At 36.0% G+C, this 109,119-nt stretch overlaps 9 protein-coding genes, 3 non-coding genes and 2 pseudogenes across 15 annotated transcripts; 8 read left to right on the top strand and 6 right to left on the bottom strand.

The window, feature by feature from the left end:
* Nucleotides 1–13,881: 13,881 nt before the first annotated feature.
* On the bottom strand, nucleotides 13,882–24,390 carry LOC133865250 (uncharacterized). 2 transcript variants are annotated; one of them, XM_062301621.1, is made up of 9 exons: nucleotides 24,028–24,390; nucleotides 20,669–20,752; nucleotides 20,478–20,512; nucleotides 20,201–20,321; nucleotides 15,377–15,465; nucleotides 14,951–15,062; nucleotides 14,687–14,817; nucleotides 14,551–14,599; nucleotides 13,882–14,284 (listed from the first exon to the last, which is right to left on the bottom strand). In XM_062301621.1, the coding sequence occupies exons 1-9, from the start codon at nucleotides 24,211–24,213 to the stop codon at nucleotides 14,207–14,209; spliced, it is 885 nt and encodes a 294-aa protein (XP_062157605.1). In that variant the 5' UTR covers nucleotides 24,214–24,390; the 3' UTR covers nucleotides 13,882–14,206. The 2 variants fall into 2 exon arrangements, with proteins under 2 accessions (XP_062157605.1, XP_062157606.1); XM_062301622.1 differs by having other exon boundaries at nucleotides 20,201–20,312; nucleotides 24,028–24,388.
* A 1,275-nt stretch (nucleotides 24,391–25,665) lies between these two features.
* Nucleotides 25,666–27,811, bottom strand: LOC133866860 (ABC transporter I family member 1). The gene is made up of 2 exons (XM_062303514.1): nucleotides 27,667–27,811; nucleotides 25,666–26,851 (listed from the first exon to the last, which is right to left on the bottom strand). The coding sequence occupies exon 2, from the start codon at nucleotides 26,738–26,740 to the stop codon at nucleotides 26,051–26,053; it is 690 nt and encodes a 229-aa protein (XP_062159498.1). The 5' UTR covers nucleotides 26,741–26,851; nucleotides 27,667–27,811; the 3' UTR covers nucleotides 25,666–26,050.
* A 4,560-nt stretch (nucleotides 27,812–32,371) lies between these two features.
* On the bottom strand, nucleotides 32,372–45,234 carry LOC133867428 (FIP1[V]-like protein). The gene is made up of 9 exons (XM_062304192.1): nucleotides 44,221–45,234; nucleotides 40,898–41,154; nucleotides 38,899–39,025; nucleotides 38,755–38,823; nucleotides 38,498–38,638; nucleotides 38,170–38,271; nucleotides 37,708–38,060; nucleotides 34,592–36,263; nucleotides 32,372–33,257 (listed from the first exon to the last, which is right to left on the bottom strand). The coding sequence occupies exons 1-9, from the start codon at nucleotides 45,046–45,048 to the stop codon at nucleotides 32,694–32,696; spliced, it is 4,113 nt and encodes a 1,370-aa protein (XP_062160176.1). The 5' UTR covers nucleotides 45,049–45,234; the 3' UTR covers nucleotides 32,372–32,693.
* A 4,711-nt stretch (nucleotides 45,235–49,945) lies between these two features.
* Nucleotides 49,946–57,403, top strand: LOC133866417 (uncharacterized). The gene is made up of 8 exons (XM_062302935.1): nucleotides 49,946–50,158; nucleotides 50,413–50,501; nucleotides 50,956–51,019; nucleotides 51,270–51,347; nucleotides 52,441–52,517; nucleotides 52,625–52,691; nucleotides 52,775–52,882; nucleotides 56,989–57,403. The coding sequence occupies exons 1-8, from the start codon at nucleotides 50,087–50,089 to the stop codon at nucleotides 57,016–57,018; spliced, it is 585 nt and encodes a 194-aa protein (XP_062158919.1). The 5' UTR covers nucleotides 49,946–50,086; the 3' UTR covers nucleotides 57,019–57,403.
* Nucleotides 57,404–58,895: 1,492 nt separating this feature from the next.
* Nucleotides 58,896–60,361, bottom strand: LOC133866902 (probable CCR4-associated factor 1 homolog 6). Of its 2 annotated transcripts, none has more exons than XM_062303559.1 (2): nucleotides 60,003–60,361; nucleotides 58,896–59,868 (listed from the first exon to the last, which is right to left on the bottom strand). In XM_062303559.1, exon 2 carries the CDS (start codon nucleotides 59,788–59,790, stop codon nucleotides 58,969–58,971), a length of 822 nt encoding a protein of 273 aa, XP_062159543.1. In that variant the 5' UTR covers nucleotides 59,791–59,868; nucleotides 60,003–60,361; the 3' UTR covers nucleotides 58,896–58,968. The 2 variants fall into 2 exon arrangements, with proteins under 2 accessions (XP_062159543.1, XP_062159544.1); XM_062303560.1 differs by having other exon boundaries at nucleotides 58,896–59,860.
* Nucleotides 60,362–61,310: 949 nt separating this feature from the next.
* On the top strand, nucleotides 61,311–61,384 carry TRNAT-AGU (transfer RNA threonine (anticodon AGU)). Its single transcript has one exon. It is a non-coding gene; the product is annotated as a tRNA-Thr (tRNA).
* Nucleotides 61,385–63,946: 2,562 nt separating this feature from the next.
* LOC133867052 (uncharacterized) lies at nucleotides 63,947–65,349 on the bottom strand. The gene has a single exon (XM_062303726.1). The coding sequence runs from the start codon at nucleotides 65,165–65,167 to the stop codon at nucleotides 64,061–64,063; it is 1,107 nt and encodes a 368-aa protein (XP_062159710.1). The 5' UTR covers nucleotides 65,168–65,349; the 3' UTR covers nucleotides 63,947–64,060.
* Nucleotides 65,350–69,293: 3,944 nt separating this feature from the next.
* Nucleotides 69,294–73,504, top strand: LOC133866726 (uncharacterized protein At2g39795, mitochondrial-like). 2 transcript variants are annotated; one of them, XM_062303347.1, is made up of 4 exons: nucleotides 69,294–69,415; nucleotides 70,217–70,692; nucleotides 72,270–72,592; nucleotides 73,077–73,504. In XM_062303347.1, the coding sequence occupies exons 2-4, from the start codon at nucleotides 70,435–70,437 to the stop codon at nucleotides 73,243–73,245; spliced, it is 750 nt and encodes a 249-aa protein (XP_062159331.1). In that variant the 5' UTR covers nucleotides 69,294–69,415; nucleotides 70,217–70,434; the 3' UTR covers nucleotides 73,246–73,504. The 2 variants fall into 2 exon arrangements, with proteins under 2 accessions (XP_062159331.1, XP_062159332.1); XM_062303348.1 differs by having other exon boundaries at nucleotides 69,340–69,415; nucleotides 70,227–70,692.
* A 358-nt stretch (nucleotides 73,505–73,862) lies between these two features.
* LOC133866352 (LRR receptor-like serine/threonine-protein kinase GSO1) lies at nucleotides 73,863–75,688 on the bottom strand (annotated as a pseudogene).
* LOC133865224 (small ribosomal subunit protein eS12-like) lies at nucleotides 75,543–79,058 on the top strand. The gene is made up of 5 exons (XM_062301587.1): nucleotides 75,543–75,659; nucleotides 76,728–76,768; nucleotides 77,609–77,903; nucleotides 78,501–78,566; nucleotides 78,771–79,058. Exons 2-5 carry the CDS (start codon nucleotides 76,761–76,763, stop codon nucleotides 78,828–78,830), a joined length of 429 nt encoding a protein of 142 aa, XP_062157571.1. The 5' UTR covers nucleotides 75,543–75,659; nucleotides 76,728–76,760; the 3' UTR covers nucleotides 78,831–79,058.
* Nucleotides 79,059–81,443: 2,385 nt separating this feature from the next.
* Nucleotides 81,444–81,525, top strand: LOC133867535 (small nucleolar RNA R16). Its single transcript, XR_009900092.1, has one exon. It is a non-coding gene; the product is annotated as a small nucleolar RNA R16 (small nucleolar RNA).
* Nucleotides 81,526–82,916: 1,391 nt separating this feature from the next.
* LOC133867536 (small nucleolar RNA R16) lies at nucleotides 82,917–82,987 on the top strand. The gene has a single exon (XR_009900093.1). It is a non-coding gene; the product is annotated as a small nucleolar RNA R16 (small nucleolar RNA).
* Nucleotides 82,988–83,657: 670 nt separating this feature from the next.
* Nucleotides 83,658–85,810, top strand: LOC133866351 (ABSCISIC ACID-INSENSITIVE 5-like protein 5; annotated as a pseudogene).
* Nucleotides 85,811–91,965: 6,155 nt separating this feature from the next.
* Nucleotides 91,966–97,438, top strand: LOC133867155 (NADP-dependent glyceraldehyde-3-phosphate dehydrogenase-like). Its single transcript, XM_062303852.1, has 9 exons — nucleotides 91,966–92,277; nucleotides 92,559–92,752; nucleotides 92,840–92,968; nucleotides 94,175–94,294; nucleotides 94,709–94,845; nucleotides 94,947–95,102; nucleotides 96,083–96,461; nucleotides 96,873–96,989; nucleotides 97,127–97,438. The coding sequence occupies exons 1-9, from the start codon at nucleotides 92,133–92,135 to the stop codon at nucleotides 97,238–97,240; spliced, it is 1,491 nt and encodes a 496-aa protein (XP_062159836.1). The 5' UTR covers nucleotides 91,966–92,132; the 3' UTR covers nucleotides 97,241–97,438.
* Nucleotides 97,439–109,119: the final 11,681 nt, after the last annotated feature.

The raw sequence follows: 109,119 nt of genomic DNA, 5'->3' as shown, positions 1-109,119 counted from the left end.
GATTATTATAATTTCTGATGACCTACGTCGAAAAGTTATTCTGGCAATCGTGTGGAAAGTTTAGAAATTAGCTATTTACAATTTTAATTAAATTTTTAGAATAAGTACACAACTCCTTTAAATCATCAACGTCCCCCCTAAGAATGTTTTTCTAATCACAAAAATGTCATTCTTAAAATTATTAAAATAAAATAAAAACTTAAAAAAATAGTTTAAAAAAATTAATAACAAAAATTTATACCAAAAAACAATTATAATAAAAATTAAAAATTAGTATTTTTTTTTCGTTTTTTTTTTAAATTGTTTTTATTATTTTCAGTTATCTTTTCGTTTGGTTTTCTTTTTTAAAAAAAAAAAAAAAAAATTCAATTTTTCGTTTTTTTAATTTAATAAAAAACTAGTTTCTTTTTTTTTTTTTTTTTAAAAAAACGATCTTTATTGTTTTAATTTTTTTTTTAGAAAATAACTTTTTTATGTTTTTTTTTCAAATTTATAAAGAAATTTTTAGAATTATTCTTATCTTTTGGTTAGTGTTAAGGAAACATTAACATTTTTAATAGTTTAAAAAATATATTGACAATTGAGTATTAGTTTAAAGAGAATATGTTTTTTTTTTTTCTAATTTTTTTTTTTGCGGTACAAATTCAGTAGAGAACATGTGAGTCTCAAATAAATACTCTATTCCTCTCTTGAAATTACAATTTCTTTGCTTTTTACTCTTTGCCAATGCAAGGGGTAAAATGCAATAAAAATAAAAATAAAAATTGTGAAAAGGATTTAAAATTCAAAGCTAAAATGCAAAAGCCTAAAAAAATAAAATAAAGTCAATTTACGTTTTCTCAGTAGCCAAACAGAAAATAAAGAAAAAAGAAATTTGGGGATACAGATCTAGGGGTTTCGGAGGGTGGAGGCTCAGAAAGGGCTCAGATGAGGCAAAGGAAAGGGACACGCATCGCCATGGCTGCAACAAACGGTTGCCAATTTTGTGATCTACTCACAAAAAGGCCATCCGGGTCGCCACGCCAAGGAAACCGGACCCTTTCAACAATACCCCAGATTTCACACTCTACCAAAAGCATCATCACAGCCTCCAGAGAGAGAGAGAGAGAGAGAGAGAGAGAGAGATAGAAAGAAATGGAAAAGGATTAGGATTAGGATCCTCTCCATTTCAAAAGAAAAGAAGAAGAAAGAAGAAGCGCTGATTCAAAGCCCAGCACACAGAGAGACAGAGAGAGAGAGAGAGAGAGATTATTAGGAAGAGTAATGGTACATTTCCTTTCGTTTTTTCCCTGAGGAAGAAGCGGTTGGTTGAGGGGACGGTGAAATCACAGGCTCCAGAGAGGGGCAACCAGCCACTCCGACAGAAACCAAACACTCTCTGTGCCTCATTCTCGAGTGTGAATTTGAGCCCTCTTTGATTCCTTCCGCTCATGGCCAGCGGTATTTAACGAAGGATAAAGGGTAATTAGGTCATCTTGTAATAGGAAGAGAATATAAAGGGCAAAATTTATCAATAATAAATATACTTAAAAAAATAAATAATAATAATAAATATATTGATATAACAAAACTTCAATAATTTAATTTAAAAATAATAAAAGTTTTCCTGGATTATTTTTTATTTTTTACTTTTTTTTAACTTAGTCTATTAATTAAAAAAAAATCATGTAAAAATCGCATGACATTCTGGACACATGTTTAGTTTAATAGATCGGGTAAAAAAAAATTATTCCAACCAAAAATATCTAATGTTGGGTCGAATCATAACATGATGGGTAATTTAATCATTTCAACTTTTGATTTGAGGGCAATTAAAATTTGACGCATTAATCATTCTATTAATTTTCTTTTAAGAAAAGATCTAACAAACTCTATTATATGAAATAGAGGTAACTTTTCATTGCATCATGGGTTAGATCAAGTCTATCTCCTTTTGCATTACTCTATTATAGTAGGATTTCAACCCTTCTGCAAAGAACCAAAACTATCACTTCTAGCATTTTCAGAACGTCTGTTTATGTTTATGAGCATGAAGATTGGGTTAATTGGGTTAACCTCATTTTTTATGTTTATGCTTGTACTAATAAGCATATTAAGAGTACTAACAACAGTTTTTTTATCTTTTATTGGACTCTTTGTTGGACGCTTACGAGACAAGGCAGTTGTTGGACTCTTTGTCTTCTTGGAGGGTCTCCCATGTTAGAAGGGAATGGAATATGGCTGCCCATCTTCTAGCTAAATTTGCTTTGTCTAAACAGTCCCAACGTGTGTGGCTTAACTCTTGTCCCAGTGTGTTGTTGAGTGCTGTAAATGCTGACCTTTATTTATGGAAGCCTATGTTTCCCTTCAAAAAAAAAAAAAAAACGGTTTCTTTATATTTTATTATCTTCTCTACATGTAAGAAAAATTCTTAAAAAAATTATTGAATCAGATTTCCTTGTTGTTTACTTGAAGCTGCTCTTCTTTTGCTTTATTCTTTTGCTAAGATTTTAGCCTTATTAGAGCTGTGGAGCTTTTGTTCCCCATAATAAATCTGGTGGTTGCTTACTTTCCCTTAGCCTTGTTAGGCTAGGGTGGCTTGTGTTTGTGTGTTTTTTCTTTTTCTTTCTTTTGTTCAGGCAAGAAGGCTCAAATTTAGGTGTTTAGCTTGGGGGAGCGATGGATCATGTCGTTTAACGATGGTTTTTTGGCCAGTTTTTCATAAGTTTTTCTTCGACTTTTGGAGCTAGATCTACACACCTCCGTTGCTTTTTTCAAGACACGCACCCATTAGCCGCATTCCCCGTCGTCTTTCGCTCTAGCTGCCGGAAGCACAGGCTACATCGGTTGTCAGTGTCCGGCGCGTAGCCTGCACACGCCAGAGAGCCTTTTGCTCTTTGGCACGCGTGACGGTCACGCACTGCCTTTTTTGGCCGTGCACAGTGGGGTAGTCGATCTACGGTTGGGTGGTGTCGATGACGGCGCATGTCCTTTACACTCTGCCGTCTCCGGCGGATTCCACCCCTGTCTCTCAGCCTTTTTTTGTGATTTTTTTTTTCCTGCTTTTGTGTTGTGTATTCCTCTTTTTCCTGTACAGTATGCCTATGTATTGCTCGAATTTTATTGAAATTTTAGTTGCTTAGATGCTAGATCGGCCCTCTTTTATTTGAGAGTGTGCATTAATATAAGAGATGCTTAAATATAATTTTGGTAAGGTTTGTTGTCTCTGCGCAATCAACAATTTTTTAAGTCAGATCCTTATAGCTTAGAATGTATGGGAGTCATGTCAATCTATTTCTCAAATATATGCCTTATGGCTTTTAGATTTTACAATGGCACATGTTATTTGTTCAAAAAAAAAAAAAAAAAAAACTCTATTACAAAGAGCCAAAACTATCACTTTTTAGCATTTTCAGAACATCTGTTTATGTTTATGCTCATATTTACCAGCATGAAGAGTTGAAATTCATTAGGGAAACAGACTAAATGGGTTAGCCTCATTTTTTAGCACCAATTTCAATTGCACACCAATTAAAGAGGACCATTTACACTTTCCAAACATCTTGATATTAAGTACTATTTAGAAGACGAAACAAAAACTTTATTTAACCACCTTAAATTTTTATCACAATTACAATTATCTTTTTAAATTCAAGAAATTTTAAATTTAGTATATCAATCTTTTAACATTTTTTTTTTAATAATAAAAAAAAAAAACAAAATTTCACCAATTCATTAAAATTTAAAACGAAATGTCAAAATTTAAGTTTAGATCAATATTTAACCGAATTAACAAAAATACTGTAACTTAAATTTTACTGGAGAGGAGCCAAATTTGTTCAAAATACTCCAAAAAAAAATAATTACAAAAATTTGATTATTGGTCAAGATTTAAGAAAATTGGCAAAAATATTATGGCTTAAAATTTTTGAATTTTTCTTTTGTTTTTTTAATAAAAATATGAGTATTTTCAAAATTTTAACCCAATTTAAGGCCAGATCCATCTTGAAATGTGTAATATTTTTTTGCATAACTATAACTACTTCTTTTTTTTATGAATAATTATTTAATTTATTTTTTTATATGTGAACTTTAAATATTTAATAATTAATTTTAAAAAAATAATTAAAATTGTATTAAAAACATTACTCTCTTGAATTTAAACAATTTGCTTTTTACTCTACGAAATGTCAGTGGAACATAGCTCACCTAAAAAGAAATCAAATATCCTCGTAATGTGCGTTTCTTTCATCAATTCCGAAATGTTCATTATGTTATATTAAAAACTGTGCCCTTGATAGAAAAAAAATAAAGCCAAAAAAATAGTGAAAAGGATTTAAAATTCAAAAATCAAATACAAATACCAAAAAAAAAAAAAAAAAAAAAGCCAATATTAGTATGTCTTTCCCTCGTTTTCTCGGTAGCCAAACAGAAAAGAAGGAAAAAAGAAACTTGGGAACCCAGATCTAGGGGTTTGTGGAGGGTGGAGGCTCAGAAAGGGCTCAGATGAGGCAAAGGAAAGGGACACGCATCGCCATGGCTGCAACAAACGGTTGCCAATTTTGTGATCTACTCACAAAAAGGCCATCCGGGTCGCCCCGCCAAGGAAACCGGACCCTTTCGACAATACCCCATATTTCACACTCTACTAAAACGATCACAAGCATCATCACAGCCTCCAGAGAGAGAGAGAGAGAGAGAGAGATATGATATGTATATATATATATATTTATTTTTTTCTTTTTCTTTTTCTTTCTTCTGAGGAAGAAGCGGTTGGTTGAGGGGACGATGAAATCACAGGCTCCAGAGAGGGGCAACCAGCCACTCCGACAGAAACCAAACACTCTCTGTGCCTCATTCTCGAGTGTGAATCTGAGCCCTCTTTGATCCCTTTCGTTCATGACCAGCGCTATTTAACGAAGGATAAAGGGTAATTTGGTCATCATGTAATATGTAGAGAATATAAAGGGCAAAATTCAATAATAAATATTGATATAACAAAACTTTACTAATTTAATTTAAAAATAATAAAAGTTTTCCTTGAGAAATTTTTTGAACTTAGTCTACTAATTATTAAAAAGGAATGTAAAAATCTCGTAACATTTTGAACACATGTTTAGTTTAACGGATCGGGTTAAAAAAAATTCTTCCAACCAAAACTTATAAGAAAACTGTCCATCTTAAAAACCATAAATTGTGCAATATCTTATAATTGTATAAGTTTTGAATATAATGTCGGATTGAATCATAACATAACGAGTAATTCGATCATTTCAACTTTTGATTTGAGCGCAGTTAAAATTTGACATGTAATGGTCCGTTTGGGAACATAGTTGAATTTTGATTCATCTCTACTTTTTTTTACTTTTTTTTTAAAAAAAATAAATTATATTTTATTTAATTTTTTTCAAATTTTATCTCACTAAGTCAAACTTTGAAATTCGCGCAATGAATTAGAATTGAATTTTGATTTCAAAAAATCCAATACCAGACAGACCAAATAATCATTCTATTAATTTTCTTTTAAAAAAAGATCTAACAAACTGTATTATATGATATAAGGTAACTTTGCATTGCATCATGTGTTAGATCAAAAGTTCCCTCAAAAAAAGAAAAAAAGAGTGTTAGATCAAAAGTGAAACATGCTTCAAGCTCCTCACTTACCACATTGCCAAGTCTATCTCCTTTTGCATTACTCTTATAGAAGGATTTCAGCCCTTCTACAAAGAACCAAAACTATCACTTCTAGCATTTTCAGAACGTCTGTTGATGTTTATGAGCATGAAGATTGGGTTAACCTCATTTTTTATGTTTATGCTCGTACTAACAAGTAAACTGAGAGCACTAGCAACAGTTTCTTTAAATTTTATTATTTTATCTACATGTAAGAAAAATTCTTACAAAATCTATTGAATCAAATTTTCTTATTATTCACTTGAAGCAAGTTTAAGTGAAGCTGCTGTTAGTTCTCTAATTCCTCCATAGCTAGCTCCTTTTGCATTACTCTCATAGTAGGATTTCAGCCGTATTACAAAGAACCAAAACTTCTGGCATTTTCAGAACATCTGTTTATGTTTATGCTCGTACTTACCAGCATGAAGAGTTGAAATTTCATTGGGGAAACAGACTAATTGGGTTAACCTCATTTTTTTAGCACCAATTTCAATTGCACGCCAATTCAAGAGGATCATTTACACTTTCCAAACATCTTGATATTAAGTACTACTTTTTTTCTTTTTTCTTTTTTTTTTTTTTGGAAGAAGAAGAAACAAAAACTAAACTTAAGCGTCGTAAACTTTCATCACAACTTCCTAAACTTAAAAAAAAAAAAATCAGTTTATGCTCCGTTTATTTCGGTGTAAATTGATTTCTGGAAAATGATTTCGGTATTTTACGATGTTTGGTAGGGGGTGAAAATAATGGTCAACGAAAATTATTTTCGGTTTGATCGTAAAACCTTCTTTAATTTTTGGAAAACGATTTACGGTCGTTTTTCAAAATTAAACTATTCATCTTTGCACGCACGTTTGATATTCGATTACTAGAATTCGGCAATAGTCGACCGTCGGAATCCAGGGTGGACCAGATTCCAGCCGAAACATGCTCAGAAGCCGACCAGATCTGGCCAAAATGGCCGGGATCCGATCAGATCTGACCGGATCCGGAGGAGTCCGGCCGGATTCCGGCGACAGTTGCATTTTCACCTTTCGTAATTTTTTCGTGCGAACCAAACATCGGAAAAATATTTCGAAAAATTTTATATTTTTTGAAAATGAATTCGTCGAAAATATTTTTCTACGAAAACCATTTTACGTCGAACCAAACAGAGTATTAATATATCGATTTTTTATTTCTAATTTTACCCATCCGTTAAAATTTTCTCCGAACAAAGAGGTATAAAAATTTAGGATAAATGTATAATAAATTCTTGAGTTGGAGGGACATTTGAAATCAATCCCTCACTTTTTTTCTTTTTTTTTTTCTTTCTTTTTTTTTTTTTTTTTTTTTTTAAATATTCGCTGCTTAAGTTTTTCGCAAATTTAAAATCAGTCCTTCTTGATTTTTTCATCCATTTTCGCAACTTCTGTTAATGTCACATTATCTTAAAATATTATTTTTTGATTATATTATAACCGAGGATGCGAAAATAGACGAAAAATCACAAAATGACTGATTACAAATTCGTGAAAAACTTAAGTAGCGAATGTTGAAAAAAAAACTAGTGAATGATCGATTTCAAATAATGCTGCGACTCAGATTTATTATACATTTAACCAAAAATTTAATTGTTGGCTTAAATCTTAACAAAAAGATGTCAAAAAATTTCAATGTACTCCTAAAAATTAAATTAAATTTTGATCAAAATTTAACAAATTTTACAAAAATATTATAGCTTAAATTTTTGAATTTTTCTTTTTGATTTTATTTTTAATAAAAATATGAGTATGTTTGGCAAGCAAGTGTTAGTTGAATTTTTTTGGAATAGTAATAAGAAATAATATAAAGAAAAAAAAATGTATGAAAAAGTGAAAAAAAATAAAAATAAATTTGTATCGTAGTGAATTTTTTTATTTAAATAATAATAAAAATTATTGATATGATATAAAGTTAAAACATTTTGAAGATAATTATTTTTAAAAAATGTAAAAACAAAGTGAGAACATTTTTTTTTCACTTGCCAAATAAACCCTATGAATATTTAAAAAAAATTTAACCCAATTTAATAAAAAAATCCTAGAAGAATTTTATTTTAGAGAATGGTCCGTTTGGGTATTGAATTTTTAGAATTAGAATTGAATTCTTATTCTAATTGCAAATTTCGAGGCAAAAAGTTGTGTTTAGGTGTTGAATTTTTAGATTAAAAAATATTATTTTTAATGGTAACAAATGATTGGAAGTTTAAAAAGTTATCTATAATGATTGGTATTATAAAAAGTTGTGTGAAATAATGATTTAAATAATAATGATTTATTATATATTGATTGTTTAATTAAAAAATAAATAATTTTTCTTTTTAAAAGAAAAAACATAATTAAAATTTAAATTAAAAAAAAAATAGAAGCAAGGGGTGGCCAGTTGGTAGCCACCCCTTTAAGGGTGGCCGCGTCGGGGGGTGGCCACGCGGCCACCCCAAGTGGTCAGGGGAAGCCGCGCGGCCACCCCCAAGTGGTTGGGGGGTGGCGCGCTGCCACTCCCAGCAACCTCAGTGGCACGTTGCCACCCCAAGTGGTCGGGGAAGGCCGCGCGGCCACCCCCGGCCACCTCTGGTGGGTGGCGCGAGCCAACCCCAGGTTTTGATGGTGGCCGCGTGGTTGGGGAAGGTCGTACTGCCTTCCCCAAGTGGTCTAGGGTGGCGCACGACCACCTCCGGCCACCTATGGTGGTGGCAGTGCGCCACCTCGTTTGAGGGGTGGCTACCAACCCACAGCCATTGTGCACCTTTTTTCTTTTTTTTTTTTAAGTATAATAATTTATTATTATTTTATTAATTAAATGCGAGATCCACGCATTTTATTGAGATAGTGCGTGGGTCCCAACCATCATTGAAGGCAGAATTGAATATGGATTCTATTCTGATCCATCTTGAAATTACAATTTGCTTTTTACTGTACGACAAGTCAGTGGAACATAACTCTACCCAGAAAGAAATCAAATATCCTCGTAATATGCGTTTCTTTCATCAATTCGAAAACGTTCATTATATTATATTAAAAACTGTGCCCTTGATAGAAAAAAAGCCAAAAAAAAAAATAGTGAAAAGGCTTTAAAATTCGAAAATCAAATGCAAAATGCCAAAAAAACAAAAAAGAAAACGAAAAAAAAGAAGCCAATATTAGTATATCTTTCCCTCGTTTTCTCGGTAGCCAAACAGAAAAAGAATGAAAAAAGAAAGTTGAGGATCCAGATCTAGGGGTTTGGAGGGTGGAGGCTCAGAAAGGGCTCTGATGAGGCAAAGGAAAGGGACACGCATCGCCATGGCTGCAACAAACGGTTGCCAATTTTGTGATCTACTCACAAAAAGGCCATCCGGGTCGCCCCGCCAAGGAAACCGGACCCTTTCTACAATACCCCATATTTCACACTCTACCAAAAGCATCATCACAGCCTCCAGAGAGAGAGAGAGAGAGAGAGAGAGAGAGAGAGATACATGGTATATATATATATATATGCATGCATGACTCCTTAAGGAATAGGATCTCTCCATTCCAAAAGAAAAGAAACAACAAGCAGGCAGATTCACAGACCGACAGAGAGAGAGAGAGAGAGAGAGATTATTATTATTATTATTATTTTTTCTTTTTCTTTTTCTGGGGAAGAAGCGGTTGGTTGAGGGAACGATGAAATCACTGGCTCCAGAGAGGGGCAACCACTTCTAAAGAAACCAAACACCCTCTGTGCCTCATTCTCGGGTGTGAACTTGAGCCCTCTTTCGATCCATTGGCCCATGCCCAGCGGTATTTATAGAAGGAAATAGGGTAGTTAGGTCGTCCCGTAATATAAAGAGAAGATGAAGGGCAAAATTTATGAAAAATAAAAATTATTAAGATTGATATAACAAAACTTTAATAATTTTATTTAAAAATAATAATTAAAATTTAAGAATAATATCTTAAAAGTGTAAAAGTTAGCGTATTCTCTCTTGACTAAAGTCATGTACCATACTTTTATCTGATCATTATCTCATTTAGGACGTAACAGTGCCAATTAGCTTTAAATTTTATTTTTAACAAGAATTGATCTAAGTTTGATTAAGACTTCCACATTAATAGGGCGAAATAGTAGTAGGACAAAAATATGTTTTCTAACATTGCTCCTCATTTACCAAACTGCCAAGTCTATCCATAGCTAGCTCCTTTTGCATTACTCTGTAGTCAGATTTCAGCCCTTTTACAAGTAACCAAAACTATCACTTCTAGCATTTTTCAGAACATCTGTTTATGCTGGTACTAACCAACATGAAGAGTTGAAATTCATTAGGGAAACAAGCTAATTGGGTAAACCTCATTTTTTTAGCACCAAGCAGGATGTTGATGTTAAAACTTTCACAGCAACGTGTCAGCCTCCCACTGGGTTGCGCTGCAAACTACTCCGAATGGTGAGACTAGTGAACTCAGCTCCCTAGAAAGACCTGCAAAGTAAAGGTGCGTCGGGGTGTCCCGGCGGCGCCTCCTCCGACGGTCAAGTTAGAATATATTTCAAAGATACTTCAAAGAGAAAGAGTGAGAGAAAAGAGGGAGAGCTCTCAAGAATGTTCGTCTTTCCTTTTTTTTTTTTTACTTACTTTTGTATATTTCATTTTCCTATCTGTCCTTTCGTACTTTTGTCTGTAGCCTGCGAATGCCTTTATCTTTTAATTAATTCTTTTCCATCAAGTCGTGTTAGTGATGGATTTTTGACATCAAATCCTGACGAACTCCCCATGTCCGGGGAGGAGATTGGGGACGAAAATCCAATCACACATTGCTACGGTACTTGTTTTCCGAGATTTATGTCGGTAAGTCATTAACACTAGAGATTCACCTTTGGTGGAATGATCCCTTCATTTAATGTCTTTGTCTTTTTCTCGTCAAACCTTTTCCAATATTTAACTATCGGTCAACCTCTAATTCTTAATTCTTAATCCTTTCTTGAACAGTGTCTGTGGAAGTTTCCCCAACACAAGATAATCGCCAATTCAAGAGGATCTCATTACAATTTCCAAACATCTTGATATAAGTACTATTTAGAACAAGAAACAAATTGCCAATTGATTACAAGTTTATTAAAAATCAAGCTAAATCATCACATATAACCCTCAATGTCAAAAGGGTTGAAGGCTTGCTGAGATCGAATGGCATTATGCAGAACAAATTTCTTGCAGGTTGGGAGGACAATTCAAATGCAGAAAGAATGTTGGAATCAATCGCGTCGTGGCTTCAAAGAAAGGGTAGAATTTGTTCCTCCACATGAAAATTTTACATCACCTCCTTACCCCTCTGTTGGATTACAGTTCTGTGCACAATTTCCCCAGCTAAGGAAATAAAGTAGGTCACCTGCAACATAGAAATACATCAATTGGTGCTTCAGACAAGCTTAAGACAAGAATAATGGGTATCTAGGCATTTGATGGATACTGAATTACTCCAATGTGTACCACACATGGCTTAGGTGATTATGATTATATTTCCATCTTACACTATCAAATTGCAGGTCAAAATTCCATGTCAAACAGAGTAGACTAATTCAAACTCGTCGATCGTCCAAAGCTCCCCAATTTTATTCAAGACATTTCATAATGCAGAAAGATTTAATCCTTACAATCTCTAGTGAGCTGACTCTGTGAAGGAGAGACCCATTAACCAATTCTCTGAGGAACTCAAGACAGAAAAAGTCAGAAAAAGCTTGCATGTGTGGAGAAAAATGTAGAACAGCATTGAAGCCTATGTAAAAAAATTTGACCCAATTTAACAAAAAAATCCTCGAGGATTTTTATTTTAGTGGCATAATCCCCTCTTGAAATTACAATTTGCTTTTTACTGTACGACATGTCAGTGGAACATGACTCTGCCCAGAAAGAAATCAAATATCCTCGTATTAGGTGTTTCTTTCAACAATTGAAAACCTTCATTATGTTATATTAAAGTTCGAGGAAATGCTAAATGTACAACTCGAATAGAATATATTCAAAAAAGGTGGGCCCACACACACACACACACGTGGGTTTCATCTCATTGTGAGTGAGGGTTGTGTTCAAGTTGTGCGGGAGTTATTCTCCGTTCATGTTCCTAAAAATTGTGCCCTTGATAGAAAAAAAAAAAGGGTTAAATATATTTTTAATAGTTTTCATAACTTTATTTTTAAATTTTTAAATTTCAAATTGCATCACAAATGATACTTTAATTTTGAAAAAAGAATGAATTGATATCTCAGTTAAATTTTTCATCCAAAAACTAACAATCCGCTACGCTTTAACCTGGCACTATATAAAAAATTGAAAATCTTTAAAAATTAATTAAAAAAAAATTGAAAAAAAAAATAAAAAATTGGCCACCATGAGGTGGTCGGCCAACCCTGAACAGGAATAAAAATAAAAATAAAAATGGCAAGATTGATTTTAGAGCCACCCCTAAGAGTCACCCCCTAGATCGGCCGGTCACCCCCGATGGCAAAACGAAAAAAACAAAATTTGAAGGGTTTGACCCTCGGAGGTGGCTCACCCTCAAGGGCTGGCCACTACCATGGTGGCCAAGGAGTGGCTCAACCAACCATTTGTTTTTTTATTTTTTCAAAAAAAATTAATTTTTTAATATATATTTTTAATTTTATTATTTTTTAATTAATTTTTTAAAAATTTAAATATTTTTATATAGTGCTACGCATCAACCTCTTAAGAATGACACGTAACGTGCAGATAAAAAACTTCACTGAGATATTAATTTGGTCTTTTTTTAAATTGAAGTACCATTTATAAAGCAAATTAAAGCTCATGAATTAAAAAATAAAGTTTTTAAAACTCAAGAATCATAAAAATATTTGGGCAGTGCTACGCAATAGCAAAATTTCCAGATGAAAATCCGAAAATTTTGCTTAATGGCATTCTTGTAATTACCCAAGAATAGTGGAAAGGCTTTAAAATTCAAAAATATTACCCAAATATTTAACCCAAAAAAAAAGTAAAAAAAAATAGTGGAAAGGCTTTAAAATTCAAAAATATAATACAAATGCCAAAAAAAATAAAATAAAGAGCCAATATTAGTATGTCTTTCCCTCATTTTCTCGTTAGCCAAACAGAACAGGAGGAAAAAAGAAAGTTGGGGATCCGGATCTAGCGGTTAGGAGGGTGGAGGCTCAGAAAGGGCTCTGATGAGGCAAAGGAAAGGGACACGCATCGCCATGGCTGCAACAAACGGTTGCCAATTTTGTGATCTACTCACAAAAAGGCCATCCGGGTCGCCCCGCCAAGGAAACCGGACCCTTTCAACAATACCCCATATTTCACACTCTACTAAAACGATCACAAGCATCATCACAGCCTCCAGAGAGAGAGAGAGAGAGAGAGAGAGATACATGGTATATATACATATATACATGCATGACTCCTTAAGGAATAGGATCTCTCCATTCCAAAAGAAAAGAAGAAAGAACAAGCAGGCAGATTCACAGACCGACAGAGAGAGAGAGAGAGAGAGAGAGAGAGAGAGATAATAATTATTATTTTTTTTTCTTTTTCTGGGGAAGAAGCGGTTGGTTGAGGGGCCGATGAAATCACTGGCTCCAGAGAGGGGCAACCACTTCTAAAGAAACCAAACACCCTCTGTGCCTCATTCTGGAGTGTGAACTTGAGCCCTCTTTCGATCCGTTGGATCATGCCCAGCGGTATTTATAGAAGGAAATAGGGTAGTTAGGTCGTCTCGTAATATGAAGAGAAGATGATGGGCAAAATTTAAGAGTAATAAAAATGGATTGATATAACAAAACATTAATAATTTAATTTAAAAATAATAATTAAAATTTAAGAATATTATCTTAAAAGCATAAAAGTGTATTCTCTCTCCGAGTCTCCGGAGTAAAGCCGATACCATACTTTTATTCGATTACTATCTCATTTAGCTGACGTGACAGTGTCAATTAACTTTTACTTATTTATTTATTTTTTTAACAAGAACCGATCCAAGTTTGATTAGCACTTCCACACCAGTAAGGTGAAATAATAGCGGGACAAAAATGTATTTTCTAACATTGCTCCGCATTTACCAAACTGCCAAGTCTTTCCATAGCTAGCTCCTTTTGCATTACTCCAGTAGTCAGATTTCAGCCCTTTTACAAGGAACTAAAACTATCACTTAAGCATTTTTCAGAACATCTGTTTATGCTGGTACTAACCAACATGGAGAGTTGAAATTCATTAGGGAAACAGAGTAATTGGGTAAACCTCATTTTTTTAGCACCAAACAGGATAACCACCAATTCAAGAGGATCATTTACACTTTCCAAAATCTTGATATAAGTACTATTTAGAACAAGAAACAAATTGCTAATTGATTACAAGTTTATAAAAAATAAAGCTAAATCATCACATATAACCCTCAATGTCAAAAGGGTTGAAGGCTTGCTGAGATTGAATGGCAGACATGCAGAAAAAATTTCTTGCAGGTCGGGAGGACAATTCAAATGCAGAAAGAATGTTGGAATCAATCGCGTCGCGGCTTCAAAGAACGGGTAAAATTTGTTCCTCCACATGAAAATTTTACATCACCTCCTTACCCCTCTGTTGGATTACAGTTCTGTGCACAATTTCCCCAGCCAAGGAAATAAAGTAGGTTACCTGCAACATAGAAATACATCAATTGGTGCTTCGGACAAGCTTAAGACAAGAATAATGGGTATCTAGGCATTTGATGGATACTGAATTACTCCAATGTGTACCACACATGACTTAGGTGATTATGATTATATTCCCATGTTACACTATCAAATTGCAGTTCAAAATTCCATGTCAAACAGGGTAGACTAATTCAAACTCGTCGATCGTCCAAAGCTCCCCAGTTTTATTCAAGACATATTCATAATGCAGAAAGATTTAATGCTTACAATCTCTAGTGAGCTGACTTTGTGAAGGAGAAACCCATTAACCAATTCTCTGAGGAACTCAAGACAGAAAAAGTCAGAAAAAGCTTGCATGTGTGGAGAAAAATGTAGAACAACTTTGAAGCTGAGAGATAATTACCCATTGAAGACTGATTTTCCATTCACAGATGCCACATAAGATTCATTCTCTCCGGGGGCCGGATTCCCAATGTAAGCGATGTTACCAGGTTGGACATGGTTAGTGCAGCCCTGACCACTTAGATACACATTCTGGAGAGTAAGTACATAAATTTGTAGTCAATTTTGCCATCACCTTCAGAATTGATGCAGAACCAGAAATTCAAAACCTTGGGTCTGAGAAGACTACACCTATAAACATTAAATTTAATGACCTAATACTCACAACTCCAAATCTTAGAAAAATACGTTGTAGAGGCTCATAAAATTGCTTTGCCTCCAATTCCTCTTTCTTCTCTTCACAAACAACCAACGGATTGAATCCAACAACCATACGCCTAGAGTCACAAAGGAAAAAAGAACCATTCAATGACTGGAAGGGGTATGGATACAGGGAACACATTCTTAAGGTTTCAGAAGTTTATACCACAAAATTTTCAATTTTATATAAATACCATAATGCAAAACTACATAGCCAAAATACTGATAGTTAAAAGAGGATGCTGTGTGGGTTTTTTGAAAATGCTGATCTTGGAGTAGCTGAAATGAAACATCGTATGAAAATTCAAAGCTTCTGTTTTGATTCAAAACCTTGGTAGTACTTAAGACCACAAGGCCTATAAACAGCCAATACAACAAACATTTGTTTTACCAGTTGCTATTGGTTGCTTCTAGTGTCCTTGTCAGCCAATGTAACTGATTTTGTCCACTTTCACTTAATGATCCCGTAAGCACTAATTCCTTCAGGAAAAAAAAAATAAAATATTAAAACCAAGCAAGAGAAGAAAAAAATGAAAATTCTGTGCAGTTCTACAGTTTATCAATCATTGGATGACACTGCCAATCTGCTACTCGGACAACGAAGATTAAGTGCTGGCAGTATAGTTTACATACAACAAACTAGATGAAACAAGTCAGTTAACAATTTCACAGAGCTGAACCTCAAATTGGAGTTACCAGATAGATGGTAAGCAATAGAACAAAGAAAAGAATAAGAAACAGGAATTGACAAATGAATAGATCACAAAGATAACTACAAAAGTATTACTTTGTTATGATAGACTCATCAAAGATAACTACAAAGGTATTACTCCCTATAAAGCTTTGTATCTTACTACATCAAGTGATATATTTCACATACACAAGGCCACCTTGAGCTTGCAATTCATGTAAACCTTCATATTTACATTTTTTTTTTTTTCATTCAGTATTTCATATGGGTTTTAAGTTTTTCTTTTCTTAAAAAAAAAAAAAAAAAAAAATCCCAATTGCCTAAGTCTCTCTCACCTTAAATTTACTTTTTTCGATAAGTAATGATAGTTTTATTGAAAGCGTAAGGCGCCCCTACGTACACTAGAAGTATACAACAAGAAACACCTAACTAGAAAGCGAAAAAGAAGCAAGAAATTCAGCAAAGTTGATAGATAAAGGGTACAAATAAGCCATCGTCCAGACATACAAGGTATGGAGAAACAACTCTAGCACCTCCTCTAGGGAGCTTTCTAAATTCTCAAAACACCTAAGGTTTCTTTCTCTCCAAATACACAAAAAAAGGCAAATAGGCACCATCTTCCAAGAAGTAGCACTCCCAGATCTCCCAGACTTCCACCAACAAGCAACTAAGTCAAGCACACTCCTAGGCATGACCCACGAAATACCAAAGCGGGAGAAAATGTTGTTCTATAGAGCTGAGGCCAGATCGCAATGCAGAAGAATATGGTCTACTGATTCCCCATTCCGCTAGCAAAGACAACATCTATCCACAATAATTAAGTTCCTCTTCCTAAGATTGTCCAAGGTCAAAATTCTGCCTAGAGCTGCAGACCAAGTGAAGAAAGCTGCCCTTGGGGAAGCCTGAGACCGCCACACACACTTCCATGGGAACCGAGTACCTCCAGCACACATCATAGAACTAAAATATGACTTCACCCTGAACACACCTTTCTTGGACGGGACCCATTTAAGACAATCTGCCCTCTCCAAATACACCTTAAATTTACTATTATTGCAAGTTAAGAACTACATTCAACCAAACTTATACAGAGAAGAACAAAAACAGGAAACAAATAATAAAAACTGGAATCAGTTAATAATAACCCAAATTTTCCTGAATATCTTGATATCTTGCCTGTGATCAACTAAAACGATTGCCTTCACCCTTGTAGTAAAATTAATATGTTATTATAGATAAAAACTTCAGTATATTCCCCGAAATCTGCCAGATTTAATTGATCATCAGTTTGCATACTATTAAATACTAGCTTATAACCCGCCTTATGCGTGGGTTTTTTTTCATTATAATTTGCTTGAAATGTCCTTAAAAGATTACCAGTAACAAATTTCCTTCCCTCGCGCAATTTACCAAAAATGAAAAATGTTTGTAACATTAATTTGAACCATATTTCTTTATTCAACAACATAAACCATGTATCAAATAAAATTAGAAATTCATAAAGTTTTAAAAGTATAAGATTGTTGATCCATGATTCGAATTAGCACACAATTTGTAAATAAAATATGTTGGTGGTTCTATTAAAAAGAAAAAAGAAAAACTACTAAGTTACCCAAAAACAAAATCGATAATACCCCATAAAATTTATAAGGAAAAAAAAATCATAATCATAAATAATGTTGCCAAAAACAAAAGAATGTTGATACCTAATTATAGTTAACTTACTCATTTTGTGAACAAATTAAAGAATGTTGGTAGTTCTAGCTATTTAAAGAAAGTGAATATTGACAACCCAAAAACACAAACATGAATGAAAACATCCGGCCTGAACCGTTAAAAAATAACTAAAATGCTTATAATACTACTACTAACATCCTATTACTTTGAAACCATTTTTTTTTTTTTTGATATATAACCAATTAAGACAACCTTTTAACTATAATCCCTATAAAAATCCAATTTTAACAATCTTATAAGTACCCAAATGAGTCTTGCAAATATTCCTAATGATCAGAAGATCTAGAACATATTATCACATTGAGCCTATTTCTCATATTAACTAATAAGTTGCCCCAAAGCAAATTCGATAAAGCCCCATAAACGTTTATAACTAATAAAATCATAATCCATTATAAAACCTTGAAAGCCAATGGGATCCATCAATTAAGCACCTAAAAAACGTGCATTACACAAAAGAAAAAAAATACTCGTAAACTAAAAAATTGTCATACCTCGTACAAAAAATAGCAATAGAAAACTCTCTTCCTCACTATCATTTTCCTAAATTCAGTGTAACATTTACAAAAGAACAAAAAAAAAATCATTTTGGATTAAAAATGATTTATAAATTAGAACAGAAAATATGGATAACAAAAGGAAATGAAAAATACTAATATAATAGGAAAGAACTATTTTTTTTCTTTTCTGTTCCAATGTAACCTTGAAAGCCAATTTCGTCCTTCAATTAAGCACGTAAATCATGTGTGAAAACAAATACTCAATGAACAACAATAGCATAAACTAAAATATCGTTATACCTCACACCAAAAACAATGATAGGGAAATCTCTCTCTCTCTTTCACTACTATTTCTCTGAATTCAGTGTAAAATTTATAAAAGGAAAAATTAGCAATTTTTGAATATATAAATTAGAACAAAAAATAATGACAAAAAAACAGAAACGGAAGAACAAAACCACTGGAAATGGAAGAAAAAAAAAACAGAGAAGTAAAAATACTAATATAATAAAAAATAATTATCTTTTATGTATATTTTTCCCAGTTCCAATTAAATTTATAGGTATAAAACTGAGAGTATGTCTCATGATTTTTTATAATGATTTCTCACTTTTTACATAAGGAAAGAACTGCAAGTGAATGGATATTTATAGGGCTTATAAATATATAAGCATTGCATAATATAAGTTTGTATACCCAAGAATTTGTTAGAGAATCTCGAGACATCACTGATCGATGATAATGTTAATGCCATGATTTATCAAGATCTGCAACTGCAACAGAAACACAATAGTTTGAATATCTGCAACAGCGACGCAACCTCTTATCTGCAATACTTTCAAAATCAAACTTATCTGCACTACGCTCATTTTCACAAACGCAATTTTTACTTTAATAGACCTAAACACACTAAACAAATTGAAAGCTAGAAACATATATGATGTTTTGTTAAAAAAACAGGACACTTGTCGAGATCATATTGTAACAAATAAACGAAACAAACTAAACAATTTCAAAGCGAAAAGATACTGTTTAACGCACTATTCTTTAGAGTATGATGCGTTTGAAATTGTTCCAATGTTTTGGAAAAGAAGACTAAACGCACGTTTCACTCTCAACGTTTCACTAAATAAGAATATTTGGAATCTTATGTTTCCATGCCAATCCATACCTATTATAGATTTTCTGATTGTGGGATTTTTTTTTTCTTTTGTTATTTCTCCTGCCAATTTCAATGTTCTGCGGCTTTAACCACTTGAGGAAGATGTACACACACGGTGGGAGTCTATCTAGCCTGTCTTATTTGTAGTGTTTTATCGGTGGGGGAAAATAACTAAATACAACGGAACGTTTCACTCTCCTAAATGCATGTTTCAAACTTAAAATTACACATGTTAAAAGAATATAGAGCTACATGTCACGATTTTAGCCTCCTCTCTTATTGATTTCCCTATTTTATATATATATATATATATATATATATATATATATATATATATATTAGTCATGAGTCTGTTACACACAGGGCTACAACTTTGGCGGATTGGCCAAGAACTCAGAACAATGATGCAAGTGAGAAGGCAAGTGAAGATTGTGAAAGCAGACACCAAAAGGACTTTATCACCAACATTTGTTAAGCTTCCAAAATAGACATATACATACTTGTTGCAAGCATACGTTTCATGCTTTTTTGAGTAATAGCAATTAGATTCCCAATTATCATGCAGAGAAGCTGCTATTGAAGTTCACTATGAATCTTTGGGTACCTATCATAGCCCCGCGTTACATCTAAAATGCAGTTCAACATAGTTCCTCTCTCTATGCCATGTAAGGCGCCCCTTGCTCCTTCATGAAGAAGTTACACAGGCTATTCCAAAATGTCATATGCTTAAGAGCTCAAGAAATCAACTCAAAATGTTGTTCCATAGATCTAGATATCTAATCCGGAGGGAGCATATAATGAGCAAAAGAATACATAATGTCAAGTCCCAGAAGCCTTGCCAGCCTAGTGGCAATTATGAGAACCGAAAACCAATATAAGGCTGGAACACCTTTCTGAAACTGTATTTGGAAGAGTAGAAATGTGGGGGAAAACACAATTAGATATGCATTTCTTTTGCTAGGAAAGACCAAAGGCTAAGACCTTTCGCAACCCTACCCTAACCCTTTACCACTTGAGCTGAAGCCCATGGGAAATGTAATTGGATATACATTGAAATTGAATAAGAGAATAATAAGAAAATTAATCCAATATATAAAGGATTCTTTGAATTCAAGAAACATGTACCTGTAATGACCCAGTGTCCACACCAATGATGTCTAAGGTTTTCCCATAAGGTAGCTTTATCTGCTCTAGGAAGCAACTTGCTCCATGTCCTTCTTTCGTTCTAGTAGTGTACCTACAAGTGCTACTTACTATTTACCACTACCCGCTAGAGTGATGGAATCAAAAATATTGATTATCCATACATAACATAAGAATCCAAGATATTGCAACAAAAAATATCAGTATGTAATCCGAATGTACCCAATTCAGAGAACTGATTGCAAAGAGAATGGTATACCAGGGAACTTTCAGTGATGGGAAAAGCAAAGTACCCTGAAAAAATTAATGTAGGACTTTTGTTAATAATTAAAGCCACTAAAAACAATCAACTCAGGAAATGAACAACTTAGACCAATGCTGCACACGGGTGAAAAACAAATAATAACCATCACTATTAATTGGACATGAAAAAAAATAAAAATATCTTACATTCTGCATGAGTGGATCATCCTCCCCGAGCTCACTAGTGTTCACCACAAAACTTGCCTTGTAAGTCTTTGCCACTTTCTCCATCTTCATAAACAACAAGGACACAATCAGGAAAACCCAGCAGATACGGTGAAGGAAGAAGCAATCTAGTGAAAATCAGATTTGCAAACAAAGAACGCAATGAGGCTATGATGTAAATTAATCACCAAGTAGTAAATCAAACCAAGCCTATACTTTTAGATGATGAAGAAACCTCTAACCATAATATGCTCACATAAGATAACCTCTAGCCTCAATTCTTATACAACTTCTTTGGCCAACTGTAAGAATAGAAACCAATACCCACCCCTTCCAATATCTGCCTTTAATCCTTTATCGATATGCTAGGAACCCACAGGCATAACATAAAGCATTACAAGTAGAGCTGACTGAGACGACGGAAATTTCAATTTAATTATGAACAGAGAAAACAGTTTAGATGCAATCAAAGCCTGTTAGCAGAGAAAACTGGAATTCCTCTAGCATGCAACAGAAAGTGGTCCTTTGATCGCTCACCACAAACAATCAGAATTCATTCCCCATCAGCAAAATTGAAACCAAGATTATTTCCTCAAATGAAAAATCTTTCATAAAGTAAACAGGAAATCAATATATTGTCATGTTCTCTATGAAGAGAAACAAGGCTCCTGGCCCGGATGGCTTTTCAGCCAGTTTTTATCAGAAAGCTTGGCCAGTGGTAGGTTCATGTGTTGAAGAGGCGGTTCTGGAATTTTTTGGTTCTGGTAAGCTACTTAAAGAAGTGAATTCTACCATTATCACTCTTGTTCCTAAGAAGAGGAATCCTTCTTCCATGGGAGACTACAGGCCAATCTCATGTTGCAATGTGATATATAAGTGTATCACAAAGGTGTTGGCCAATAGATTGCTTCCTGGCCTAGATGAGGTGCTTAGTTCAAATCAAGGGGCTTTTATACCTGGCAGGAGCATTGGGGAAAATATTTTACTGGCTCAAGCTTTGGTCAGTGAATACCATAGAGATAAGGGGCCTCCCAGATGTACTCTAAAGGTTGATTTGATGAAGGCATATAATTCAGTGAGTTGGGAGTTCATCCTCCACTGCCTTGGCTGCTCTGGTGCTCCTTCCAATTTTATTGGTTGGATTAAAACCTGCATTTCTTCTCCTAGCTTCTCTATTGCTTTAAATGGAACACTTGCTGGTTTTTTTCAAGGGAAGAAGGGGTTAAGACAAGGAGATCAAATTTCTACTTATTTGTTTGACTTGGCTATGGAAGTTCTCTCTAGGTTACTTGAGGAGGCAGCTTGCAACAATTTGGATTTTCAGTTTCATCCAAAGTGTGCTGAACTCAAGTTAACTCATTTATGCTTTGCTGACGATTTGCTTATTTTTTCAGCTGCCAAGTTGAACTCTCTGCGAGTTATTCATGATGTTTTAGCTGAATTTGAAGGGTTGTCTGGGTTGAAGTCCAATCCTACCAAGAGTTCTGTGTTTGTTTCTGGTTTGCCCGTGTCTACCAAGCAGGAGCTTCTCGATTTTTTGCAGGTCCCTGAGGGGTCCTTCCCGGTTAGGTACCTGGGAGTCCCTTTAATTACCTCTAGACTGTCGGCTGCTGATTGTGAGAGCCTAGTGTCTAAGATTTCTGCTCGTATAGACTCTTGGCTTGTCAGGCATCTCTCCTTTGCTGGCCAGTTGCAGTTGATCACTTCAGTTCTTTTCAGTTTACAAGTTTTTTGGGCCAGGGTGTTTATTCTCCCTAAGAAGGTCATCTGTATGTTAGAACAAAAGCTGAATCGCTTCTTATGGTGTGGCCAGGACTCTAAAGCTAAAGTTGCTTGGGATAAAGTATGTGCTCCCAAGAAGGAAGGAGGGCTCGGACTTAGAAGATTAGAAGTGTGGAATAAAGCTGCTATGCTTAACCACATTTGGAATTTGTTTGTTCAAGCAGGTTCCTTGTGGGTGGCCTGGGTGGAATGTAATTGGCTTAAGGGAAGGAGCTTCTGGAAGGTTTCTCCCCCTCATCCTTGTCCTTGGAGCTGGAGGAAAATTCTTAAGCTCAGGGATTTAGCTAAGCAGTTTTTGCATTTTAGGATTGGTGATGGAAGCAAGGTGTTTTTCTGGCTTGACAATTGGCATCCGGATGGATGTTTATTGGATGTTCATGGTTTCCGGGTTGTATATGATGTTGGTAGTCATTTGGAAGCTAAAGTGTCATCAATTATTCGCAATGGTGGTTGGTTTTGGAATGGTGCAAGATCTGACATCATAGTTGCCATTCAATGTAGACTTCTTGAGGTGAGCATTGGAGGCAAGGATATGCCTGTTTGGAGGACTAAGAAGGGTACATATTCCTGTTATGAGACATGGGATGTGCTTAGAGAGAAACTGCCTACTGTTTCTTAGTGGAGAACAGTTTGGTTCTCTAAAGCTATTCCTAAACACTCATTCATCCTTTGGCTTGTTTTTCGGGATGCTCTTCCCACTAAGGACAGAATGAGTCTTTGGGGTTATGTGGGCAATTTGCTCTGCCCTTTTTGTTATGGATGCTTAGAGAGTAGAGATAATCTGTTTTTCTCTTGCAGTTTCAGTAGTAGAGTGTGGAAGAAGGTGATTGCTGCCTGTTTCATTAGTAATCCAAGACAAGAATGGGAGGACATAGCAGAGTGGAGCTCGGCTGAGCTTAAAGGGAAAAGTCTCTGGACTACCCTTTGCAGACTTTGTTTGGGTGCATCTGTCTAGCACTTATGAGGGCAACGTAATGATCTGCTCCATGGGAATGTTCCCAGAACTGAAGAACAGATTATAGATCATATTCGTTGGGAGGTGAAGACGAAGATTATGACTAGTTGCAGATTTAAGGATACGGCTACTAATAGGAAGCTTATTAAGGAATGGAATCTGTATAGATTGGGGTAGCTTGATTGTGTTCTGTTTTCTGTTCTTTGTTTGTAATTCTTGCCTAGTTTGGCAGAGTTTTTCCCCTTGAAGGGGTTGTATCCAGTTCTACTGGAGAGATTATTCTGGTTGAGTTTGGTATAAAATGATTTAGTTCATCAAAAAAGAAGAAGAGGAAATCAATATATCAGGTTGGTTGCTAAGAGTATGTTTACCAAAATAAGCACCAACGAAACTGTTAATCGTAGAAGCCGATCCCACAATTTGGCATCTAAAACACCATAAGACATAAAATTACAAGAAACATACCAAATAAGTCATACCCACTCAAAAAGAAAAGAAAAGAAGAAAAAAAACACATTCTCACTAAACCGGGAAGACTGCAATGAATAAGATCACAAATTTTCATGAAACAAAAGAATTCAACGAAGAAAAATGAGAGATTGACCAGTCTCAGAAGATGGGTCTGTTGCTTAAGAGGTCTGAAGCCTCCTCTAACGCTAATGAAGTGCAGATCGAGAACTCTATTCTGGTAAACGGCCTTTTGAGGCTGACCCAAGTTGAGAGCGAGGTAGAGAGCAAAGCAGAGTAACACCTGCGTGAAAATGGTGCAAAACCAAGATGGCTTCTCCATTTTTTCACGGCGCTAGCTCTAGATCTCTCTGCTGCTCTCTACGCTACAATAATGGATGCTTGATATATCTGAATTTCTATGTACATTGTGCAGAGACCATACGCAACAATTATAGACCCAGTTTTGTGGATAAAGACGGCGCAAGATGTCTTGTCAAACTGAGAACGTGGAGGAAAATGAGTTTCTGAGTATCATTTCTCATTGTCGTGGTATATTGGTATGGCTCCAAAAGGCACGGATGCCTAACGACTAACGTGACATTATCATATCAGTCTTTCATAAATTTATTAATATGATATTGTCACGTTGGTTAAAAAAATACTTTCATCCTTCTATTTCTATATACACGCGGGTGGTCAGGGTATGATATTGCGGTCGAAATCACTGCGTGTCGGTGGTCCGCGGTAAGAGCACTAACAGAAGATTTTCAATCATTTTTTTTTGTTATTTTTTATTTTTTTTTTTTATATATTTAAGAAATAAAATTACTTTTTACTTCCTATAAAAAAAATCACACAATAAATTTTCTTACATTTCTCTATATCAATTAAATATTTTATTTATTTTTTATTAATTTTATTCTTTTCTCTCTCTTTCTTATATCAATTAAATATATATTTTTATATTAGAATAATACATGGAGAATAAATAGTAGACATGTATATATATATATGGAATTACTATTCATTTCCAACTCCCTCATCTAAATATAGGGCATCTGTTGTGGGATGTTTTTTTTTTTTTTTTTTTTTTTTTATTTTTATATTTTTTATGAAATTTTTTTTAAATATAAAGAAGGGAACCAATATAGGATAATTGCGGCTAGTGCACTAACGCCGAACAAAAGAATATAAAATTTTTTTACTAACATGATAAAGCCACGTCAACGTTACCAAATCGGAGTTGAGTTTGGAGTTCTTCACAACCTTAGGAGAATTCACCTTTTATCATAAGCTAGCTATACGTATTACTCTTGTAGATTGGATGTGCATTACTTTTTATTTAATGTATGAGCAAGCTAGAGAAAAAAAAATATGCTTAAAATATTATAATTTATTTATAAATTTATGTGATAATTAATATTTTAATAGTTAACGTGATAAATATCTTTTCAATTATTAGGTCGATCCGTAAAAACCTTATAATAAAAAATTTAATATGCCTAACCACACTCTACCAAGAAGGGCCTCGTTGTAAGAAAAGGTCGTGTGATTGGATGCGTGCAAAAGGTGTAGCACTATAGCAGTGTTAGATTGGAAAGAGTAATATTTTCCTTTTTTGAAAACGCAAAATTTTAAAGGTTAATTTACGAATTTAAAGGCTAAACTGCAATTTTTAACTGCATTTTTAAAAATCATTTTTTTAAATCACACATTTTAAAATTATTATTTTAAATCACACTTTTTAAAATTGCAATCCCAAACAACTCTCAAGTTACAAAGATAATTTTCAGTCAAAATGCTTCTTCCATTTCATTTATACGTCACAAGCAAATGCCTCTTTCCTATTGTACTACCAAAAGCCCTTACACAGGTTTCTGGCTCAGGCGTCTCATGACATACTATCAGTACAACTCAATGCTGGGCCAGTCCCATAACACACAGTTTACCGAGCTCAAGATTTGCAAAGATACAAGTAAAAAGGTACAACAAGAAAAAGAACAAAAGATGATTTTTCTGATCTGCAATGGCAGGGTGTATTCTCTGGGTTTTAGGTAAAATTGTAATGCTATTCTTCACGTCTATTTAATACATTTATTTCATACCGACTCATATTGCGTGTTTTAAGTAACTTCCCATGTTACTCATTAAAAAAAAAAAAAATCACTTATAACACGTTATGTCAAGTCTGTACGATCAAGCATATCTACCAACGTCATCCTTCTCGGAAACCTTGGTGGCAGCTTCAGATACATGGCATCTTCAATCTTAATTGGCAGATGTGTTGCCACAATCACAATCCCGCCCTTCTTTCGATGCTCGGCAATGATATACTCAAGTAACTTCACCCCTTCCTCATCTAATGCAACCGAAGGCTCATCGAGCAACCAAATTGGCCGATCAATTGCCAGCAACCTTGCAAGCTGCAGCCTTTTCCGCTGGCCCATTGACAGCAATCTCGCCTTGTCCTTTACCAACCGCCCAAGCCCCATCAGCTCCAAAGCAGGCAGAGAATTCCCCTGCTTGCCTTCAAGAACTTCGAACCACTGAACATTGTCGAGGACAGTAAACTTGTCTTTGACAGCATCTTTCAGGGAGAGCCAGTTGAGCTGAAGCTTGTACTGGTGGAACACCCCTGATTGTGTAATGTCATGACCGTTCCACAGGATCTCACCTGCAGATGGTCGAGAAAACCCAGCTAACATGCGGAGGAAAGTAGTCTTTCCTGACCCATTGGTGCCTGTTAGCACCAGTGCTCCACCATCATGAATGGAGACGTTTACATGTCTCAAAATTTGTTGGGCATTTCTCATGCAAGAGACATTGTTGAGGAGAAGACGAGGGAGTGGGGGTTTTCTGAGAGACATTGAGGTCTTGGAAACAGACGAGGGAGTGGGGGTTTTCGAGTGTTTACAATCTTATAGTGATGCAGCAAACAAAACCCCAGGCTTACAAGATAATTGGCACCAACATTAATCCTGCAATGAAGTATAAAAATTTGGCATAAACCATTTAATCCAAATGCATGATCATTTTCAAGGATAACGGAAAAAAGAACTGAAAATCAGTACAATAAAAGCTAATAGAGATTAAACCAGACTTGTCAAAAACCACGCGTGTCTTTTGTCCATCAAATTTCTTCTTTTATGTTTCAATTGTATAGAGCTTCATTTTTGTCAAAATGGGATTCCCAAACTCTGGACAAAGCTTAGGATTCTAGAGCCTCAATCTAGGTTCCAAAGGATGGTACTTATGATTTGACAATACCCAGATGCATAAGACTCACTCACACATCCTTTCTCAGCATAGTCCTGTTGCATTTTTATTTTTTTTATGAAAATAGTCCTGTTGCATTTATCATGTTGCTGCTGTAATTTTTCCTGGATAAGTGTTTTTCAACAATATTATGCTCAATTAAATCAACAAGTACATGAAGAATATAATAATCAATGTTGGAACAATTACCCCATGAAAAATATAGCCATGTACAAAGAAAACATGACCAAGCCATTAATTACAAAGTGCGGTGCATTTTTACAAACATTTGGCATGCGTAACACTAAGTCTAGATAACTTGCTGCAAACACCACCAAAGCATGCGCTTTGCAACTTTGGAGCGACATGGGCGATCTAAAATGTGTAACGGGTATTCAAATCTTTGAACCAAAAACTAAACCAAACATAAAAATTCATTTTTCTTTATTAATTTGGAAAATGTTTTGGAGCAAAAAGGGCGTGGACTATGAGAGCCCCAGAAAGGGAGATTGGAAAGGGAGAAGTCCAACTGACTCACCGAAATCGAAGGTCCGGCCTCTTTGGCTACCGTCCGGTTCCAGACTCTTAACTGTGCTGTTAATTGCAACTGGGTCTGCTTTGCTTCTACTATTGCCAATCAAAAACATACATCTACTTTGTGAGTGTGGACCTAAAGGTCTTATTGCCAAATTGTTATTTATTTACTTAATTATTTTTAATGGATTAGTGTAATCGATATTTTATGTAATTTTTTTTTTTAAATCTTTTTTTTCTTTAGCAAATATATATATAATGATTATAAATGGTTCCTTTTTTTTTTGAGAAGAATTATAACTGATTTTTAGTATATCGGTTAATATCATGAATCTTGATTTTTTTTTTCTTTAATTCATTTTATTGTATTTTAATGTAAATTTTAATATGTAAAATCTAATTTGTACCATTAAATGGATCCACTCCATCCTAATAAAACATCATAGATCTAACCTTAAGAGTAATGTTAGAAACCATATATACTTTTATTCTATTATTATCCCACATTGCTAATGTGTCTGTGTCAATTAGAGCTTCTTTTCTTTTCTTTTCTTTTTAACGAGGATTGATAGAATGGCTGATTGGCTTTGCCAAGTAAACAAAGTGAAATAAAAGTGTAGTTTATAGCATGAGTAATGATATATACAACATTTTTATCATATAATATTGATATGATAGTATCAACCAACTCTTAGATTTTTTTTATTTTTTTATTTTTTTTAACAATAACTGATCCAATGGTCAGTTGGGGCTATAACGTCAAGATTGTGGGATAATTGTGAGATAAAAAATGCAATTTTTAGTATTATTCTTCTAGCATTCTCTTACCTTAAAAGTATAGAATGCCTTCAATAAGGATGGGTTGTAAAACCCTCATTTTACAGCATCCAATTATAAGTTAACAACTTATCGAAAACCAAAAAAATACAATAAAAATAATATAAACATGAAAACACCCAATCCCCTACTCATATTTGTTTTCTCTAATCTCCGTCGGACCCTTGCCTCTGCCGGACCCACCTCTCCAGCCTAAGCTTCCGTCAGAATCCATGGAGCCGACCACCATAAAAAACCGGCGAGAGCGGCGACAAAGAGTTCCATCTCTCGAATCTTTCGGACAGACCACCTCGTCGCCGACCCCGACCCCAACCTCGGGCTTTGTCGGTGAATCTGCCGAACGGGAAATCCTGCCGTTGAATCTGACCTCTGACTTCGTCAGAATGGGTTTGGTGGGTCGGGGTGCGTGGGTTTCCGACGGTGTCGGGAGCTTGCCGGTGGTCGGAGTCAGGATCGTGGTTGGCCAGGGTGCTAGGCAACAGTGCTAGATCTGGCCGTTTTTTTGGCCGCTCCACGTTCCGACGCAGATTAGGCGGTGGCCGTCGACAAAACCCGGCGGCAGGTGGGGCTGAGGAGGTGGTGGTTTTTTAAAATTGGTTGGGCTCTTGAAAGGGAAAATATTCGGTGCTTTCATGCTTAATGTATTTTAGTCTTTTAGATGATGTATCAACTATTTATTGGATGCTGTAAAACATCACTTTTACACCACATTCTTGTAGAAATGGCTCTTTAAAAGTAAGGCTAGAAACAACACTTTTATTACATCACTATCCCGCCCTGCTAACGTGGCAGTGTCAATCTGCCATTGTATTTTTTTATTTTATTTTATTTTATTTTTTTAACAATGATTGATCTAAGGGCTGATTAACCCCACACAACAGCATGGTGGAATAAAAGTATGATTTCTAGCATTAAGTTAACCAGATAAAAGGATATTATAGAATTTGTATTTAAATGATTTGTCTAACAATTTTGTGCTTAGATAAGAGATTGGGGTTGATGAGGTTTCTCATTACTAAAAAAAAAAAATGACGGAATGCTTATGTAATAAAATCAATATATTATATAAAAGAAATGCTACAATCACTCTATTCCCACACTTTCAAATGCATATCCTATAATGTGTTACTAAAAATCACCATTATATTTTAGACAAATCACAATTAAATTTTGAATCTAATAGTAATTTTTACTGCTACAAGTAAATGTAACCATTCTCAATGTACTAAGAGTGTGTTTGAGATTGCGATTTCGTAGATAAAAAGTGCGATTTTAAACCAAATCGCAGAAAATGAACCGTTTGAGAATTGTGTTTTTAAAAAATTGCGATTTGAAAACAACAGAAAACTGTTTTTTCAAATCACAAGCAATGGGGTGTTTTTTTTTTAAACGCATAATTTTAAAATGCTAACCTGCGATTTTAAAGGTTAAACTACGATTTTGCCAAACGCTAAATTACGGTTTTAAAAATCACTTTTTCAAATCGCACATTTTAAAATCATTATTTTTAAATCGCAATTTTTAAAATCGCAAACCCAAACAAACCTTAAACATAAATTCATACTTATTCTCGGAAGTTTAACCGACCTGTTTTTACTTTTTGTGTATAAAAGTATAGTGACAGTTTAGTTGTCCAACTCCAACCTACACTAGTTCAAGAAGCTTTCTATGCTGTTATTATTTAATTTTTATTTTTATTTATTTGTTGATCAAATGGTAAAAGCCTACATCAGTTTATATCACACCAAGGGGTTCAATCAATTCTTGGGATTTCTACTCTCCAATACTATACAAAAAAGGTCATTATTGTTTTTCTTTTGGAGAATTGTTAAAATGGTATGTAGTTTGACCTCATGAGAGCATTCACAGTGGGTTATGTATAACCCACTATATATCTATAATACATAACATAATTGAAAAAACCTCCTCCATCCGATTCGCTACTTCATATGTAAAATAGATTTGATGGACATTGGTGAACAGTGCGACGCCACATGTGGAGTCGCACTGTTCACACATGTATGAATATTCTATTATTAAAAGTCTGCACATTTCTCTCTCATTCTCTGCTTTCTCCTTCTTTTTGTTCCTTTTCATTTCCCTATCGACGCCAGACGCCAGCCTCTACCTTTCCATCATCTTCATTGAACGGTTGAAGCATCTGCTGCCGATCGGTCAAACGAAGGGTAGCGTGAAAATGGGGATTTTGAGAGATTGGAGCGGAGAGATCGACGCCCTGGATCGGTCACAGGGCGGTCGTGTAAGAGGCTGGCGGGGATAGAAGGAAGCGGTTTCGGGCTGGGGAGTCCAGGTCGGGTTAGGTAGAAGACCCAGTACGTTCCGAGACGAAGACGAGGGTTTCGTCGTCATCGTCGAGGAACTGGGCGTTGAAGTTGATGGAGATGCCATCAGTGAGATGGTGGTCAGAGCTTAGAGTGGTTGTGGGGTCGGTGGAAACCATGGGCCGCCGACGAAGATGATTCACCGTGGGTTGATTTTGATTTTGATTTTCCAGTGGGTTGATTTTGATTTTGATTCACCGGTTGGTTAATTTTGATTTTGATTCACTGGTTGGTTGATTTTGATTTTGATTCACCGGTTGGTTGCCATAGAAGAATTTCTCGAGAAAGGGAGCGAAAGAGAGGTCGGAGTTTGTGAGGAAGAGGAAGGCAATCTTGGGCTTGGGATCGGTGGCAGTGCCCAAGTGGGAGTGCGTGGATCGCGTGCACACGGAGGAAAGGCGGGTGGCTTGAGGAGGCCGGCTGGGTCTCCACCATTGTTCGGCTCCAGCTAGGGATTTGCGAATTCTGGGCAGTTGGTCCTGTCTTCAAAAATGATTATTTTAATAAAGTAGAGGAAATTTTAGAGAAGCCGATGGATGGGGTTCTGAAAATTGATTAGCTAAAGAGGTTTTGCTTATCTATTTTGGCTCAAAATTCCCATAAACCGCTGTAAATGCTCTGACAAATAAATCTTTGTAGTTCAAAAGTGAACTTGTAAGTCCATGTGGCATGCCTATGTAACAAAATTAGCCTTTAGTACAAATTCTTTATAAAATTATAATTTTGCCTTTAAAAATAAATAAATAAAAAATTGGTTCGATGGTGGCCAAACCACCTCCAAAAGGCCGGTTTTGAAAATTTATTTCTAAAACGTTACAAGAACTTATAAACTCATTTTGAAACCAAATAATTTTTTCATGTTTTTGTCTCTCTGATTGATCAAAGTTGAATTGAAGGAAAAGGAAGAGTGTGTACGGATAGGTGGTCTTCTGATCGACAAATTTGAAAGAGCTTATACTATGAAAGAGGGAGAGAGAAGGCTCTGCAAGTTAGCAAAAATGGGTGCAAAAAAGAAGACCGACTGAATTAGTTCGTGAGGGGAACAGTGTGGGAATTTTGTTAAAAATGCAAGGAGGGTACGTACATGACTTGCATTTTGTAAAGAAACAATAAAAGACCAAAAAAATAATAATAAATAAATAGAGATTAAGGGAGGGAATAAATAGTGTTCATCTCATTAGAGGAACCCAACACAGAAAAGGGGATAGATAACTAGGAAGATGACCAAAATCATTCCTGTTTACTTGCTTCTTTATCTTTAAAATTCGTACTTTTTAAAACTCACTTGTTCCTCGAATACAAAGGGAACTTCTACTTCAGGCTTCCGGCCGCCGAAAAAAAAAGGGTTAAAAAAAAAATGATAACTAATCATGATACAAAGTAAAGTTATAAGAAGTAGAACGTAAAACTGCTTCCCTTTTGCTCATCAGCTCTTCGCTTCAAACATCTGCTGCTGCCGGCAAACAAAAGCCGAGCCAAGCCTCCCACAGCACCGGTGGCTTCTCACAGGTCAGATACAGATTTGCCACGTCCAGTAACCCAGATAAATTCTGGGTCATAAGTTTACGAATTAACACTAAAATAATTCCTTGCCACCTCTGTGACCAGTTTAATGTTACATTCATCAGTATTTACACAATATTAGAAGTATGGGGTGGCAGCATGGTTACAAGATGATATAACTATGGCAGAGGTACATGGCCATCTCTAAAACCTGACAGAAACCATTTATAATCATCTAAAGGCATGACTGGACTGGCAGGGTTCTAGAATTAAAGAATCAGAGGCCAAGACTTCCCTCAAAACCAAAAGAGCAATTCCGCGAAATAATGTAGGTCCCTTGATTTCACATTTAGTTACTGACCCACCTTCTCTTCCGTGGCGGCCGTTCTGGTTTGATCTCCAAATCTGCAGGAGTCTCACTTTTGGCAGAAGGCAGTGCTTCAACCTCTATCTTCTTAATTGTCAAGGCCTCTTTCTCACTTGGCATCGGAAGCTTGAACCGTTCACTTCGCTTCTTCAACTTCTCCACAGTATCCAGGTGCTTATCCTCCAACGGTTTTGTGTCGACATCTTTGGTTTCCAGATCAGAAGCATCTTTCTCTTCAGCCAATGGATGCTGATTATCAACAGCCTCAACCATCTTAGCAGATTCATCTGGAAGTTTGCTGGCTTCGGAAGATGCACCATTGTTGTTCCTGTCAATCTCCTTGAATTTCAAGGAAGATGATGACCTATTGTTGATACTGTAATCTCTCTCGGTGTGGCTAGTCCAACGTTCCAACTTGGAGCGCCCTCTTTTTGAGTCTTGCAGTTCATCTTCTGATGAAGCATCTTCCCTATGTTTTCTGGAAGCACGTCGGTGCACCGGGATCTCATGCGCACCATTTCCTTGATCACCAGAACCTTTCAAGCCCTATACAATGGCACAAGAAGAAATATGAATTTGAACACTACCTAAAGGGTTAGACTTCCTACCAGGTTTAAGCACAAAAGTCAACAAACACGAATGAGAAATGAGCACAGCCCACCAGCGAGACCTCCTACATTAACCAATAAGGTTTTTTTTTTTTTTTTTGATAAGTAACATTAACCAATAAGGTTTAAGTAGTGAACCCAAAGAGGAACATAACTCACTGGTCTCAACAAAGAGTATCTCAAATTCTCAACCAAAGCCAGATTAATTGATGAAAATCAATAGGAAATGACAATACGAGATTATAATCTGACCGAGACAAACAAAGTAGTTTACAAATTAGTCTGTAAGCCTCAAGAATGAGCTCAAGTAACAAAAATTGAATTTTATGTCAGAAACAAACTTAAATAATATTTACAAACATCACAATTCATGAGTGTTAGCATTCCTCTCAATGGGTCACATCCAATAAAGAAAACTGTCTGCATTCATTCCTTCGTTTAAATACTTAAAACATACAATTTTCATATTACCATTACCTTATCTAAGACAAGTCAGATATTAAAGCTACTTATGTTTGAGGTTCTTGCCCTAATGGATCTCAGAAATTATAAGCAAAAGGCATATGCATAAAATACTACAGAGGTAAATAGCTTAAAACAAACTGCCCACTCTCAGGCCTTGAAAATGGCGTCTTGGCATACACAAAGATTGACAATGCTCACCTTGAATGAGGAAAAGAGTCAATATTCGATATTTTCAAAGCACTTGCCTAGGCAAGAATTCCATAACAGTGCCCTTTTTATTTATTTATTCACATATTTTAGGTTTTCTGACGGTAAAATTGCCTCAAAACCTACAAAAATAGGGTTGCTTTAGCCCATCTGAATTCTCACAACCTTTATTATTGCCAAGTAAAAGGTACACTGCAAATCCTAGAAATTAGCATCTTTTCCCAGAAAACATGAAATTAGGGAAGTGACTACCAGCAATAACATGCACTGAAATCATGGTTTCAGCATTACTCCAACATCTGAATAATTAAAAGTCAGTGACCAGTTATAAAATTAGCTTCAACAGTCGGACCTTTTTTGTTGTTAGTATTCCAGATTAAAGCATGAGCTTCAAGTTTCAACCAAACCTTGCTGGACCAAGGGATTGAGCTAGATTTGCCTTTTTCCAATTGCCAATGCTTTTAATTATAGCAAATTCAAGCTTATGACCTACTTTTCTTCATGTTAAGACATTGTCCAATAACTCAACTTCTAAAAGGGAGAACGTTTTTCCTTATCTTGAATGAATTCTACATTCTTGTGTCTAAGCATGCTACATACCATCTCATTAATTTGACCACTCTGGTCTTCTTGATTTCTCTTGGAAGGGCCCAAAGCATTGTGATCGCCACCCTCAGAGTCTTTAATCTTCCTTGTAGTCTCTCTATTTTTTTTGTCGTGTACTCTTTGGTTATCAGAAGCATTAACAGCACGATCATTACGGGAACTTGATCTCTCCTGCCTGGATCTTCTTTCATCATTACTAAATTGATTTCCACGTGGATAAACATCATCACGTCCCCTATGATGTGAACTTTCATCCTCAATTCGATCCTTTCTCTTGGACTGTTCAGTGTGTCGCACTATGTCTTTAAATTGGTATTCTTTATCATATCCTTTGTGATCCTCCTTTGCCCTAGCATGGCTAACCAATGCTCTGTCATCTGGACCACGCCCACCCCTTGCAGCAACCCGTCCTTCTTCTCTTTCCCGCTTGGGTAGGTATTCTTCATGAGACTGTTTTAGCCTATGCCACTCCTCCCTCTCTCTCTGCCTTTCACCCCTTTCTCTCTGTGGCCAGCTCTCATCTTTGTGCCTAACAGAGTGGTGATCATCAAGGTTATCTCTAACTCTTAGTTGGTCATCTCTTTTGCGTGGGTCCAGAACTTCATCCCTCTCCCGCTTACGACGGCTGGAACTTTCCCTGTGGCCATGCAAGATTTCTTCTTTGTCAGCATGGTCCCTCCTCGGATATTCCTCATCTTTCCTTCTCTTGTTATGGTAATCATCCACATTTTCATACCTACTCTTCAGACCATCATCTCTTTCCCTGTGGCGTGAGACAACCTCCTTATCATAATGAACCCTATAGCTGCCATTATCCAACTGTTTTTTCGAATGTAGATATTCATCTTTCTCACTCCTCTCGCCGTCTCGAACCTTGCCCCTATGTCTGGATCCCATTTCATCACCACGCTCCCTCTTCCTCATGTCTTCAGTTCTAATCCTTCTGTTATAAGGATCGTCATCTCTCCGTTGCCAAGGTCCATCAGGATTGTCCCTCTCCTTTCGCCTATTAAACCCATCAGTTTTCATAAGCAATTGATGACCTGAGCTAGGATCCCAGTCTCTATAGGGGTAATCTTCTGTTCCTTTTATTGCCATGCGATTTCTTTCCATATCTTGCCTTCCATCACGATTCTTTCTTCGGAGACCCTGTTCATTTTCATCAGGGTGCCTTTTCACAGTCTCCATTACGGTTGAACTTCCTTCTTGAATGACTTCCTCCTCAGCCCCATCCCGCCACTTCTGATAGTCCCTGCTGCTTCCTGATCTTGCTTTGCTGTTTTCACTACTTCTTGCAGCCTTTGAGTCCTCCTCCTCATCAAATTCTTGGAGCACAGGTTGTTCGACACGAGAACTCAATTTTTGTTTCTTTACCACTCCATCTTTAAGGGTGTCATTTGCGCCTATCGTGTTCAAAGTAATTTCTTCCTTTTCCATTACAGGGCTTCCATCAGCCAGCACAAGCTCATCATGCTCAGCATCTTTAGGGTCAACACTCAACTCCCTGGCATCCCCAACTGTGTCAGGAGATGATAGCAACGGACTATGTTTATCATCCAAGCTTTCAACTGATTCTTCCTTCTGATTATCCTGAAATTTCCCATCATGTGTACTTCGACTAGGAGTCACATGAGGGGACTGGTCACTTGCCCGTCCCTGTGTTCGCCTGCATCCAAAAGGAGCGAGTCATACATGTTTGTTGAGTTCTCATGCAATCTTACAAGTCAATAATAATTCCAGCTCAGGCTAATAAACATCTGATAAAAAAATTATAGAATTTAACCAAGAAACCCGTATTCAACAGAAAATCATAGTATATTATAGTCAGAAAATTTATTTTTATGCCCAGCTAACTACTTGAACAAAGCTGTTAACAACTTAGGCAACAAACTACACTATCATAAGCTGTACTTGATAAAATTCCAGAAGGCAAAAGTATATATTGCCAACTGAAAAGCTCCAAATGGGAATATAGACAAATTTCTTTTATTGATTGGACAGAGAAAGCAGATTAATACTTGGATGAATGATTTCACAATTACCAGCTTCCTCTTTTTTCTTTTATAAGTAATCAAGATATTATTAAAAGCTTAAGGCTCTCCAGGTACACAGAAAGTATACAAGATAAGCCACCTAGCTAGTAGAGATAAAAAGAACAAGAAAATAATAATAACTAATCACCAAAGGAAAAACAAAAGCAGCTGTCCAAAAACAATGTCTTTAAAAATAAAGACTTAATCTTCTCCAAAGTCCACTCACGGTCCTCAAAACTTCAATCATTCATTCCCTCCATAAACACCACAAAATGCACGAAAGCACCATCTTCCACATAGCAGCACTCCAAGTGCTGCTGACAGTCCACCAACAAGCATACAAATCGACTACTCTACTAGGCATAACCCAAGACAACCCAAATCGAATGACGAAAACATTCCAAATGGCATAACTTGTAAGCTGATCAAGTTGTAACAAATTTTTATTTTTATTTCTAACGAGATCATTATTGATTCTCATATATTCCATATTATCCACTACATCTTGAATCCTTGTCTCATGCTTCTCTCATCCACATGAGAGGCAAGTTAATTCTTGGATGAATGATTTCAAAATTACCAGGTTCCACCTATCTAAGATGATCAACTTGTAACTACTTTTTGCTTTTCTTTCTTACAAGATCATTATTTATTTCTCATATATTCTTTGTTATCCACTACATCTTCTTGAATCCTTGTATCATGCTTCTCTTATAGACATGACAAGCAGGTTAATTTTGTTGTGCATTCACAAATTCAGATGATGACGCCCTTAGCTTTTGTGTAAAATGATAAAAAAAAAAAAGTCTGTAAAAAAATTCCAAATGGCATTCATTAGCATAAATGTCTGTAAAAAGTTAAAAAATTAACATGGAAACACAAGGCACAAGTTGGAACGAAGATTTGAAATCCAATCCAAGTAATTGGGATTAAGGCTTTCTTTCATCAACGTGGACTTCTCTCCCTGACTTGAAGGAATGTATAAGAACACAAAACTATCATATTGGACAGAATAACAGATAGGTTGATTTTATAAACATATATCACATGTTACATCTATCCAAGACTATTTCGTACCTTTCATCATAAGTGGTACCGACATTCCCACTAGGATGAACAGAAGTCTGCCCCCTCGAACCAGGATACTGGGCGGGTGCTTCTGGAGGGGGGAAGGATGATACTCCATCCCCATCAGGTAACTTATTATCAATAGAATTCATGACAGGCTTTCTTCTTTTTTCAACCAGATCTCTCTTTCGACCATTGTAAGCCTTTGGTAAACCCTCAAAATACTCACTGTCCACTTGCACACTGTCTTCTTCACCTACATCACCTTCTCTAAATTCCTCTCTTTGGGGATCATTGTCTGGACGTTCTAGGGCACCATTTCCTGTGGAGGAATCATCATCCAAAGAGTCCTGCAAGACAATCTGTTGACCCAAATACTTCCGGTTATCTATACATCACACATGCAGTATAAAATGATGCATCTACTTACACATTTAGATCAGTTCACTTAAGACTGGTTTTATTAAGTACCTCAATAATTGCATCTGAATCACGGATGCGAGGAGGTCGGGTGTCAATGGAGGGGAGACGCTCGCCATTACCACCTTCCACCTGTATTGGTCTCCCAGTTGGCTGGTAGGAAATGAAAAAATTAGAAAACATCGAACCTGGAAGCCGATATAGCAAATAATTGCAACATGTCTAGTAGCTACAGATTTTTTACCTAGATTGCTAAAAGCAATGTGCAATCAATGTGATAGTTAGAGACACAAATAAAGCTATATGAAAATCAGGAGTTAAACCTATGATTATCAAAAAGAATCATCCTGACAAAATAACAATAGACAGCTCTACGTACTATAGGTGGCCGCACACGAGCAGGTCCTTTCGCTAAATCACTTTGTCCAACATCCGCCTTTCCAAGGTTTGTATTTTCAGCTGGAACATCATGAACGCCAGTGGCAGCTGCTAATTCTGGGGGTAAATCTGGATCATACTCCTGGGCCAAATAAAAGACATAAATTTTTTCCTTGGTACCAGAACAGGGGTATAGAAACCAAATATTTCTATTGGAAACAACAAAAGCTTTCTTGAGATACATAAACAACTCATTACCTGCTCTGTTCGCCCACTTTCATAAACACGAATTTTGCTTTGCATAGTAGACTCCATGCGGAGTTGTTCCTGAGAAATCAAATATGCGGGGACTTAGTTTCTGTTTATGTGGTCAAAAGCATGATTAAAGCTTAATAAAATTACCAGTTGCTTGCAATAATCTTTCCAGCTCTCCTCATTCAAGCCAAAGTTGAAGAAGTCTGAAATATCACCACCAGGATATTTCCATGGTTTCTCCTCAAAACTATCAATGTCAACATCAAATATGGTCCTGAAAATATTCAAGATGGCCAAATAAGCAAATCATGAGGTAAAAAAAAAACATTGAAAATTAAATATTTTACAGAGCCCTTGAATATTGAAATATAAATGATTGAAAAAAGAGCCCTTTTTCTTTTTCCTCTCTCTTCTGGCTGATAAGATTTGTTGGTCTCTCATAATGTGCGCCCACCTATAGTACGTAATCTAAAACCTAATTAGACCATTTATTAGCCAATCGCTTTTGCTGGATCTCAAGAGTTTTGACTAGAGCAGAAGCATATTAGGTGGGACCCCCACCAAGTGCACATAGTGTGGCATTATATTGTTCAGTTAGAGGAACATATCTGCTTAAAAGGGCTTTAGATAACAGACCAACACCAACCTCAGGAGGTAGTGTTGTAGTGAACTAGAATCAATAGTAAAGAGCAACTACAGTCTAGCCTCTTTATACACTAAAAACAATAGCTGGCCACCGAAACCAAAATGGAGAGGCCATGCAGCAGCAAAAGAGCCACCTCCCATGAGGACAGCTACGATATAAGAAACTGAAAGAGTATAATTACATGTTCAGAATGGAGAAGTTCAAAAATCTGGACATACAAGCATCAATGATAACGCATAAACCCATTACACAAATGAATAAACTATCAAGTATTATCACAATAAGAAATAATACAAATTGATACATCCTTACCCTGCAGGTTAATACCCAATAACGGACAACATAAAGAACCAAACAATGAGGTTGTTCTAACACACAGTCACAGACATTTTTAATAATGGACAACATAAATAACCAAACAATGAGATTGTTCTAACACATAGTCAGACATTTTTTTGGTGGTCAACCAGCCTCTGCCTCAAGATTAAAAATTCCACAGTACACCACTAAAGGTTCCCACAGCCTGTCTTCACAGGCCCTTGACAGACACATTGTAAAGGACAGGACCACAAACAGTGTATATGATAAACAACAAGATCCTTTAAGATACTCAAGAGTTTGAAAATCAAAGGGAATGCCACCATTTGAAGACAGAAATCAGGTCATACTAAGATTTTCTAGAGCATTGAGCAATAGGGTGAACAACTCCTTTCTCCACTATATCATTGCAAGCAGTCAACAAATTCCTGTCCTTTTATGAATGAATTGGATGAGCCGAAGGGCAAATTTCAAATACTGATACACCAATTGACTAGCCAATGTTATGGCATGCATCATGCATCAGTAAAGATGATACAAAACTCAAGTAGAACTCACCCTTTAAAACCAGCTTGCAATGGGAGAGTGACCAAAAGCTTATATACACATGGTTAAGATTGTAGTTAACTGATGTGGAACACTTGGGATCGTAACAAAAGACATGTTGGCAACCCATCAATTAAAACAATGTTCAAGATAGTCCTTGATGTATACCATACACATAGATCCATATTAAGAACTTGTTTATAGACTCAGCATATCAGTATTCTACACTACTTAGACATGATAACAAGAGAATTAGAGAGTTGTGTAAATAAGTGACAAACCACAATATACGAGTATTTGTGTTGAGACTTGAGAGGCCACCAATGGCATACATTTTTTTTTTTTTTTGTTTTGATAAGTAATAATTTTGTAGAAAAGAAAACTGGCACAACCCTCGTACGCGAAAGACACCAATGGCATACATGTCGGGGATAGATTACCCCACTTATAATCATCCCAACTGCCAATCATGTGTGTCAATAAAATCCCAGAACCTTCCACTAGAACACAATATTAATGAACCACCTCTAACCAAGGCATTTCATACATCTAAAACCAATACAGATAACTAACAACAACATGCAACTATCGTGAAAATAAACAAGCATCCAGCATATGCAGCTAATTGAAAATTACTTATGAGAAGGAAGTGTGAATTCCAGTCCTCCACCAAAACTTCGCCCTGTGACATTGTTCCCCCAACCAGGCAATCCGAAACCTGAATGGAAACCTTTTTGCATTGGAGGAGCATTTTTTATTCCTGTTGGTCTCCAATCACCTCTACCACGACCAGCTATAGGACCCATGTTGACAAGCGGACGAACTTGGCCTGGGGCTCCTCCAGGAACAGAAGTAGTTGCTCCAGGCATTGGTGCTGCACCAGGTCTAACATACTGCATGTTAACAAAAAGTGAATCATTAGGATTTATATGCAGGGAAAAGAAACAGGTACAAGCCAATAATCAAAAAGTTGCTTTAACCATCAAAAAGAAATAATTCCAGCTACAGTAGATTATTTCCTTCCTTAAAATAACAAACAAGAATGCAAGTATAGCATTCAAACTAAGTTAATTGAGACATACTTATCTTGAATTTAAGATACAAGCTCACTGGTAAAGAGAAGAGTGAAGAGGGGGGAGATCAATCTTCCCAGGCACGAATATTTCAAAGAACAAGTTTATATTTTTCTTAAAAAAAAACACATTTCTAAAAATTATTAAAAAAAAAATTAAAAAAATAAATAAAGAAGTAACAGGACCAAAAAATAAGAAGATATAATTCAATCTCAGAGGCCTATCACGGTTGACCTTTTCAAATCAAATACCAAAGTAAAGGGCAATAACTGTAGATTTAAAATTATTTCATTTTCCGTATAGCATGAAAAAACAAATGATACACATCAAGAAATACAATGAACCTGAGAGAACCACACAACCACAAGAATTAACCACTTGTCAGACCACAGGCTAGGAGACAGTAGCTGAAGAATACAAAGGAAGGCTTGATCAATATAGAACCAGTTTTTCCACTTGTAAACAAAGGGGGTTTGGACAAAGTAGGTATCAATGATAAAGATGCTATGTCATATGAAGCACCGATGCTTTGGCATAAAAAGTAGGAATCAACACAGAATAACGTTTGGAGCAAAATGCAGAAGCAAGAGTTCCCAAAATATTAAGTAGGATGAAATCAGACCTCAAACAAACTTTTAAGGCATTTGACCAGTACACAAACAAAAAGATTAGACTTACCATACCAGAAAACTAATCCAGCAAGATCTACATCCCCAAAAGTGAAACAATCCTTACAAACTAGAATCAACATAAGGTTTGCAAATGTAACTAATTTTATCTTTTTGATAAGTAATTAAAATATCATTAAAAGCGTACGGCACCTCCAGGTACACAGAAAGTATACATGAGAAAAAAGCTAACTAAAAGGAGAAAAGAGAGCAAGGACATCATAGTAACTAATCATCACGAGATAAATAAAAGCTATTGTCCAACGATACAAAGTATAGAAAAATAACGACTTAAACTGCTCAAAAGTTCTCTCACAGTCCTCAAAACTTCTATCATTCCACAACCAATGAGGCAAGCAAAAAATAGTCCATAGGATGGTAGCATGAGCTTGTCTTTGTAGATCATTTTATTAAGATATAACAAACAGAATTTTTCCTTCTTCTTTTCCTTTTTTTCTTTTGAGGTGGGTGGAGTTGTAGGGTGCAGCATTATGTAAGAGCATTCACAACAGACACCCTATAAAGGGTTTTGTTCCCTAAATTTTGGGAAGATCTCAAAAAAATTACTAAAACTCACCTACAACAGCTTCTTTATATCTTTCCTATACATTAGGAATGCATTCCCATGAATTATTATAATTCTAAAAAAACACACACACTCTCTCGTCTCCCAATCCCTTTCTTCTTCCTCTCATCACTCCCATCTCCTAGCTCTTCCCTTCACGCCTCTCTCTCTCTCTCTCTCTCTCTCATGTTTTGTCTCCTCTCCCATTCTCAATCAAGAACAGATGAGTGAACAAAATAAAAAAAACAAAGAACAAAGAACAAGGGGTGAATAACCAAAGAATTTGAGATGCAAAATTTGGACGCCAAGACATCAAAGAACTCCTCCAGGGGATGAACAACCAGCCTCCCGGATGAAAAGATCTGATGTCAAAGGGGGGCCCTTTTCCCATAGGCATGACTTTCTAAACAATCAATGACCAAGTCTCGCCTACGTAAGCAACAGGCGAATCTCTTTTGCAGTTTTGGTCTTGTTAACGGGGCAGTAAATGGAATAAACTATGCAAGAGATCAACTAACCAAGAGAATGAACTAACCCCAAGGAATGATCTTGGATTGAAATCCAAGGCATGGTCCCATTGAAAGCCTAGGGAATAATTCCTAAAATCATAGATACCAAATGCTAGCCAGTTGAAAGACGCAAACAAGAGAGAGAGAGAGAGAGAGAGAGAGAGAGAGAGAGAGAGAGAAGAAGAAAAGAGTTTATGGAAGAAAAAAAAAAGAAAGAGATAGGCGAGAGGGAGAAGAAGACCTCCAGGCAAGAGAGCTGGAAGAAAGAGAGAAAGAAAAAGAAAAGAAAAAAAAAAAACAAAACAAAAGTAAAAGTAAAAAATATTATTTTAATGATATAAAAAAATATTAAGAGAAGCTATTGTGGAGTATTTTAAAATAGGGAAGCAAAAAATAGTTTTGTTTCCTATATTTAGGGAAAATGGTTGGGTAACTGCCGGGTATGCTCTAAGATATTATACAGTTTCTCTACTACACGATGTAGTATCAGCGTCCACAGTTCCGGCATTTTACTTTTTGATTTGCAAATGAGCTATCTGGATTTGTTCTTGCTCAGAAGAGTAAATAACATGGAAGTCCTTGATGATAGCATGGAACCGGGCGCTGAAACAAACCGCACAGAAATCTTCTACATTTTAAACACTATATCTCATAGCTTGAATAGGGACCCATTATTTTTTATTGGTAACTGATTGGAAGGGAAACCAGTTCAAATTCTTCCATAATATACAACTCCCAACAATGCATCGTTGCCAAAACATTTACTTAAACCAGATGATTTTAACCGCAAGCTGCAAGCATCCTGCCTGTACTTTCAATAGAAATAAAATCTCAAGCATATACTAAGAATCATCAAACACTTACTAAGCCAACCAATTTTCATTTCAATTGCTCCCAGTGAGGAGAAAAATACAATTTTAAGTGGTCGCTCCTCTCTACTTTTTCAAACATCAACATACATGAAACTTACCCATACCGCAAATTCAAGTCCGAAGCATCAAATTTTCCTAACAATTCACACTGTACAACAATTACAAGCCACAACCACGCTCCAATTCTCATCAAATAAGGGGAAAACACAAGCTAACCCCAAGTACACAAAATTTCCCTATTTTCAAGTAACAGCAGCATATAACACACTGACCTTAAACTGAGAATGAAATGGATGATACCCATGACTGCTATACCCAATTTTCGGTGCCACCACTCCCGCGGCCCCTCCGCCACCACCGCCAACTTTCCCTGCCTCACCAGTCTCCTTCCTCTCGCCATCCGCCCCAACTGCCTGCCCAGCCGCATCCTCGCCCCACTCCTGGGCCTCCAGCTCCTGATTTAGCTCCCCATCCGCCACGATAACCAGAGGGTCCCCGTCTTCATCGTCGTCATCGTCCTCCTCTTCGCCACCAATTGCACCTCTTTCCATCGCCATAGGCCCGTGATTGCTATCATTCAACACTATCTGTAAATCGTCCTCGCTATCACTGTCCCAATCGTTATCGGCGGTAGAAGCTTCTGGATTCGCTGCCGGTGCGCCAGAGAGTCCCGGAATGATCGGCTCGGAGCCAGCATCAAAAATTCCGGTATTACCCTCCTCGATATCGAATTTCACATCCTCGGGGGGAGCCCTTTTCGGTAATTCCACACGCCCTCCGTCCGAAACCCCAGACCGACCAGCTAAATCATCGACTCTCTCGTCGCGGACTATCAAATTAGGAGCCGAATCAAGCTCGGTGGGGCGTGGAGCTAGGGTTTGATCGGAGGGACGGTTGGGAGCAGGGGAATTGGAGCGGGGATTTCCAAAGAGGATCTCGTTCTCGTCGCTCTTGAGGCTGAGATCGATCGGAGGGTGGAGGAGAGGTGGCGGCGCAGGGGACGCCCCGTGGGGCTGCGGAGCATCGGTTGATGATGACGTGGAAGCGAAAGGCCGGAGCACGTCCGTATACAGATCTCCGAACTCGTCGTCGTCTTCCATTATAGAGGAAGAGAGAGAGAGAGAGAGAGGGAGCGTGTGTTTGTTAGAGGGAGGCGGAGAGAGGGACTGACTCCGGTGAGTTTGGGGAGGGGGGTGTGTGTGTGTGCGCGAGGTTGAGGAGATGCGTTGAAAGATTAGTGTGGCTTTTTATGTCTCTGCGTTTGTGTGTTTCCGTTTACACAGTTCTGCTTTCAAGTTCGTTGCCCTTATTTTCTTTTCTTTTACTAGTTTTGTGTTTTTTCTTTTTCTTTTTTCGTTTTTCTTTTTTGGTTTTGGGGCATTTGGTGGGTTAGCAGCAAATATTTTTCTACTTAAGCTCTTCGTTTCGATTTTATTTTAGGGTTAAAATACTTTTTTAGGTACATGTGGTTTGGGCATTCGCAAATGATACCTATACTCAATTGAAATGCTAAGTGGGTACTTATGTCCGAGTCCCGTCTAATTTTTTTAAGAGAAATTCACGTCATTGTGCTTAAAAACGTGACACATGTCCCTAATGCCACATATTTAAGACAACTCAGCACATTTGTGTAACGTGTCACTATATATTCAGGGGCGGATTCAGCTTTTACAATTTTGAGAGTAAGGGGGGCCAAATTGAAAAAAAAAAAAAAAAAAACTTGGGCCTTGCCCCTAGAACCTCAAGTGGCTCCGTCGTAACTACGTCACATATGGTACTTAAACTAATTTAAAACAAAAACAAAAATTAACCCAAATAGAAGCAAACCCAAACCCATATATTGTCCCCACGAAAAACCGAATCCTAGTTTTTCATTTTTCCCCAAATCATACGAATTTAGATTATCAACTCCAGTATTTTACTTTTCTTCTTAAATTGCACAAATTTGGGCCTTGTTTGACAAAGTACTGTGTAGAACAAAATAATGGGTTGCTAATTTTAGAGTTAGTAAAAAGTGATGGATGTAATATAAAGTAAAAAAATAAAAAATTGTATAGAAAAGTGGAAAAAATTAAAAATTAAAAAAAAAATTGTATTGTAGTGGATTTTTTTTATTTGAATGGTAATAAAAAAATTATTGATGTGCTATAAAAAGTGAAAAAAGTTTGAATGTTTTGATGTTGATTGTTATTAAAAAATGTAAAAATAAAGTATAAAAATTTTGTGTTGTTTGCCAAACAAAGCCATGGATCATAAGCTTAGATTTATCATGTTCTTCCTAAATCACACGAACTTGGCTAAGAAGCTCTGGATTTCTCCTACATATTCTCAAATTGCACGAACCATAGTTTTTATATTCTTACCAAATCGCGTGAAATGCCTAATTTTAATAGGTATATTTTTTAGAGACAAAATAGGCTGATTTTTATTATTATTATTATTTCAATAGCATATAAAGTCGAAGCCATATTCTAGATTTATAACCCATAGGTATTGAATCCACTGTTTCTAGACTAATTGTAACGACTCAACCCAAAAGATACAGCATTGTTTGACTCACATGAATCAGACTTTTGAAAATGTCACACATCCTAATGCTACTCTCATATAAGCACACTTAATTGCAAAACTCTGATAGATTCATGGTTATCACAGCTTTAAAACGTTGTGTCAAGAATTGTGTGAATATACATATGAACATCCGCATTCTAATTTTCAAACAATGTGGGACATCACAATCACCCTCTCTTGGGACATAGCATCACGGCTAGCAACCCTCATGGGATCATCCAATTATTAACATTCCAGCGAGTTCCTGATGTCGACTCTCATGGACTTGTGCACGCTCTCCTCATCTTATGAAAGTCAATGACTCTGATATCATTTGTAACAACTCAAATTTCTATAGCCACCGTATCTGGATGTCCTTAAAATATCAAGGGGTGTTGCTTATTGAAAAGCTTAAAGGTGCAACTAAGTTGCTCTTCTCCATTTGGTCTCACACCTCAATTAGCATTAGTGTCCATCTTCAAAAGGTCCACCATTTGGGCAGCCAACGCGCTCAAAGCCTTCGGGTTTTTGTTTAGTGCCTGGTTCTCCGCATTTTCGCCATTGTTGGTTCCACCATTCTCGTTCTCGTGGTTGTTAGCCTGGGTGCGTGTCTAGGGAGCCATTTATACAATCGATGTTATAAACAGTATAATTAGTTTAAAATATATTCTCCTATAATCTAAGACTAAACCAAAACACCAACTTTATTTGGATGTAATGTGGCTTCACATTTACCCACCGAGTCTAATTTAATGCTATGGATCCTAATAGTCTATAGAACCCAATAACATTTACTCTAATATCATTTGTAACGACTCACCTCCAATAACATAATATTACTCGCTTTTGACTCCCCTCAACCATACTTGCCAATTGGTCATTTAGTGACGCTCTACATGCTCCTCTACATATATGTGCAACTTATGCAGCATGTCAACAATGTCAACATTTGCGGCCGGTCCATGAATACTCTCATCTTCATTGAACTTGTAAAACATTGCCACATTGTTTGGATATCCCAACTCACCTTGCACTATATTTGAGATGTCCCCTAAACAAAGTAAATCTCTTACATCTACCTTCTGTATATTCAAGATTTTATACAGGCACGAATAGACCACATAGAGGATGATAATGATTGTGATATATTTATTGATATTATATCGTGCACTTCATTATCCTGATTTTCTATCCTTAATTGTTGCATAATTTCCTGAGTATAATACGTTAAATTGCTTGCCAAACACATTGTTTTTAACTGAATAAGGTTATTGTGATATTCCTCTAAAACATAATTTGCCCATAAATGGATGCCTGTAAGCTTAATTATGTTTCTACCAACAACTTTCAAAAACATTTTCCAAGCACAATTATTCGTTTCACTTTTATGTAATTGTCGTTAATAAATAAATAAGAGCAAATTATAACGGTTAATGTATTTTAGAGGCTAAAGATGAAAGTGGAAAAATGAAATAAATAATAATAATAATAAAAAGATGCAAGGGTAAATAGTGGTAAACTCACATCACTTATACAATTCTGTTGCATATATTATGATAATATGATAGTAATTGTAGCATCTCAGATTAATTACCAGCTAATTAATTTGAGGGTGCTACAACAACTATCCTCAATAGAATTGGGGTTCTGGGCAGTCACGGCCACCCCCCAAGGCATCCGAGATTGTCGCACCAACCTTTGTGTTCTGGTAATGTGCTCGGCTACTCATGTTGTGATGATTTTATTTTATTTTTTTTCAATTTTTCGGCATAAAAAAGGTAAAAGAGTAGTTTTTTTGGAAAATAATTTTTGGAGATTGAGTATTTTATGGATTTTGATTAATTTCGAGGGAGAACATCATATGTTGTCACCAAACAAAAAAAATAGTTTAATTCAAACTTTCTTGTATTTATAAATGAATTATCATTCTGTATATTAAACATAACTTAAAAGTTGACAATAAAAAATCAGAATGCAAAAAAAATTGAACTTGAGAGGAACGCTCGATGAACGCTGAAACAAATCTAGAGGGAGGTTGGCTCCTAAAAAATAAAAAAATAAAAAAAAATCCTAATTTGTTTTTTAATACAGTTAGACCCCCTAAAGTTTTTTTTTTTTTTTTTGATAAACCCTAAAGTTAGATTGCTGTTATAGATTTATGTTTTTTTTGAAATAAAGTGAACTTCATTAATCATTACAAACCCGAGAGGGAATTACACTTGACCAAAAGGCCAATACAAGACAAAAGAAGTTCAAACATGCCCGAAGGCAAACACCATAGCCCGAAGGCCAATTGTGACCGGAGATAAAGAAACTCCACCCACTAAGTCAAGGAAAACCCGACTTAAAAGCAGCTACCAAAGGTAAACTGTGAAAAGATTCAGAATATACAAAAAAACATCTACCCAAATAATAAATAAACATTACAAAGATCTTCCATGAAGTCCCTCTAAACAATAAAGCACAATAGCATATAAAAGAGAGACAGATCTAGCAAAAAGCCATCAAACAATCCCAAAATGTCCAAAAATTACAAAGGTAGACTGAAACAACAGCCACAAAACAGAGGCTACAACCCAGAACCGGCAGAAAGACAGGCGGATTTCGCCAATACCGGCGGCGCGTGGGAAACACGCGCCAACCCCAGTACTACCCAGCCAAAGAAACACCGCCGGAAGCCCCCTCCCCACCGTGCAAGGCCAAAAAATGGCGAAACGTGACCGTCACGCGCACCGAAGAACAAAAACCCCTCTGGCGCGTGCAGGCCACGCTCCGAACTCCGGCAACCGGCGTGACCTGTGCGACCGGCAGCAGGAGCGGACGGCGACGGAGATTCCGGCCAACGGGCGCGTGTCTAGCGGAAATCAACGAGCGAGCATAGATCTGGCTTCAAACATCTGAAAAAAAAACAATAAAAACCGGCCAAAACAACACTCCTCCGACGACACAAATCCAGCCACTCCCCCAACCAGACCAGACACGTAGAACCATCTGCCTGAGCCAAATAAAAACTCACCATAGCCCAAAGACTAGATGAAACAACCACCCATCATAGCCCACAAGCTAGATGAAAACATCACCCCCACCGAAACAAAAAACCGAGGGGAACAAAAACCGCTCCAAAGCCCTAAGCTAGGAGCCACCACCACCTGGAGAGGGAGACGTGAAGCCTCCCTCTCCAGCAAGACACAACCGCAAAACCCCTCTCAAAACAGGAAGAAAAAAATCGGGAGCTTCTCTCTCCTTGAGAAGCCACCGACAGTAAACTAGCTTTGTTTTTATTGATATTTTAGTTTTATGTTAGTTTTCAATAAATATTTCGTGATATTTTTGTTGTCGATTTTATAACAGAAATTATATACAATTTTCAATTTATATCATTAAAAATTATAAAAATACAAAGAAATACAAAAATAAGGAAAAAAAGCCTGCAAGGGTGAGGGTGCGGGGAAAAAAAAAAAAAAAGGTAGGAACTCTGTGTATTCTTTCACGCTTGGAAGTAACCATTTGGTTTCCACGGGCGTGGGTTTGAATACTTAAATCTGAGAAAATTTACAGTCTCTCACACACGCACAGAGGAAGACGACGATGATCGGAGTTGGGAAGATCAAGCAGTACTCCAACGTCCTCGACAAGCCCCTCAGCAAGGGCAAGCAAGAGGTCCCTCTCTCTCGAACTTTGCTCTCTTAATCAGTTAACGAATCAATTCCAAAAGCAGCCAAATAGCGATGTTAAGCTCACTTCGAAACGTTGCTTTTAGTACCTCTTAGATCTCTCCGAAATTGTGTCAAAGCATTTGAATCTCTGCGCGTTTTGGTTCCAAACAGCGCAAAATGAAGAAAGAGAGCGAGATTTGAAATTCTATGTTCACTTTTGGCGAGTTTTTGGCTTAGAAATTGAGGTTTTGTTTGCAGGTCAGTTTGAGTGCGTTTGCGTTCTTGTTTTCGGAGCTTGTGCAGTACAATCAGACGCAGGTGGACAACATTGCCGAGTTAGAAAGAAGGTGAAATTGTTAAATACCGCGTATTAGCTATCGCATTCTATATTATGCTTTTGTGTACTGAATTTCGGTTATTGTTTGGTTGCCGAGAGAATTGATGATGAGAATGAAAGTTTCATAGATTTTTTACGTTGTCTTCTATTGCAAATAATGGAATTTCATTGATTCTACTAGGTTGAATGGTTCTACGCGGTTGTCGTTGAGAGTGATTCTTAGTTTTCTCATGTTTTAAGTGAGAAACTTGATATTGTACTTTAAATCTTGTTTTCTTGGCCAAACAAAGCATAAATTGATAGAAGTTGGAGATTAGATTTGAACGTAAAGAAAGAAGAAAAAAAAAAAAATCCTTAGAAATTGGATGGTTAGAAACTTTCAGCTGAGACGTGGGTTGCTTAGATTGGCTTTTCTTGAAATTTTGCCTTTGAGTGTTTGACAAAATTTATGGTACATGGAGCAGGCTGGAGGATGCAGGCTATGCGGTCGGGGCTCGAGTTTTGGAACTTCTTTGCCATAGAGATAAGGTATGTGACACTGTTGAGTGTTGAAGTTCTACTTTGGTTTCATGTCTTGCTGAATGCAATTGTATTGGGATATTATTGTGATTTGGCTGTAATGTATTTGTCATCAATCAAAATAAACAAGTCTTGTGGGTTTGTAATCTGTTCTCTATTTTAGGTTTGCACAATGTGTGTAATGCATGAGTGCGGTATATATGTAATCTTTCTTGAGGTTAGCATGAATGGAATGGTGATGTTTTTCTTGATAACACAGGGAAACAGAAGGGAAACACGATTGCTGGGCATTCTTTCCTTTGTACACAGCACTGTATGGAAGGTGTTATTTGGAAAGGTGAATGCTGTTGTTTTTTTTTTTTTGTTTTTGTTTATTTTCCCCCTATTTCAATGGTTTTTAAATGATACAATTTATTGCATTTTGTTGGTCAGCAACTGAATGCTGTACTCGGTAACATCAGTCAATCTCTGAATGTTTTGCTACAAGCCTGTGCTAAGATGGGGGAAGTTCTGCCAATTATATTAGAAGTGTTTGAACAATTGAAGTATATTTCGTGGTAGCAAACTTATTAATTTGCTGTTTACTTGTTTTAATTTCTGGGTTCTGTTTTAATGTAATTCTTTTGAGGGAGGTTGCTCTTGACTTCTTGTTCTCATTTTCTTGGTGGCATCTGGTGAAATTTGGTTCGTAATACAAGGCTGAGAACGTTCAGTCATGGTTAATTTGGTGTCCAGTTGGTTACTTGGGATATATAGCTGGATGACCGGAAGGGTTGAATCTGCTATCTATGTGGCTGTACAGCACATACAAAAATTGTTCGTTAAGTTGGATTTAGGTTTTAAACTTTTAATCTTGCCAACCACATAAAAGGAGAAAAAAAAATGCGGTCATAATTGTAAAATTACCATTCCACTTTCTAAATCCATTATTTACCTGTAGTGATTTTCAGTCTTTGAAGTAACTGTGCGTGACGCTTGAGCTAGGTAATTGTTGCTATTATTTGTGGTTCTTATCAGCTTTAGATATATGATATATTAATTGATTGCTGTTGTTGTTGTCATTGTAATCATCATTATTTCTGCGTCTTGGTCAATGTTTTGGTGCATTTGATGTTGTTGAACAATTTATTTCAAGACTCTGGAACATTTAAATATTGAAAATTAATTCTGCATTTTGATGACTGTCAGTTAGACTTCATGAATAATAGAAATGGTGATATTGCATGAAACAAATGAAATATCGTCTTTGCTTCATTGGTTTAATGTCGACTGTTCTGCATGATTCCATGCACCTTCATTTGTATCAATGCACAAAATTTAAGCCCGTAATTTTCGATGCTGGCTTTTAGTTCTGTTCTGTCTGGTCTATAAACTGTGATATACTTATATTAAGCAATAATCTTACCAAATCCTCTTTTTCATCGTTTTAGGTGGCTGACTCACTTGAGAAAGGCACTGAACATGAAGATGAATACATGATCAGCGAGAAGGAGCTCCTTGTGAACAGGTAAAAAATTTCCTGGCTATTATAATTTTATATTGCAGATATTACAGCTAGCTGGATAGTTAGGTTTGCGATATTGTCCAGCTAATTGCACCAATTTGGGGTTGTAGATTTATTTCAATTCCAAAAGACATGGGGACATTTAATTGTGGGGCATTTGTTGCTGGAATAGTAAGGGTAAGTACTTCATTGCCTTTGTTCCTATTAGCTGATGGTCTAGGTGTTGGAGGCTCTTATGAGCTTTTTCTTTATCTTTGAAGGGTGTTTTGGACAGTGCTGGTTTTCCTGCTGTTGTAACAGCTCATTTTGTGCCGATGGAAGGTCAGCAACGACCTAGGACAACCATTTTGATAAAATTTGCTGAAGAGGTAAAGAAAAAGTTCTCCTTTTCAAGTATGTTATTTGGAGTTAAGTTAAATGAGTAGAAAAGTTGGCTGAGGATCTGCCTTGGGACCCAGAGGTCTCAATTCATGTTCTGATGATGCATGTGGTTGGTCCGTGATTACAGGAATAGTATAACAATTTAAAAAGAAAGAAAGGAAGAAAGAAAAAAACTGTTTGCAGTTGATAAAAGGTTTTCCACGCATTATGCCTTTCTTTTTAAACAAACCTGATATCATCCTCTTGAAACATTCCCAACCCTCATCTTCCTTTTCTTCTCTCCCCAAAATGTGTAGCCCTACTTCCCTAGTAAATTAGAACTTGCATGTGTTTGCTACTGCAGTTTAATGTTAGTGCGGATGCATTCTTGCAATGTGTGCCGCGGCTCAAGAGTACTTTGCAATTTCATGCAGATACTAAGAAATTAGAACATTTTCTGCACTACTTAATTAACTGAACAACCATTACTTGCATGCGGACTTATACTATTCAAACAATTGTTGGTACTTAGGTCACTTCAAATCAATGAATGAGTATCAAAATTAGTGCATTTTTTTTCCATAAAATTTTAATGCTTCTAAGGGCCTTATAATATGTGCTAAATGTTACCTTTTAATACATAAGAGATCAGTGTTCCCTGCAACTATGTATCTTTCCACAAAGATATCCATAACCTCTCTAGAAAGCTTTCCTTTCTGTTTTGTATCTCACTCTAGTTCCAACTTCCAAGTTGCGGAGAAAATGTCCATAGTTGCCACTTTTCATTTGTGGAAAATGCCTCGGGTGATGTAGGCTAAAACTGTAGTTACCACCCTTAGATATGCACTACTACAGAGTATAATAGAATTTGAGCCTTAATCTCTTGTTCAGGGGTTCATCATATCAAATTTTTTTTTGATAAGTAATGATAGTATTATTGAAAGCGTAAGGCGCCCCTACGTACACTAGAAGTATACAACAGGAAACACCTAACTAGAAAGCGAAAAAGAAGTAAGAAATTCAGCAAAGCTGATAGATAAAGGGTACAAATAAGCTATCGACCATACATACAAAGTATGAAGAAACAACTCTAGCACCTCCTCAAGGGAGCTTTCTAGATTCTCAAAACACCTAAGGTTTCTTTCTCTCCAAATACACCAAAAAAGGCAATTAAGCACCATCTTCCAAGAAGTAGCGCTCCCAGATCTCCCAGACTTCCACCAACAAGCAACTAAGTCAAGCACACTCCTAGGCATGACCCACGCAATCCCAAAGCGTGAGAAAATGTTGTTCCATAGAGCTGAAGCCAAATCGCAATGCAGAAGAATATGGTCCACTGATTCCCCATCCCGCTTGCAAAGACAGCATCTATCCACAATAATTAAGTTCCTCTTCCTAAGATTGTCCAAGGTCAAAATTCTGCCTAGAGCTGCAGACCAAGTGAAGAAATCTGCCCTCGGGGGAGCCTGAGACCGCCACACACACTTCCATGGGAACCGAGTACCTCCAGCACACATCATAGAACCAAAAAATGACTTCACCCTGAACACACCTTTCTTGGATGGGACCCATTTAAGACAATCTGCCCTCTCCATATTCACCTTGGTGGAGCCCAGCATCTGGAAGAAAGAGGCAAAAACATCGACTTCCCAATCATGAGCCTCTCTAATAAAGCTCACGTTCCATTGAATGGACCCGCCCAAACTCTCCAAATTATCAGCCACTGACGCATCCTTCACCCGAGCAATGCCAAAGAGATCAGGGAACACTTCTTTCAGAATCGAATCTCCGCACCACAAGTCATGCCAAAATCTGATCCTACTCCCTTCCCCCACCTCAAATCTAAGGAGTTTGGAGAATTTCTCCCAACCTTTCCTTATAAACTTCCACAACCCTACTCCAAACGCCCCAGCAACCTCTCGGGAGCACCACCCACCCCACAAACTTCCATACTTTGAGTCCACCGCGACTCTCCACCAAGCATCCCTATCCATGCCATATCGCCATAACCATTTGCCTAGCAATGCGCGATTAAACTGAACCAACTTCCTAATGCCAAGCCCCCCATTCGAAATTGGAGTACAAACCTTCTCCCAACTCACCAAGTGGTATTTAAAAGCTTCACCCATGCCACCCCAAAGAAAATCTCGTTGCAACTTCTCAATGCGAGAAGCAACACTCACCGGAATAGGGAACAAAGACATGTAGTACGTAGGTAAGTTAGAGAGCGTACTCTTGATAAGGGTCACTCTCCCTCCCTTAGAGAGGTATAACCTTTTCCAACTAGCCAACCGTTTTTCAACCTTCTCAATAACTCCATCCCAAATACGAGTAGACTTGTAAGGAGCCCCCAATGGAAGACCCAAATACATCACAGGCAAATAAGCAACTTCACACTCTAAAATGTCAGCTAACCTACCCACATTATCGACATTCCCCACTGGAATAATGCTGGATTTGGCCAAATTAACCTTAAGCCCCGAGATAGCCTCGAATAAGAGCAAGAGGACTCGCAAAGACCGAATCTTTGAGGAGCTAGCATCACAGAAAATCAATGTGTCATCAGCGAACAAAAGATGGGAAAAAGAAGCATCACCCACTCTGAAACCATCCAACACACCCCCACTCACTGCCGCAGTAATCATGCGACTCAGCGCCTCCATAACAAACACAAACAAAAGGGGAGACAAAGGATCTCCTTGCCTTAGGCCTCGAGAGCTGCTGAAAAAGCCGTATGGTGAGCCATTAACAAGCACCGAGAACTTAGCAGAAGAAATGCACCGAGCTATCCACGAACACCATTTACCCCCAAAGCCGCATCTCCTCAACATATACAACAGAAAATCCCAATTAACGTGATCATAAGCTTTTTCTAAATCCATTTTGCAAATGACTCCCGGCTCCCTTGATATAATACGACTATCAAGGCATTCATTCGCAATAAGGATTGGGTCAAGAATCTGCCTTCCTTTGATGAAAGCACTATACTCATTAATCCTCATATCAAATGTTATGAGGATTAATGAGTATAGTGTTCCAGATTATCAATATTTGATATTTGATGGAACTTTGAATAAGAATTTGCTGTAAAAATTATTTTCTTCAGTTTTTATTCAGGGAAATGTGTTTTTTCTTCATTCTCCTTAGGTCTCTTGTCATACATCTTTGTCATTTGCCATTTCTTTTATTAAAGACTGATATGTTGCTATAGGGATTTTTGAGTTGGTTCAAAATTACATTGGTTTTGAGGATGTCATATTGTTGGAGAGCCAGGATAGGAGATTAGATGCCTACTGAAAAAAGAAAAAACAGTAAAACAGACTGAATATGGTAAAGTTGGGCATGTTGGAGTTACATAAACACAATATTAAAATATGGTGACATAAGGCGTGCTGGGGGTTTTGATTATCAAATGGTAGCGTTCTCTGAAGTTCTTACCATGTTCTTCTTGGCCTAAGGATATATGTAACCTATATGTCAATCCAACCTCAACGAGAAATGCATGGCATGATGGTCATTAGCATAGTTCTCAATTACCATTGAGCAACATATAGCTAATTATACTAGACAGGAGCTCGAAGAAACTTGCTTGAAGAAGCAAGTGGTTTATGATGGTGCACTCTTTTAATAAGAGTGTCTATATTTTTACCGGGTCTTCTAAACTTTAATTTGTCATAGTTTTTCTTATAGATTTAGTATGATTTTTATAGTTGTTCATCCCTATTGTACGAGTTTTAACTCCTCCATATCCACTATCTTACTTATCATAATACTTAAAAGTCTGCATAACATCTTTCTTTGTAAGGGAGCTCTGAAGTGTAAACAGGCTTTTGTAGTTCATTATTAAAATTCTCTTCTCCATGTACTTCATCCCCAATTTTCTTGTGATACAGCATATTATATTATATCAACTTAGAAGCTTTATCCTTTCAATTAAGCACATATTATGTAAATAGAACTAAAAAAGATGTTTTCCATTAAATGCATATAGATCCATTATTGCAACAAAACTAGTTAATTATATACTGCCATTCTTGCAGCATGTTCTTTTTCTGACTAGTAAGCATCTACCACTAGTTTTCTAATCTGCTTTTTGCTTCTTTCTTTTTTCTAGGTACTACAAAGAGAAGCGAGGTTAGGTTAATGTTTGTGACTCGATTTATTACATGTAATGTTTGTGATGATCAGCAAGAACATGATGAATAGATGTTAATGCTCTGGAACGACATGGTGAGGGATGGTGAAATATTAGCTGGTTTGTCAAATAAATAGGATTTTCACCTGCCAATTCTCTCACTTGGGCCAAATTGAATTCCTTTCATTGATTTCTGTTTATGTAGAATTAGCAATCATTATTGTCAGTTGACATAGAAAAGGAACGAAAGGGGAAAAAAAGAAAGTCGTGTTAATTTCAATGTTCATAGGAACTAAGAAGAGTGTTTAAGGAGAGAAAAACTTCTTGTATGCCTTGTTGCAGATTGGAAGGGCACAGCTTTATTTGATATTAAAGTGTGGATCTTGTTATAGTATATTGGAGGAGCGTCTTTCACATGGTAAGGGTTCTAATTGATTTGGGTAATAACTATGGTGATATTAATATATCAAGTATGATTTTGGTGAATTTCAGCCAAAATATTTGGAGTAAATTATTATTTCAGCGGCATCTAAAATTCCTAGTAAGTTTTCGAAGCCTTAATACATATTGGATGTTCTCCTTGATTACCTGATATACGGCTCGGCCGGGTGAGGTCATTTACGCGGGTTTACTCCCCAGGAATAGGTCCAAAGGGCCTGCCTTGGTGAGGTTTCTCGTCATAAAAATATATATACTGGATATTGGTCTAAAGTGAAAGATTCATGGAAATTGATACATCGTAGGCTGGAAGGCATCAGAAAACATGTGGATCGTCCAGGTTCCCTTCTGAAGCCATGGGTTTGAGAATGGCACTGATTCTATGTGTAATGAAGCTGGGCGCAAAAGTAGTTTAGTGTTTCCTTGATTACCCTGCAGCTACGCTTAAGGAGACCTTGATCCTTGAAATGGTTACAGAAGGTAGGTAACAAAAAATAGCGTTACTTTCTAATTTCCCAAGCTTAGAAGATATCTCAAGTGATTTTGCTAAAATCATTAAAGAACAATTTTGAAGCTACATTGGAGAACCAACAGATTATGCTATCCAAGCCTGAGTTATGCAATATTTGTCTTTTTGAAGAATATATTAATGCTTTGTTTTTTGGTAAACCCGCCAAAGAATGAGGTTTGGCTAGAACAGTTATTCAACAAACTCCCCACCAAATCCCGTGGGATGAAATGTGTAGAAAGGATTATCTAAAATTTCTTATGAAGATTGATAAAACCGATAACCTTGGGGAAAGAATAAATTTGTTCTGAGCACATTGCAAATGAAAACGAATTGACTGAAAATCAAAATAAATCTCCACGATCGATCCACATTATACTAAATTAATCTTTTTAGGGATTCTCTTCCCACGAGGAGAATGCAAAGAACTTTTGAGACTTCATAACGTTTACGAGGATCTGCGTCAAGAGGCTTTAGTCTCCATTGCTAAAAGCTTAAAGAGAGTAGAGTGATAAAGAACTTAGAGTGCTTGATCAATTTTCTAGCCCTTGCTATGATGTAATATTCTTTTAGTTTGGTGGATTAGTTCCTGTTTGAGAGTTTGAATTTCCTCTCTCCTTTTTCTTTATCTTTCTTGTTTTAATTTCCTTTTGTATACTTCGTGTAATTTCTCTGCTTACCTATTAAAAAAAAAAATCTCAAAGAGAAGAGATTCAAGCATCTTTTATTCCTTTTCCTTGTATGTTGCGAGAGACAAACCAACAACAAAGCAACTAAGGGACACATTAATCTGAGAATTAAATCATTAGCAACAGTGTTGCTGGATTGCAAGATATACAAGTATTTGGTCATTAAGAATGACTACACTTCCACTATAAAAACTGCTGCGAAATGTACAACAACTACAGAAAAGGAAAATTCGAAAATGTGGCAAACAAAATTCACAAAAAGAACACAAATAGGTTTCAATTTTTATTATGATTTCATAATTTTTCCTTTCTTTATCTCTCTTTTCAATTACTCAGTCCGTTCTCAGAACCAAGACCATACAAAACACCGGCATATTTCTCAGGCGAGCCATGGAAGAAACTCTCCTTCATTTTCATGAAGGCAGAGCAAGTAAGCAAGCTATCCGAACCAGCTTGGTGGCAGCTACCGATTCTCTCAAGATCCAAGAGCTCGGCAAGCTTGTTCAAACCACCATGGAGGCTGTTGCAGAACCTCATCAGATGCTTGATATCATAAAGCGTGGGGAAATAAATCTTGATCAGATCGAAGAAACCCGCCTGCGAATCGGGAAGACTCTGGCAGGTAAGGATCTTGAGCAAGTACCCGAAATCATACCCGCTGTGGAAGGTGACCCAATGGACATTATCATTCAACACAATCCCCGACGACATCAGCAACTCGCTGAACCGGCGAGCATCGACACCCTTCTCGTTGTTCTTCTGAAAATCAATGCCGCTCTGGGATAACAGCTCAATGGAGTCGTTGGCATACACATCCTCATTGGGATTAAACTCCCGGAAATTGAATTGCCAAACACAATACTTCTCAGTCCCACAGGTGGGGAGGTTCCCATTCCCATCAGAAAGAGTAAGACCCAGCTGGATTAGCTTCAAGAGGTCCACATTCGCCTTGAGGTTCTGGTAATTGTAGTCGACGTTGCTCTTGAAATTCCCTACCGGACGGAGAACGATTCCCGGAAACTCGGTATCCATTGCAATGTAAGGGTAATCGTCTACAATGGCCCGAATCAGATCAAATTCATCTTCAAGATTATCGTTCCAAACTTCCCGGATGTGAATGGAATCGCTTTTCGGCAAAATCGACATTTTTTCTCTCTCGTGTACAACAATATTTGGAACAAATAACAAAGACCCAACAAAACCAAAAACCCTAAATCTGCAAATCTAGCCCAATAAAACAAACCCCAAATCAAAACAAAGAAACTCCATATCTTAAAGACCTCAAGAAACGCCTAAAATTCCAAGCACTCCACGCATTCAATACCAGAAATGAAAGAATAGAAACCATGAAATCTTACCTCCGAGACTCAAAATCCGAAAAGCTTCCTTAGAGCTCGGGAAATGAGGGTCTTGGGATAACTGGGTTGGGAGGAAATTTTGGTATTTTCTGGGTTTTAACAAACGAGGTTTTTTCAGAGATGGGTTTTGCAGAGAGAACCAAAAAGAAACCCCTTAATTTTTTTTTTTTTAATAAAAAAAAAAAAAAGAAAGAAAAATATAGAAAAGAGCAAATGGCAGAGGAAGGGCTTTGAATAAAGCTGTGTGTAAGCCTCAGCCTGCCTTCGCTTTATTTGCAGCGGAACAACATGGGTTACAGATCAGTGGGAGAGATTTGAGAGGAAGAGAGCTGGCTTCTGGTGTGTGGTGCTTATATGGCCCCATTTTCTTTTCTTTATTTGTTTTCTACCCATGTTTTCTTTTTTCTTCCTTTAACCTTATTCGTTTTTTTCTACCCTTTTTTTTTTTTCCTGAGCAAATAATACAACAAAGAACATCTAATAAACAGAAAAAAAAAAAAAAAAGAAGAAGAAAAAGAAGAAGAAGAAGAAGAATTGACTAGGAGTTGATATTACTAATAGAAAACACCAAAAAATGTCTACCAGTCGTGGATAAGTAAGTAAGTCCTATATTTTAGGCTATTCGAAACAGATGGGCTCCCTAACTTTTTTTTTTTTGTTTTTTTTTGTTTTTTAAGTTATCAAAATTTCTATGATATTAAGATAACTTAAAAAGAGAGGATCTTTATCTATTGGGCATAAACAATTTGAACTATAATAGTGGAGCTTAGAAGTTTTGGGTTCCATGCTAACTCAATGAAAAAAAATAATTATGATGGATATCTTCAATAAGAAAATAAATTTATAGATAGGAACTAACTCAACAACCAAATGAATTCTCTTGGTACTTTATGTACAATAATAATAATAATAATAAATAAATAAACAACTTGAATTTAGGTTTGGGTTCAAATTTTAATTTAAATTAGATTCATTGAAACTAGCACACGTGTCTTTAATATCATGTTATTTAACACGTGCCTCAATACTAAGGAATCCAGTTTTATTTCAACTACATTCAAGCCAAATTTAGCCATCGCTAAGGACTTATTAGGACAAGATAGGTTTTGTAGAAAAGATTTACCCGGCAATTCATTGAAGGAAGATGTAATTTAGTCAAAAGGTTGGTCGTCCACTTGTTTATGCTCTTATCAGTGTACTGGCCCAGTGGGCCCTTCTAATTTAAGCCTAGAATTGACAAGTTGTCCTTTCAAAACCCTGCTCACGACATAAATTTTATAATAAGATTCAAGACCTTAGTCTGGAAGCGCTTTCATAGCTCAGTTGGTTAGAGCACCCGTTTAGTAAGCGGGAGGTCTTGAGTTCAACTCTCAATGAAAGCAAATGAGTTTTTTCTTTTCGAAAACGAAGGCTTTGGAAACTAGAAAGGTGTATTTTGTTAAATTTTTTTTTTTTTTTTTTTGGATTTTTCTTTTACAATAGGAAAACGAACACTATAGAAGGTGCCTTTTGTGTTTTTTTTTTTTTTTTTTTTTTTTTTAGAAAAAGTTTTTTAATATAACATAAAAATAAAAATAATTTTGTGTTTTGAAGAGTATTTCGTGTTTTGAGTTTTTTGTTAATATTTTTATACTTAAAAACAGAAAACAAAGTCGTTAACAAACTTAACTTGGTATGATGACCATTCTTATGTAAAATAAAAATAGTTCGTATTTTGAGAAGTATTTAATGTTTTGAATTATTTGTTAATATTTTTTACTTGAAAATGGAAAACAAAGTCATTAACAAACTTGGAATGAACTGCTTGGGTTGGTGGTATACATGAGTAAATTTTTATGACCGTCTAAAATTGGATATCAAATGAAGGTAATGTTCATTTGCCATAGGAAGTTTTGCTCCTTTGATCCGGATTTCGATTAGGTGCTAAAAAGAAAACTACAATACAGACGTTATAATTTTCTTTAAACAGTTCAGATTTAATTTTAAATTAAATCTGAAGGTTAAAAAAACCACAGCACAACACCTAAACCAAATCCCCTTGTCCTGTTCAGCAAGCACCAAATAACTTTTGGACTCTTAAGGAGATAAAAGGTGGAGGAATCAATCTTGCATCTGGGGTGCATAAACTTTTGAAAATCAGAGTAATTGATGGGGTCTGAGCCATACGGGGGCTTGGTTCATATTAACCATGACCAATTAATATGAAACAACAGAGTTTAACAGTAAAAAATGAAAAGGAATGCCTCTTTCAAAACTTCAAAAAAGAGTAAAGGACACGGACACAGCAAGCAAAACAAAATATATGAGAAGGGGGTCAAGCCCTCTAGACAAAGCAGTGCAGGCCTTTGTCCCACGTTCACATCAAACTAATAGGTGTGAGCTTCTAAGGTTGAGCCTTAAAGACTCCAAACTTGAGCCTCTATCCTTTAAGCATTATATGCCCTCTGTGATAGTCTTTAGCTTCCTTTGATTTCTCAGTAACTCTTAACATCTACCTATACACTAGTGATAGATCAGCCTGCATATGTCAAAGAAAGAAGAAAACTCCAAAATATCTCCATTGTTACAAATGGATTATGAGGACCTAGGAAGTGTTTAGTGCCTAACTTCAATCTAGGGAAAGGAAACGCCACTATGTCATACAATGACAAACTCCTATCTATAAACTACTTAGTAGTAACATAATCTCTCATTATCTCATCCAACTATATGTTTGTTTTTCCTCTAACTATTTTGTGCATACGCCCATTTTTGGCCATCCCCAAGATGATGACCTAAATTAAACCTCGGGCCATACAGCACAGGGAACAGCCTTCATCACAGTCCTAATCAATCCATTAAAAGAAGAAAAAAATTAATTTCAAAAGGAAATCATCATCAACCTTTATTCTGCTATCCCAATCCTTTTGCATCAACTTTTACAAAAGAGTTCTTGCCCTATAGCATGTCTTTTGTATCAAGAGGAATGCTATATAGCATACTCCCATCCCACCACCATCTCACTATGCTAACGTAACATTGTCAATCCACCTTTAGATCAATCTTAATTAAAAAGGGAGAAAAAAAATCCAATGGTAGATTGCAAATGCCACGTCAATTATATAGTGAGATGGTGGTGGGATGAGAGTATGCTATTTAGACATTCTCTTGTATCAAATATATAATTCATATCAAATCTACATTAAAATTAATTTCAGCACAAGGACCACTTAATATCGTTGAATAAATTTCTCTGATGATATCCACAGAAAGTCATTTACCGGGCAACTCATCGTTGAGGAGGAAGTACAATTTCAGGCTAACCTGATATAATTCAACTGCAGGAGAGAGCCACCAAAAAGTAAACAACTAGCCTAGAAGAAAAATTTGTACAAATCAAGGTGCAAAGAGAATGCATACATACAATCCCCTAAAGGCCAGTGTAGGAGTACCTCAAACAACGCCAACTAAAATTCATGCTAAAATATGGACTCTTCAGGATCCAAGACTTGCCATCGCAATTTACTTCCATCCTCACGTACAAAAATGAGAAAAGGACAACCAATTTTTCTCATCGACATACATATATGATAAACCGTCAGAATGCAGCTAATTAAACAATCAATTAAAAAATATTGCTACAACAACCATTAATACTAATGTATAAAAAATATTACTCCTATAATCAATTCTAATACCATATACATGCGCATCTCTTTTGCTAGTGTGCAGCATGCAGAAATATATATGTTTCGATGTCAAGTATGAAGGTCAATCCAATTTTCTATTAATCAAAACCAGAACTCCTACCAATCAATCAAGAAAACAGAAGAAGAAATCTGCTAATGCAGAGGTCATTGTACGGTATTATTATGCAACAATTGATCAAAACAAATTTGCACATCAAATAAGTCTGATTTATCATCAAACCAATAACATATAACAACAAGGATTACACACTAAGGTCATGAAATCCATGTTTTCTATTAATGATCAAGTTCAAATTACAACAGAACCAATAATGACAACAACAAAGATACCTTAAAAAGAAGGAAATATCATACTTCATACCACAACAATCAGTTCCTACCAAGTGGTAAAGACCTACAAGAATATGTCTCCTTAAAATTCGACTTCTTCGAGGATGTAAATATCGAAGCATATACTTCCTTGGTAGCATTGGCTGGGGCCATATCCCCTGCCTTAAACCGCTTTACCATGCCATTCCCACCAACCCCACCATTTGCAATCTTCCCATTTCCATCCACTTTACCCGAAACTACCTTCTTTGCGCACGCCTTCCCATCGATCCCATGCTTCGCACCGCTCAGCCTTGACACCTCCAATCCCTCGCTCACCTCCCCATTCTTCACTCTCTTCACCTTCTTCTCCCTCGTCTTCACCCTCTCCTCCTCCGCTCGTTCCCTCAGCGCCTCCACCTCCTCCTCGCTCCCATTGATCACAATCAAATCCGATTCCTTAAATTCCTCATGACACACCAAGCACGCCGAGGACTTCACCATCTTCAAAGCCTTCGCACTCAACACATGCCCACAATTCCTCAGAGCCAAAAACCTATACTTCCCATTGAACTCCAACCCCGTGATCGGGCACTGCAACTGCGCATTTTCACCCGGTTCCACCGCCCCGGGAGCCATCGAAAACCTGACGTTTATCATGTCCTTCAACCCCTTGATATGCCCAAATTCCTTGGGCAATTTCTTGCCCAGTAGAGCCTCCACAAGCGCTTCCTTATTGAACACGCTACCGAGCCGATCGATCACGCAGGGCTCTCTCAAGGGCTCGTTGGAGAGCGCGCAATTGGACCACTTGGAGAGCCTCTGCTCGTTGGGGTCGACCTTGTCGGGCTTTCGCTCGGAGTACATGTGGAGATAGCAATCGCGGGACTCGGCACCAGTGGCGCCGCCATCGCCTCCGCCTCCGGAGATCCGAGGGCGTAATATCAGGGTAGAAAGCGGTGGAATTTGGGGATTTCGGAGTGGGGTGGAGTCCGGGAGTGGCTTGCCATTGAGGGTGAAGAAGAAGAGGGATTGGGATGAGGGTTTGGGGAGGAGGGAGAGCTTCAGGTGGCGGAGGGTTTGGGTTAGGATTTGGGTTGGGGTTAGGGTTAGGGTTTGGGTGGGGATTAGGGGATCGGGGGATTGGACGAAGATTTGGAGATTCATTGTTTTTAGGGTTTGGTTGATGAAGATTTGGGAATTATGGGAAAAGTGCAAATTTTAGGGATATTATGAAGTTCAGTGGGGAACACACCGACTTTGAGAACAACTGGTGGAGAAATTATTTTAAGAGGTTAAAGATAAAGATACAGTAGGCTTGCTTTCAATGAGCCGCATCCAGCAAAAGATCTATATATATAGGTTGAGGGAGAAAAGAGGAAGAATAATGTGGGTTAATGGTTGAGGGAATTCAGTATGGTTGAATTGAAGAGTTCAAACCTATTTTGGACCCTCAAATTTTATTTATCTAATATGACAAAATTTAAGTCACAAATTAGAAAAAATATGTATTAGGACAATTTTCGATCTTTGGGGAGCACTTACAAAATGATAAGAAAGTAAGAGCTTGCTAGGAATAGTCCGGCGGGTAATGGCTTCAACGCTCAAGTTAATTCCTTTTAGAGAGGAAAGTATAGGCTTATGAATGAAGCGTTTGTTTTTTTAGAGAGATCATGAACCCCTATTACCTATACTTTGTCATGCTTTTATAGGAATTAGGGCTGAGCATAAGGCGGGACGAATTTCGACCATTTTGGCCCTCGCACCTACACCCGCACCTGTGGGTTTTGAAAACCCTTACCCATGGCCCGTCCCATTTATAGTGTAGCCGTAGGGTTGCGGTTTGGGTGGGGCTATTCTTGATCAGTGATGTGGAGGCCTGGGGGGCAGTCGGCGAACCCTTAGCTAGCATACGGCGTTGGGCTTGTCAGGCATTTGACCAGAGTTTGTAGGACCTGGACCACAAGATGTGCGTGAATTGTGTATAATCACATCTTATGGCTAAAATCTTTGCTTCACAAAATCAGATGGTACCTCACGAGAGCATCGATGTTCTTCGATTTCCAATCTTCATCGGAACGGGCAGAACGGCCCAGAGACGGTTCATCTTCGTTGTTGGAGATTTCGTGAGATACCGTAATGCAAGAGAAACGTGCGTGAATCGCGTGATACATCAACTAAACCGCCTAAACGTACCGTCTGGACCAGTGACTAATAGTTGTAAATAGCTGTAAAACATTAGCTTCCAATTCAATCTTCATCTGCCACGTGGACCTCAAGACACCACCCATTGCCCTTGCTTCTGCCACGTGCCTTCTAGAAGATTCCACCATTTACTTTTTAATGCTTCATTTCTTCTTTTCCTTTCAACATTTTCTTTTCGCAACCCGACCTGTACATATCTCAGCAGCCGTCCTCATGCAATCTTGCCGAGTAACGAAGATGAAGAAAGAACTAAGAAGTGGCGTGACTTGTGAGGGGCAGGAGGGGTTAGGGTTTTTTATTTTTTTATTTTTAGGTCTTTTAGGTTTATGCTGGGTGGGGTGGATATTCGAGGTTTTAAAATTTGTATACATGCAACCCGCACCGCCCGGCAAGGTTTTGCAAAATCTGGACCCATACCCGCGATTTTCAATGTGAAAACCGGTTTTCATGGTGCGGAGCAGAGCGAGTTTGTGCGGGTTTTGCGAATGTAGGAGCTTTGCAGTTGGATCTAACTCAAACCCTTGGCTTTCAGGATTGAGTTGTTTACATTAAGCTTTTCCTTATCCCGGGACATTTGGGATTTGCTGAGTTGGTAGAGTTGGACTCTTGGTTGGATAGAGAAGATCCATGCTGTTTCGGGAGTTCTCAAGACTTACGTGTACAAAGAGTTATAGTTTTCGAGTTTGTTTGGCAAACAACTCTCACTCTTCTTCTATTTTTTTTTTCACTTCTTCTAAAAAAGTCAAATAAAAAAATTCTCTATTTTTTTTCACTTTTTATATCACATCAATCATTTTTTATTATTATCCAAATAATAAAAAAATCAACTATAAAACAAAACCTTTTCACTTTTCTATAAAACAATTCCAAACTTTTTTATACTTTATATCACATCAATAACTTTTTACTATTATTCAAACAAATATTTCACAATTACAACCATTTACCAAACAATATTTGAACTTTTCTTTGCAAACAAAAAAAAAAAAGAAAAATCTAAACTTTTCTTTGTGGGCCATCGGGCTTAGCTGGCCTATTCCCCAACAATACGTGTTAAACTGTTATTAACTTATTCAATTGTCCACAGTTGTTAAGGAGTTTGAGGTATGAAAATCTTTGTGGAATTTCAAAGAACCTAATGCTGTTAAAATATTTGTATGGAGAAGTTTTAATAATATTTTACCTGTAAAGCAAAACCTTCTCAAAAGAAGGATAGTTGATGATGAGAGATGTCCATGGTGTCTTGGTGAGATGGAAACTATTTCCCATGCTTTATGGTATTGTACTGCAGCACAGGATGTGTGGAGTGTGGGTCAGTCTCCATTCCAAAAATGTGCTTTCGTTGATTTTACATTCATGGAGATTTTTATGGAGTGTTGTAGCCGGTTTGAAGTTGAGCAAATGACTATCTTTGTTGTCCTTGCCAGAAGAATTTGGTTTAGAAGAAATGCAATGCTGTTTAAAGGTAAAGTGAACATCCAAACCAGATTTACCGAGAAGTGGTGACAACGGCTGCTGATTTTATTGACCATAATAGTGGTGAAGAATCTGCGGTTGAACCAGTGAGACGTGAAGTATCTATTGCGGGATTCTGGACTCATCCACCTTCAGGTATTGTTAAAATTAATTTTGATGCTGCAGTAGATCAAGAGAAAGGAATGGTGGGGATTGGTGTGGTGGTAAGGGACTCCATGGGCTTCTTATTGGGTGCTAAACATTTTTCCATCCATATATTCACTGATCCTCATACAGCATAAATGCTGGCAGCAACATATGCAGTAGCTTTTAGCAAGGAGATAGGTTTTTTTGAAGGGGATGCACTGAATGTCATTAAGGAGGTGAATCCTAATCCACCTTTTCTTTCGAGTGTTGGTCATTTGGTTGAAGAAATTCGAAATGAGGTGGGTTTTTTCATAACATATTCTTTTGTCCATGTAACCAGAGGTCTAAATGAAGCTGCTCATATTCTGGCTAAGACTGCGATTACTAATGTTGTTGATGATGTTTGGTTAGAAGAAATTCCTTATTGTATTTTGGAGATTATTACTAGGGACCTTCAAGTCCTTAGATCCTAATTTTGTTGTAATGTTGGGATCAGTTTTTTATTCTATTTATGAAGAAGTAGAGCTTTATGTTAAAAAATAAAATAAAAAAAATAGCAAAACATTGAAATGAAAGATTTTTATGATTATTGAAGATAGTCATATACTCATCATATATACTGATATGCTAGAAAAGTGCACAAATGTAACACTAAAGGACATGAATTTTATACGAACTGATTTGTAGAAAATTTCATACAATTTATATATAAGAGTGACGTGTGACCTTTAAACATATGAAAAATACAAATATGTTATTAAAAACATGTAAAAAGTACTTCCTATTAAAAACAGGATCATGATCCCCTACAATTTCAAAGAAATTTGAGATTCTCAAATTTATTTGAAATCAAACCGTTTTTTACATCGAAATGACGTGAAAACTGTTGTATATTAAAAATATGACATGTTAACAATGAAAAAAAAAAAAAAAAAAAAAAAAAAAAAAAATTCTAAAAGGTTTTTTCTTATACTTTATGTCGTATAAAAGCTTTGAGAAAAAAAAAAAAGGTCTTTTGATTTGGTAAAAAAAATCTCTTCAAAAGTGAAGAAAAAACATTTTGAAATGATTTTTTTTTTTTTGTTGGGTTTCATTGTTAACATGTCATATCTTTAATATGCAGCATTTTTCACGTCATTTCGATGTAAAAAACGGCTTGATTTCAAAGAAATTTGAAGTTCTCAAATTTCTTTGAAATTGTAAGGGATATTGATATATTATTTAAAACAACATCACATTTCAAGGGACATGTGTCAATCTTATATATGGGTTGTTTAAAATTTTATACAAAACCAATTTGTAAAAAATTTTATGTCCAAAATATATTTTTTATAAACACAATTAAGATTTAATAAAATTACAATTTAACCTTTAAAATTGTGCATTTAAAAAAAAAAAAAAAAAAACAACTTATTGCCTACTGTTTGAAACACAAATTATATGTTTTTCAAATCGCAATTCCAAAAATCTATTTTCTGCGATTTAACTTAAACCCCATCTTAGTAAAATAACATCAGCTAGGGTTTTAGGGGTTCATATACGTTTATTATTCACCCCTCTCCTCCGCGAGCAGAGATCAGTACAGATCTACACACCACCGTCTTCAAGGTCAGCCAGTGCCTATTTCTCTCACCAATTGTTATTGTTCATTCATCATACTGTATGTGGCTCCTTTTTTGTTTTGGTTTCAATGGTTGAATGTTGTGTTTGGTTGCCGAGAATCCTCGTAGGAAAATAGAAAACGAAAAAAAAAAATCATCTTTTTGAACCTCTGAGCTTATCGTTATCTGGGTCCTGAGTAAAACTGCTCTAGGCCAATTACTTGCTTTAGGTCCATGTAACCCATCGTTAGGATTTCATTTTCTAGTAGTTTCTGAATTTATTTTTCAGTAACCAAAGAGGTTCTATGTCTGTTTTCTAAAGTCGAGAAAGATAAGTGAAAATGTATGCCTTGTTATTACAGACATATTGGACTTTGCTTTGTTTATTGCATTGATTTCTCATTTCAATATTCTGGAGATGGTCATACAGTAAGAGCAGCACAGAAGATTATAGCTGAATTGAAATGCTCTGGGTTCTTTTTGGTTAGGATTGGAATTACTTTTGGTCGTTTTCTGGGCGATAGAAATGTCATTTTGTTATCAAAGAGTGGGAGAAGTATTCCAAAGTACAGCCTTATTGTGTATAATAAAATGCATACAAAGGCAGAAGTGTGTACTTGATTAGTGGGTATGTCTATAGTTTGAAATTGTTATGAGGGTTTGAGGTGTTTGCTCTTTTTGGTATGGTTTCACAGTTTCACTGGTTTTGTGTCTACACTGCCATGCAATTGACTAGGTTTTATCTCTTCCAACTTTGAGGTCGTTTATTGATGACATACTTGTTTTTTTTTTTTTCCTCCAAAATTAGATGCTTGAAGTTCTTTGAAATGCCGAATCTGCAATTTTGACAACCCAGCCTGGAATGTCCCACGTGTACAAACTTTTGAATTTCAAAATTAAACGTAAAGGTGACCCCTTTGTTTCAGAGAAAAACACTCGCTCCCAAAAACCCAGTGGCCATCAGCTCAGAACGAGCTGCCACACTGACAGTGTCAAACCCCCACCGACAGAATCAACCCTTGAGAAATGCCTCCAAACCCAATCCGACCCTTTTTGAGAAATGCCCTTTATTCTTTTTCGTCATGTTCCAGAGCTATCCTAGTCCACCATCCTCAACCACAACCACATGAACCCATTCTCAAAATCACTCGAAACTCTTGCTTTCAGACAGCCCAACACAGAAATTACATCTCTGAAATGCGCAAATTGGCCTTCGAAGGAAACATCATTAGGCTTCTCCGCAACGAGATCCAATACGAGCTTGAACGCTCCCCTCCCACTCAGGTCTTTTTATTAACTCATTTTTTATAGTTATTATCTTTGTTTTTCTTTATGATGTTTGACAATTTGTTGGTTCATAAAACTAATGGGTCTGAAGAAAAAGCAATAAAGTTGATAGTTTGGTTTGGTTGCTGTTAGAATTTGAGAAAAGAGAAGTTAATAATTATCAATATTGTTATTGAGTATTCTTTTTTGATGTATGAGAATTGGCAGCCTGAGCCCTTAGGCTTGTTTGGTTCCATTCTCCTACAAGTTTACTGTTTATGAAGATGATAGTGGTAATGAGAATAAAATAGTTTTTTTTTTTTGATAAGTAAGAGAGGTTTTATTAAAAAACGCAAAGCGCAATCAAGTACACAGGAGGTATACAAGAAAGGCAATTAAGAAGAAGAAGAAAACAATACAAGGAAATCGTTATAGCTAATCACTAGAGGGGCGAGATACGCAGCCGTCCAAGAGTACAAAGAATGAAGAAAAAAGGAAATGAGCTCCTCTATGGTTCTTTCTTTGTCCTCAAACTGTCTATCGTTGCGTTCCCTCCACAAGCACCACATAAGCAGAGAATAAAATAGTTCTGTTCATTAGTTTCAATTTTTACTTAAAAAAAAGAATAAAATAGTTCTGCTTGGGAAACAGGTAACTCCTCAGAATTTGGTAACTTCAACTCCATTAACAACTACTTATGAATCTTTTTTCGGATTACACCCACTATCTCAAGTTTTGGATCGAACTAATCCATTAATGCAAATAGTTCATGGGAGAAAATCGAGTTATTTGGGCCATGGAGGATTGACAAGGCGAACTGCTAGTTTTCGGATACGGGATATCCAAGAAAAAAAAAAAAAGAAAAAAAAAGAAGAAAAAAGTGAATCAAAATTTATTTAAATGTGCAACTTTTTAGGGTTAATTTTATTTTAATTAATGCTTTTAAAAAAAAAAGTTTTGCAAATTTCGTATGTTATTAGTTCTCTGGGAAACACCACAATTAATTGTTGAACTGGATCTTGGTTTTAATTCTTAGTTTGGGAGATGAGAGATTGAAGCGAAAAAAAAATGTTAGACTAATTGACTTAGCTGAATTGTTACTTGTTAGAAATTAAAAGTGCATAACCATAAGAGTCTCATTTTTATTTGCAGTTCTGTTACTTATTTGTCAGCAATCAAACGTAGCATAAGAGTCCCTTTATGTTGTTTGAATTTTTATTTTGAAGCTTATGCTTTGGTTGTAGTTGAATCAAGACTTTTTAAATGATGGGACAGGGACTAAGCAAACGTCTTTGCATAAATAAGCCTAGTGCAACCGTAATACTTGAATTCTATGAGTTTTGTTCTTTAAAAGAAAAAAACAATGAATTTAGTCATGATTTTGTGCTATTTTTTTCTTTCTCGGGTTTTAATGGCAACCGAAATGGGAGTTGAGAAAATCTTAATATCTCTTCAGATAGCTTCAGGAAATAATGTACTATAACTCCTGTAACTAGTCTTTATTTCTCGAAAATCTCCTTGAACAGTTTTGCTGGAGTATATAGAGAGTCATTGGTTTCTTGGCTTTAATAGTTAATCATGTTCTCATGTTACAGCCTGATGCAAAGTTTGATTCATTCACGGTTGATGACCGACCTGGAGAGCAGTGGATTACATTGAAAAGAAAATTTGGGGATGAAGACATTAAACTTGAAGTCACCATGTTTAATGGAGCCGTTCCTACTTCAAAATCAGGTGGTAGTGGCAGCCTTGGGAATGAAGTCCAACTTTACATTTTATTGATTGTCAATATTAGTAAGGGGCATGATGTCTTGGAGATCGTGTGCTCAGCTTGGCCAGATAGTATAGAGATTAACAGGCTTCTTGCACACCATGGCGATAAGACACTAGCTCGGCCATATACAGGGCCTGAATTCAAGTATGATTTTTTTCCCCCCTTCTAATAATCTTCTTTTTATTTATTTTTTATATAAGTAAGAGAATATCATTATAAAACGCATAGTGCAATCAAGTACACATGGAGTATACAAGATAGGCGGCTAAGAAGAAGAAGAAAACAAAACAAGAAAATTATTGAAACTAAGCACTAAAGGGGTGAGGAACGCAGCTGTCCAAGTAATAATCTATTTGTTCAGTAAGGAATTGAAAGGAAAGAAAAGAAGTGCAAAATTTTGATTTACTCTAGCCCAGGAGAATAGAATGTCCTCAACTGAATTGAACATTACATGAGCACTGGTTTGGTTGGTTATGATCATGTTTTTTTGTAAATCAGAACGAGGCTGTGCATGGAATAAAACAACATATTCTTGTTCTTTGCTTTCACAGCATTCAAAGTTTGGGTTATGGAACTTTCGTCTGATGTGGTTTTTGTAATTCTGTTTCTTTTTTTTTTTTTTTAACAGGGAATTGGATGATGAGTTGCAAGATTCACTTTATGAATTCTTGGAAGCAAGGGGTATAAATGGTGAACTCGCTGTTTTCTTGCATAAATACATAAAGAACAAAGATAAAACCGAGTTTCTTGGATGGATGAGAAGTGTGAAATCTTCCATTGAAACGCAAGTGAAGTGATTGGTTTTGTGACATTCTGGATGAAGTTTTTGTTTGGATCATAAGTGCAAATATAACTTTGTACATCTTTTGTGGCGGTGCATGTCATTTGACTAGGAGACTTGCATAAGAGTTATGAGCAAGATTTTTATACCCTTGATGCATTGTTTGCTGTAAGAGTCATTAAATTTGACGCAATCTTAATGACAGTAATCTTGGCTTGTGACATAACAGTCAATACAGCTTGAAGCTTATGAAGAAAATAGATGAGGTGATCACATCTCCGGGGGGGGAAAGAGCACAAAATCATGACTAAATTCTTTATCTTTATCTTCTTCTTCTTTTTTTTTTTTTTTTTTTTTTTTTTTTATCAACAAAACTCATAGAATTCAAGTAATATGGTTGCAATAGGCTTATTTATGCAAAGACTTTTTCTTAATAGTCCCTGTCCCATAATTAAAAGAGTTTTTATTTTTTTAGCATTTAAAAAGTCCTAAATGAAAAACACTCACATTTCTCCAGCACATCCGGCTTCAGGCTTCAGTGCTGTAGTTTAAAACTACAGCATATCTCCTGTAAAAATTAAAGGCCTAGATTTGTTTTCCAAAAAAAATATAAAACAGGCCACAAAACGTCCGTTATAGTCGCATTACATGGTTCAAGGAATTACATGAGCAAAAGCTCTTGCACTCTGTCAGAGATTTTTGCTCACCACCCTGACAGAAAAAGAAAATGGCCGAACATCGATAGAAGCAGTTATCGACCAGCCTAACTGTTTACAGAACCTAGTCCGAGACCAATTAGACGATCCGGAATGGGTCCAAACAAGTAGTTGTAGCCGAGCAAGAGTGAAGAGCCTCAAGAACGGTAAGATTCCAGGTCCGGGTAAAGCCGCTTTTAAGGCGTACATTGTGGGTACGTAATAGACCGGTGAGCTTATTGTTCTCGAAGGACAAAGCAGAGAGCACGCTTTTCGTGGCCAGAGAGGCTGGGAATTTTAACGACGAGAAGTGGTTGAAGGAGAGCACGAGTTGCTGAAGAGATGGGTGCGTGTCGAAGAGAAATGCTGGGATGGAGCCGCTAAGGCGGTTGTAACTCAGATCGAGCACTTGCAGATAACCCAAGTTTCTGAAGCTGTCGCCTATCATTTTTCCTTCCAAGCTGTTGGTCTGTTGTTTCTCATGGAAATTTGAACGAAAACTTGCTGGGATATTGCCGGAGATGGCATTGTCGCTAGCGTCCAAGAAGTAAAGGTTTTTCAAAGAACCCAACTCAGGGAATTTTAAAATTAACTAATCAGTTAATCACGTTTCATTCTATCCTCTGTGTTTGGTTTTTGAGAATGATTACTTGATTTCTATCTTGAACAAATTTTTTTCTTGGATAACGAAGCTGAGTGAGGTTGAGTTGACGAAGCTGAATGAGGTTGGCGAGCAAGTCAGGGATCGGACCGGAGAAGAAGTTGTTGGAGAGGTCGGGGGTTTAATTTGGGTTTCCAAGTAAGGGAGGTTCCAAGAAGTGGAAAGGAGGGAACCGGTGTAGCCTACTTGGTCAAGACTGATCTTGGTGACTCGGCTAGTCCCTGAGACCACAAGGTCGCACCTGAACCCGCAAACGGACGTTTTCTTGCTTCTACCAGCGTCCGGCCATTTTCTTTTTCTGTCACGGTGGTGATAAAAAATCGCTGACAGAGTGTAGAGTTCTGCTCCTGTAATTCCTTGAACCACGTGATGTGATTATAACGGACGTCATAAAACTCAAATAGACGTTTGTGGCCTCTTTTATTTTTTGGGAAAAACAAATCTGGGCCTTTTATTTTTTTTTACAGGAGATGTGCTGTAGTTTTAAACTAGTCAGATCCTTCTCCAGCTACCTTGGTTAAAATAAACGGAATTTTTTTATTTTTATTTTTTTTTTGTTTTCTGGGTGATATTGCTAAGTCCAGAGCAATATTTTTTTATACTTATATTAGCGTATAAAACTAATATGACTTTCACGTTAACTATCACATTAGTTTGTAAAACAATTGTAGAACTCCAAGTATTTTTTTAAATATAATTTTTTTTTTTAATTCTATTTTTGTCTTTCAATAATCAAATGATTTTTTTTTTTTTTTTTTATTTTTTTTTACGGGCTAATGGAAATATTTTCTCCAATATTTTGTATTTCTTAAATTTGTTATATTTAGGATTCAAGCACGAAATTTTAGTACTTTGACAAATAAATAAAACATAATATACGAAAGCCCATATGTTAATTTTATAGCATCCAATTTTCTTCAATAAAATAGAAGGTCAGTTTAGTAAAATAACATCAGCTAGGGTTTTAGGGTTTCATATACGTTCATTCTTGACCTATAAAATGCGCCTCTCAATCGAACCCCCCTTCCTCCGCGAGCAGAGATTAGTGCAGATCTACACACCACCGTCTTCAAGGTCAGCCAATGCCTATTTCTCTCATCCATTGTTATTATTAATTCATTGTACTGTATTTGGCTCCTTTTTTGTTATGGTATCAGTGTTTGAATGTTGTGTTTGGTTGCCGGGAATCCTCGTAGGAAAATGGAAGAAACGAAAAAAAGATATGATATTTTTGAACCTCTGAGCTTATCGTTGTCTGGGTCCTGAGTAAAACTGTTCTAGGCCAATTACTTGCTTTAGGTCCGTGTAACTCATCGTTAGGATTTGATTTTCTTTTAGTTAGTTAGTTCTTTTCTTTTCTTTTTTTTTTAAAAAAATTTTGTTGTTGCAGTAACCAACACAGGTTCTATGTCTGTTTTCTAAAATCGAGAAAGATGAGTGAAAATGTATGCCTTGTTATTACAGATATATTGGATTTTGCTTTTTTTATTGCATTGATTTCAAGATTCTGGAGATAGTCATACAGTAAAATAAGCACAGAAACTTATCAAAAAAAAAAGATAAGCACAGAAGATTATATTTGAATTGAAATTCTCTAGGTTCAGTTTGGTTAGGATTGGAATTACTTTTGGACGTTTTCTGGGCGATAAATATGTTAATTTCTTATCGGAGAGTGGGAGAACCGGAGAAGTACTTCCAAAGTTCAGCATTATTGTGTATTATAGAAATGCATACAAAGGCATGGGGGTGTAGAGTTGATTAGTGGGTGTGTCTATAGTTTGAAATTGTTATCAGGGTTTGAGGTGTTTGCTCTTTTTGGTATGGTTTCACTGGTCTTGTGTCTACACTTCCATGCAATTGATTAGGTTTTATCTGTACCAACTTTGAGGTTGTTTATTGATGACATTCTTGTTAATTGTTTTCTTATATTCTCCAAAAATTAGATGCTTGCTGTTCTGTGCTGTTTTTAGTAACCCTTGAAAATAAAGTTGTGCGCTTCAAATCTGATAATTTTGTAATTTTGAGTTGGACTTTAATGTTAAACTTATGTCTTAAGGATTGTTTTTTTGAATTAGTTCACACTTTACTTTGTTGGAATCTTTTGCAAGTCAGTTGACATTTTTGGTTTTCTTTTGGCACCAGGAAAGTGACTTCTTATCTGACCATCAACCAGAAATGTCAGGGTATGTGAATTTATGCTCTTCCATTTTTTTTTTGCTGTCTTCTTAATTTTGTTGTTGCAAAAAAAGGGGGGGGGGGGGGGGGGAATCTAATGATTCCTGTTTGCTTTTGTTTTTCATAAAATTTAATGCCATGTAAATTATTTTGGGAATGCCAATGGCTTTAGTATTTACCCCTATTTTATTCATGCCTAGTTGCACTGGTAGTTGATTCTTTGGCCACCCTTCTTCCATTTGGAAGTGAGTATTATTCTGAAATTGTTTCAACGTGTAATATGTTGTTTTAGGGTCTTGTTCTTGCTGAATACTGAAAAGTGAAACTATTATGCCGCAATATTTGTGCTTTTCGTAAACTAATTCTGCTTTTAGTGATGCTGGAAATATGTCCACGTGAGTTGGAGCTACTTTTAATGAGCATGTGTTATGGGATATGCTATAAGAGTTTGTTATAGTTATAGACATAAAACCCATGGGATGTAATATCAATGGCGTACTAGTAGGCGACACTTTCTTTTTTTTTTTCAATTTTCATGGTTGATTTTACTTTTATCGAGAAAATTTCTGTAGCTATAAAGTTCCTTGTATATGGCATACTTGTTTGCTATAAATGTTAAAAGCTTCTTGATGGTAATGTTTGCGTTATGATTTAAGCATGCACTTAAGGATTTGAAATAATGTCCTTGGTCTCTCAAGGACCTTGTTGCATACTTGCTTCTCTTTCATTTTGCAATCTGTTGCTCTCTAGCAATTAGTTGTAGAAAGTAGTATTCTAGTCTAAATGTGCCTTTTCTGTGTGTGTTGGTGGATTTATACATCACCTTTTTCCATTTATGGCTAATACAGAGAAGAAGCTGCTGTTGTTGTAACTGAGACCCCACCGGTTGCACCTCTGGGTGAAGCCATGGACGTCATGACTGCCTTGCAGCATGTGCTGAGGAAGTCACTTGCTCATGGTGGGCTTGCACGAGGACTCCATGAAGGTGCCAAGGTCATTGAAAAGCATGCTGCACAACTCTGTGTGTTAGCCGAAGATTGCAACCAGCCAGATTACCTTAAACTGGTGAAGGCACTTTGTGCTGATCACAATGTCAAATTAATGACAGTGCCTAGTGCCAAAACTCTTGGCGAGTGGGCTGGTGTAAGTGAAATTTAATTGTTTAAATTAGCTGGTTGTTTTCTGTTACCTTGAATTATTTCACTCGAAATTACTATTGTTATTATTGTTTGAGTATGAATATAGTAAAGTTGATGACTTGGGAACTATTATTATTGATATTGGTGTTTATGCGGGTGAACTGATCTCTCTCTCTTAGTTGTTTTATTAGATTGTTTTTTATTAGCTCTGGCAAATAAATGAGGTGCTTATGACACTTCCTAATAGATAGGCAGTGATTTTTATCTGTATATTGCTTTTCTTCTAATTGGTCCCACAATTTCACTAATATTTCTTGTGTTTAGTTTCACTACCATTGTTGCCTTCTTTTTAGTAGATGTATTTTGTTTTTGGCAGATAATCTGAATATTGTATATCATTTGATTGGTGGATTTTATGAATCTAATGGGTTCTGTTCACCTGCTGGGGAGACATGAAAGCCATTGCACTTTATTCCCACAGTCTTCTTTTCCTACTTTGTGTTGTTTTGTTACACTTTTTTTTGTGTGTGGCTGATATGCCTATTAAAAACTGATTATCATCACCTTTAGACTGATTGATCTGTTATATTTGTGCATGCAGCTGTGTAAAATTGATTCTGAAGGAAAAGCAAGAAAGGTTGTTGGTTGTTCCTGTGTTGTAGTGAAGGTAAAGGCACATCCATGGAATGGCATTATCATTTTTTACAGTTCTGATGCGATATCTTGAAATGGTTCTCTTTATGTCAGATGAGGGTTTTCCATTACACTTTACTGATTTGGCAAATGAAAACAGTATACGCAAATTCATGGATATAGGGATTGTTCTTTTATATTATTTTCGCCTCAAGCTATTTGTTTGACTCTTCTGCAGGATTTCGGAGAGCAGACAGAGGGTTACAATGTTATTCAGGAATATGTGAAGTCCCATTAAGTTAACAACTATTGGAAGAGTGAGGCATTTTTCACATTGAGAGATTGTTCCTTAGGTAGCTCAAAGCTTTTCTTTCTTTATGGTGGTTTATGACAATTTTGAAGACAAGTTCTTTTGAGGAGTATCCCAAGTAGCTTGTCTTTTGCAATTTTCAGAACTATGTACTACTCTTAGCATGTGTGTTTATATTTTACACTTGAGGTGGGTTTAATTCAAAATTTTCATGCATGAGTTATGAGTGGGTCCCAAGAAGTAAAGCCTCCAATTTAAATCACAGCAAACGCCCCACCGGCCATTAGGGTGGGGATGGGGATCCCATTCCTCATGCCCATCCGGCATCCTGTCTTTGCCAAAGGTATCATTGTCCCATCCCTGCTTTTGCCTTTTGGGATGAGTATTGCTATAAGGCACACTTCCATCACACTATTGGTAGACTTTTGTGCCTGCGTGACATTTTGTGGTGAGATGGAAGTGTTTGAAACGTTTTTATAATTCATCTCACCACAAAATGTGCCACGTAAGTACAACAAATCTGTCAATAATGTGATGAAAGTGTGCTTTATAGCACTACTCGTGTAGCGCTCCCCTTCGTATCCTATCAAATATTAATTGAACAATATGAATAGTGAATACTCGTGCAAATATGTACTCAACATTAGAAATTACATATTCTTTCTAAAGATAATTGAAGAACATAAATGCATGGGTATTGCGTTTGTATAATTGAAGGCGGACATGTTGCCCAGTAGAATCCAACTAGTTGTTTTCTACACCGCTTCAAAACGTAGGTGGCTTTGTTATGTCCCTTTGTAAGTGATTGTAGTAAAAGCGGTGTATTATCTTAAAAACATTTTGAGTAATGCTAAAAGGCACATTATCATCTCATTATAATTAGACTTTTGCGCTCATGTGGCACTAGGGGTGTAAACTAACTGAGTTACTTGCGAGCTTATTTGGGATTGGCTCGATTTAAATTCGACTCGTGCTCAAATCAATTATTAAATGAGTCGTTCGTGAACATGAAAATATGATTGATTATTAAAGATATAAACTTGTATAAACTCGACTTGACTCGGTTAAAGCTCGTGAATCCGCTCGTATAAGGATCGACTCGCTTATTAAGGCTCGACTCGTCTATATATATATATATAAACTTATTTTTATAATATAGTATATTGATAAACAATATACTAATGTAAGCATAAATTAAATAATAAATAACTGTGGTTATTGGTCAGTATATATTAATTTGGTTATAATTTATTGGTCATATGATATAATGACAAACTAGATACTTAATCATATTATTCATGTAATATAGTAGGATTATAGGACTATATAATCATATAATAATATAACATGTGTCTTATAGCATCTAATCACTTTATTATATGTTTTAAGTATTATCATTAGATATTTAACAATCATTACATCATTTATTTATTTTTTATTGTAAGTTATATAGTTTATTTAACATAAAATATAAATATATTGTTTATATGTTATCTAATATAATATTAATTTTTAAATGAGCACACACTTTTTTTTGTATGTTAAATAAACTATATAACTTACAACAAACTCAGCTTAACCGAACTTTATTTTTAGAACTTGTCATAAGTTCGAGCTCGTTTAGCCGACTTGAGCTTAATTGTTACTGCTTGAACTTAGCTCGAGCTTGTGATGAATGAGCTCGAGCTCGGCTCATTGACACCCCTACGTGGCACATGTTGTGGTGAGATAAAAGTGTTTGAGAAGCTTTTATAATTCATCTCACCACAAGAAGTGCCACGTAGTTATAGCACTACTCTTTAAGAAGTATTTTTGGTTCGATATTGAGGCCATTTTTAACGGAGTAATGTTACATATCACCCGTGTGTCTTCATTTTGTCCATTCAAAATTGATATGGCTCTTAAAATCACTATTGAATTTATGATATACCACTATTGAATTTTGATTCAATGGTAATTTTAAGAGCCACATTAATTTTGGGGGGACAAAATGGAGACACGAGTGATACGTAGCATCACTTCTTTTAACGAACTCACTTTGTTCCTCCAAAATTATTGTAAACCCTAAGTTTCCTTACCCTAATCTACTTCTATTCGGCCTCTATAATCCGTTGTTTCTTCAGTATTTGTAGCTTTTTCGTCGAATCGAAATTGTTTTTTGAGTTTGAATACTAAATGTAGTGCATCCGTTTTACCCTCTCATTGTGTAGATTTGAGTGCTCGAGGAGATGTAACTGATGCAGAGAGAGAATAAGAGGCTTACCAGCCCATTGCAGACTCTTTGTGTTGTTGCCTTGGTGTCAAATAGACCTTTCGAAACTCTCATATCTTATTTCTATTCCTTAAATTTGCTTCTTTTGCTATATAATTTAAGATTTGTGAGTCGAATTATGTATTGGAAATGGCAGATGAGGAGTTTGACTAAACCGCTTATTGATATATTGATAATTTGTGCTGACAACAACTCATTTTCTAATGCCATTTTCCATTTTGTATGTGTATTCCTATGCTTATTAATTTTTTACTAATTTACAGAATATTTTACTTAGCGCTTCTAAAGTTTCATTGTTAATGGTTGATTTTATGGGCTAGAATTCATTGGAGGGCAAATGATGAAAAAAGTTCTTATCCTACACACTGAACTAAATGTAGACTACAACTCCGCTTATTATCTGATGCATTCCTCGTCTTTATCAGCGTTATTTTCTTTTCTTCTTCTTTACTTTTAACATTGTCATTTCACTGTTTTTTTTTTTTTTTTTTTTTTTTGTTACTTTTGCATGACTAGGTTGTATGTTTTTATTTGTTGTTGTGGATGAGACGGTTTGCAGTGGTTTAGACTACTTGGTATGTACTAATGATGAGAAAAAGCAAACGGGCGGTTTGAATCTGATGCCGTGTTGATTGTCTACAACTTTCCACTTTTGTGGAATATTATTTGAGGTTCTCGTTGATAAGTTTTTTAGTTTTTGTAATCTTGTTTTTTGTTTTCATTTTATTTTGAACTTAAATTATGGTTGTTGCTTGGTTGTATAACCATATTCTGACTACTATGATGAACCCGCATAAATATGTCTGGACATATGAAACTTTTCTGTGATTATCTGCATCTTTTGAGCAGAATTTCGCATGCTAGAGTATCTTTATTGTGTATGAGTAATGAAGTTTAGGATATCGTGGCTGTCGGAAAGTATTGAAAAGCTAATGCTTTTGTTTTTCTAATTATAATCGAAGTTATTTTGTTGGGAAAGCTTGTGTCACTAGTAGCATGCCCTGAGGGCACTTTGGATTAAATCGTTTTTGTTAAGATTGAATTTGGACTTGTTTTTTTTGTTAGCTTGCTATAGTTGATTAATTAGAAGGTTTAATTAATTGTTGTAGGGAATTTGAAGTTATTATCGGGTTTTAGATTTCGTACTTACTAGATTAACATCCTTTTTGCAATGTTCTCTCAAATGATTCAATTTTTGCAATATCCTCCAAATTTGTCATTGCGTTTATATGCCCCCTTCTCTCTCTATCACACTATGTGCGCATATGATGCTATGCATGTGTAGGACGATGTGTAATTTTAATATATGCTTTCTTTGGCTTAGCCAATTCTCTAAGATATGTTATACATGTAGTGTTTCTTCCTTGAGAAGAGCAACACATTGTAGTCTGTTCGTGTATTGCCTCTCCTTTCGGCTACAAGGTATGAGATCTTAGGATCGATTTCTTGTTGTCTTTGTTCTTGAGGCATAGATTGAATTTCGTTGGAAGTTTTGGGTTTTTTTTTTGACCCCCCCCCCCCCCCCCCCCCCCCCCCTATTTTTTGATACATGCCATCATTCTTTGTAAACACACAATTTTTGCTTTTTAGGATTTACTTTGGTGTTCGTTTGGTTCATGAAAATGGAGGAACAATGAAATATAACTTTTGAATTCTTAGATGTTGGGATGATTTTGTTGAAGGTTCTATATTTATTCCCTACGCTTTGTTGTCAGTATGTGTTTCTGAATTATTCTATACCTTGTTGTCGATAAGTTAAAGTTTTATCGTTAATTGTTGATTTTGTAGGCTCACATCCATTGGAATGCAAATGATGAAAAAATTATACTGAACTAAATGTAGACTACAACTCCGCTTCTTATTTGATGCCTTGTCTTGATTTGGGTTCTTTTCTTGTCTTTTTTTGTACTCTTTTTTTTTTTTTTTTTTTTTTTTTTTTTTTTTTTCATGTGATGCATTATGGTTGCTTCTTGGTCATATAACCCTATTTTGGCTATTATGATGAAGTTGTTGTTTAAAACTCAACACTATGATTGTTTTTTGGTTTATTCTAAACTTAACATTATAGTTTCATTTGGTTGACTCATATTTTGCCTTTAGTACTAATGTTTGTTAGTTGATGTGTTTGGTCATATGTTTGTATCTCATTTTCTTATGCTTTTAAGCAATGAGCTTGAATGAACCAGTGTTACTGTAGAATGCGCTATTTGGTTAACTATGTGGGTAGTTCAAAATAGGATTCTCTCAATTTCATTTAATAAAATGGATGTTATCAGTTTCAAATGAAATGTCGGGATTTAAAGTTGATGCATGTATATGATGTTAATGTTGGCACGTCATTTAAAAATATAAATAATGTGAAATCATGTATATTATTAAATGCATCAACTTTAAATTCTGAAGATAAAAAGGATAATATCCATTTCATTTGAAATGGAGAGAATCCTATTATGGGTTGCTCACGATTGTGTTCTAATAACACCGGTTTAGCTTTCGGGTTTCAACAACCAGTTCAAAGTAATGGGATCTTGGTTAATCGGATAATGGAGAACAATAATTCAGTTTTTACTCAGCCTTCTAGTTTAAAGCAGAATGTAGGTCGAGTTAGATCTTCTCAGCAACAAATTCATCGGCAGTTGTAGCAGCAACAGCAACGGCCGCTCTTCCCCAAGCCTGTAAATGTGGCTTTTACCTCTTCCATGCATCTAGTAACAATGCTCAGCTTGCTAGCCCGCAAAGGAGGGGTGTAATGTTTGGAGTTGTAGAGCCTTCTATGAATACCGTTTTGATTCAGGGTGGTGGGTTAGAGGGGGTAGGAATTGGCATGGTTGGTATTGGTCCTGGGAGTGTAACTAATGTGGCTGGATCTCCTGCAAGTCAAATTTCATCTGATGTAATTGCAAAGACTAGTGTAGATACATCATCTTTGTCACCAGTTCCATATGTATTTAGTCGGGGAAGGAAGTGTGGTGTGGCTTTGGAGAAAATAGTAGAGAGAAGGCAAAGGAGAATGATAAAGAATAGAAAGTCAGCGGCAAGATCACGAGCTCGTAAGCAGGTAATTAAGCATACTGTCTTTACTAATATGTAGCAGTTAATACCATCTCTAGTGTGTTGCTTTGCTTTTGTTATCATGTTTTGGGTTTTTTGTTAGAGGTGTAACTCAATGATTGTTAATGGTAATTTGCGCATTAACATCTGCATAGTAGATTCAACTTCAACCATTCAAGTACGTACTGTCATGATGTTCCCCCATATTCTCACAATTTCCCCCCTTTTGAGAAATAAAATTTGGATGAGCCTACTCACCAGCTTAAACTTCTAAGACTAAAGGAAATCCTCTAACTACTAAATTTGAGTTGGAATAACCAGAGCCAGCACATCCTTAAGGTTGTCCCCCCACCCCCCCTCTCGCCTTTCTTTTGGTTTTTTCTTTCACTCTGGTGAAGTCGGCACCCTTGACAAGTTGTTTATTATTTTGGAGATCTTGAAGAAAGCGAATTCTAAGGAGACACGTTATCATCTCAGAAACCGTGCCAATAGGTTGATTGTATGAGCTAGTGAAATGAATGATTTTTTATTTTTGGCTGAGAAGATGATTTGGGTTATCTACGGATTTTGGTATTTTGAGTTGAATTTCTATGTTACTTGACTGATTTGGATTTGATGTACTGTGAAGGCATTTGTGGTGTTGATTTGATTGTTTGGATTGGTTGTGCCGCAAAGGCAACAAACTTTGGGAGAGTTTTTGGTGAGAGCAGGAGTGGTGAGAGAAGATACTCAATCTATTGGAAGGCCAAATAATACTATATTCTATGGTGAACTATCACAACCAAATCATAACACCAGTTTAGCTTTCAGGTTTCAACAACTAGTTCAAAGTAATGGGGTCTTGGTTAATTGGATAATGGAGAACAATAATTTAGTTCCTACTGAGCTTTCTAGTTTAAAGCTGAATGTAGGTGGAGTTAGATATTCTCAAAAACAAATTCGGTGGCAGACGCAGTAGCAACAACAACAGCAATGACCTCTCTTCCCCAAGCCTGCAAATGTGGTTTTTGCCTCTCCCATGCATCTAGTAAACAATGCTCAGCTTGCTAGCCCACAAAGGAGGGGTGTAATGTATGGGGTTACAGAGTCTTCTATGAATACCGTCTTGGTTCAGGGCGGTGGGTTAGGGGGGAGAGGAATTGGCATGGTTGGTATTAGTCCTGGGAGTGTAACTAATGTGGCTGGATCTCCCGCAAGTCAAATATCATCTGATGTAATTGCAACGACTAGTGTAGATACATCATCTTTGTCACCAGTTCCATATGTATTTAGCCGAGGAAGGAAGTGCAGTGGGGCTTTGGAGAAAGTAGTAGAGAGAAGGCAAAGGAGAATGATAAAGAATAGAGAGTTAGCGGCAAGATAATAGGCTCGTAAGGAGGTAATTAAACATATTGTCTTTTCTAATATGTAGCAGTTAATACCGTCTCAAGTATATTGCTTTGCTTCTGCTATTATAATATCCTTGGCAACTTTTGAAATGATGGATGTGCTCCTTTTGGATAAGTAAGAAAGCCACTATAAGATTGGGAAATTTGAGGCATGAATTTGAAATAATTGACTAGTTTGGTGTCTTATTTTTTTTTTTCCATATGGTTTTTTTTGCTGATGTTAATCACATTTGCAGATATGCATGATTTACGTCTGATACATACTAAGTTGAAGTCAGAGAACAGACTTCTAGTTTCTTCAGATTATATTAAAGTTCCTGATTACAATGATTGTAGGTATTCTTGTGGGTGTATTGGCTCTCTTTGACTTAAAAGAGTCGCGTTTAGACCGTAGCAGCTGCTTTACTAGGCTATGGCATTGGGGGTTCCTCTATTTAAGTATGGATTTTTAAAGCCCTATTTAAGTCTGATTTTTTTTTTTTTCGAAGTTGCTTGTAATATATATATATATTGAGAAAATAGTTGCTTGTAATTTTGTAAATGCCTTGCATAAGTTATTTGGTATCTTTAGAATAAAGTTTATGTTTAATAATTTCTTTAATCACATTTACAAATCATATTAAAAACAAACTAAATGAGCCCTAAATGAGCCGAGTTGCTCAAATAAGGCTTGAATGACTTTTTAACCGATCTCGGCTTGGATCAGTCTCTTTTAAAATATTAACATCTCGAGCTCGAGTCAAATCGAGCCGTTTGAGTACCCAGCTTGGCTCAACATGATTTACTTAGCGAGCTCGAGCTCAAGCTTGGGTGTTTACCTAATGAGCTGAGCTCAGATAAGGATTCCAAAGCCAGGCTCGAGCTCGAGCTCGAGCTTGGCTTGTTTAGTGGGCTTCTTAAACGAGCCAGTCCCAAAATTGTCAAACTCGACTCGGCTCGGCTCGATTACATCCCTACTCCAAATGATAGTAATTCTAGAGCTCACTCTTTTGTCACTCTTGTGTCCCTCCAAGGATAATGTTGCTTTTAAAATTACCACTTGATCAAAATTTAATAGTGATCAATTACAAGTTCAATGGTAATTTTAAAGCCACGTCATTTTTGGAGGGACACAAGAGTAACAAAATAGTGACTTCTAGCATTATTCTCCGAATGGTGCATCTGTCTTAGTAGAGTAATTCTATAAATTACTCTTGTGTTCTTGTGGCATTTAAAATGAACACTCGATCAAAATTTAATAATGATTAATTACAAGTTTAATGGTGATTTTAAAAACCACATCATTCTTGAAGGGACAAAAGAGTGATAAAAGAGTGATTTCTAGCATTACTCGTGATGAATTGACCGCTCTTGATTAATTTTTATGTTTTATAATACTTACAATCCTCATCAGGAAGTGGTTATTAGAGAAAATTTATGTGCTTATCTTGTTATACAATATGAAAATAAATTAGAATTTTATACGTTCATCAAAAGTAATTTTAGAAGTTCCTCATGTGCCCCTTAAAAAATAAGGTGACTTTTAAAATCACTATTTGATAAAAAATTTAATAGTGATCAATCACAAGCCTAATAGTGATTTTAAAAGTTACATTATTTTTGGAGGGACAAAAGAGTGACACAAAAAAGACCTCTAACATTTCTCGTACATCAATGCTCTAATTCAAGTGACATTTAAAGCCTTCAAGAGTTGAAGGGTTATGTTTTGAGAAACTTTTAGCTTGCTAAAGTCAACTTTTGTTAGACCTTATGGATGCTGATTAGTGAATAGTGAGTGTTTAATGTTCTTCATTGTTCTCCCAAATAATCATTTAGTGTCGGCGAGTTAATAATATAAACCAACTTAAGTCTTAAAGCCTTGAAAGTCAATTTGTCTTGTAAAAAAACTTCATGTGCACAAGGGATTGATTTCCAAATCAATTAATTCCATATGATGATACACAATCACACCACTCTTTTCTCGGTCCGGCAAATATCATCCTATTTCTCCGATATCCCCCGACATCTTTGGCTCTTTCCAATCCCGTTTGCCTTCAAAGTCTACAGAATGGGTCGCTTTTCACCGTATGTTTGAAAGCATTCTCACTCACTCTACCATCGGAAGCGGCAAAGATCCACACATCTAACCCTCTCCCATTGTATGATGGTAGCCCATGAGGCTAATGACATGACGAATGTGGTCCACGGATATGAATTGACTGGCTGGGCTGTGGTCCATGGAAGATGAAGCAATATCAACCACGGGAGCTACAAAGAGTTGTGGCTCCTAGGACATTTGAACCCCTTGCTTCAACCTGCACCAAGCAAACCCTTTGAGGCACGATACCTTTCTCAACCATCACCCAACGACCCACCCATGCTTTGAGCTTTAGCTACTCTCCTACATGGGTGTGACTCATTGTTGGACCATGTGAATGCAACGTGCTTCAACAAAACCATGCCTTATTCAAACCAAAATCTAAGGGAAAATTTTTTATTTTTTATTTTTCGTTTGTTCTTAGAGCATATGATTATTACATACATGTGAAGTCGTTAATCCGATTAAAAATACATGTAAAAATTCAATATTCTAAGAACATATCCCAGTTTAAGAGACTGTAACCCTATTAAAATAATTGTCAATTTAGTAGACTATCTTGAAGGGAGTTCCTCCCAACAGACAAGAAGGGCAGGCAATATTTATGCCACAAATTAATGCCATTGAGATTCCAACGAATATACCCTCACAAAGAACCATGGCAGACACAACAAACAGAAAAGGAATTGGCAATCTGAGGAGAAAGAAGTAGTTGAAACTGTACTTGGTTAGATCATGCCATGATTGGACTAAAAATAATAATAATTATTATATGAAAAAAAATAAATAAATACAATCAACATTCATCAGTTTTCTTGATCAAATATTTATTTATTTTTTTTAAAAAAAAAGTTCGAAATTTCTTTTGTAGGATTTAAGTGGGGAAGGGGGACTGAGGGGTGCATTTTTATGGGAAGTGATATACCAAGGCATGGTATGGCTGACAATATAAAGATAACAATTCTTGGAGTGTAGCTGTAACCTGTAAATTAGATGCCCATACTGAGACTTTAGGACAAAATGACAACCGGATATGGTCCCAAAAAGGGACTCAAAATAAAAATAAAGGCATGAATTAGGCTATGACTAATGACTATAACATGAATTGGACATGAATTTTTGTGACGCCTCACAAATTACCAATGAATATTAATGAGCGGATCATAAAATTAAAGTTTTGGGAAATAATAAGTCTTACATTCGTTTTCGAGTAGGATTCTCTCTATTTTATGGTCAAGATTTTATTTCATCGATCTAACGGTGTACATGATTTCATGTGGCGAATATGTTGTTGCATCATTTAAAAATTTGAAATGATGTGACATTTTGTACACCGTTAGATGAAGTGAAATGGAGAGAATACTTGTCTGTTCCTTACTAAGTGAGGATACTTTCTTTGGTCAATCTCATTAATCTCTCTTGTAATACAATCGACCAATCTTGCGATTCTCGTTAGAGTTAATTAATTGGCTAAAGAGTGAGGAGATCTTAGGTTTAATTCGTGTAAAAAAAAAAAAAAAAAGGTGAAAATGACGATCCCAATTTAATAGATTGGTTGAGTGGATCAGAATTGAACAAAAGCTTTGTTTTTTATACAATTATTTGCCCAAATTTGAGAGAATTCGAACAGGTGATTGTGAGAGACCACTTATGAAACCTACCTAACCAAATAAAAATTGGGTTGCCTAATCACTTATCCGGTCAGATGGATCCTATAAGTAGTCTCTTACAATTACATACCTCTGAATTCTCTCAAATTCGGACAAATAATTTTAGAAGATCATAATTCAAATAAAACACTTCCATGAAGCTGATTCACATTAGAGCATCCTTAGTGAGCTCTCAATTTCAAAATTTTCACCAAAATTTGGTGAAATCCTCAAAAAGGCTCATTCTAACAAACCCTCTATAATTTTTCTATTTTAGCTTTTGTCATAATTTCATTCCAAATTTGGCTTACAAATTTTATGAGCTATGGAATATTTTATAATTTCTTTCTCCTTTTACTTCACTTTTCACTTTTTCTCTCTCCTCGTTAATTTGTTAGAAGTGATTACTTAAAACTAATAAAAAATTAATATTTAGTTGAAATAGAGAAAGATTTAGAGAGTTTGATGTTGGAAGTCTTTTAAAAGTGATAGATAAAATCAAAAAAATAGATTCTTAGGCTAAAATTTAGAGAAAAATTAAAGAACTCACTATGGGTGTTGTAATTACTGCTCTCACTCTCCGCGGGTGTTTGCCTGCACAAGTAACAACCTCGATCCAACCAACTCCCTTGTCTTCTCCACGAAGGTCCATGTTCCAACCAACCTAATTGTCTTCTTCATCACTTTAAATAGTTCCTGACAAAATAGCTGCTATATATACGTATATATGGTGAATTTCAGATCGTACTCTTTGGCAGCCCCAATGCATGGCAATTGACTCCGGTGCACCTGCATGCCAAGTGGAGAATAAGAATCATGAAGCCAAAATTTGCACTTTTTTTTAGCTCTTCTCATCATTACTATTGTTATTATTATTAGGTCTCGATTTTCATCTAATATATATTAACATGTTTGAATTCTAAACATTAAAAAAATGGTTACAGAATTAAGTTTAGTAATTTCTTTGCAATAGAAAGAGACCAAGCCTAGTTTTTTCAAAAAAAAAAGGTTCCAAAATTAACAATGAGGGAGTTGGAATCGATGATATCTAGGACATCTTTCTTTTAGGTATGTAGAAGTATATATATGTTATCAAATAATTTTACCAGATGTGAAAGAAAAAGGAGGGGGAGGAGGATGGCCCAACTTCCCAATATTCAGCTTTTAACAAATGGCAAAACCTTTCAATTTTCAGGTTTCATATCAATATATTTTTTTCACCATTAAAGAACTGTTCTAGCTACCATCTCATCTCTATATATATATATATATATATATATATATGCACGCATGCATGTCAATATGTCATCATCATCTACAGACGTACTGCAATGATATTTTCTAAAGCTCTTGTTGTTCTACTTCTTCATTTTTAATGATTTTTTCTTTTCTTTTCTTAAACTTTCATGTTTAATTACTCAAGGCAGGTATTGTTCATGCTTCTATGCTTCTCCCCATTTGCACATGCATCCGGTTCGCCTCATCCGCTTATGCAGAATGAACTCAGGTTCCCTACATTTCATGAAAAACATTTACATAAATCTCAAACACCCAAAACAAATTTGTGTCATGATCTCTCTCTCTCCCTCTCTCTCATCAATTTTTTTTTTTCCTTAGTCAAATTAAACAGTATTTTTCGGCGCCGCCCAATTCAATAGTGTCATTAATTAACATTTTCTTCAAGGATATGAAACTGTTGAGTCTTGGCCTCTTTCTACTTTTAACAAACTTTGTTGCCAAATATATACTTACCCTTAGGCCTTAGCATGAAACAATATTACACTATCAAAATTAGGTAGCATATAAGTACCTCTTGCTAATTAAGGATTAGGGTGGGCTAGGGTTGAGCAGGGCATTAGCTAAAAAATTAACATAATTAATTCCAACCTAAACACAAGAGTACTTTAAGATACTTACAAGTATAAATGATAAATTACAATTTATTCTAAAAGCTTATGCTGACCATACGTAAGAGTAAATTTAATGAGAAATGCTAGAACATCTTCTGGTGTTCTCCTGGAATAACATAAATGTAATTAAAAAATTACATCTATGTCCTTTTGGATGGCATAAATGTAATTTTTTAATCAAAAAATTTACATCTATGCCATTCTAGAAGAACACCAGAAAATGCTCTAGCATTCCTCAAATTTAATCATCTAAATAATATTTGAACAATTTTTTTTTATGTGTGGGTTGAAATTTTTATTCAACAAGCTAGTAGTGAAGTTCTAACATGTGAAATATTTAACTGAAATAAGAAATAAGCTTATGAGTCAAGTTTAAGATACTATATATTATTTTAAATTCAATCATTTAATTAATATTCTAACAATAATAATTTTTTTTTTTTTATATTCTAATTATTTTATAGTCAAATTGAATTGGACAAATTTTCATCAATTAAGTCTATAATACTGCTGTGGTAAGTGTGCCTCTTAAGTACGTAAAAAGTACATGTTTCTTTTAAAGACTCGCGGAGAAAACGAGACCAACTGATTTTTGACTTGCAACAATTTGGGAAGTCAAAGAGACATAATGGAAGTGAAATAATAATAATAATAGTAATTAAGACTCACTTGACAACCGTTGAACCACCTAATTAAACAACCCTCCTTTGGTGCCAAGACGTTGGAAACAAAGCGTGGCTCACCTTCTCCCTATATATATATACAGGTATATCAGCCACAACACCTTCACCAAACCATATCCCAGAAGCCAAAGCCAAACTACACCAGCCACTCCTCACCTTCACTTCCTTACACTCACTCTCAAGGGAGAGGAAGATCGAGGGTGTCATTCAAGTTCTTTCTTTTCTTGGGTTTGTTTTCTCTGCTTGAGTTTTTGACAGATATGGCTGGGACTGGACCGTATGCAGAGATTTTGGATGGAGATGTGTACAAGTACTACTCAGAAGGAGAGTGGAAGAAGTCTTCTTCCGGCAAGAGTGTTGCTATCATCAACCCTACTACGCGAAAGACTCAGTACAAGGTTCAAGGTGACCAACCAATTTTTTGCTTTGTTTGAACTGATTGTGTCTTTGTGACATTAATATGCACATTTTGGTTACTCAAATAGGTGGAAAGAAAAGAAAAATTTTGAACTAGGCTCAGCTCATGAATGGAGTTTTATTTTCTTGGTTTTAAAGGGTGTAAAATCTTGTGATTGATTTGCATTTACAGCAAGGCTTATCTTCTAATGGAAAGCTTCTAGACTAGTTTGATTCACAGCAAGGCTTATCTTCTCATGAACTACTCTACTCTTATGTTGTTGCTACAGCTTGTACACAAGCAGAGGTAAATAAGGCCATGGAAACGGCAAAAACAGCTCAGAAATTATGGGCAAAGACACCTCTTTGGAAAAGAGCAGAACTCCTCCACAAGGCTGCTGCTATCCTCAAAGAGCACAAAGCTCCAATTGCTGAGTGCCTTGTAAAAGAAATTGCAAAACCAGCTAAAGATGCAGTAACTGAGGTATCAAAGTCATTCTGATTTTCATGTTCTTTTTTAGTGGTGTCACTTTATGAAGGTAATTTATATAAATTTTGGTACTTGATGAAGGTTGTGAGGTCTGGGGACCTGGTTTCTTATTGTGCTGAGGAGGGGGTCAGGATTCTGGGAGAGGGAAAGTTCTTGGTTTCGGATAGTTTTCCTGGAAATGAGAGAACCAAGTACTGCCTCACTTCCAAGGTAATCTTTTGCGCTCTTCTTACTTATGGAACTTCTTATTTTTCTTCCCAAATGATGAATTGATGAAGTATGGGAGTCAGTTAACATAGTGAGACGGGGGAGTAAGGAATTTTATTCAGAGTTGATCATTTAGCCCCATCTCATAGGCCCAAAAAATAGATGAACTGGTGATAATAAATTGGATTAATAATGAAAGTCTATCTTGTTTTTTTAGTTATATAAAAGTTTCACCAAATCTTAGATTAAAACGCAATCCAAACATCTTGAATACTCTGTAGCTTATGATGATTTGCCCAAAAGATGGGATTTGTGATGTTATTAGCGGGAATTCATGCCCATGCTTGTTTCTTTCAGATAAAATTATAGCAGAGAGATTGTTATGGGTCACGCTTTGTTTATTTATTGGTGGCTTTCTTTTGTCTGATATTGTGACATTGAAGATTAGAGTAGGGCTACTAGAAGACAATCTTTCAAAACAACTTCACTACAAGCCAATCTTCTTCTTTAACATTTGCTCACAATAACTCCTTTAGTTTGTCCTGGCTCTCCCTGCTGATGCCATACTTTCTTGGGAAATGTTCCCATCAATTCTAAAACCTACTATCCTCATCTTTATCAAGTCACACATTGCCTACTATCCTCATCTTTAGTTTTTTATTTTTTATTTTTTTTCTGCATATTAGTCAGTGAAATGGCAGAAATGCATTATGATTGGGTTTTATTGCTAAGAAGACAGGGGAAAGTAAATTAAAATTTCTACTCTTATATTAGTGTGACTATTTCTATCAAAATATTTGTTTTCTTGCCCCATGATCTATCTGATAGTAACTTTGGAGAAACAAAATGCTAATAAGACCATAATTACAAGAATGTGCTGTGACAGATAGAGAGGCCAGAGTGATGTTAAGGTCCTAGAACTAACGCAGCTTGGATGGTCAATTGGCCATGACAATCTAGAGAAGGTTTTAATTTATATAACGAGATATATTTCTCATACATGTGAAAATTCAAACCTGAAAGGACCAGAACTATGTCTTGCCCTGATGTGCTAGGTCATCTACTCATTCAAGATAGATTAGTGCAAGTCCAAGGGCAGATGGGATCGGGAACAGATTACCTTCTATCTATCTATCTATATGTATGTGTGTATATACATTCTTATGATTTTGGGCATGGTTTACATATTACATTTACATTATATCGCAGATTCCACTTGGGGTAGTTTTAGCCATTCCGCCATTTAACTACCCTGTCAACCTTGCTGTGTCAAAGATTGCTCCTGCACTGATAGCTGGAAATTCCATTGTGCTCAAACCTCCAACTCAGGTACTTTACCATTGTGTTAGCTTATGATGCCACTTAGGCCCGTTTGTTTTGGCGTAATATATTTTATGTCGGAAAACTATTCCAGAAAAAGTGGCTATTTTCTGTTGTTTGTTTGTGATCCTGGAAATGATTTGAAAAACATTTTTCGACGTTTGGCTGGTAAGGAAAATCGCCAAATATTTTTTTATATTTTCATATAATCTGAGGAGCTGTAAGGAAGAGAGAGGAATGACGAAGAGGAGCAGCGGAGGAAGAGAGTGTGTTAGAATAGAAGGCCGTCGGGGATAGGATTGAGATCCTATACAATTGACTGTTCATATTGCTTGCAATTTGGACAGACAATTGTGAGAGGGCCCTTGTAGGGACTTGTTGAATAAGATAAGTCCATTAATTTCACTCTTAACTTCCTTTCAGGGTGCTGTTGCTGCTCTTCATATGGTGCACTGCTTTCACTTAGCTGGTTTTCCCAAAGGCCTTATAAACTGTATCACTGGGAAAGGCTCTGAGATTGGTGACTTCCTTACCATGCATCCTGGGGTGAACTGTATAAGGTAAATCCAGTTCGTCTTTCTTTCAAACTAAATAAGGCCTCTCCATTCCCGTGAATGGTATATAATTAGTCATTCCTAACTTGCTTTGTTGTTTTGCTCAGCTTCACTGGTGGAGACACAGGCATTTCAATTTCAAAAAAGGCAGGCATGATTCCTCTTCAGATGGAACTGGGAGGAAAAGATGCCTGCATTGTACTTGAGGATGCTGACCTAGATTTGGTAGCAGCAAACATAATAAAGGGGGGCTTTTCTTACAGGTGAAAGGATTTCCCATAAATTTCATTACTTTTTTATGTTGCATTTGACCAGACTTGGGGGACTGTTTCATGAGATTCCCATTGCTCCTCTTAAACACAAGAGGAAAGAAAATTTTCAAACTAAGATCTATATTGACAATACTGAAGGAAAGCTAATTGACCTATGTTTGAAGGAAGTAATTTTCTAGATAAAAGCTGGCTATACGTACCTCATTCATTGTATACTGTGCATTGCACAATAACACTAGCACTTACAGGATAGATACCCAATTTGAGAATATTATGTGCCTCTCCTTCAACTGTATTATTTTCCAATTGCTTTGGTGGAAAACAGCTGTTGAATGAGGTTCCATCATTATTTGCTAATGATTATCACAAGATTCAGGATAATGCAGATTATGAGATGAATATGGCTTAAATGAACTTAGCCTATGTCTTAAAGAGCAATTTATGACCAGTTTTGACAGAAATTTAATACAAACCTTAGGTAGAACGCACCCTTAAAAACCGGCTTGCAAGGGGAGGGTGCCCAAAAGTTTATATACACATGGTGGACGTCGGTGGCTCATTCTATCCCATAGGTCGCCCCCTCCGTGATTCAAACCCGTGACATGGTGCTTAGCTCTAATACAAAATGATAGAAACTTCAACTAGAACTCACCCTTGAAAACCGGTTTGCAAGGAAATGGTGCTAAAGAACTTATATACACATGGTTAAGATTGCACTTGAGCCATGTAGGACACTTAGGATCATAACAAAATCATTCTGCTCAACTTTGATAATTCATAGAAATTGTTTTCAATATAGAGTCAAGTTTCTTGTATTCAGATAAAAGTTGGTTGAAGCGTGTTATGATTTCCTCTGTTTTGATAATATGTAGAATTTGCTTTAATTGTGATGTCAAGTTTCTGTAGTACCAAACTGAGCTTAATTGTTCCTGCTCCAAATTTCTAAAGCATGGTACCAACATTTATGACAGTGGTCAAAGATGCACAGCGGTTAAGGTTGTCTTGGTGATGGAATCTGTTGCTGATGCCTTGGTGGAGAAAGTGAAGGCTAAAGTGGCAAAATTAACTGTTGGGCCACCAGAGGAGAACTGTGATATCACTCCAGTGGTGTCAGAGTCATCTGCAAACTACATTGAAGGGTTGGTTAAGGATGCTAAACAAAAAGAAGCGACATTCTGCCAAGAGTACAGAAGAGAGGGAAACCTTATCTGGCCCTTGTTGTTGGATAATGTTAGGCCTGATATGAGGATTGCATGGGAGGAACCATTTGGACCGGTTCTTCCAGTTATTAGGATCACTTCTGTTGAAGAAGGAATCCACCATTGCAATGCTAGCAATTTTGGACTCCAGGTATAAAATTCTCTCAACATTGTGTTTTTCAGTTCTCCTCAAGAAGCTCATACTGTTTGCATTAATTATCCATCCCTACAGCTTATTCACATATATATATGCATTGATTCTGCCAAGGTGTTGAACCTTCTCCCCAGCTACTAAATATTTGAATTATCTGAGTTTAACCTTCTCTAAACACTAGTCCCATCTACACTGATTGCCCAATTAGCAATTTTTTCCTTGAACTCTGCATTTTTTGGAATTCACTCGTCAATTTGTACTCACCTGAGTAAATGATCATCTATTTTCTCCACATACATAAATGGAAATTATAGAAATGGGATTATCAGTTTCTTACATTTTTAGATATTCTAATTACTCTCTCTCCACGCATTGGTTTAATCTTAACAAATATGAAATGAAATGCAGGGTTGCGTCTTCACTAGGGACATCAACAAAGCAATGTTGATCAGTGATGCAATGGAGAGTGGGACAATTCAGATAAACTCAGCACCAGCTCGCGGACCAGATCATTTTCCTTTCCAGGTAAACTAACTCTCACGAGACCTATTTGTTCATGATTTAACACGGTATTAAAGTAGAGGTCTTGAATTCGAACCTTCACATTTTAATTAAATATTCTATGTCATCTCAATGCACACTAACAAATGCTTTGCTTACAGGGTATAAGGGATAGTGGAATTGGGTCTCAAGGAATCACCAACAGCATTAACATGATGACCAAGATCAAGAGCACTGTTATCAACTTACCATCCCCTTCATACACCATGGGCTAGTATTAATTAACCATTAATAAATGGATAATCACGACTATTTGTACTTTAGCTACCAAGAAAAATCTGAAAACGGATTTGGTATGCAGAATTAAGTTTGCTTGTTCTTTGTCAACTTGCAATTAGAAAATGGATGAATAATGGGGATAATGTATCAGACAATTACAGTGTGTCCTAATTGATGCAGTAGATTTTGCAAAATTATGAATTTGGCTTCACTTGCACTTGTTTGCCGTGTAAACCCTAAACCCTAAGGAATTCAAGTACAAATTGCGGGGCGTATCGACGGAAAAGAAACTGTGTGTGTCGAATGGATCAGAGAGGATAGGGTTTCTCTACAAACCATTAGAGCTAAAATTGATTATTGTTCCTATACAGTTTAGCGTTTAAGGTTTAGACTCGTAAACCTTATTATGACCGTTCTTTCTTGGTTGTCCACAACTTTCATTATCAAGAAGTGTACCCCACGGCTTCTTGTACCAACTTCTCCGGATACACTACTATTCCCTTAACATAGATCTACTTGTTAATAGATCTATAAAAACATTGAGTCTCACATTATTGTAAATATGTCACAAGACCGAGTGATTACTATAACATAGTTGGGCTCAAACTTATAAGTTTAAACTTGTGGGTCGAGTAATGTTACAACATACTATATTATGATCTTACTCTAAAAGACAGTCCGAGGTGGCAATCTCCTTGACAAACTAAAAATGTCTCATGGCTTTAGATTAATAAGGATTTCTTATTGACAAAGCTGTCTTTGTTGCTTTTACAAGACAAGAAGTATCCTATTGAAGACACACATGAACTGTTACCTTCAGCAGTAAAATGAATAGTAAAATACTTGGGGTGAAATATAACATATTTTTTCCATAGGAGGGACAGACAAAAGTAAATAATAGCATTCCACTTTGTCATGTTATAAAAATGTTTTTTTATTTTATTTTATTTTTTTTAATTTTTAATATGTTCTTCACCAATAACTTTTAGGCCCAATGATTCTACTGGGACCTGCAAAGCAGGCTTTATGTGCATGTGCGTGCGCATGCTTATGAAAGTCAATGTCTACTTATGTGCAAACGTGTTTAACATTCAGGCTTAGCTTTACATTAACAGATGTCTATCTCAACAATTTTGCTGTTTGAATTATTGATAATTTAAATAATAAATGTGAGGAAGTAAATACGAAAAAACTCTTATGAGGTTCGCTTGCTAAAACAGTAAGGCAAGCAATCCAAAATAATTGCTAAAAATTTGAATTTATATGTCTTTAGAGCATGTGATTATTTTATAAAATCATATACTTTAAAGATTGATTTTAGTTTAATCGATTGAATTATAGGAATTCAGTTTTATTTTTTTGCCCAATTATAATTAGGTCTGGTATCTCGGACAGCCCCATTGCACTTAAAGCCCATCAAGTTCAGTTAACAGCCTGATGATGAATTGAAATCTTTCAGCAATTGTGAGAGAATTCATATCAGATCTATCTATCTAAATAAATTTTGGACTGCTCAGCTGCCTATTTGTATAGGTAGGTTTCGTATGACTTTCTCACGATTGTTACAAAAATTGCTCCAAATCTCCTCTTTGGATCCTTTCTATTTTAAAGCTATTTTTCTACTTTATAGGGGAAAAAGTCATTTTGCCCCAATTTGTAATTGTCCCCGTTTGGTATTCCCTTTGTGAAGTGGTTTGCCAAAACCACTTCACACTTTAGACCTTTTCTTTTTTCAGCAAGAAGTGGGCTTTTCCTGTTTTCTCTTTTCACCAAACGGGGTGACTGCTTTTATCCTTATAAAAAAATAAAAAAATAATAGATATTTAATTTACAATTAATTAATTAATTAATTAAATTATCTCCTGCTTACGTAATTGCCTATAATTGGTCTAAACCTTCTCAGATTCCAACTTGAAATATATATTGTAGGAGAGTCAACATATGGTCCTAAAATAATGCATATTATGCAATTACTAAGATATAATATTTGTTTGAATAGGTGCTTAAGGGCCCATCATCCTTTTTGTGGAGCCCATTTTGAGGCCCTGATAATCTTTTATCAGTTTATTCTTAACCATTTGATGGAAGTATTCGGCCTGGTCCAGTTCTAATTTTTTAAAGCCTTTCTTTTTTAAGAAAATGATGTACATGTAATATTTGCCATCTCCATCACTTTATTGTTCGAATTCTTTATAATTTGGATGGTAAATCTGAGAGAGTCTGTGTGAGATCTACCTAGCCAAACACGTGAGTGAGCTATCCAAGACCTGTTTGACCATGTGGGTTCTATAGGAACTCTCTTATATTTACTGTCCGAATTACTAACAGGTCGCACAATAAAATTGCTGGAGATCTCCATCCGTTTATGTGATAAGAAATCAAGATTGAGCTAATCATTTGCCTCTAAACAATTGCCCTAAGTGGGGCTTACATGTTTGGTACTTTATGGAGTATGCTGTTCTTTGTGGTAGAGACCCATATAAATTTCTCTTTCTTATCCTCTTGCCCTTTAATTGCCCTTTAACTATACACAATTTTTTTCATTAGAATCATACCTAGAGTTGACTATACAATTAAATAGTATATATATATTTTTTGTGAATGCCTCTCTCTCTCTCTCTCTCTCTCTCTCTCTCTCTCTCTCATTTCTAGGTAGGAATATGTCAATTTTGGCAAATTGCTTTTAGGCTGGCTGTTTATCACTAAGTGCTTGCTTATTAGTTCCTTTTTGCATACGACAGGCCCATCTTTATCTTATAAAATTTGTTGTTAGAAATTTCTAACCCTTTTATTTTGCTCCAAATTTAATTGAAATAAATTCTTTTGATTTCGTTTATTAAGGTGACATGTGTCTTTAAAATATGTGAGGATCACATATTTTAAAGATATATATTAATTTAATAGATTAAATTAGAAGAAATTAATATTTGACACGGTCTATTAAATTTTGTTTCTAACCCTTGTATTTGAGGATAAAATTTTTCTTTGTACAAAAATTACATGTTTTAAAAATACGTGTCAGTGAAAATATTTTGTTGTGAATTTAACGCAAGAGAAAATATGTATATATTTTCATGTGATTGGAATTGGAATTGGAATTTGGATATCCATTTGCAATTCCCCCCTCTGGCAGAGTCAGCATTGACATGGAATTATTATTGGATGATTGATTGACAGAAAGGAATTGGAATTTCGAATTTAATTTAATACGTATCTTAAAAGATTATTCAATATTTTCCTTTGAGATTTGCAGTACGATTTTTTGTTATGTTTACAAGAAAATTATAAATTATGTGGGTTTTTAAAATTAATATAAGAAGGTATAAATTAACTAGTATCTTTTTATTTTTTATTTTTTATTTTCTTCTTCATTTAATTTATCATCCTAGATGGTGTTTGTGATTTTACGAGTTCATCCTATGAACTATTTTGTCAAATATTTCTTCCTTATTTTCTTTATGGATTTTAAACTCAAAGAGTTAATGAGGAAAAAATAAAAATAAATAATAAAGGCCTCGAATTTTCTCATAGATGGTTTATATATTTAGCATATGTGAATGCTTTTTGAAAAAATTGAAAGGGAGCCCATTTTGATTAGTATTTCTATAAACTTTTCTTGCCTCTCCGGACGAAGAAATAGGGTATTCATCAACTATTTCTGAATCTATTAAGCTTTTTATATCAAATGATAAGCTATTGGTGTTAGCATGCCGTAAGTTTTTCGCTTAATGGTGTTATTTTCAAAAGCAGTTCCAGGAATTGGCTTAGGTTAAGATTACATATAGTAATGCTAGAAATCACTGTCTTTGGATCAATTTCTGTTAAAAAAGAAAAAGAAAAAATAGAGTAATACTGTATGTAGTCTATATGTCCGAATTTCATTCAGGTGGGTTGCATATAAATTTACTTTGTGGACGGGAGAAAAAGTGATTTATAGTATTACTCGTTAGAGTTCGGATAAGTTCTTGAAAGAAACCATTGAAAAAAGAAAAATGGTTTATGGATTGGATGGCATATAATTGGTAAGTTGATGGGTGGGGAATTGGGATGAGTTGTAAAGAAAGCCTATCAACTGAAGAAAAGTTGGGATGTGATTGGTGCAAGATAAGGACATATACCTACATTTTTTGACCTTACCAGGTAGCTGTACTAAAAACTATTTTAAGTCTGAGCAGCAAACCTGATCCCTATTTTCTTAATTTGGTTATGTTTAACTTTAAATAATAATAATAATAAAAATGGTTATGTCTCTTTCACAATCTTGTCAAGGAATATTGTGGATGTAACCCAACTTCATCCCAACATATGAACTCAAATCATGTCTTCACATAGGGAAATTTTGGAGTTTATACTAGTCCAAGATTAAAAAGAAAAAAAAGAAATTAACAGCCCAAATTCCAGCCTTTTGTGTGGTTAAATGATAGTGTAATAATAAACATCAAATGCGATTTGGATGATTATAATAAGATTTTTTGCTGTTATATGAAGTCTGAGTGATGTTAGGAGTATTATAATTTCTATTAAAAGTCTTTTATAAATTGATGTGGCATTTTACGTAACAGTTGCCATGTTGATTATCATTAAACAATTAAATTTACCTATCTAATTTTGTTGCATAATTTTTTCACCCACGTAACACCACGTGACATGTGAACTGCTACTATATGAGTTTATAAGAACATTATAATAAAGGTTGTGTCAAGCATTTTCCATAAAGTACATGATTATTTTATACGATATAATCTCGGAGCGAAAGGGTTCATTCTTTGTTAGGAAGAATGAAATAAAGCTTCATAATTTCAACAAAGGAAAATTCTTTCTCAATCAGTCAAAAAAAAGTAAATATAATTGCAAGAATCTGTTTTAAGTTAAATATAATTTAAATTAAATGACTTAGCAAAGGTCATTTGCATTGTAAATACAAATCCTTGACCCTGCTTTTTTTTTTTTTTTTTTTTGGGTTTAAATTCTCTTTTGGTTTCTTTGAGTGTAGTATCTACGATGTTAAAAGTTGAGTAATCATATGCCTTTTCCACAATAATTTATCTTTTGGAATATATAAAGTGAACTTGGTTATATTCCAATCAATAGGAATACATATATTTGGCGTTTTAGAAAAGATAATCCTAAATAAAAGAAACAATCATGCTAGGCATATTCAAATCCTCTATGGCATGCTTCATCAGGTTATCAAATGTCAATTAATTTTAGGACAAATACACTACAAAAAAAAAAAAAAAAAAATCCAGTTTCACCGCCGCGTTTTTAATTGGCAGCCAAATAAAAACCGATAAAAGATGTTTTTTCAAGCGTTTGTAATGACCGTCAATTATTTACTAACATTCTCGGCATTTTTATGCACTGGTGAAAAGCATTTTATTTCCGACGTCCCCCCACTCCTTCGGGCTTTTTTTTTTCCCCCTAATTAAATAAGAAAAATGGTTATAAGAGAAGATCCTTCCCATTCTGATCTAAAATATAGAAGAATTGGACGATCTTATAAACAAAAAAGAAGTAGGCTTCCAACAATAGATCCAGAACAAACCAAAACCATGTTGAAATAATTATAAACGGTATAAAATGGGGGGTTGTATTCATAGTTAGATCTCAAATCTTCTGGTCTTCACGCCAGGCAAAAATCCTTAATACCAACACAATTTGTATATACATACATGCAACCAGAGAATTGGCACCAACTAACTAGCTATTTTTATTACATATGAAACAAAATTATTCAAAGACTTAGATATCAAAGTACGCTACCTGCTGTTCAAAAGAATATGAATATATATATATATATATATAGAAGAAGTGTTCCTGATGGGTACAAATGCAATTAAATGTATAAGTGATCATAACTTAATTTGGTTAGACATTTTATATTTTAGAATGCTGAATCTGATGATTCTGATCTAGGGCATGTGGTCCATGTTCTGGTGAGTCATGGGTGATGACTCATGAGAGTTAGAATCCATTTGCTTTAGATATGTTGGGGAGATAAATAGGCAAGATATTCAAGGAATAATGTATATCATTGACAAAGTTTTGATGCAAATTGGGTCGGAAGAAAATCGATCGATTTAGCATATTAAACTGACAAAGTTTGTTCTAAGGATTCTGTTAGGGAGATCGACACATAGCTAAGACAGATGTCAATTTAAATGAATTTCTATCAGGGAGATTGATGCCTTGAAGAGTTTTTCAGTGATATCATAATATAACATGTTCAGACACGACTCCACCTAAAACTTAAGCCTACGAGTTTGAGCCAAATTATGTTATATTATTCGCTCACACTTGTAACACCTTTCCAAAGAAAGACTTAATCTTTTTCCACTCACGCGTGTATATTCAATATTATCTTCCAAGCCAATATTGAGGAAAATTTGTTTGCATTATTATTTGACTAGTTGCACTCCTTTGTATATGCATTTATGTTGGGGGCTAAAAAAAAAAAAACCTATTGTGATAAAAGTCTACCTTCTTTAAAACTTTCAATGAATTATATAGTAGAGAGAGAGGTTACACTTAACCCAAAGCTTATGCCTATGAGTTTGAACCCAAATATATTATATTAATCACTCACATTTGTGATATATTTTCAATGTGATACACAATATTGGATTATGATCCTCTACTCTTTCAAATAAATTTTAAGTCTCAAATTAAGTGAATTCAAAACGTTTTTTACATTGAACGGCAAGAAAAATGTTACATATTTAAGATATGACATGATACTGAGACAAAAAAAAAAAAAAAAACCTCACACTTGTATACTCGACCTATGAATTTGAGCCGAATTATACTATATTTGAGCAAATGCAGTACTCTTGTGTATATGTATTTATACTGGGGGCCTAACAAACTTCAAAAAAATTAAAAGATATTGTTAAGATATATAGCCAACCTTCTTTGAAACCTCCCATGGACAACATAATTAAAGATGAGAGAGGTTGTACTAGCTAGCATGTCTTTGTACTTGCAATTCAATGGCTTGAGTAGATTTTTTTTAAAAACATTTTTTAATTAATTTCCTGATATTCTTTCCCATATAGTTTAATCTATACATGTTTGATATACAATGAACATGGTTTCGAACAACTAAGATGGTATCCAAAATGGGATATGGTCACAATGACAATGGCAAAATTGCTCTATTTTAGAATTAATTAAACTACTTAATTAATTATATCTCAAGTGAAAATTATTCAATTATTATTTCTATCAATATTACCACCATCACGCGTTTCTTGATTTCGTCGTGGATTCAGCAAACAAAGTATGAACATGATAGCGGCTGAAAATTCCCACAGAAATATAAATATATGCTTAGATCTCATGGGGATCATATTCACTTGAAGACTCAAGTGTTTGTGCTGCATCATAAATCTGGAGTACGTAAGTCAAACCTTGATTTTGTTTTATTTTTCTGTTCATTGCTTTCATGAATATATATATAAATATATGGGCAATGGGCATGCAATGAAGAAAGATGTGCAGAAGAGAGGATGATGGAGAAATCATGTCATATCCACTCACTCTTGCATAATTTTAAATAGTCTCATTGGGACAAGGACAGGATAACAAATACCTTTAAATAGTTCCAACTCCTTGAATGCCCAAGGAAAATGGTAGCTCCAAAAACACATGGTCAATCGTAAAACATTTTCGATCAACGATCAACTGTAAAATGCTTCATTGTTTTCCGTGAAATGGTTTCCATATTTTTAAGGTATACCCACACTATGGCACATTCCAAACACTATTGGGACCAACCCCACCAATGGTAAATGTTTTCAGGAAAACATTTTCTTATAAACGTTGAAAATGTGTTAATTTTCCATTGGTGGGGTGGCTTCGGTAGGGGTTGGTGTCGGTGGGAGCCGAGAGGGGTGCCGTTTAGAGTGTGTTGTGGTGTGAGTGTTTGCCGAGAGAGGAGAGGTTTGAAGATATGAGTTGCAAACGGAAAAAGTTTTTACTCCTTAAAAAAAAATATAAACCAATGTGTAAAAAAAAAAAAAAAAATTATTGGGTGTTTTACTGTTGATTAAGTTTTCTAAGCCCAACTAAATACCAAAATATACTAAAAAAAATTTACGAAAAAATTTTACTTTTAAATAGGGCCGACTCCGTGGTTAGGCCAATTAGACCACCGTCTAATGTTCACTTAAAAAAAGTCTTATATTACGTTTGTTGAGAAGAAAAAAAAAAAAAAAAAAGAGGAGGTAAAAGGCCTCAAGAAAAATAAAATGTCAAGAGGTCATTTAACATGCTACAAAAGTCTAAAAAAAAGAGGTAAAAGGCCTCAAAAAAAAATAAAATGTCAAGAGGTCATTTAACATGCTATCAGATGCTGTTGATTTTAGTTAATTATTGTTAGGGATAATTGCACCGGAGGTCCCTGTGGTATACCATAATTATTTTTCACTCCCTATGGTTTAAAAAGTTCACTGGAGGTCCTCGTGATATGCAATAATTACAAATCGATCCCTGGCGTCAAATTCTGTTAAAATTTTTAACAGATTCCGTCAAATGCCACGTCAGCGCCACGTGTCGCCAATAAGATGGCGACACGTGTCTATCGTAATAAAAAATATAAATTTATTAAAAAATAAATAAAAAATACTTATTTTTTTATAAAAAAAAATTCAAAAAAAAAAACAAAAAAAAAAAAAAGCTGAAGGGGTGTCCCAGCCACCCCTTTGGGGGTGGCCTGGCCGCCCCCAGCCACTGGGGGTGGCCGCGCGCCACCCCCAGTGGCTGCAGGGGGTGGCGCGCGGCCACCCCCAGTGGCCGGGGGTGGCGCGCGGCCACCCCCAGGCCATTGGGGGTGGCCTTCGGGCCACCCCTAGATCTACTAAGGGTGGCCCGATGGCCACCCCCGGCCACTGGGGGTGGCCGCGCGCCACCCCAGGTGGCCTCTGGGGGTGGCGCGCGGCCACCCCCAGTGGCCGGGGGTGGCCATCGGGCCACCCTTAGAAGATCTAGGGGTGGCCCGAAGGCCACCCCCAATGGCCTGGGGGTGGCCGCGCGCCACCCCCGGCCACTGGGGGTGGCCGCGCGCCACCGCCGGCGGCCTCTGGGGGTGGCGCGCGGCCACCCCCATGGGCTGTTGGTGGCCTGGCCACCCCTTTTGGGGGTGGCCAGGCCACCCCTTTCCCATTTTTGTTTTTTTGTTTTTTTTTTTGTTTTTTGTTTTTTTTTTTAAAAAAAATAAGTATTTTTTATTTATTTTTTAATAAATTTATATTATTTTATTAAAATTAGACATGTCAGCGCCACGTGTCACCAATAAGATGACGACACGTGGCGCTGACGTGGCATTTGACGGAATCTGTTAAAAATTTTAACAGAATTTGACGCCAGGGATCGATTTGTAATTATTGCATATCACGAGGACCTCCAGTGAACTTTTTAAACCATAGGGAGTGAAAAATAATTATGGTATACCACAGGGACCTCCGGTGCAATTATCCCTTATTGTTATAAATAGATAACGTATAGTTGATTGTAGTTCACACAACTAATTAAATCTTACTAAAAATTGTTTATCTTAAATAAAATAAATTATATTATTTATTGAGAATAATATATTAACAAAACCATCAACATAAACAAAGGTGATTTATTGTACATTTCAAAAAGAAAAAAAAAGTGTTTGATAGTTTTGCTTACACAGAACAAAGTGCTGTACCCTTATTTATGCTTTTCTGTAAAAGTATATGATAGTTTTGAAAAATCCTTTTGGATGGGCCTTGTTCGATTTCTCTTATGATATTGTTGGAAATTAAAGGTGAAGTAAAGTAGCAACATTAATTAAAGGAGGAGAAGCTAGGGCATAGGTTGTTCTTTTATAAAATCAGTCCCTATCAATAGACATCATCTTTTCTAGTATCTGACTTTAGTTCGCAGTCAGATGGAAGGACCTGAGTTGCAGGACCACGGCCTTTTCTTTCCTCATCCATGTCTTCTTTTGGCTTTCATTTATGCCATTCAAAATGAACCATACCATAGCCCCAAACAAAAAAATTAAGTAAAATAAGTGCATTATTAACATGTTCTCAGCAATTTTGCTGTTAGGGCTATCTGTTCAAACAGGTTTCGAACATGTTATTTAGTTAAATGGGTCTCGTAAAAGATATTCAACAATTTCGAACAACAAATTGTTAAAGATTTGAATCTCATTTCTTCCATATACTAGTAAAGAAGGAATTACTAGTATGATAGCTTTAAATCTGGAATAAACATGACAAATTAATTTGAAAATGAAGAGTCACCATAATGATTGTAGACCTTCTCAAATATGGTTTTGAAACCAATTTCCCTTGGTTTTGGTTCAAGTTATCAGGGGCAAGAATACTTGAGCCAAAGGGACACGTTAAAGCTAACATTTTGCAACATTTTGAGCTCAATTCAACTTTAATCTTAACCTGCCTAATTTAATTGGTTATAGGCTTATATCAATAGTTCAAACAGTTTTCCCCACTTGCTCATCTTTAAAAGCCACTTTCTTAGAAACTTCAGACTTCTTTACTGGTCCCTGAGAAGCCTAAGCTGTGCAAAAAACCATCTCCCTAGCATGAATTAGTGCCTATCCCTAGTATTTGATTTTGGGAAAAGAATTTGCACCACCCTCCTCCTCCTCCTCCTCTTCTTCCGGTGGTTGGTGCAACCACCCACCCCCACTTCAGGATGGTCGAATCTTTTGATGTACTGGTCACGCCATCAAATCTAACCCATCTTGTGATCACGGCTGCTACTAAATTTTAAGCTAACACGATAATGTCACGTTGTACTGGCATGCCATCAAAGTTATAGAATGGTTGTAATTGAGTAATTCTACATAGACATTAATGTACATGTAGAATTACTTGTTGTAGTATACCGACTTGTTATTTTTTATTTTATTTTATTTTTTATTTTATTCTTATGTTTATTTTTTAGACTTTGTGTCTGGATGCTAAGCTTCCACACCAACCAAAGGCCAGTGATTGAATTTCAGAAATTTTATAGTCCCTGTCTGGAGGTCTCACCTGAAAGGGATCACCCTTGATCGTACCCAACGAACTCGCCGAAATTGGAGCAAATATTTTATGACCCGAAAAAACAAAAACTAACGAATTAAAATTGTGGCGGCTAAATAAGTGGGAAGTGGGTGAAGCTATGCACGCCACTCGCTCGATTGTAGACAATATTTCTTACTCGCTTTCACACATCAACACTTCACAAATACAGCTGGCCGGTCTTCAACCAGTTTCTTTCTCTTTTTCTTCTTCTTCTTCTTTTTGTTATTATTATTGTTATTAGTGGGAAATTACAGTACTACTTACCAAGTTACCATGCTTAGATTACACTAGATGGGTAATTTTAAAGTTGATTTGATGTAATTAACTGTTTGTATTGTATATTTTGATTGTTAATAGAGTAAGGTCTATTTATTCAATCAAATATATAAATAATTAATTATACCCATACAAATTCAAGAATTATGAGTTGCTTCTGTTTTTACATATTAATAAATCTTTTAGTGAATTAGTCAGACTCATAGTTAGTTGGATATTAATCTGTCCCTCGCATTTTGTCTTAGGATTAGCAGTAATGGTTAAATTATTATTTATTTTAAAAATTTATATTGGTAAAAAGAATAAAGTTAATCTTTTAATTACTAATTAATATTTCTTTTCATATGTGAAATTTATTTGTTAAGTTTCATTAGAAGCTAAAATAAAACCATGATCGCATTTTATTCAAAAAAAAAAATAAAAAAATAAAAAAATTGATGAATATTTTTGGTATGTAAAACATGAATTTCATCCTATGCTATTTTCAGACACGTGCTGGTATACGACATATCTAAGTCGTAAACGACATATCC

This window comes from Alnus glutinosa, chromosome 4 (genome assembly GCF_958979055.1).
Source record: "Alnus glutinosa chromosome 4, dhAlnGlut1.1, whole genome shotgun sequence".
In the NCBI taxonomy this organism is placed as follows: Eukaryota; Viridiplantae; Streptophyta; class Magnoliopsida; order Fagales; family Betulaceae; genus Alnus; species Alnus glutinosa.
The sequence above is the reverse complement of the archived record's forward strand: the minus strand, read 5'-3'. Positions and strand labels throughout refer to the sequence as shown.

What these genes read in the sequence shown, in the direction of transcription:
- LOC133867155 (XM_062303852.1), top strand. Translation starts at nt 92,133, where the DNA reads ATGGCTGGGACTGGACCGTATGCAGAGATTTTGGATGGAGATGTGTAC. An exon ending in TGCTCAAACCTCCAACTCAG is followed by an intron (nt 94,295 to 94,708) that starts GTACTTTACCAT and finishes ACTTCCTTTCAG; the next exon opens with GGTGCTGTTGCTGCTCTTCA. An exon ending in CCTGGGGTGAACTGTATAAG is followed by an intron (nt 94,846 to 94,946) that starts GTAAATCCAGTT and finishes TGTTTTGCTCAG; the next exon opens with CTTCACTGGTGGAGACACAG.
- LOC133867052 (XM_062303726.1), bottom strand. Translation starts at nt 65,167, where the DNA reads ATGAATCTCCAAATCTTCGTCCAATCCCCCGATCCCCTAATCCCCACC.
- LOC133866417 (XM_062302935.1), top strand. Translation starts at nt 50,087, where the DNA reads ATGATCGGAGTTGGGAAGATCAAGCAGTACTCCAACGTCCTCGACAAG. An exon ending in TTCTTTGCCATAGAGATAAG is followed by an intron (nt 51,020 to 51,269) that starts GTATGTGACACT and finishes TTGATAACACAG; the next exon opens with GGAAACAGAAGGGAAACACG. An exon ending in TTGTTGCTGGAATAGTAAGG is followed by an intron (nt 52,692 to 52,774) that starts GTAAGTACTTCA and finishes TTATCTTTGAAG; the next exon opens with GGTGTTTTGGACAGTGCTGG.
- LOC133865250 (XM_062301621.1), bottom strand. Translation starts at nt 24,213, where the DNA reads ATGGAGAAGCCATCTTGGTTTTGCACCATTTTCACGCAGGTGTTACTC. An exon ending in TGGACACTGGGTCATTACAG is followed by an intron (nt 15,466 to 20,200) that starts GTACATGTTTCT and finishes TTTTTCCTGAAG; the next exon opens with GAATTAGTGCTTACGGGATC. An exon ending in TTTTTCTAAGATTTGGAGTT is followed by an intron (nt 14,818 to 14,950) that starts GTGAGTATTAGG and finishes CTTACTCTCCAG; the next exon opens with AATGTGTATCTAAGTGGTCA.
- LOC133866726 (XM_062303347.1), top strand. Translation starts at nt 70,435, where the DNA reads ATGCCTCCAAACCCAATCCGACCCTTTTTGAGAAATGCCCTTTATTCT. An exon ending in AACGCTCCCCTCCCACTCAG is followed by an intron (nt 70,693 to 72,269) that starts GTCTTTTTATTA and finishes CTCATGTTACAG; the next exon opens with CCTGATGCAAAGTTTGATTC. An exon ending in TATACAGGGCCTGAATTCAA is followed by an intron (nt 72,593 to 73,076) that starts GTATGATTTTTT and finishes TTTTTTTAACAG; the next exon opens with GGAATTGGATGATGAGTTGC.
- LOC133865224 (XM_062301587.1), top strand. An exon ending in CTCTTGGCGAGTGGGCTGGT is followed by an intron (nt 77,904 to 78,500) that starts GTAAGTGAAATT and finishes TTGTGCATGCAG; the next exon opens with CTGTGTAAAATTGATTCTGA. An exon ending in GTTCCTGTGTTGTAGTGAAG is followed by an intron (nt 78,567 to 78,770) that starts GTAAAGGCACAT and finishes ACTCTTCTGCAG; the next exon opens with GATTTCGGAGAGCAGACAGA.
- LOC133866902 (XM_062303559.1), bottom strand. Translation starts at nt 59,790, where the DNA reads ATGTCGATTTTGCCGAAAAGCGATTCCATTCACATCCGGGAAGTTTGG.
- LOC133866860 (XM_062303514.1), bottom strand. Translation starts at nt 26,740, where the DNA reads ATGTCTCTCAGAAAACCCCCACTCCCTCGTCTTCTCCTCAACAATGTC.
- LOC133867428 (XM_062304192.1), bottom strand. Translation starts at nt 45,048, where the DNA reads ATGGAAGACGACGACGAGTTCGGAGATCTGTATACGGACGTGCTCCGG. An exon ending in ATTCAGATGCAATTATTGAG is followed by an intron (nt 38,061 to 38,169) that starts GTACTTAATAAA and finishes TTGGGTCAACAG; the next exon opens with ATTGTCTTGCAGGACTCTTT. An exon ending in GTGGTCAAATTAATGAGATG is followed by an intron (nt 33,258 to 34,591) that starts GTATGTAGCATG and finishes GCCATTGTATAG; the next exon opens with GGCTTGAAAGGTTCTGGTGA.